Source organism: Melanerpes formicivorus, unplaced genomic scaffold (genome assembly GCF_026170545.1).
Source record: "Melanerpes formicivorus ecotype bairdi unplaced genomic scaffold, bMelFor1.0.p_v2 SCAF_25, whole genome shotgun sequence".
In the NCBI taxonomy this organism is placed as follows: Eukaryota; Metazoa; Chordata; class Aves; order Piciformes; family Picidae; genus Melanerpes; species Melanerpes formicivorus.
The window spans coordinates 1,259,738-1,388,229 of record NW_027142377.1 but is presented as its reverse complement, the minus strand read 5'-3'; the positions used below and the strand labels follow the sequence as shown (position 1 = coordinate 1,388,229).

Here is a 128,492-nt window from a genome sequence, read left to right as displayed (position 1 = left end):
GCAAAGGCACCTCTTGCCCTCCTGTTTGCCCATCCCGTTGGGCACAGCCTGGTTTCCCAGGTCCTCCCTCTGACGCTGGCACTCTCCCAACTCCTCCTTGTCCCTGCCAACCTCCACACTCTCCCTCACAAGGGAAGGGCATCGAGCATCTCTGATAAAGCCCCAGGCTCAGGGAGGTTGGCATAAACAGCACTTTAAACTCCTTGGGCCTCTGCCCATCCGCCTGCCCCAGCTGCTCTCAGCCCGGGGACAAGAGCAGAGAGCAGCGACGGCCCTGAACATCTTGAGCGAAACCACACCCCTGGCTCCTCCGGGGTCAGTGGGAGTGGAGGCAAAGCGCAGCCACAACCTGAACAGGAGGAAAAGCTGCGAAGGAGCCAGGAACTCTGCGAGCCTTCTCCACCTCCCCGGCCCCGGTGCCAGCGGGAGCTGCCAGCCTGCAGCATCTCACGGCTAAGCCCTACCTGCACCGCTACCGCCCCTCCCGCCCGGGCAGCAAGGGAACCACTTGCTCCAGAGATGCAAATCCTTTGCCTCCAGACCACAACATTCCTCCCCCTGCCTCCCCCCATTCCCGTGGCAGCGGCTCTGGGGTGAGGGGCGGCTGCAGAAGTCGTTTGTGGCTCTTCCTGCCCTGCTTTCGTAGCTTGTCACACGAAGGACAAGAGGGGAAGGGAAGCTCGGGGCTCCTTCTGGTGACGGCTCTGGCTATAAACTCTCTGTTGCTATTTCTGCTACAGGCAGGCAGGGAGAAAAGCAGCGCCTGGGTGTTATTGTTACAGCTATTTTTAAAGGCTTGGGCAAGAACCAAGCGCCAGGGTGTTGGGGGGCAGGCACATACCTAGGGAGGAGGCTCAGCCACATGCCTGCAGGGGCAGAGCTGGGCAGAGCCGAGGTAGGGAAGAGGACAGTTCAGTGCTGGAGGGCGCTGTGGCAGGAGGAAGCTCTGCATTCCCTTTCTGTAGGCCCTGGCACCTGTGCCCAGCTGGAGAAGCCTTCCTGCAGAGCACCAGAACCTCTCTGACCTCACCCACAGGCGGTGGCTGCCCAGGGCCCTGCGGCAGCGCCACGCAGAGGGCTCTGCTGGGTCCTCCTCTGAACACTTGACCCCTACAGGAAAGCATCCAGAGGAATCCCTGTCCTTGCAACAACAAAAGAAAGCACCAGGGGACAATAACTAGAGGGGCATTCCCAGCCTTTGAGCCTGCCTCCTTCTGCAACTAGAGCTGCTGAGAGCCTCTGGCCCACCCAGCCAATGCGCCCTCAGGCAGGGGGGAAGGGATGCTGCAGAAGAAAGGGGCCCAGCTGGCCCAGCAGGAGCTTTCAACAGCAAAGACAGCCAGAAGGCTGCTGCTACCAGCAGGGCTTGTTGCCTACAGCATGTCCCTGAAAGCAGCCAAGAGGGCTTGGCTGTCTCTCTGGTGCATCTCACAAATGGCCGACCCTGCCCCTGAGCACCCAGAGGCCCCAGGGTGGCTCATGGCTCTCTCTCCTGCCAGCACTGCACCCTCCCCTGGCTCCTTCTCTCCCTCTCAAAGTGGACACCAACTTGGTGTCCCTTCTCTTGAAGTGTAAAAGTGACTCCCCGAGCAGAGGCTGTGCAGCCAGGGCTGGGTGCTGCCAGTGGGAGATCCAGCACCAGAGGGCATGGGGGAGGGAAGATTGCCAAGGGGAAAGCTGGAAACCCCATCTGAGGCACAGCCATGCATGTCCTCCTGCCCCAGCTGCCCTGGCTAGGGAGATGCAGCTGCATTTCTGCACAGCTACATCACAGCCTCTCACAGCTGTCGAGGGGCCCTTGAGCTGCTGTGCTGCACTTCAGCAGCTCCAAATGATGTCTTCACAGAATCACAGAGTGTCTTAGGTTGGAAGGAACCTCAGAGAGCATCTCCTCCAACCTCCCTGCCATGGGCCATGGGTAGGGATGCCTCTCTTCTAGGCTTGTTTGCTCATGCCCTCATCCATGGCCTTGAACACCTCCAGGGAGGGGGCATCCATGGCCTCCCTGGGCAGCCTGTTCCAGAATTCCACCACCCTCATACTGACAAACTTCTTCCTAAGATCTAGTCCAAGACCACTAGCCCTGAGCTTAAAACCACTCCCCCTCGTCCTATTAGAGTCATAGAATTGTCAGGGTTGGAAGGGACCTCAAGCATCACCCAGTTCCTAACCCCTGCCATGGGCAGGGACACCTCACACTACAGCAGGTTGCTCACAGCCACAGCCAGCCTGGCCTCAAAAACCTCCAGGCAGGAGGCTTCCACCACCTCCCTGGGCAACCTGTGCCAGTCTCTCACCACCCTCATGGGCAAGAACTTCTTCCTCACATCCAATCTGAATCTCCTCACTTCTACCTTGGATCCATTCCCCCCAGTCCTATCACTCCCTGACACCCTCAAAAGTCCCTCCCCAGCTTTCTTGGAGCCCCCTGCAGATACTGCAAGGCCACAAGAAGGTCTCCTGGGAGCCTTCTCTTCTCCAGACTAAACTCTCTCAACTCTCTCAGTCTGTCCTCATAGGAGAGGAGCTACAGCCCTCTGATCATCCTCATGGCCCTTCTCTGGACATGTTCCAGGGTGCTCTCCCTGCACCTCCTGACCTCTCCACTGAAGCAGGGTTTATTACTTCTCTTCTCTTTCTAACTCAAAAGGGCTCCTTACAGATGGTGACAGGGCAAGTCCTGCTTGTAGGACAGACTTGCTCCCTCTTCCCCAGGCACATGGTCCTGGCACTCCACTGGCACTGCCAGCAGCAGGAGCCTGTGCCCCAGCCCACAGGACCCAGGAACCAAAGTTTCTGTCAGATGAGCATCTCTACAAAGATACTTGGCAGGAGGGAGAGCTGCTGCAGTCACTATAGAGCTGCATTACACCTTCAAAGAGACACAGATTGCATCAGGTTGGGAGGGAGCCTCCAAGGGCACCTTGCCCAACCCCCCTGCACTCAGCAGGGACACCTCCAGCTAGAGCAGGCTGCACAGGGACACAGCCAGCCTCAGCTTCAATGGCTCCAGGCATGGGGCCTCAAGCCCAGCCCTGGGCAGCCTGGGCCAGTGTCTCACCACTCTCCTTGGGCACAACTTCCTCCTGAGGGCCAACCTCAAGCTGCCCTGCTCCACTTTCAAACCATTGCCCCTGGGCCTAGCACTCCAAGCCCTTCTGAACAGTCCCTCCCCAGCCTGCCTGCAGCTCCCCTGCAGATACTGAACTGCAGCTCTGAGGTCTCCCTGGAGCCTTCTCCTCTCCAGGCTGAACAGCACAAATCCTTTCAGGCTGTCTTCATAGCAGAGGTTCTGCAGCCCTCTGAGCATCTTTGTGGCCTCCTCTGGAGCCTCTCCATCATCTCCAGGTCTCTCCTGTGTTGGGGGTTCCAGAGCTGTAACTGAGGGGTGCATTTACCTGGATCCTCAAGTGGCCACTCCAGGGCTCAAGTCTCATTCCTGCACACTTGGAAAGCAGGGAAAGCAACTGCTCCTCTTTCCAGGGTGGGAAATAGGCTGTTGCTATGAGCCTAGAGAAGACACAGGAAGGCATCTGTCATGGCAGACACAATTCCAATGAGCAGCTCCTTCCACTGTGCCCTTGGGACAGGGCAGGCAGGGAGCCTGCAGCCATCTGTGAAGCCTTGGGGCCAGATGCTCCCCAGAGAGGAGGCAGCCGCAGCCACAGCCCCAGCAACAGCAGGACACACAGGAGACAAAGAGCTCAAAATGAGTCCTAAAGCATGAGGGGGACAGCAGGTGGCCCAACAGGTCCCATGAGGCATGGCAGGTGGCAGGAGAGCACGTCTGGGGCAGTGACTCACTTCACCAGCACCCCATGGCAGGGGGGTGGCTGGGGATGGCACAGCTGAGGCAGAAGTTGTCTGCTGGTGTTTTTGTCATGTGCTGAAGTGCACCAAGTGCTGGGATGCCTCCTGTTCCAGAGAAGGGAGACCTCATTGCCCTCTACAGTGCCCCAGAAGGAGGCTGGAGCCAGGTTGGGTCTCTTCTCCCTAAGAACAGGAGAGGAAATGGTCTCAAGTCACACCAGGGGGAGGTTTTCTGTGATTGTACAATGAATTATGTGCTCCAAAAAATAATGGCTTGAGGTTTCCTCCTCCTCCTCCCCTTTGTAGCCTGAGGGGAGCTCCCCATCAGCCCAGGGAGCAGCATGGAGGGGGCAGGCAGGAGGGAGAAGGCTGTGACCACCCTTCCTGCCGCAGCCTCAGCACCAGTCAGCCCAGTCACTGTCACCCTCCATGTCCTGTGTCACCCATCACCCTGTGCCACCTCCCCCTCACAGCAGCAGGGCTCTCCAGGGCAGAACATAGCCACCTTGTGCAGATGTTGATACAGACACAGAGAGAGAGAGAGAGAGGGAGAGGGATGCCTGACAGCCCAGAGCACCTCCTGCTCCTCCACCAGGCCTGGGGTGGGCAGGCTCTGGGGAGGACAAAGCCACATTTTCCACAAGCTGGGGCTGAAAGGAGAGTTTGCAGAGGAATTGGCTTGGCTGGAGACAGAAAGCAGAGCAGGGGTCAGAAATTCACCCCCCCACACCCCCCCCACCTTCCCTCTGCCACCCAGCAGAGGGTCACCCGCTGGGCTCAAGGAGCTTCCCCTCACCCCGACCTCTGTCTGTCTCTCTCTCTCTTGTGGTTCCTTCCTCCTGAGCTGAGTGGCACAAGTGCAGCTACACTCTTTGAAAAGCCATAACGTTTGCTGACACAGCTCTTTTCTTACTGTCAGTTTATAGCTATCTAATCGTTGTTGATCCAAGAGGTCACCTTGGGAGCCCCCCGGGTGGTCTGCCGGGACCTGAGTCTCTGTCGCTGTATATTCTGTACATGCTGTAAAAAAAACAAAGGGAAATGTTTAAATCTAAATGTGGGGGGGGGGGGGTGAGGGTGGGGAGGGTTGGGACTCGGTGCCACCTGCTGCAGGGCAAGGTGGGGGGTAGGGGGAGGCAGGCAAGTGCCCATCTCGGGCCGCCGCGGCTCAGGCTCGGGCGTCCGCAGCAGGGTCACCGTCCCGCTGGGGATCCGTGGCTCCCTGGGGTGCTTTTAGCCCACTCAAAGGGGAAAGGAGGTGGCTCTGCAAGCGAAAGCAGCCATCAAAGCAGCTACCTGGTCTCCCTTTGGGGTGTGTGGGGACAAAGCACAGGACTGGGCACGGCGCCGTTTGTCACCAGCCTCGGCGCAGCGAGCCCACCGCCGCCCACCAGCCTCCCTGCCCGGGGCTGGCAGCCCCTTCGGCCGCCCCTCAGCTCGCCGCCTCCAAGCCCTCTGGGCACAGAGAGAGAGAGACGATTCCCCATGGGGGAGGGCTCTCCGGGGGCAGCAGAGGTGGGCTCTGAGCAGCAGCTGGCTCCTCCGCCTCGTCCCTGCGCTAAGCAGCAGCCGGCAGCGGAGACCCTTTCTGTCCTGACACCCGCTGGGAGCCACCCAGCTCCGCGCTGCCCTGGCATCCATCTAGGACTCTGAAATCATTGGAGACAGTCGTGGCAGCACCCCCACCCCTAACAAACCCACTCGTGCTGAGCTCACCTATGTTGATACCGGTGGTGGTGTTTCCCTGGGATGAGAGAGTAGTGACCCAGGGACCCTCCCGCGGAGAGCCGCAGCTGCGGAGAGCGTTCGTGCAAGCCCTTTATTTGCCAAAGGCATCTCTACAACCACCTGGAAAACGTTGCTTCTCTCTCTTTTGGCTTCTTTCCTTCGCATTGGTTTGGTTTAAGTTGGGTTGGGTTGGGTGTTTTTTTTTGTTTTGATTTGTTTTGTTGCACCTTTCTCCCCACTGTATTTGGAAAGATTTCTTTAGTTGTGTTATTCATTTATTTATTTATTTATTGTATCTTTAAGGACATAGAAATAAGCCAATGAGTTGGTGGTTTGGTTTGGTTTGGGTTTGGGTTTTGATTTGGGGGCGGTTGGGTTTTGTTGATAGCAGAGCAGTAATCAGAGCAGCAGGTGTGGAGGCAAGAGACAGCTTCATAAATGGGGACCACTAACAAGCATCCTGGACAGATCCAGCTGCTCCTGTGTGGAGCTCCTCTCATGGACAGAATCATCACAGAATCACAGAACATTAGAGGTTGGAAGGCACCTCCAGAGTTCATCCAGCTCAACCCCCCTGCCAGAGCAGCATCACCCAGGGCAGGGCACACAGGAACACATCCAGGTGGGGTTGGAAAGGCTCCAGAGAAGGAGACTCCACAACCTCTCTGGGCAGCCTGCTCCAGGCCTCCAGCAGCCTCACACCAAACAACTTTCTCCTCATGTTGAGGTGGAACTTCCTGGGTTCCAGCTAGGACCTGTTGTGCCTTGTCCTGTCACTGGGCACCACCAAACAGAGCCTGGAACCTTCATCCTGACCCCTAGCCCTCAGCTATTGATAGACATTGATCAGATCCCTCTCAGCCTTCTCCTCTCCAGACTAAACAGTCCCAGGGCTCTCAGCCTCTCTTCAGAACAGAGATGTTCCACTCCCCAAATCCTCCTCATAGCTCTGTTTGGACTCTCTCCAGCAGGTCTCTGTCTCTCTTGAACTGGGGAGCCCCAAACTGGACACAGCACTCCAGGTGTGGTCTCAGCAGGGCAGAGTAGTTACAATTTGAATTATTTTTATCTTTATCTATAGAGAGAGGAAAATCCTATTTCCCTCCTTCATTGCTTCCTCTTGAAAGAATCTTAAATGCTAGTTCAATGGTCATGGTAGTTGAGGTATGGTTGGACTTCACATCACCTTCAAGGTCTTTCCCATCCTTAATGATTCTGTGATTCTCTGAACACAAAAAGGAAACAAAATGAAACAAAAGCAAAGAAAAGAAAGCAAACTAAACCAAACCTTCATCACCAAACCAAACCCTCATCACCAAACCAAACCTTCACCATCTTCTGTGATCCCCAAGTCTGTTGCAGTGGAAACATGTGGGGATTGAAGGACCTTCATATGCCCCAGAAATACATCTTCAGCCACATCCATCTGGCTCCACCACAGCAGAGAGATTTTTGGCTCAGTTGTTGGGGTTTTGGGGGTTTGTTTTGGTTTGTTGGGTTTGGTTGGGGGGGGGAGGGGGAAGGTAGCTTCTTACTTCTGATCAATTCACAGTTACTTCAGTTCCTTTGGTACTCAAGGTTGGTAACACAGAGAGGAGGAATCAATCAATTGGTAATAAAGGAAGGAGGAAATCCATGAGTAATAAAGGGAGGAGGAAACCAAGTGGCAGCAAAGAAAGGAGGAAATCAATTGGTAATAAAGGAAGGAGGAAATCCATGAGTAATAAAAGGAGAAGGAAACCAATTGCTAGCAAAGAAAGGAGGAATCAATCAATTGGTAACAAAGGAAGGAGGAAATCCATGAGTAATAAAGGGAGGAGGAAATCAACTGGCAGCAAAGAAAGGAGGAAATCAATGGGTAATAAAGGAAGGAGGAAATCCACGAGTAATAAAGGGAGGAGGAAATCAATTGCTAGCAAAGAAAGGAGGAAATTGGTAATACAGAAAGAAAGGAGGAAATCAATTGGTAGTACAGAGAGGAGGAAATTGATTGGTAATGAAGGAGGAAATCCGAGGTGACCTAATTGTGGCCTTCCAGTATCTGAAGGGGGCCTACAGGAAGGCTGGGGAAGGACTTCTCAGGATCTCAGGCAGTGATAGGACTAGGGGGAATGGAATGAAGCTGGAGGTGGGGAGATTCAGGCTGGATGTGAGGAGGAGGTTCTTCACCATGAGAGTGGTGAAGCCCTGGAATGGGTTGTCCAGGGAGGTGGTCGAGGCCCTGTCCCTGGAGGTGTTTAAGCCCAGGCTGGATGAGGCTCTGTCCAGCCTGATCCAGTGTGAGGTGTCCCTGCCCATGGCAGGGGGGTTGGAACTAGATGATCCTTGTGGTCCCTTCCAACCCTGACTGATACTATGATACTATGAAATCAATTGGCAATGAAGGAAGAAATCAATTGGTAATGAAGGAAGGAGGAAAGTGGTAATGAAGGAAGGAGGAAATTGATTGGTGACACAGAAAAGAGGCAATTGATTGGTAGCAAAGGAAGGAGGGAAACACCAGCAAGCTGTGGAGTTAATTGGTAACGGGGGAAGGAGGGAAATGCCAGGAAGCTGTGGAAGGCACCGGTGAGAAGTGAAGGGGAGGGGGGGGAGGGGGGAGGGTTGAATCACTGTGCATTTTGTTAATTAGTGAATCCAAATAGTTTTATTTTTTACCAAAAAATATATATATATTAAAAAAAAACCAAACAACAAACAGATAATCTTTATTCCACTAAAGACAACTGTTGATTTGAGAGATATATCTATCTATCTATATTAAAAATGAATACTAATCATCTCCTGTTTGAATGGTTTCTATCCTGTTGCTCTAAACTCCATCCAATGGATTAAAATAACCACCCCCCCCCCGTTGCAAGTTGTTGTCCTTCCCACCTACCAAATAAATGAACTTTTCCCTCCCCACTCCCCCCCCCCCCCCCCTTCATGCATGCTGCTGCCTGGGTATGTTGTGATTCCAATTAAAAAGAGTCCCTTCTGAATTGCCTTATTCCAAGAGGGTTGTGTGTTACCTAACTTGGAGGGGGGGGGGGAGGGGGGAGGGGGAAGGGAGGGAAGAGGAGGGAGGGAGGGAAGGAGGGAGGGTGGGGATGACGACCTGGCACTGTTCATCACATTCCAATGTGTACTTGGCTGCTGCTCCTGTGGGGTTCAGAGGGGAGGCTGTCTGTCACCTTGTGTATGATGCAGGAGCCCTTTCCCCCCTTGTTAAACTGTGCTGTGTAAACCACTCCTTGCCTGAAATAGTCAGTTATATAAACCAGTGTCTCTCAGCTGTTCTCCTAATTTTATCACATGTCCTAACCACCCAAACCCAAACCAACCACCACCAAAACACAAAAAAATATAGATGTTTGTAAATTCTTCATTCATTTTGTCTATTTTTATGTACCAGGCTGCTTTTATCCCTCCTCCCCCCCTCCCCCCTTTCTTTTTTTCTTCCTATTTCTTTTTTCTCTCCTTGAAGCTGGCAAAAGAACCAAGATAAAGCAACTCCCCTCCCCCCACCCCGAATTTTTCAGTCAAGGCACAGTTACATTTATATCCTCCCTCCACCCCCAGGCAAGATGCAACAAGCAATTCACAGCAGCTTACAACTGGCACTGGGGACCTGTGGTGATTGCTCTTCTGGCTGCTGGCTCAGATGAGCCACTGCACACCACCATGAGCAATGCCAAGCCACCCCTGCTGCTCCTGCACTCACAGCCCTCTGGATACCTGTGCAGCTTCTTCAGGCCCCACACCTTTGTTGATGATCTGGATGAGGGCATTGTGTCTATCATCAGTAAATTTGCTGATGACACCAAGCTGGGGACAGGAGTTGATCTGCTAGTGGGTAGAGAGGCTCTGCAGAGAGACCTCGACAGGCTGGACAGATGGGCAGAGTCCAAGGGCAGGAGATTGAACACATCCAAGTGCCGGGTTCTGCACATTGGCCACAACAACCCCATGCAGTGCTACAGGCTGGGGTCAGAGTGGCTGGAGAGCAGCCAGGCAGAGAGGGACCTGGGGGTGCTGGTTGATGGTAGGATGAACATGAGCCTGCAGTGTGCCCAGGCAGCCAAGAGGGCCAATGGCATCCTGGCCTGCATTAAGAACAGTGTGGCCAGCAGGAGCAGGGAGGTCATTCTGCCCCTGTACACTGCACTGGTTAGGCCACACCTCGAGTACTGTGTCCAGTTCTGGGCCCCTCAGTTTAGGAAGGAGGTTGACTTGCTGGAACGAGTCCAGAGAAGAGCAACAAAGTTGGTGAGAGGTTTGGAACACAGCCCTGTGAGGAGAGGCTGAGGGAGCTGGGGTTGCTTAGCCTGGAGAGGAGGAGACTCAGGGGTGACCTTATTGCTCTCTACAACTACCTGAAGGGGGGTTGTAAACAGGCAGAGGTTGGTCTCTTCTCCCAGGCAGCCAGCACCAGAACAAGAGGACACAGTCTCAGGCTGCGCCAGGGGAAGTTCAGGCTGGAGGTCAGGAGGAAGTTTTACACAGAGAGAGTGATTGCCCGTTGGAATGGGCTGCCTGGGGAGGTGGTGGAGTCGCCGTCACTGGAGGTGTTCAGGAGGAGACTTGACAGGGTGCTTGGTTACGTGGGTTAGTTGATTGGGTGGTGTTGGGTGATAGGTTGGACACGATGATCTTGAAGGTCTCTTCCAACCTGGTTTATTCTATTCTATTCTATTCTATTCTAACCTCTGGCCTGGCCCTGGGATGAGTGGTGAGGGGGTGGTTGTCCCTGCCACAGCCAGGGTCACAGAAAGAACCAAAGAATTGAACAGGGTGGAAAAGCCCTTTGAGATCATCCAGTCCAAGCTATCCCCCAAACAAAGCATCATTGAACTGTCAGGGTTGGAAGGGACCCCAAGGATCAGCCAGTCCCAACCCCCCTGCCATGGGCAGGGACACCTCACACTACAGCAGGTTGCTCACAGCCACAGCCAGCCTGGCCTCAAAAACCTCCAGGCAGGAGGCTTCCACCACCTCCCTGAGCAACCTGTGCCAGTTTCTCACCACCCTCAGGAGGAAGAACTTCTTCCTAACATGCAATCTTAAGCTCCCCACTTCTAGTTTTGCTCCATTGCCCCCAGTCCTATCACTCCCTGACACCCTCAAAAGTCCCTCCCCAGCTTTCTTGGAGTCCCCTTCAGATACTGTAAGACTACAGGAAGGTCTCCTGGGAGTTTTCTCTTCTGCAGACTGAACAGCCCCAACTCTCAGTCTGTCCTCACAGGAGAGGTGCTCCAGCCCTCTGCTCATCCTCGTGGATCGATGGATCCCTCGTGGCGCGGAAGGGCCCCTTGCTCGGCCAACAGCAAACCCCTATTCCTGGTCCCCGCTCTCAGCGTTGTTGCTGAAAGACTCTGTCTGGGGGCCAAGGGCTGTGCCCTAGCCGGCAGGAGGAGGCTTTATAAGACACGTTCCCGGTTGGGTCCTTCGGCTCAGGGCCCCGGAAAGGGCACACGGACCACAGCACAGCCCCGCGGGGCGGCAGCGGCACCCCCGAAGCCGGAGCCCGGTGAAGCTCAGCACCACCTCCCGGAGGGGCGGGGCTCGGCGCTGTCTCCGCCCCGCCCCCCCGCCGCCATTGGCTGCGGCGCGCCGGCTTTTCCCGCGCGCAGGAAGATGGCGGGGAGAGCGCGCGCTGGGGCTGGTGCGGGAGCTGCGGCGGGCATCGGACGGGCACCTGCCGCCCTTCCAGGTGAGCGGGGCCGGCAGGCCGCCCCCTGCCCAAGTGAGCCGAGCCGGGCAGCGGGGCCGGGGCCTGCCCTAGGGCTGGGTACACACTCACTGGTGGCGTCCGGCGTTGCAGACGGAGGTGCTGCGGCAGGCGCTGGAGGAGATGCGGGCGCTGTACGAGCGGAACCAGGCGGATGTGTAAGTTGTCCTGCTCGGGGTGGAGCGGTGCCGTGTGCTGCCCCAACCTCCGCCCCGGCCCCGGCCCGATCCACAGCTCGGGGACGCGGCTCCTCCTTTTCCAGGTCCGACGCGAAGTCAGGACGGACGGAGCTGATCTTCCTTATCCGCTTCCGGCACTGCTGCCTGCTCCGAAACCAGCGCTGCATCCTGGCTTACCTGTGAGTACGGGACGGGGGTCCCCAGGTCTGGGCGCTGGGACTCCGGGCCCAGCTCCTGCATCAGTTGCCGGAGCAGGGCAGCTCCTCGTTCACTCTTTGTGCTCATCGCTGCTGCAAGCCAAACGCTGGCACAAAGAGTAACCCCTGCGACTCCTGCTCTTTCAAAGTTTGAGTTGCTGCACAGGCCGAGCATCACATCCGTCAGAGGACGGCAGGTGGAGCGGCTCAGGTCCTCGCTGTCTGCTGAGAGCAGAGGCACCGGTGCTGCCGAGGCTATTGCTGGGCAGTGGCTGCGGCCACAAGCCGGCTCTGCCCCTCGTTTCTTCCCCCCAGGTACGACCGGCTGCTGCGCATCCGAGCACTCAGGTGGGAGTGTGGCAGCGTCCTGCCCAACACCATCCAGTTCCACATGTCTGCTGAGGAAGTGAGTCAGCCTTGTCTTGGGTGAGGGGTCTGCAGCACAGCCCTATGTGGAGGGGCTGAATGAGCTGGGGTTGTTTAGCCTGGAGAAGAAGAGGCTCAGGGGAGACCTTCTTGCTCTCTACAACTACCTGAAGGGAGGTTGTAGCCAGGTGGGGGTTGGTCTCTTCTCCTAGGCAACCAGCAACAGAACAAGAGGACACAGTCTCAAGCTGTGCAGGGGGAAGTTTAGGCTTGATCTTAGCAAGAAGTTCTTCACAGACAGACAGATTGCCCACGGGAATGTGCTGCCCAGGGAGGTGGTGGGGTCAGCATTCCTGGAGGTGTTTTAAGAAGAGCCTGGATGAGGCACTCGGTGCCATGGTCTGATTGATTAGTTAGGGTTGGGTGATCAGCTGGACTTGGTGATCTTGGGGTCTCTTCCAATGTGGCTGATGCTGTGATTTCCACTGAACTCCTCCTGATGGATTGTCCATTTGGTAGAATCAACACAGGGCAGACTTCCCTCCTTCCACCGTGGACACAGCACTTGATGTGCCATTCATTTTCTGTGGGGATAATACCCAACAGATACCGAGTGCAGGTCATGCTTTGCACTTGCAAAGCTCAGGTGGGGCTTCAGAGCACAGGCTTGCAGCTGGCAGAACCAGGCCTTTACACGCTGCTCTGAAGTGCCATCTCTAGACCAATGTAGAGTGCTGGTAACAGGAGCAGCACACATCCTACCCTGCAGTCACACTGCTCTGCCTCTGGGGCAGTTTTTTTCCCCCTGGCTGGCATGAAGAGGCTGGGGAGAGGGTGAGACAGCACAAAAGCATCCAGATCTCATGTGTCAGGGACATCTTTCAGCATTAGCTCTGCCTGAGGGATTGCTCTTCCCCTCTGCAGGTGGAGTGGTTCAATCGCTACAAGAAGTCTCTGGCTACCTACATGAGGTCAGTGGGAGGAGAGGAGGGGCTGGACCTTACCCAGGACCTGAAACCTCCTAAAAGCCTCTACATTGAAGTAAGTACCTGAAAGGGCCTACAAGAAAACTGGGGAAGGACTTCTGACAAGGGCTGGGAGTGATGGGATGAGAGGGAACAGACTGAAACAGGAAGAGGAGAGATTGAGACTGGAGATGAGGAAGAAGTTCTTGGCAGTGAGTGTGGAGAGACACTGGCACAGGTTGCCCAGGGAGGCTGTGGATGCCTCCTCCCTGGGGGTGTTCAAGACCCAGATCAATTAGAAACCTTGTTCCCAGGCTGGGGATTGCTAATTGGTCTTCTTCAATGGCCTGTGACAGAATCACAGCATCATTTTGCTTGGAAAAGCCTTTTTAAGATCACTGAGTCCAACCAGTGTTTAACTCTGCCAAGGCTGGGGCTAAGACACAGCCCTCAGCTCCACAGCTCTGCCTCTTTCAAACTCCTCCAGGGATGGGCATTCAACCACCTCCCCAGGCAGCCTGTGCCAGGCTTTGAGAACCCTTTCAGGCAGTAAGTTTGTGCAACCTAAAACCTCTCTTGGGGCCAACCTGAGGCCATTTATTCTCCTGTCACTTGTTACTAGAGCCCAGCCCCCACCTGGCTCCAGCCCACTCTCAGGGAGCTGCAGAGAGCAAGGAGGTCTCCCCTCAGCCTCCTCTTCTCCACACTAAACACCCCCAGCTCCCTCAGCTGCTCCTCCCCAGCCCTCTTCTCCAGACCCTTCCCCAGCTTCCTTGCCCTTCTCTGGACCCTCTCCAGCCCCTCAATGTCCTTCTTGCACTGAGGGCCCAGAACTGAGCCCAGCACTGCAGGTGTGGCCTCCCCAGTGCTGAGTGCAGGAGGACAATCCCTGCCCTGCTCCTGCTGCCCACACCACTGCTGATCCAGGCCAGGCTGCTGGTGGCCTCCTTGCCCACCTGGGCACCCCCTGGCTCATCTCCAGCCAGCTGCCCACCAACACCCCCAGGACTTTCTCTGCTGGGCACTTTCCAGCCACTCTGCCCCAAGCCTGCAGCCTTCCTGGGGCTGTTGTGTCCCAAGTGCAGGACTCAGCCCTTGGCCTTGTTGGATCTTATCCCATTGGCCTCAGCCCATGGATGCAGCCTGTGCAGGTCCCTCTGCAGAGCCTTCCTGCCCTCCAGCAGCTCCACACTGCCTCCCAGCTCAGTGCCATCTGCAGACTGGCTGTGGGTGCCTGGATGCCCTCAAACAGATCACCTCAACATGAGGAGGAACTTCTTCCCTGTGAGGGTCCCAGAGCCCTGGAGCAGGCTGCCCAGAGAGGTTATGGAGTCTCCTCTGGAGCCTTTGCAGCCCTGCCTGGCTGTGTTCCTGTGTGACCTGTGCTGGATTCTGTGCTCCTGCTCTGGCAGGGGGCTTGGTGATCCCTGAAGGTCTCTTCCAACCCCTAACATCTTATGATCCTATGAAGAGATTGGGTAGAGCCCCCAGACAGTGGAGTCAGTTCAGTTCCGTGCTTGTAGGTGTGCTCAGTGTTGAGGCTCCAGCAGGTGGGTGGCATCCTGTCCACACCTGCAGTTCTGGGGGTGAGGTATGTGCTCATCAAGCACATGGTGGTGCCTGGTGGTCTTCTGAGTGGGCTCTGCTGACCTGAGGACTGCTTCCACTTCACAGGTGAGGTGTTTAAGGGACTATGGGGAATTTGAGATCGATGATGGGACCACCATCCTCTTGAAGAAGAACAGCCAGGTACCTGTGCCGAGAGCATGCTCCACACCCTTTCTTTCCTTCCTCCCCACGAGCTCTCCCTGCTCACCTCAGCTTCTCAGCAGGTCCCACTCCTGCACACCTGCCTCCTTGCACATGCTGCAAGCTGCCTGGCCCAGGATGGGTTCAGATGGTTCAGCTCTACCCAGCCTGCCCCCACATGCAGCACAGCAAAGAGCTGAGTGTGGGCAGCAGCAAGTCCAGGCAGGAGCACAGTCTCAGGGCAGGCTGCCTTGTGTTTGTGTGCAGCACTTCCTACCCCGCTGGAAATGTGAGCAGTTGATCAGGCAAGGAGTCCTGGAGCACATCCTGTCCTAGGCCTGGAGGACAGCAGGCACAGCCCTTGCCTGGGGGTGCTGCTGACAAAGAGGGACTGAGCTCTGGGCTCTGCAGGACTGCAGGCACCACCCTGCCACTCCTCCCAGCAGCCTCTGCCACCTGCACATGGAGATCAGCCCTGCAGTTCTGAAGCATGCAGACCACACTGGCCAGCTCTTCCTGGCCAAAGGCTGCACACTGGTGAGGGGGCAGTGCTGGGACTCCAGCACTGTGAGGTGTTGGGGGGTGGCACTGGGGGGGCAGAGGGCTGGGGACCATTCTGCAGTTGGGCTAGGAGCAGGGTTTGTGAATGCAGTTAGTTGGGTGTGGAGCAGCTCTTCATTCCCCAGAGGCCAACAACTCTCCAGCCCAGGAGGGCTCCACAGCTGCAAAGTAAAGAACTTGCTTCAACCTTTCACTTGGCTGTTTTTCAAGAGCTCTGCAACACTCTGCCCTGGCTCAACCCATCCTGAGCCTGCAGGGTGATGCTCAACTGGTTCTCAGGTGAGCTGCTCCTCCAAGTCACCAGTGGTGTCCCCCAGGGATCAGTGTGGGGCCTGACCCTTTTCAGTATCTTCACTGATCATCTGGATGAGGGCATTGAGTCCACCAGCAGCAAGTTTGCAGGTGACACCAAGCTGGGGGCAGGTGTGGATGTGCTGGAGGGGAGGGGAGGAGGGCTCTGCAGAGGGACCTTGACAGGCTGGACAGATGGGCAGAGTCCAACAGGATGGCATTTAACAAGTCCAAGTGCCAGGTGCTGCACTTTGGCCACAACAACCCCAGGCACTGCTGCAGGCTGGGGTCAGAGTAGCTGAGAGCAGCCAGGCAGAGAGGGACCTGGGGGAACTGGTGGACAGCAGCTGAACATGAGCCAGCAGTGTGCCCAGGTGGCCAAGAAGGCCAATGGCATCCTGGGCTGCATCAGGAACAGTGTGGCCAGCAGGAGCAGGGAAGTCATTGTGCCCTGTGCTCAGCACTGGTTAGGCCACACCTTGAGTCCTGTGTCCAGTTCTGGGCTCCTCAGGTTAAGGACACTGAGATGCTGGGAGGTGTCCAGAGAGGGGCAACAAAGCTGGGGAGAGGCTGGGGGAGCTGGGGTTGTTTAGCCTGGAGAAGAGGAGGCTCAGGGGAGATCTCATTGCTGTCTAAAACTGCCTGAAGGGAGGTTGTAGCCAGGTGGGGGTTGGTCTCTTCTCCCAGGCAACCAGCACCAGAACAAGAGGACACAGTCTCAAGCTGTGCCAGGGGAGGTTTAGGCTCAAGGTGAGAAGAAAATTCTTCACAGAGTAATTTGCCTTTGGGATGTGCTGCCCAGGGAGGTGGTGGAGTCCCTGTCCGTGGAGGTGTTCAAGAAAGGCTTGGATGTGGCACTTGGAGCCATGGCTTGGTTGTCAGGAGGTGTTAGGCAATAGGTTGGACTTGATGATCTCGGAGGTCTTTTCCAACCTGGGTGCTTCTCTGGTAAGTGTCAGAGGAGGCTGCAGAAGCTTCTTTCCAGGGTGAGAGAGGAAGCTTGGTCTCCCAGCAGAGGCCTCCAAGAGGTGTTTCTTACGATGCCAAGTGCATCAGCACTACAATCTGGGCCATGCAGCCTCCTCAGGCACAGCCTCCAGCTCTCTCCTCTGCCCTGGCAGCCCTCAGAGGAGAGGGCAGGGCCACCATGCCAACACAAGGGCAATGCCCTGGGCAGGGCAGGCTCTTTCTGCAAGAGCAATACCCACTGGGAGCAGCTGAAGGCCAAGAAGGCAGGCAGTGCCATGCAGCTCACTGCTCTCCCTTGAAGAAGCACAGTGCCCAGCAGTGGTCACCAGCTTGGAGGCTTGAGCTGAAATCTTTGTTGGGGGCATGGACAGTGGCATTGAGTGCACCCTCAGCAGGTTTGCTAGCAGCACCAAGCTGTGTGGTGCTGCTGACAGCTGGAGGGAAGGGATCCATCCTGAGGGACCTGGGCAGGCTGCAGAGGTGAGCCCATGACAACCTCAAGAGGTTCTTGGCCATGAGGGTGGTGAGAGACTGGCACAGGTTGCCCAGGGAGATGGTGGAAGCCTCCTGCCTGGAGGTTTTTCAGGCCAGGCTGGCTGTGGCTGTGAGCAACCTGCTGCAGTGTGAGGTGTGCCTGCCCATGGCAGGGGGATGGAACTGGATGCTCCTTGAAGTCCCTTCCAACCCTGACAATTCTGTGCTTCTATGATTTCCCAACCCAGCCAGACCTCCCCTTCCACACTTGACCTTGCTCTGGCAGGGGGTTGGACTTGGTGATTCACAAAGGTCCCTTCCAACTCCTACCACCCTGTGAGTCTGTGAAACCCTGGCCAGGAGCAGGGGCAGAGCTGCCCTGGCAGGTGCCCCATCACCCACTCAGAGAGGCTGGTGTGATTGTTCCAATGAGCTGCTTCAGGGCTGAGGCTTGCTCCTCCAAAAGCTGGTTCCTCTCCTCGGTGCTCCTCTGCTTCAGCTCAGCTGCCTCCAGGGCTGCTGCCAACCTCCTGTTCTCCTCCCGCAGGTCTTCAATCAGCAGTTTGTTCCTGGAGAGCTGGGCCTACAACAGGGACAGGAGTCTTAAAGGTTCAGCACCCCCAGGCAGGCTTCCCAGCCAGGCAGGGCATCTCTGGGCATCTCTGAGCTGAGCCACCCTCTCTGCCAGCACAGCTTCAGCACTCCTCAGGCTGTGCTCCAGTCCCTCTGCCTGCCCCACAGCTGCCTGCAGCAGGCAGCAAAGCCTAAGGTTGGGTCTCCTCAGCACTCACCTGGCCCCTGGCAAGCTGCATCATGCATTTCACCAGGGCTTCACTCCCAGAAGGAGAACAGGGAAGTGGTGCAGGATGCAGGGAGCAGTGGGGCAGGAGGCTACAGAGCAGCACAAGTTTCCTTAGGCCAGCACTAAGTGGTTTGAAGAGCGGGCAGAGAAAACAGCAATGTTTCCTATAAAACCAAGCCCAGGACCTCCCCTCTCTCAGCCACCTCTGGAAGAGCCCAAGGAGAGACAGAGTTTCCTTGGGTGCAGTTTCCTTTCTCATTTCTTAGGTTATAATTTGCTCCACCTCTGCCCAGGTCACTTAAATCCACCCTGAAACAAAGGAGAAGCCTCACAGAAGCCCAAGATAAAACCACCTCACTCTTCAGGCTGTACTTATTAGCACAGAGGGCTCAGACCCTCTTGCCCCAGCCTGAGCCAACCCAGAGTGTCTCCCTGGCTAACTCCTGCCCTCCTAGCCACAAGGTGTCTGCTGGGGGAGGTGGAGTGGAGTGGGGAGGGGCTCCTGGTTGGGTGCAGGGCAGTGGCTGGGGTCATAGAATTGTCAGGGTTGGAAGGGACCTCAAGGATCAGCCAGCTCCAACCCCCCTGCCATGGGCAGGGACACCTCACACTACAGCAGGTTGCTCACAGCCACAGCCAGCCTGGCCTGAAAAACCTCCAGGCAGGAGGCTTCCACCACCTCCCTGGGCAACCTGTGCCAGTCTCTCACCACCCTCATGAGGAAGAGCTTCTTCCTAATATCCAATCTGAATCTCCCCACTTCTACTTTTGCTCCATTCCCCCCAGTCCTGTCACTCCCTGACATGCTCAAAAGTCCCTCCCCAGCTTTTTTGGAGCCCCCTGCACATCCTGCAAGGCCACAAGAAGGTCTCCTGGGAGCCTTCTCCTCTCCAGACTGCACAACCCCAGCTCTCTCAGCCTGTCTCCAGAGCAGAGCAGCTCCAGCCCTCTGCTCACCCTCATGACCCTTCTCTGGACCCCTTCCAGCACCTCCAGACCCTCCTTGTAATCCTGGTCATGAAGAGTGAACACTGCAGCTACATTTGAAGGTCAAGAACCAACTGTTTTTCCATGTGGGCTCTTGCTACCCAGCATCACCTGCCCCCACCTCTGGTGGCTTCAACCACAGCTGCCTTCCAGGCTCTCAGCATTCCCTCCCTGCTCCCCTGAGCCTGGTTCCTGCAGCTCCCTGCTTACCTGAGTCCTGACCAGCTGCCTGTGTGCCTGCTGAGCCTGCTGGCTTAGGTCTTCCTGGAGGTGCTGAGCCTTGCACTGTTCCTCTCTCAAGGTGTTTTGAAGCTGCTCAAACTGTCTCTTTGGCATCATGTTGTTCATCTGGGCCTTGGCCTGCTGCAACTGCAGGGCATGCTGAGTCTGGGCTAGGCTCAGGCTTGCTTTGGCTTCAGAGAGCTGTAACAGAGGAAGGCCAAGAGCTGGTCACAGCTTTGTGCCAGCAATGAGACAGGCCCAGGGCGTGCTGCAGGTGAGGGGAGAGGTTAGAAAGCTCCCTCAGCCCTCACCTTGGCTCTCACACCAGCATGGCCACAGCAGAGCAGCAGGATCACAGGAGTGCCACTTGCTGGGCAGCCTAGAGAGCCAGGAGCACCCAGAGCTGCAGGAGAATACACTGGGAGCCCTGGTGGAGAGATGCTCCCTTTGCCCAGCAGCAAGGGCTGCTGGAGGGATCCTCTGGGAGGGAGTCCTAGCACCAAGGGCCAGAAGGGCAGGAGGCAGAGGGGCCTGCTCCCCTGGGATTGTCCTGAAGCTACATCCCAGGCAAGCTGGCTTTCAATCCCTGCCTGTATTGCACCTCCTCTGCTTCCTGCCACCAGCAAAGGGCAAAACTGCTTAGTACCAGAAGCAGGTCTGGTCCAGCACTGCCCTAGGGCTACCTAGGAGTGGCTGGCACTGGCAAGCTGTACTCTGGAAGCCAGTGTCTGAGCCCATGCTAGAAGGCAGGACAGGGATATTAACACATCTGGAGGTTTCTCACACTGCCTTTCCTCTAGCCTAGGGCTTCTTGTTCCCCTGCTCTCATCACCTTGTTGCCCTCCCCTCAGACATGGCCTCCCTAGCCCCTGCCATCCCTGTCCAGCCCCTGCCTGACCCTGCCACTGCTGTCAGCTGAGCCCTGGGGAACCACAGCTCCTGGCACTCCTCTGTGAGCTACCTCCACTCAGCCTCCAGCCCCTCTAGCCAGCCAGCCTGCACAGGACAAGGACAGAGGGGACACTGCTGGGGCAACTACAAGCAAGAACCTGTCCCAGGCTGCACCTGAGGTGGCCTCAGACACAGCTGGGCAGGAGGCCAAGTCCTTTGTCCCCCCCAAAGAGGAAGAGGAGAGTCCTTTCTTCCCAGGGAAGGCATCCAGCACAGCCCCAGCAGGGCAATACCAACACCACAGGTGCCACTCAGCAGCCTGCCACCAAGTGACTGAGACTCACCTCCTCCTGCAAGGCCCTGAGCTGCTGCTGGAGCAGCTGCACCTCCATCCTGCATGCTGCATGCTGCTGGGGCTGCTCCAGCTTCGTGGCCATCTCTGCCCTTCGCAGCCACTCAGCCTCTGCAGGCCTCTGCCTCTGCAGCTGGGCAGTGCCAGGGCCAGCCTGGTGCCCAGCAGCCTCACTGCCCAGCTGACACATCTTGACATTCAGCTGGGAGACCTCCACCTTGCTCTTCTCACTCTGGGGAAGGTTGAGGAAAAAAGAATCAACAACTGACCCACAGAGACTTGGGCTGGGAAGAGAGGCAAGAGGGAATTAAGCTGTCCCACACTGGGGTTCCCACTCAGGAACACTGCTGTCACTGCAGGGCCTTGGAGGCACTCAGCACAAGGGCCCTCACCTCCCAAAGCCCAGTGGCCAAGTTCAAACAGCATTCCCAGGCAAGGAAAACCTGCACAGATAGCCCTGGAGCCATTGAAGCTGAGCCTGGCTGTGTCCCTGTGCAGCCTGCTCTAGCTGGAGGTGTCCCTGCTGAGTGCAGGGGGGTTGCACAGGAGGCCCTTGGAGGCTCCCTCCCAGCCCAAAGCAACCTCTGAAGCTGTGAAAATGCCCAACCAGCACAGCCCCTCTCCAAAGCAGGAAGAGCAGGCAATGGGCAGCAGGTTTGTGGCTGAAGGTTGATGCAAGCTGAAGCCAGCACAGCCCAGCACAGGTCACCCTGCTGTGGCTGATGGCCCTGAAGACATGCCCAAAAGCCAGGCTGTGCTTCCCAGCCACGAGACAAATCCCAGGGACAAGGTGAAGAACTAACAGCCTGCAACCACTGCCCACCTTCACAAATTCACAGAGTGGGTTGGGTTGGAAGGGACCTCAATGATCATCCAGTCCCAACCCCCTGCCATGGGCAGGGACACCTCCCACCAGCCCAGCTTGCTCATCCAGCCTGGCCTCCAACACCTCCAGGCAGGAGGCAGCCACAGCCTCCCTGGGCAGCCTGTGCCAGTGTCTCCCCCCCCTCACTGCCAAGAATTTCTTCCTCATCTCCAGTCTCAATCTGCCCTCCTCAAGCTGCAATCCATCAGCTCAACAGGAAGAAGACAAACTCTTTCCCTGTGAGGGTCCCAGAGGCCTGGAGCAGGCTGCCCAGAGAGGTTGTGGAGTCTCCTTCTCTGGAGCCTTTCCAGCCCTGTCTGGCTGTGTTCCTGTGTGACCTGTGCTGGATTCTGTGCTCCTGCTCTGGCAGGGGGCTTGGACTGGAAGACCTCCAGAGGTCCCTTCCAACCCCTAACATCCTGTGAGCCTGTGTGAGCCACTCTTACTGGAATGGAGCTGTGAGTGATTCTTCAAGGCCAGCCTGGGTTTGTTTGAACTCAGGGTTGCTGTTTTCTGGTGAGGATGTGCAGTGTTTGCCCTCCCAAGCCCTCCAGCCAGGAGCCTGTCCCCTCCTGCTGCTGGCTGCTTACCCACACTCTTAGCTCAGCCTCTTCAGCCTGCTCCTTCCCCATCTCTCTGCCCAAAGCCTGTTTCCTGGTGGGAGAAGGACAGCATCAGCTTCAGAGCACAGCAAACCATGAACCCAGAGGAGGGCCCCATTCCAAGCAGTCCCACATCTGGGTTTGGCCTGCAGGAGGCAAACCCCTTAACAGACCTGGCTTTGAATGCAGTCAGGCACAGGTCAGGTGTCTCTGCCCCAACAACTGACTCAGCCCAGGCTAGGGCAGACAGCTGGGGACACCCAAGTCCTGCAACATTCCCAGAGGCCTAAGAAATCAGGGGATGGAGAACAGTGGGAGAGAGAGAGCTTGGCAGACTCTTGGGACCACCTGCAGCATGAAACCCATCCCTTCTTGCATCTCTGGCTCAGTGGGTGACCCCAGTACCCACCTCGAGCTTCCTAAGGTGGCAGCAGCAGGCCACTGGCCCAAAGGTTTGTGAGGCAAAGCTCATCCTCTCCTCCTGCAGCATGCCCAGCCCCAGAGCACTGCCCAAACCTGCCTCTGCCCCCTGTGCTCCAGCCTGCCCAAGCCATCCCAGCACTGGCTGCTCCTGTGTGGAGTGAAGGATGTGAGAGTGCTGGGTTGCTCAGAAGTGAGAAGCCAGAAGGCAGGCTGGCCCCACTGAGCTCTGGGAAATGCCAGGCTGCCATACCTGAACGTGTCCAGAGAAGGGCAAGGAGGCTGGGGAGGGGCCTGGGGAGGGGCCTGGAGCACAGCCCTGTGAGGAGAGGCTGAGGGAGCTGGGGTTGCTTAGCCTGGAGAAGAGGAGGCTCAGGGGAGACCTCACTGCTCTCTACAACTACCTGAAGGGAGGTTGCAGACAGCTGGGGGTTGGTCTCTTCTTCCAGGCAACCAGCACCAGAACAAGAGGATACAGTCTCAAGCTGTGCCAGGGGAGGTTTAGGCTCAAGGTGAGGAGAAAGTTCTTCACTGAGAGCTGTTAACCATTGGAATGTGCTGCCCAGGGAGGTGGTGGAGTCCCCATCCCTGGAGGTGTTCACAAAAAGGCTTGGATGTGGCACTTGGAGCCATGGTTTGGTTGCCAGGAGGTGTTAGGTACTAGGTACTAGGTTGGACTTGATGATCTCTGAGGTCTTTTCCAACCTGGGTGATGCTGTGAGAGCTGGTCCTTCCCTAGCCACCCAGCTGCCAGCCTCCCACAGCTGGCTCCTCTTACCCATGGTGTTCACTGCCCTCTGCCAGCCTCAATTCTTGCTGGAGGCTCCCAAGTTGACTTTTCAGCAAGGTGTTCTCCTCCAGCAGCTGGCACAGCTCTGCCCTGCAGAGAGAGAGAGAGAGAGCAGAATGAGAGAACTACACACAAGTCCAGTTTGCTCTTGGCATTCTCTGCTGGCTTCCTGCTCCCTTCCCTTCTGGTGTGCAAGGACAGCAACAACTAAGCAATCTGAGGCACAGCAGCCAGTAGCTCACACAACAGTCACACAGCCACAGATGGCACTGGGTTGGAAGGGGCCCTCCAAGGGCATCCTGTGCACCCCTCCCTGCACTCAGCAGGGACACCTCCAGCTAGAGCAGGCTGCACAGGGACACAGCCAGCCTCAGCTTCAATGGCTCCAGGCATGGGGCCTCAAGCCCAGCCCTGGGCAGCCTGGGCCAGTGTCTCACCACTCTCCTTGGGCACAACTTCCTCCTGAGGGCCAACCTAACTCTACTCTGCTCCACTCTCAAACCACTGCCCCTGGGCCTAGCACTCCAAGCCCTTCTGAACAGTCCCTCCCCAGCCTGCCTGCAGCTCCCCTGCAGCTACTGAACTGCAGCTCTGAGGTCTCCCTGGAGCCTTCTCCTCTCCAGGCTGAGCAGCCCCAACTCTCCCAGCCTGTCCCCACGGCAGAGGTTCTCCATCCCTCTGAGCATCTTTGTGGCCTCCTCTGCACCCTCTGCATCATCTCCAGGTCTCTCTTGTGTTGGGGGCCCCAGAGCTGGACACAGCCCTGCAGGTGAGGTCTCCCCAGGGCAGAGCAGAGGGGCAGGATCCCCTCTCTCCAGCTCTGGTCAAGCTCCTTTGGATGCAGCCCAGGCCCATCATGATACACTGGCCCAGGAGCAGGCCATCAAGGGAAGGGAAATAAAGGGGAATAAGGCCAAATAGCATCAGACTCTGAATTTGTGTGGATTCCAGCTGGCTGAAATTATTTTGCAGGCCTGCCAAGGAGTGAAAACCAAGTGATTTGGCTCATCAAGACACACCAAGATTCCATTTCCAGGACAACCAGGTGGAGAGCTGAGTGCCTGAACTCCAACAGAGCCACCTGTGGAGAAGCCAGCTTGTGGGTGAGGCCTCTGGTTTTACAGTGCTGGCCACAGCTGCTGGCACCTCAAACCCAAGGTCACCTCTCAGCCTCACTATCCTCCCACTGCTGCTCAGCCTCCCATGAGGCCATGCATGCCCCTGTGGGAAGGGAGCTCAGTCCTGTGTCACACAGTCTGAACTGCAGGGTCCTTGCAGGGTGTTCAAAGGCCTGAGGGGCAAGAGCAGGACACTGCCCACCTCCCTGGGCAGCCTCTTTCAGGGCTCCAACACCCTTGCATTCAAGCATTGTCTCCTCAGGTTTAGGTGGAACTTATGTTCCAGTTTGTGCCTCTGACCTCTTGTCCTGTCACTGGGCACCACTGAAAAGACCTGCTCTAGTTGGGGATGTCCCAGCTGAGTGCAGAGGGGTTGGGCTGGCTGACTCTGGAGGTCCCTTCCAACCCAGAGCATTCCATGACCATCATCCTGTGACTCTAATTCTGTCATTCTATGACTCTATGACTCATCTGGTGGCTGGTGGGGATCCCCAGGGCTCAGTGCTGGGAGCAGGCTTGTTCAGCATCCTCATCCCTGGTCTGGAGGAAGGCACAGAGGGGACCCTCAGGCACTTTGCTGATGGCACCAAGCTGGGAGCAGTGGCTGGCACCCCTCAGGCTGTGCTGCCATTCAGTCAGGGCTGGGCAGGCTGAGGGCTGGGCAGAGGGAACCTCCTGAAGTCCAACAAGGACAAGGGTAGAGTCCTGCCCCTGGGGAGGAACAACCTCCTGCAGCAGGACAGGTGAGGGCTGAGCTGCTGGAGAGCAGCTCCCTGGGGAAGGGCCTGGGAGTGCTGGGTGCTGGCAGCTCTCCATGCCACAGCAATGTGCCCTGGTGGCCAAGAAGGCCAAGAGGATACTCAGGGCCAGCAAGAAGAGTGTGGCCAGCAGGCTGAGGGAGGTTCTCCTCCCCCTCTCCTCAGCCCTACTTAGACCACACCTGGAATACTGTGTCCAGCTCTGGGCTCCCCAGTCCAAGAGGGACAGAGAACTACTGGAGAGAGCTCATCAGAGGCTCCAAGGCTGCTGAAGGGACTGCAGCATCTCCCTTACAAGGGAAGCCTGAGAGCCCTGGGGCTGTTCAGTCTGGAGAAGGGAAGGCTGAGAGGGGACCTTACAGGCTCTTCTCCCTCCTGGTCCAGCTGCTGCCCTGGCTGGTAAATGTCTTTGGTGTGCTGCTCTCCCACCCTGGCCAGCTCCCCTCCAGCCTCTCCTCTGGCTGCAGGCATCACACCCATTTTTGGTCTTTCAGGCAGACAGTTTCAGCCCAGTACTTTGCAACTGTTCTCTTCAGGTCTCCTTTCTGCTCTTCCAGCTTGCCCATCTCAGCCTTGAAGCTCTCCTCACTGTCCTTCCTCTCTCTCTCAAAGGTTCTCCTCATTAAGTCAACTTCCTTCTTGTAGTAATTGATCTGTTGGGACAGACAGGAGTTGGATTTCAGCACTGTGTTCCCAAGAGCTCCCCTCTCCAGCCCTAGGCTCTGACTCAGATCAATCTCCTGCTGCCTCTCATCAGGGAGACACTCTTCAGGCACTTCTGGTCCCTATCAAACTTAGGGCAACCACCAGCCCCAGGCAGCAGCCTCTGACAAGCAGGTATCAGTGGGTCCCAAGCCCTCCCCTTTCTCCTTGTTTGCAAGGGACACCAGAGAGAAGGCAGAGGCTGCAGCATCATTCACCACTGCTCCTCACAGCCACACTCCACCCTCCACAGCAGGCCCTTGGCCACAGTGCTCCCCACAAAGGAGCAAGACCCACACAAGCACCTTGCAAGGTGACAAAGATTTCCACAAAGCCTTTAGCAGCCACAGAGGGCTGCACACCCTCCTGCCAGCTGAGGTGGGCACAGAAAGCCCAGGCAGTAACCCCAGCCTGACCAAGCTTCCCAGAGCAGATGCTCCATCAGCCATGCTGTAAGCAAGGTGCTTGCCCAAGCAGCCCTGACAAGAAGCACAGGACACCTCCCTCCCTCACCCCCTCACCTTGGTTTCCAGCTCCACCTTCAGGTCCTGCAGCTGCTCCTGCAGCTGCTCCTGGAGCTGCTCCATTGGGAGTGATGTCTCTGTGCACACAGGAGTTGGAAGCAGAGGGCTGGGAGAGCAGCAGGCTGGCAGAGGCACACCTACAAGGCAGGCCAGGCCTGCTGCTTCTGCTCAGGGTGGCTGCAGCTTGCTGTAGCCCAGTCCATCCAATCCCAGCTGATGGAGGGCCCCCCTCTAGGTGGCAACCAGTCCCAGGACTGGAACATCCCTTTGGGGCCAGAAAGTTTGATTCCTAATGCTCAGCCTGAACCTCCCAAGCTGCAGCTGGGAGCTGCTAACTCTTCAGGACAGCTTCCTCAACACCCTCAGGCATGAAAATCTGTCTGTGCCCGCCCCCCCCAGCTAGTCCACAGGTCACCAGCACCAGCTTTGGAGCTGGAAGAGCCTCCTTCCCTCAGTCTCACCTCCCTCCTCACTACCCATCACCTCCCTTCTTCCCAGTACAGCACTGGCAGCAACAGCTCAGGCCCCACAAGCCACCCCACACTGCCAGGGAAACTCAGGAGGGGAACCTCCCTGTTGAGAGGATGGAGAGGCAGCAAACCCTCCTGCATTTTACCTGCTGCTGGCAGCTCCCTCCCAGCCTTGCTCTCCTGCAGCCTTTGCAGCTCCCTCTGCAGCACTCCATTCTGCTCCCACAGCACCTGAAGCACACAGACTGGTCATGAGGCAGCCACAAGGGTCCCCAGGGCTGAGGAGAGGCAAGCACTCATGGCTCCCAGCAGCCATGTGAACTCAGAGCCCCCTCACCAGCACTGTCAGTGTGGAAGGCTGGGGGATTTGTCCTTCCAGAGGAGGGAAAAGCAGGGATGAGAGCTTTTGGAAGAGCCACAGAGGAAATACAAGGCCAGATTACCTTGTCCACCACCATCAGGCACTAGAGAATGAAGAGCCACAAGCAACTGCATGCACAAAGCAGAGTGTCTGCCCAGAAGGTTTGGTGATGAGACCAAACTGGGAGCTTGGCTGAGACCCCTGGAGGCTGTGAGGCCATGCAGAGACTTGGGCAGACTGAGAGCTGGGCACAGAGGAACCTACTGAGGCTCAACAAGGATCAGTGCAGAGTCCTGCAGCTGGGGAGGAAGAATAAACTGCAGCAGGACAGGTTGGGAGGGGATCTGCTGGAGAGCAGCCCTGGGGAGAAGGGCCTGGGAGTGCTGGTGGGCAGCAAGTTCTGCAGGGGACAGCAATGTGCCCTGGGGGCCAAGAAGGCCAAGGGGCTCCTGGAGGGCATTCAGAGGAGTGTGTCCAGCAGAGCCAGGGAGGTTCTCCTCCCCCTCTGCTCTGCCCTGCTGAGACCTCACCTGGAATCTTGCATCCAGTTCTGGGCTCCCCAGCTCAGGAGGGACAGGGATCTGCTGGAGAGAGTCCAAGGGAGGGCTGCAAGGCTGCTGAAGGCCTGGAGCACTGCCTGGTGAGGAGAGGCTGAGAGCCCTGGGGCTGTTTAGTCTGGAGAGAAGAGACCTCCTCAGAGACCAGCATGAGAGCCTGCCCCATCTCAGGAGCAGAAGGAAGGTAGAACAACATCTCCTGGTGATGGCTTCAAATTCAAATTAGGGTGATCATAGAATCATAGAGCTGTCAGGGCTGGAAGGGACCTCAAGAAGCATCCAGCTCCAACCCCCCTGCCATGGGCAGGGACACCTCACACTACAGCAGGTTGCTCACAGCCACAGCCAGCCTGGCATGAAAAACCTCCAGGCAGGAGGCTTCCACCACCTCCCTGGGCAACCTGTGCCAGTCTCTCACCACCCTCAGGGGCAAGAACTTCTTCCTGACATCCAATCTGATTCTCCCCACTTCTAGTTTGGCTCCATTCCCCCCAGTCCTATCACTCCCTGACACCCTCAAAAGTCCTTCCCCAGCTTTCTTGGAGCCCCCTGCAGATACTGCAAGGCCACAAGAAGGTCTCCTGGGAGCCTTCTCCTCTCCAGACTGCACAACCCCAACTCTCTCAGGCTGTCTCCAGAGCAGAGCAGCTCCAGCCCTCTGCTCATCCTCAAGGCCCTTCTCTGGACCCCTTCCAGCACCTCCAGATCCTTCCTGGAAGAGAGGCTCCAGAGCTGGACACAGAGCTCCAGGTTGCCTGCTTAGGCAGCAGGGATTGGCCTCAGCAATCTCCAACCTTTTACTATTCTGTGACTCTCATGCACAACTCTGGGGCAGCTCAGTGAGAGGAAAAACTGCAGCACTAAGCATCTCCTACCCTCTGGTGCCACCTGGAGCAGTGCTGTGCTGGTTACATCTTCTGCACCCAAGAAATGCTTTGACTCCAAATGGAAAGGAGATTTCACAGCACCACAGTACATTAGAGGTTGGAAGGGATCTCCAGAGATCATCCAGGCCAACCCCCCTGCCAGAGCAGGGGCACCCAGGGCAGGGCACACAGGAACACAGCCAGGTGGGGATGGAAAGGCTCCAGAGAAGGAGACTCCACAACCTCTCTGGGCAGCCTGCTCCAGGCCTCCAGCAGCCTCACACCTAACAAGTTTCTCCTCATGTTGAGGTGGAACCTTCTGTGTTCAAGCTTGTAGCTGTTGTTCCTTGGCTTATTACTGGGCACCACCCAAAAGAGCTTGGCCCCCTCCACTTGACCCCCAGACCTCAGCTACTGATAGACATTGATCAGATCCCTCTCAGCCTTCTCCTCTCCAGACTAAACAGCTCCAGGGCTCTCAGTCTCTCTTCACAGCAGAGATGCTCAAGTCTCACAGTCATCCTCATAGCTCTGCTGGACTCTCCCCAGCAGGTCTCTGTCTCTCTTGAACTGGAGAGCCCAGAACTGGACACAGTATTCCAGGTGTGGTCTCAGCAGGGCAGAGCAGAGGGGGAGCAGAACCTCCCCAGCCCTGCTGGCCACACTTTTCTTGCTGCCCCCCAGGATACCCTTGGCCCTCTTGGCCATAAGGACACACTGCTGTCCCATGCAGAACTTGCTGCCCACCAGCACTCCAAGGTCTTTCTATCTGGAACTGCTCCCCAGCAGAGCAGGCCCTATCCTGTACTGGTGCCAGCTGTTGTTCCCCAGCTGCAGGAGCCTGCACTTGTCCTTATTGAGCTCCATGAGGTTTGCCTGCAGCCAGCTCTCAGCCTGATCAGATTTGCTAAGTTACTGTCACCTGCTCAGCAGTGTTCCCAAGCCACCAGCAGCACTTGGAACCTTGGAAATGGATCATAAACACAGCACTTGGGAGCCAAGGCACAGAGCACCCAGCAGCTCACCACATGCAAGGGACACAAGTCACTTAAAAGTGAGAGAAGTGAAGCAGAGGCTCTGCTCATGCCCCAGGGAGCCCAAAGCCCTGGGCAGGAGCAGAGCTACCTGCAGGAGGTGCAACACACACACACCCCAGGCACCTGTCCAGGCTCACCTTGACTCTCTAGCAGTGCTCAGCAGCAAGGAGTTTTGTAGGGATTGTTAAAGCAGAGGCAAGAAGGAAGGAGAGAAACCCAAAAGAATTTAGTTGACACGAGCTCCCAAAGCAGAGTCTTCTCCTTCAGTTCAAGCAGAAGTGCACCAGAGGCCAGGGTGGGCTGTCCTCAGGCACAGAGCCACACGGCTTCCAAAAGTAATAGCTATGAGGTGGTAGGAAGGGAAGAAGCACTTAGGACCCACCCCGATTTCCTCCTCACTGCTATCCCAGCAACCAAACCACCCTCTGGAGGGCTGCTTGACTGGGGGCACAGCTGCCTCCTGCCAAGACTGAGCAGGGCAAGAGGCATCAGAGAATGGCTCAGGTTGGAAGGCACCTCAGAGCTCATCTACTCCAACCTCCTGCCATGGGCAGGGACACCTCTCAGCTAGATTTGGCTGCTCAAGGTCTTATCCAGCCTGGCCTTGAACACCTCCAGGGAGGAGACATCCACAACCCCCCGGGCAGCCTGCTCCAGAGTCTCACCACCCTCCTACTGAAGAACTTCTCCTTCAGCTGCAGTCTAACCCTGCCCTCAGCTTCAAACCATTGCCCTTTGGCCTGTTGCTAAGAAGTCCCTCTGCAGCCTTCCTGTAGGATCCCTCCAGGCACTGGAAGGCTCCCGAGGTCCCCCCAGAATCTTCTCTTCTCCAGGCCGAACAACCCCAGCTCCCTCAGCCTGTCCTCCCAGCAGAGGGCCAGCCCTCTGTGCACTCAGGTGAGGGCTGCCTCCTTGCCCTCCCCCAGGGGGAGGTGGCCAGCCGCTGGGAGCCCTCCCAGGAGCAGTGGTACCTGGCACTGCCGCTCATACTCCAGCACCAGCTCTGCAAAGCGCTCGCTCCGCTCCCCGAGCTCCCGGCCGCGGGGCTCCTCCCGGCACAGCTGCACCAGCACAGACAAACACAGCAGGGTCAAGGCCCTTCTCGCCTCTCCAGAGGGCTCTGCTGCTCACCCAAGCCACACACTCCAGGGGAGAGCTCCCAGGGACCCCTGCCGGGTGGGTCAGATGCAGAATAGAGTAGGGCAGAGTAAGAATAGAGCTAGAGTAGAGCTAGAGCTAGAGTAGAGCAGAGCTAGAGCTAGAGCAGAGCTAGAGTACAGCTAGAGCTAGAGCTAGAGTAGAGCAGAGCAGGTTGGAAGAGACCTCAGAGATCATCGAGTCCAACCTATCACCCAACCCCATCTAATCAACTAACCCATGGCACCAAGCACCCCATCCAGTCTCCTCCTGAACACCTCCAGGGATGGGGACTCCACCACCTCCCTGGGCAGCACATTCCCATGGCCAATCTCTCTTTCTGCGAAGAATTTCTTCCTAACATCCAGCCTAAACCTCCCCTGGCACAGCTTGAGACTGTGTCCTCTTGTTCTGGTGCTGCTTGCCTGGGAGAAGAGACCAACCCTTTCCTGGCTACAACCTCCCTTCAGGTAGTTGTAGAGAGCAATGAGGTCTCCCCTGAGCCTCCTCCTCTCCAGGCTAAGCAACCCCAGCTCCCTCAGCCTCTCCTCACAGGGCTGTGCTCCAGACCCCTCCCCAGCTTTGTTGCCCTTCTCTGGACACCTTCCAGCAACTCAACATCTTTCTTGAATTGAGCAGCCCAGAACTGGACACAGGACTCAAGGTGTGGCCCAACCAGTGCTGAGCACAGGGCACAATGACTTCCTTGCTCCTGCTGGCCACACTGTTCCTGATGCAGGCCAGGATGCCATTGGCCTTCTTGGCCCCCTGGGCACACTGCTGGCTCATGTTCAGCCTACTATCAACCACTACCCCCAGGTCCCTTTCTGCCTGGCTGCTCTCCAGCCACTCTGACCCCAGCCTGTAGCACTGCCTGGGGTTGTTGTGGCCACTGTGTAGAACCTGGCACTTGGATGTGTTCAATCTCCTGCCCTTGGACTCTGCCCATCTGCCCAGCCTGGCAAGGTCCCTCTGCAGAGCTCTCCTACTCTCTAACAGATCAACTCCTGCCCCAAACTTCCTGATGATGATGGACTCAATGCCCTCATCCAGATCATCAATAAGGATATTGAACAGGATGGGGCCCAGCACTGAAGGAGGAGGGAAAAGAGAGTTCTGGCAGGTGTGAGAGACCCCAAACTCCAGGGCAGGTTGGTTCCCCTGGATCACAGATTCTCTTCTTTCCCCAGAGCCTTTGGACCAGGTGCCTCCCTGGGGGGCAAGCCACTCAAACCAAGCCTTTATTTCAGTCCTTATGAAAAAGAGAGCTTTACTTCTCTGGAAACCAAACTCTAAAGCTCTCCCTTGGGAGACTGCAGATTGGCAGAATTTGCTACAAACTTTCCTCCCTGTTTTGCTGTTTGGGTTTTGTGGGGTTTCCAGCTCTGAAAGGCCTAAATTAAATGCCAGCATTTTTCTTCCTTTCCAGGTGGTCACTGCTGAGCAGCAGAGCTCAAAGAGGGGGAGGCCATAAGAAGCAACCCCAAATCCCACAAGATTCAACAGAAAAGGGTCAATCTTTTGCTGAGCTCCTGTGAAGCTCCTACTTAACTGCAACAGAAGAAGTGACCTTGTCCTTCACCAGCCAGCTGAGTTCTCTCTGCAGCTCCAACACCAGCTGCTCAGAGGCTGCCAGTTTCTCAGCCATCTCTGTGACCTTGTTTTGCAGCTCTGAGTTCTCCTGCAGACATAGGGGAGAAGATCCTCTTGATGTTGTGGCTTTTCACCTTGCAGGACAGCTTCATTAGCCACACAAGGGACAGCACAGCTGCCAGGAGAGCCTGCTTTGGACAGCACACTGCTGGCACCAGCCACCACGGGCTGGGCTTTGGCTCATCTCTCCAAAGGACAGATACAGGAGTGCCAGACAGCCCCAGGGGCTCAGCTCTACCTCTGGCTTCACTAAACTATGGTATCATTCACAGCCAACAAAGGCAGTGAGTCCTTAGGATCATAGAACTGTCAAGGTTGGAAGGGACCTCAAGGAGCAGCCAGTTCCAACCCCCCTGCCATGGGCAGGGACACCTCACACTACAGCAGGTTGCTCACAGCCAGCCTGGCCTGAAAAACCTCCAGGGATCTTCATCTGTATTTCTAAGCTGAACAGCACAGGGAAAATCCCAGGCATGCAGACATCATAAGAGCAAGAGCAGGGTCCTGCACCTGGGCTAGAACAATCTTCACTGTCAATATAGGCTGGGGGTGGAGGTGACAGAAAGCAGCCCTGAGGAAAAGGACTTGGGGGGCTGACAGGGGAGAAGCTGGACAGGAGCAGTGTGAGCCTGCAGCACAGAAGGCAAATCACATCCTGGGCTGCATCCAAAGCAGCACTGCCAGAGATCCAGAGAGCTGATTCTGACACTTGGCTCTGGTGAGACCTCACCTGGAGGACTGTGTGCAGCTCTGGAGCCCTCAATATAGGAAAAATATGGACCTGATGGAGAGGGTCCAGAAGAGGGACATGAAAATGATCAGGGAGTTGGAGCACCTCTGCTGTGGGGACAGGCTGAGGGAGCTGGGGGTGCTCAGCCTGGGGAAGAGGAGGCTCTGGGGAGACCTTAGAGCAGTCTTTCAGTACCTGAAGGGGGTTTCAAGAAGGATGGGGAGAGACTGTTTGGAAAGGCCTGCAGGGACAGGACAAGGGGCAATGGCTTGAAACTAGAGAAGGGTAGATTGATATTGGATAACAGGAAGTGGTTCTTCACTGTGAGGGTCCTGGAACACTGCAACAGGTTGCCCATGGAGGTGGTTGAGGCTCCTTCCCTGGAGATATTCAAGGTGAGGCTGGACAGGGTTCTGGGCAACCTGATCTAGTTGGAGGTGTCCCTGCTGACTGCAGGAGCTAGACTGGATGAGTTCTGGAGGTGCCTTCTGGCCTGGACCATTCCATGATCTCTGCCTTGGGCATGGTCCCTGGCAGAGTTTTACCCTCAGCCACCAAGTGTTCAGGTGTCACCAAGAGCCAAACCCCTCCCAGGAGGCAGCATGGGGATTGAATCATGTCATGGCAAGGGAACAAGCTCTGCCTTTAGATCAATAGTATAGAGGTGGCTGATGATTTCTCTGCATAAAACCTCTGTCTTTTCCCAGAAAGACCAACACAAACTACCCATGCTTGTCACCACCTCTGAAGAAATGAAGCTTTTGACCTCAGGTCAGTTCCCCTTACCTTCATTGTGTGGTTCAGCCTCCCCTGCAGGCTGGCCTCTTTGCCCTGGAGGAACTGTGCCTCAGCCTCCAGCTTCACCTGGTGACTGACTGCTTCCTGCAGAAGCTGCTCTTTTGCCTCTAGTTCTGCCTGAAAATCCCTGGGGGGGAAAACCCAACACGGTTGAGGCACCTAGAATGTGTTCCCAGATGGCCAAAAGGTGCAGACCCCACCCCCACCACCCCCCCAGAAAGCAGGAGGTGAGGCTGCTGGGACCATAATGTGCAGGAGGGATCTCCAGGGACTTCTCTGCCACTGACAACGGCAGAACAAGCAGGAGGTTCTTAAAGGGGTAGCAGGGTAGGAAGGAGAGCCTGGAGGCACCCCCAGGAAAAGCATTTTCCCTGCCCCACCAAACCAGGCCTCCTACTTGAGCTTGCTCTGGGTGTGCTCAAGAGCCACGTGCTGCTCGTCCACCTCCCTGCCGAGCCGCAGGCAGCGCCTCTGCGCTCTCTCCAGGTCCAGCCTCGCCTTGTCCCGCTCACTGGCCACCTTCCTCACTTGGATCCTGCAGGCAGAGAGAGCAGTGCATCAAGGGGTGCCTCAGGCAGCCCCCAGAAGGGCCCTCCCCACAGGGAGCAGCCCCTTACCTGAGGCACAGCAGTTTGTAGCCACAGGAGGCGACAGCTGGGTTGCGGAGCGGGCTCCGGGGGACGCAGTCATCCACAGCTGCAGGCAGCGCTGCCAGCCCCACCTGCTGCTCCATGCTGCTCCTCAGCCCCTGCAAGGGCAGCACAGCTGGGAACCACTTCCTTTAACCTGTAGACCTGGAATCATATTTTTACAGAATACAAAATTAACCAGGCTGGAAAAGACCTCAGAGATCATCAAGTCCAACCTATCACCCAACACCATCTGATCAACCAGACCATGGCACCAAGTGCCTCATCCAGGCTCTTTGTAAACACCTCCAGGGATGGTGACTCCACCACCTCCCTGGGCAGCACATTCCCATGGGCAATCTCTCTTTCTGCGAAGAATTTCTTCCTAACATCCAGCCTAAACCTCCCCTGGCACAGCTTGAGACTGTGTCCTCTTGTTCTGGTGCTGCTTGCCTGGGAGAAGAGACCAACCCCCACCCGGCTGCAACCTCCCTTCAGGGAGTTGTAGACAGCAATGAGGTCTCCCCTGAGCCTCCTCCTCTCCAGGCTAAGCAACCCCAGCTCCCTCAGCCTCTCCTCACAGGGCTGTGCTCCAGACCCCTCCCCAGCTTTGTTGCCCCTCTCTGGACACCTTCCAGCATCTCAATGTCCTTCTTAAATTGAGGAGCCCAGAACTGGACACAGGACCCAAGGTGTGGCCTAACCAGTGCAGTGTACAGGGGCAGAATGACCTCCCTGCTCCTGCTGGCCACACTGTTCCTGATGCAGGCCAGGATGCCATTGGCCCTCTTGGCTGCCTGGGCACACTGCTGGCTCATGTTCAGCCTACCATCAACCAGCACCCCCAGGTCCCTCTCTGCCTGTAGCACTGCATGGAGTTGTTGTGGCCAAAGTGCAGCACCTGGTACTTGGACTTGTTAAATGCCATCATGTTGGACTCTGCCCATCTGTCCAGCCTGTCTAGGTCCCTCTGCAGAGTTCTCCTACCCTACAACAGATTGACACCTCTATCCCTGCTCTATCTCTGCCTCTGAGGCCGAGATGACAATTCAGCAGAGATGCAGGTTTGCCTAGATCAGTCTGCCCAGGACAGCAGTGTCCAGGTGCTTTAGAAACCCTCCAGAGAAGGAGACTCCACAAATTCTCTGGTCAGCCTGCTCCAGGCCTCCAGCAACCTGTCTTTTCTCCACTGAATGAAACCTCCTGCGCTCCAGATTGTGCTCATTGCCCTTTATCATAGAACCCATTGCCCCTGGTCCTATCACAGGGTGCAGCTGACCAGAGCCTATCCCCTGCCTCTTGACCCCCAGCCCTCATTATAAACATTTAGAGTCTTCTCCTCTCCAGACTAAACAGCCCCAGGGCTCTCAGCCTCTCCTCATAGGGCACATACTGCAGTCCTGGTGATGCAAACAGAGCAGGCCCTTCCCACCTCAGAGGGACCTAAAGCCTTGAGGGAAATTCCCTGTATAAGCAGTAGGGTCTCGAGGGACAGTGGCCTAGCACTGGTTTGCAGACAGCCCCTGGCAGACAGGGAGCAGAAGGAAAGTGGAACAGCATCTCCTGGTGATGGCTTCAAATGCAAATTAGGGTGATCACAGAATCACAGAACTGTCAGGGTTGGAAGGGACCTCAAGGAGCATCCAGCTCCAACCCCCCTGCTGCCATGGGCAGGGACACCTCACACCACAGCAGGTTGCTCACAGCCACAGCCAGCCTGGCCTGAAAAACCTCCAGGCAGGAGGCTTCCACCACCTCCCTGGGCAACCTGTGCCAGTCTCTCACCACCCTCCTGGGCAATAACCTCTTCCTGACAGCCAATCTGGCTCTCCCCATTTCTATGCTATCTCTGCACACCACTGAGCAAGGTCTGGCTCCATCCCCACCACACCCACCCACCCCTGAGGAGATCCCCCCCTCAGGCTGCTCTTCACCAGGCTGAGCAGCCCCAAGCCTCTCCACAGCTCCTCTTAGGAGGTCTTCTAATCTCATCACCCTTGGACTCCCCCCAGCACGCCCTTGTCTCTCATGAAGCGGGCAGCCCGGCGCTAGACACAACAGCCCAGCTCTCTCCACAGGGACTTTCAGGAAGGATCAGGCCCTACGGCCTCACACGAGCGAACAGGCGGCGCGGGTGGCAGCCTGCAGCGCGGACGGCAAGCCGAGCCCAGCGCGGGCAGCACACCTGCAGGCCGCAGGCCAGAGCGGCGTCCTTAGGTGCTCCATAAAGGGATGCGAACGGCCCGGGCACCGCCGGCCCCCGCCGCGCGCTCACTGCGCATGCGCACCACCCCTCCTCCGCCACGCTCTGTGCTCACCGCGCATGCGCACGCCCCTTCCGCTCGCTCCTGCCCATGCGCACGCCTGCCCTTTTCCCCCCTCTGTGCATGCGCGTACCCCCTCCTCTTCCCGCCCTCTGCCCCCGCGCCTGCGCAGTGCCCGCCGGCCGCCCTCGGCGCCTGCGCAGTGTGCTGGCGTTGCTCGGCGGCGGTGCGGGTGCGTGAGGGCGAGCGGCGGGGAGGCTTCGGCTTTAGCCATGTCGGGCTCGGCGGGATCTGGTGGAGCGACCGGCTCGGCGCGCAAGCGGCTGATGAAGGAGGAGGACATGACGAAAGTAGAGTTCGAGACGAGCGAGGAGGTGGATGTGACGCCCACCTTCGACACCATGGGGCTCCGGGAGGACCTGCTGCGCGGCATCTATGCCTACGGTGCGCGGCCGGGCGGCGACGAGCGGGGCGGGAGCCGGGGCCGGGGGGGCGGAGGGGCGAGGGGGGTGCCGGCGGCTGAGAGCGGATGTGGGGCGGCGCGGGTAGGCCGCGGCCCGCCGGGTTCTGCGGCCCGCCGGGCGCCGCGGCCGCGCTGCCGCCGCTGCCGGTTAACGGGTGCCCTCCGCAGGTTTCGAGAAGCCCTCGGCCATCCAGCAGAGAGCCATCAAGCAGATCATCAAGGGGAGAGACGTGATCGCCCAGTGAGTGGGGGCGCCTGCGGGCGGTGGGGAGCGGGCCGGCGGCCGGGGAAGGCTGCGGGCCCCGGGGCGTGGGCTGCCCGGCGGCGGCGGCGGGACGCAGCGCGGTCGTGCTCGCTGCCCTGTGGAGCTGGAAGCCGGGCTGCTTGTCAGCCTGGGCTGCTGCACGGCAGGATTAGCTTCACGGAACTGTCAGGCTTGGAAGGGACCTCCGGGATCAGGCAGTTCCAACCCACCTGGGTACAGCCATGGGCAGGGACACCTCACAGCAGGCCATGCTGCACAGCCATAAATGCAGTAGTTGTAAAGCCATGAGTGTCAAGGTTCTGATAGTGGGGAATCTGAATGTATATCTGTTTATCTGTCTGTCTGCTTATGTACATATCTATCTATACACACACACAGTGTGTGGCTCAAACCCCTGCCTCCTCCCTGGAGGTGTTGAAGGCCAGGCTGGATGTGGCCTTGAGCAACCTGGGCTAGTGTGAGGTGTCCCTACCCATGGCAGGGGGTTGGAACTGGATGATCTTGAAGGACCCTTCCAACCCAGCCCACTACATCAGTCTCTGAAATAAACTGTGTGACAAACTGCAGGAAGGTGCAATGCCAGCCTCCTAAGGAGCAAACATGCTCCTGGTGCTGACACTGCACCTCTCAGAGCAGTGTGTCTGCAGGTCGTGCTGTGATCAGAACAAATCTCTCTCAGCTCTGCTGTTGGCAGTGCTGCCTCCTTTCCAAGGAAGGAGCAGCACTGAGCAGAGAGATGAGATGCAGTGAGGTGGGCTTGTGCAGGGTGTTCACCAAGCATCTGCTTTGCAGGTCACAGTCAGGAACAGGAAAGACAGCAACGTTCTCCATCTCTGTTCTGCAGTGTCTGGATATCCAGGTGAGTTTCATACCATGTGCCACAAGTTCTTTCTGCCTAAATTGGTAGAGTCTTCATCTCACAGCTTTTGCTTTTAGAGTGACCAAATGAAGCTCTCTGTTCAAATTGTTTCATGATGAGCAGTGAACCCCAGGCAGGTTTCTGACTGACAGGTTCACCAGAGGCAGTGTAACTGTTAAATCCAACCTGGCAAAATGGCTGCATGTCAAAATCCTGTCATTCTGAAGTTGGCTTTAACAGCTGACCTTTGTCAGCTGATAGAGGCCTAAACTAATCTCTCAGCAGGCAAAACTGTCCTCAAACAGTCCCAAGAGCATCAGCAGCCTTGTCTGAACAGTTGGCACTCATTGCACAGAATCAAACTGAGATCTGTATCTGGCAAGGTTTGGGTTTTGTTCTACTCAGGGGCATTGTGTCCATCCAGTTGTTAAGTGTGGTTTGAATCCTCGATGCCAATGCAGGCTGGGGGTGATGAGATGGAAAGCAGCCCTGCAGAGAAGGACTTGGGGGTGCTGGGTGTGGGGAGAAGGTGGACAGGAGCCAGCAATGGGCACTGGCAGCACAGAAGGCCAAGGGCAGCCTGGGCTGCATCCAAAGCAGTGTGGCCAGAGCTGGAGAGAGGGGATCCTGCCCCTCTGCTCTGCTCTGGGGAGACCTCACCTGCAGGGATGTGTCCTATTCTATGGGGACCCCCAACAGAAGAGAGACCTGGAGCTGATGGAGAGGGTGCAGAGGAGGCCACAAAGATGCTCAGAGGGCTGGAGAACCTCTGCTGTGGGGACAGGCTGGGAGAGTTGGGGCTGTTGATCCTGGAGAGGAGAAGGCTCCAGGGAGACCTTAGAGCTGCAGTTCAGTATCTGCAGGGGAGCTGCAGGCAGGCTGGGGAGGGACTGTTCAGAAGGGCCTGTGGGGATAGGATGAGGGGCAGTGGTTTGAAAGTGGAGCAGGGCAGACTGAGGTTGGCCCTCAGGAGGAAGTTGTGCCCAAGGAGAGTGGTGAGACACTGGCCCAGGCTGCCCAGGGCTGGGCTTGAGGCCCCATGCCTGGAGCCATTGAAGCTGAGCCTGGCTGTGTCCCTGTGCAGCCTGCTCTAGCTGGAGGTGTCCCTGCTGAGTGCAGGGGGGGTGCACAGGATGCCCTGGGAGGCTAACCTGATGCAATGTGAATGTGTAGATGCTGTTGAATAAAATGATGATTTCCTGTGGGCCAGAGCCCTCTGGAACAAAGCTGTACAAACCTTGTACAGTCAGCACTGCCCAGCCTATATTGGTGAGGAGTTGTGCCAGTTGGGAGCAGTGTGGGTTCCTTGCTCTGGTGTTCCTTGTGATGAGCTAACTGCCTCTTCCCATCAGGTCCGTGAGACCCAGGCGCTGATCTTGGCACCCACTCGGGAGCTGGCTGTGCAGATTCAGAAGGTAAGAGCATTCCACTTGCTGCCTGCCAGGCACCTGCCAGGCCTGGAGCAGCTTCTGGTTTGTTTTTTTGTTCCCAGCATAGCTCAAAGCAGAGCTTTGTCCTTTTCTTTCTGTTCCTGAAGGGACTGAGACATTTTGATCAAGGCCTGGTGTTTGCTCACTCTCATTAGATCCGTTCTTGCCACGCTGGTTAGCTGGCTAAGGTTTTGCACATCTCTAACTGACCCCTTAAGGACAGCACTTCTAAAGCAGTTGTGGTTCCTGGGGAACCAAGTTCCCTCTGCATCAAACCTCCTGCTGAGGAGGACCAAGTTCCCTCTGCATCAAACCTCCTGCTGAGGAGGACCAAGTTCCCCCTGCATCAAACCTCCTGCTGAGGAGGACCAAGTTCCCCCTGCATCAAACCTCCTGCTGAGGAGGACCAAGTTCCCCCTGCATCAAACCTCCTGCTGAGGAGGACCAAGGTCCCTCTGCATCAAACCTGCTGCTGAGGAGGACCAAGTTCCCCCTGCATCAAACCTCCTGCTGAGGAGGACCAAGGTCCCTCTGCACCAAACCTCCTGCTGAGGAGGACCAAGTTCCCCCTGCATCAAACCTCCTGCTGAGGAGGACCAAGTTCCCCCTGCATCAAACCTGCTGCTGAGGAGGACCAAGGTCCCTCTGCACCAAACCTGCTGCTGAGGAGGACCAAGGTCCCTCTGCATCAAACCTGCTGCTGAGGAGGACCAAGTTCCCCCTGCATCAAACCTCCTGCTGAGGAGGACCAAGGTCCCTCTGCACCAAACCTCCTGCTGAGGAGGACCAAGTTCCCCCTGCATCAAACCTCCTGCTGAGGAGGACCAAGTTCCCCCTGCATCAAACCTGCTGCTGAGGAGGACCAAGGTCCCTCTGCACCAAACCTGCTGCTGAGGAGGACCAAGGTCCCTCTGCATCAAACCTGCTGCTGAGGAGGACCAAGTTCTCCCTGCATCAAACCTGCTGCTGAGGAGGACCAAGGTCCCTCTGCATCAAACCTGCTGCTGAGGAGGACCAAGTTCCCCCTGCATCAAACCTCCTGCTGAGGAGGACCAAGGTCCCTCTGCACCAAACCTCCTGCTGAGGAGGACCAAGTTCCCCCTGCATCAAACCTCCTGCTGAGGAGGACCAAGTTCCCCCTGCATCAAACCTGCTGCTGAGGAGGACCAAGGTCCCTCTGCACCAAACCTGCTGCTGAGGAGGACCAAGGTCCCTCTGCATCAAACCTGCTGCTGAGGAGGACCAAGTTCTCCCTGCATCAAACCTGCTGCTGAGGAGGACCAAGGTCCCTCTGCACCAAACCTGCTGCTGAGGAGGACCAAGTTCCCCCTGCATCAAACCTCCTGCTGAGGAGGACCAAGTTCCCCCTGCATCAAACCTGCTGCTGAGGAGGACCAAGTTCCCTCTGCATCAAACCTCCTGCTGAGGAGGACCAAGTTCCCCCTGCATCAAACCTCCTGCTGAGGAGGACCAAGTTCCCTCTGCATCAAACCTCCTGCTGAGGAGGACCAAGTTCCCTCTGCATCAAACCTCCTGCTGAGGAGGACCAAGTTCCCTCTGCATCAAACCTGCTGCTGAGGAGGTTTGGGCAGGAGGCATGAAAAAAACATACCTCCGGCTGCTTGTGCTTCGGTCCCTGTAAGGAATGGCTGTGCAGAGCTGCATCCCTTCACACACAGGAGCTTGGTGAGAGCTCAGCTAAGCTGTTCCTTGGTGTCCTCACAGGGCCTTCTTGCTCTGGGAGACTACATGAATGTGCAGTGCCACGCCTGCATCGGGGGCACCAACGTGGGCGAGGACATCCGGAAGCTGGATTACGGGCAGCACGTCGTGGCTGGCACCCCGGGCCGTGTCTTTGGTAAGGGGATGGAGGAGGCTGCCTCACCTCCAGCTTCAGACCTGGCTGCAGCTTTCTGTAGCTTGGCTGCCCTTCAGTTTGAAATAGCACAAAGATGGCATTGGTCCTCTCGAGGCCCTTCATGGAACGTCAGCGGGAATGGGTGTGAGCAGGCAGCGTCAGCTGGCAGCACAGAAGGCCAAGGGCAGCCTGGGCTGCATCCAAAGCAGTGTGGCCAGAGCTGGGGAGAGGGGATCCTGCCCCTCTGCTCTGCTCAGGGGAGACCTCACCTGCAGGGCTGCATCCAGGTCTGGAGCCCTCAATACAGGAGAGGCATGGAGCTGATGCAGTGGAGCTACAAAAGTGATCAGGGGGCTGGAGAAGCTCTGCTATGAGGACAGGCTGAGGGAGGTGGGGGTGTTCAGCCTGGAGAAGGCTCTGGAGAGACTTATAGTAATGACTTTCCAGTACCTATAAGGGACTACAAGAAGGCAGCAATTCATAGCTTTATAGAATGGGTTGGCTTGGAAGGAACCTTCAGGATCATCCAGTCCCAACCCCCTGCCATGGGCAGGGACACCTCCCACCAGCCCAGCTTGTTCAATGCCTCATCCAGCCTGGCCTTCAACACCTCCAGGGAGGAAGCAGCCACAGCCTCCCTGGGCAGCCTGTGCCAGTGTCTCCCCACCCTCTCTGGCAAGAATTTCTTCCTCACCCCCAGTCTCCATCCATCCCCTCTCCACCTATCACTCCCAACCCTTGTGAAAAGTCCTGGCCCAGCCTTCTTGCAGGCCCCTTTCAGGTGCTGGCCTGCAGGGCTGCTGGCTTCCAGAGGCCTTTTCCCCTCACCCAGGGAAATCCTTACAGATATGATCCGTCGGCGGAGCCTGAGGACCCGTGCCATCAAAATGCTGGTTCTGGATGAAGCAGATGAAATGCTCAACAAAGGTACAGAACACACCAACACCAACATTTGCCTGCCTTTTACACCCTTTCTTTTCACCCCCTTGAGATGCCAGGGTAGAGTTATCAATTCTTGACTGCTTCCTCTCTTCTTAATCTTCCCAAACCCACTGCAATGTGGCCTATGGCCACATTGCAGTGGGTTTGGGAGGATTAAGAAGAGCTGAGGCCATGACAGCCACACTGCAGTGGGTTTGGGAGGGATAAGAAGAGCTGAGGCCATGGCAGCCACACTGCAGTGGGTTTGGGAGGAATAAGAAGAGCTGAGGCCATGGCAGCCACACTGCAGTGGGTTTGGGAGGGATAAGAAGAGCTGAGGCCATGGCAGCCACATTGCAGTGGGTTTGGGAGGAATAAGAAGAGCTGAGGCCATGGCAGCCACACTGCAGTGGGTTTGGGAGGATAAGAAGAGCTGAGGCCATGGCAGCCACACTGCAGTGGGTTTGGGATGAACAAGAAGAGCTGAGGCCCTGGCAGCCACACTGCAGTGGGTTTGGGAGCACTGTGTGACACTGCCTTTGAGCTACTGATTCCCTCCATTGATCTCATCACTGGATTCCAGCAGGAGATTTGGGAGAAGGGGTTTGCTAACTGCTCTCTGCTCTTGGATTTGCCTTCCCCCCCACCCCCTCCCCACCCAGGTTTTAAGGAGCAGATTTATGATGTGTATAGATACCTGCCTCCAGCTACCCAGGTGGTTCTGATCAGTGCCACCTTGCCTCATGAAATCCTGGAGATGACCAACAAGTTCATGACAGACCCCATCCGCATCTTGGTGAAGCGGTGAGTTGAGTGCTCCTTGGCATGAGCCCCTGCACTGAGGCCAGCCCTCAGCAGATCACTGTATGAACTGCCCTGGACAGGTAGCTTGCCCATGACACCAAGCTGTGTGGTGCTGCTGGCAGGCTGGAGGGAAGGGATCCAGCCAGCAGCACCTGGACAGGCTGCAGAGCTGGGCCCAAGCCAACCTCATGAGGTGCAACAAGGCCAAGGGCAAGGTCCTGCAGCTGGGTCAGGGCAATGCCAGGCACTGATACAGGCTGGGCAGGGACTGGCTTGAGAGCAGCCCTGAAGAAAAGGCCTTGGGGGTGCTGGGGGATGAGAAGCTCAAGAGGAGCCAGCAGGGAGCACTTGCAGCCCAGAGAGCCAAGCAGAGCCTGGGCTGCAGCAAGAGAAGTGTGGCCAGCAGGGCCAGGGAGGGGATTCTCCCCCTCTGCTCCACTCTGCTCAGACCCCACCTGGAGCACTGTGTCCAGCTCTGGAGCCTCTCTTCCAGGAAGGATCTGGAGGTGCTGAGGGCTATGGTTTAGCCCCAGACATGGTAGACTTAGCTAATGGTTGGACTTGATTATCTGGAAGATTAGAGGACACAGTCTCAAGCTGTGCCAGGGGAAGTTTAGGCTGAAGGTGAGGAGAAAGTTCTTCACTGAGAGTTGTTGGCCATTGGGATGTGCTGCCCAGGGAGGTGGTGGAGTCCCCATCCCTGGAGGTGTTCAAGAGGGGATTGGATGTGGCACTTGGTGCCATGGTCTAGTCATGAGGTCTGTGGTGACAGGTTGGATTCGATGATCTTTGAGGTCTCTTCCAACCTTGGTGATACTGTGAAGATCTTTTCCACCCAAGATAATCTATGGTTCTACTTCTGTAGGCCTGCTCTGTTAATATGCTCTCTTAGAGCAAGCCAAAAGCTTTGGCTTTACAGATCCTGGATGTTCTTGGAGGTTCTGGTTGGTAGTGGTACAGGTCCTCATGCCCTGAAACTCAGCAGAAGCCAAGGGGAGTAAGTGTAGGCAGGCTGAGAGGAGGAGCCTCCTCCTGCCTGATCTCTTACACTGCCTCCTTTACCATTCTTCAGTCTCTCTTGCCAAGAAGCCTGATGAGAAGAGAAATAGTATTCAGTATTCCTAAGGTTGGAAGGGACCTCAAAGATGATCGAGTCCAACCTGTCACCACAGACCTCATGACTAGAGTAGGGAGGACACTGCTGCCCACTGCAGGCTTGAACTCAAGACCTTGCCATTAAGGGTCTGATGCACTACCAACTGAGCCACCTGAGGGGGTAAAAGCAAAGGCTGCATTTGCTTTGCTGCATTTCCTTCTCAGATTACTCACCTCTACATGGTACTTGCAACAAATGTTTCCCTTTGAAGCTGTCTGTGTGGAACAGAGGGGGTGCCTCAGGTCTAGTCTCTGCTGCAAGGGTCACATTCCAGGTCCTGCTTAGAGAAGGCTTCCCCAGGGACTTTAGTACAACTTGGAACTGTATGGGGGCACCCCCAGCCCCTCTGACTGCCTTCACCTCCTTGTGGTGGAGTACAACTCTTCTTCTTCCCTACAGTGATGAGTTGACCCTGGAAGGCATCAAGCAGTTTTTTGTGGCTGTGGAGAGGGAAGAATGGAAGTTTGACACCTTGTGTGACCTCTACGACACCCTCACCATCACCCAGGCTGTCATCTTCTGCAACACCAAGAGAAAGGTACACAGCAGCCAGCAGAGCAGCATGGGGTGACTGGGGGGCACTAGGACACAGCCACCTAAGAGCTCTGGTGGTTCCCCTGTTTGGGAACTCTGGCCTGGAGAGCCCTCCCCCATGGGAGTTGGGGCTGTTCAGCCTGGAGAAGAGCAGGCTCCAGGGAGGCCTTAGAGCAGCCTCCCAGTACCTGAAGGAGGCTACAGGAGAGATGGGGAGGGCTTATAGTGCCAGGATGAGAGGGAATGGATTGAAGCTTCAGGAGGGCAGATTGAGACTGGAGATGAGGAAGAAGTTCTAGGCAGTGAGGGTGGGGAGACACTGGCACAGGTTGCCCAGGGAGGCTGTGGCTGCCTTCTCCCTGCAGGTGTTGAAGGCCAGGCTGGATGAGGCCTTGAGCAAGCTGGGCTGGTGGGAGGTGACCCTGCCCATGGCAGAGGGCTGGAACTGGATGATCTTTCAGGCCCCTTCCAAACTAAACTATTCTCTGACCCTATGGACAGAGGTTGAGCATTGGGATGTGCCCAGCTGAAGGTCTGCCTGCAGGCAGAGCAGGAGGTGCCCTTTCTGGAGAGCTGCTCAGGCACCACTGGGCCTGTTCTGCCCAGTGTTCACAAGCCTGAACCAAAGCCAGACTTCCTGAGTAAATGCCTTGGATTCCTTTCCTTCCAGGGCTCCTGGGAGCCCTCCCCTGCCCTGCAGGCAGTGCTTTGGAAGGGTGGTTTGCTCCTTTTAGCCCCAGAGTGCCTGGGGTGGCTCAGGCCTGGCCAGCAGCTGCGTGCCCAGGTTTTGCCCCCGGGGCAGCTGGGGTGCTGGGCTGTGCTCACAGGGCCCTAACGCAGGCTGCCTGGCTGTGTGCTTAGGTAGACTGGCTCACAGAGAAGATGAGAGAAGCCAACTTCACGGTGTCCTCCATGCACGGGGACATGCCCCAGAAGGAGAGGGAGTCCATCATGAAGGAGTTCAGGTCCGGCGCAAGGTAAAGGCCTCCCGCAGTGCTGCTTGCAGCCTCGCTGCCGCTCCCGGGAGGCAGGAGCCAGCCTCGGGGAGCTCTCCTCTTCTGAGGAGGAGGAGGAGCCCCAGTTCCCACCCACCCCCCTGTGCTGTGGCAGGGCTGGGAGGAGCAGGGATGGTGGTGCTCAGTCTGCTGTGTGGTGCTGAAGAGGGAGGGAGTTCCTGTGTTTGAACAGCCCAGGCGAGACCAGGGCCCTGTCTGCTTTAACCTCCTGGGTGCAACACCCTCTTCCCACTAGGTTATAGCTCTCTTGGCACTCTCTGTGCTCACTGAAGCTTGGGACTGCTGCACAAGACAGCTTTCCTCCATGCTGCCAGTGTGCTGTGGGCAGGGGGAAGCACAGAACTGCAGGAGCTGCCCGGTGCTGGGGACTGCCTCTTCCCAGCTCCCACACCCACCTGCTAACCCTCTGCTCCTCTTTGCAGCCGAGTCCTTATTTCAACAGACGTCTGGGCTCGGGGCCTGGATGTGCCTCAGGTGTCCCTGATCATTAACTACGACCTCCCCAACAACAGAGAGCTCTACATCCACAGGTAGGCCTGGCCTGGGGGCAGGGCAGGGCAGCATGGGCAGCTGGCCCTTCCCCGTGGCAGCTCCGCCCCTCCCGCTGCGCCGCCCCTCCCCTCCCGCCCCACCGCCCCTCCCGCGGCTCCACTCCCTGCCTCCCGCCCCTAGGATCGGCCGCTCGGGCCGGTACGGCCGCAAGGGGGTCGCCATCAACTTCGTGAAGAACGACGACATCCGCATCCTGCGGGACATCGAGCAGTACTACTCCACCCAGATCGACGAGATGCCCATGAACGGTGAGCGAGCGCTGCCCGCGGGCGCCCCCCGCTGCTGGCTCCCCGCGCTGCACCCTGCCCCAGCCTGGCTGCTCTCCCCTCCAGCCAGCAGATGGAGTGAGGGGCTTCTGCCCTTCTGCTCTGCTGAGACCCCACCTGCAGGGCTGCAAGGACGGGGACCTGATGGAGAGGGAGCAGAGGAGGGCCATGAAAATAATCGGAGGGCTGGAGAGCCTCAGCTGTGGGGAGAGGCTGAGGGAGCTGGGGGTGTTCAGCCTAGAGAGGCTCTGGGGTGACCTAATCACAGCCTGCTAGTACCTGAAGGGGGCTACACTCAGGCTGCAGAGGGACTATCCCCAAAGGCCTGCAGGGACAGGGGGCACTGGCTTCAAACTAGAGCAGAGCAGATTGAAATGGGAGGTGAGGGACAAGTGCTGTACCAGGAGGCTGCTGGAACAGGTTGCCCAGGGAGGTGGTTGAGGCCCCATCCCTTGAGCTATTCAAGATGTGGCTGGACAGGGCTTTGAGCAACCTGATATAGTTGGGGATGTCCCTGCTGGGTGCAGGGGGGGTTGGGCTGGATGAGCTTTGGAGGTCCCTTCCAACCCAGAGCATTGTGTGAGTCTGTGAAGGAGCTGGGAGCAGGTGTGCTCACCTGGCAGGCTGTGGCTGTCAGCACCCTTGTGGTGCATACTTACATTCTCTCCTTTTCTCTCCTTCCAGTTGCTGATCTTATCTGAAGGCCCAGGCCCAGCAGGGAGCTGCACTCACAGTTTGGTAGCCTCCATAACTCTGTTTTAGCCCTAGACCTTCTTTTCACCTTGCTGGTTCTTGAGTGGAGCTGCTCATGGGAACTCCTGTAAATAATGTCTTGACTTTTACTGCCCCTCCCCACACACACCATGTGTTTTTCAATTAAAAATGGGAATTTTACCATAACCTGGGCTGGATTACTTCCCAGGGCAGCTTGGAGATCCTGCCAGACCTGGCTAGCACAATCCAAAGCCCCAGTGGACACTCAGTGTATCTGAGGGCACCTGTTGTCCACCCACCCCTTTTGCTGTCCCTGTCCCGTGCTACCTGAGGGGCTGTGTGGTTCCCTTGACAGCAAGGATCAGCCATCCACAGCAGAAGTGTGGCCTGGCCCTGACCTGCTGGAAAAGGACTGAAGGAAAAATGGGGCCTGGCCCTCACCTGCTGGAAGAACACTGAGTTAGGAGACAGCCAGGAATGTAAGTTGCTGTTGTTTCTGACTTTCTGGAGCTGGGAATCACAGCAGGAGTTGCTCTGGGTGAGATGTCCCCTCCTGAAGAACCCAGGGCCTCAGGCAGGTGCTGGAGGCTGAGCACCTCTTGAGCTTGGTGGCACTGGGAGAAACAGATTGGATTCAGCACTGCATGAAGTGACAGAAAGGGAAGTCCCTTTGTTCCTTCCGGATGCTGTAGCATCTTAGGTCTTCCATCACCTTCTCTGTCTCCCTCTGGTATCTTCCACAGAGCTTCTGCCTCGCTCTGCTGCATCCTTCCAGAGGCAGGAGATGCCCAGAGCTGCACTGCCCAGTGGAGTCAGTGCCTGACTCAGCTCTTCCTGTGGAGTTTGGGAAAGCAAGGCCTTGGCACACCACCAGCTTGCACAGCACTGGAAGGGTTCTCAGCTCCTCTCCAGAGGCAGGAGCAGAGCAGCCCCTGGCTGGTGAAGGCAAGCAGCTGTGTGCTCTATGCTCCTGTGCCTGCAGGCAGTGAAACTCCTGCCCTCTTGTCCCTGCTCTGTGCATGACCCCAAGCTTCTTAGCAGTCTGGGATGTTCTCAACAGCAACCTTGCAGGGAAAGGCAGGCTGCTACAGCTCCATGCCCCCATGTGCCCCTGCCAGCGGGGCAACCTGCTCTAGTGGAGGGTGACCCTGCTTACTGCAGAGGGGGCTGGACTAGATCACCTTCAGAGGTCCCTTCCACCCCGTGACCATTCTGTGATCCCCAGTGGAGACCACCCCCACACAAACCCCAGTACCCTCAGGCTCTGCTCTGGCTGATGAGAAGGAAACACACAAGCTGTGGGGCTCTCTAGGAACTGGGCAAGGAGGCTCAGTTCAGCCAGCAGCTGGGCTCCGGATCAGCAGCAGCTGGCAGATGGACAAGGCAGCACACAGCCACACTGGGGGTACTGCTTCAGTCCACCCTCGAACACAACAAACCCACCCGGGACTGGCCCCTGGAGCCGCTTCCCAGCGGCCTCCAGCAGGGGGCGGCAAAGCCGTGCCGGTGGCTCTCTGTTGGCCGCGGGTTATAGGCCGGGCCGCCCAGGCCCTCCTGCACCGAGCTCAGAGCTGCTCCAGTACCTGGCTCCCAGGCTCCTTAGCCTGCTTGCCGGCCACATTTGAGACTCAAGCTCGCTGCAGTTGCCGGCCCCTGCTCTTTACCCACTCCCAAAGGCCCACTACAGCCCTCCATGCACACAGAATGGAGTCCCCTGCCCCAGCAAGATAAGCACAGTCAATGGAGAGAACAGGGCAGGGGTGGCCACACGACCAGCCCCTATCACCCCCTTCGTCCTTTTTTGTCCACCCCCTCACACCCCCTCCCCAATTTGCTCCTCCCCACAACCACTTGCCCCCTCCCTGCTTTGCTGACTTCCTCCCTCCTCTTCACAAATCCATACAGAAGGCATTCAGGTATCAGGAAGACTTTCACAGGTTAGGCTCAGCCCTTCCCCTGCACCTACCAGAAACCTCCACCCGTCTCAGCAGCCCAAGAGCAGCCACACTGTGCCCCCCCAGCTAGGAGATGGAGAGGGGAGAGGGAGAGCTCTGGCTGTGCACTGCCTTAAACAGAGAGGTACCGGGAAAGAGGATCACAGATGGCAACATCCTGGGACTCTGTGGCCTCTGGAGGACTTTTCTTCGTGGTTCTACCAATTAACTCCTGCTTGCCCTCAGCCTACAAGGAGCTGACGCAGCCTGGCCCAAGAGCCTGCGGGTTGAAGAGGCAGCTCTGCCGGGCGAGGGAGCCTTTGCTCCCCCTGGCGGCCAGGCCCCGGCTGCTGCAGGAGGACGCAGACCCCACGCAGCTGTGAAGAAGCAGCCCGGCTCTCATGTCACTGTATATACACAACTGGTTTTTAATCAGGTACTGAAAATAAATTACAGGAGAGAACTCGAGAATGCAACAGAGGACAAGAGTTTCACAACAAACATTCCCGTCGTCGTTGTTTCCTTGCGGGTTTAATCCCACGGGGGGCGGGGAGGGAGGAGGGAGGAAGGGGAAGGAGAGATTGCAGTGCTGGAGGCAGGTAAAGATCACAAAGATATCGAAAGAAAACAACAACAACAACGAAAAAGAGGCAAAAAAAAAAAACCCTAACCCAACAAATAACCACCCCCCCAAAACAAAACCTCCTCTCCGAGTGTCGATGCATTCACGCAGGGTACAGGAGCCACAAGCATTCCTTTCCCGGGGGCCGCCCGAGGGGGCGCAGGGGGGTGCGGGGGGAAGGGCTTGCGCCAGAGACTACAAAAAACAAACCCAAACTTGATTGATTGGTTTATTTTCCGATACAAAATCGTCGTATTTATATATTTATAGTTTCATATACATGCCCTAAAAGCTGTGAGCTCTCGGAAGAGACAAAATAATAATAATAACAATAACAATAATCAATGAAATAAAATCAAACCCTGACCGACGCTGTACAGACAAAGCCTCGCTCGGCGCCCCCCACCCCCACCCCCGGGGGAGCTGCAGGCAGCCTCGTTGCTTTCTTGTGGGTTTGGTTTCAGGATGGACTTTTCCCCCACACCACCAACCCCCCAAGCGGAATTAATGGCAATGATTCTACCCAGAGGAAGGCTACAACCCCCCGGGGGGAAACAGCTGCTGCTCCGCGCCTCCCGCCTGGGCAGCGCCAGGGCGGGACACGGCCGCCAAGCCTGAGCCTGAGCCGAGCCCCCCGCCCCGGCTCCGCTGCCGGCCCCCCGGCCCAGGGCGTCAGCAACCGCCGAGGCGCGCTCCGTGCCACGCTGCGCTACAAGGCAATACAGCAAGGGAGGTTTCCGGGGTGGATGGAGAGGCTCGGAGGGGCTCTGCCGGCGGAGGCTCGCCCAAGGGAGGCACAGCGCGGGGCGCGGGACAGCCGCCGGGGGCTTAGAGCTTTAGAACTTCCTGAAATACCCTCCTGCAGAAGACAGGTTCCCGGGGCAAGCCAGGGAACTGCATCCACTCCAGGGCTGGGGGTAAGGAAGGGGGGGGAGGAAGGTCCCTCCCCACCCCCCCAGAGACCCCCCACGACCAAGCAGCAGGGTTCAGCACAGCCCTTCCCTCCTTCCCCTCCCCTGCAACCTGGCTCTGCCCAAGGTGATGGCAGCAAGCTGTGGAGCCACTCACACTAAACTACTTCTACAGTTGACTGATTGTAAACTTTGGTTTATTTTTAACATATATATACTTTTTTTTTTCCTCGTTTTTCTTTCCTTTTTTGTTTGTTGGTAAATGATTGAGTTCTCCAGGTACAGCCAAGCAAGTGGAGGATGAGAGGAGGAGGGGCAGAGCTGCAGGAGGAGGAGGAGGAGCTGTCAGTCTGCCTTTAGTCTGGCGTGGTGAACCACCTGCTCGCTCAGGCCTGCTTTGAGAGAGTTTTTGACTGACTGCCTCAAGTGATCCTCCATCAAGTTATCACTCAGGGGCTTCAACACCTGCGGGGGGAGAAATGTGCACACACATACACACACACAACATAAAACAACAGACAGACAGACAGAAAATAACAACAATGAGGTAATGCAAGGAAAATAAAAGAACAAGAATCAACTTAAACCACACACAAAGAGATGAGGCTTGAGAGGATGGCAGGGGGGGAAACAAAACAACAAACCCAACCCACACCAAACCAACCGCAGCTCCGAGGCGGCCGAAGCCTGACACACCATGTGGCACAGAACTCAAGGAGAGACGGAGGTTTGTTTCGCCGCTACAGTGATGAGGTTGAACTCGGCCACCACACACTGCTAGGGACGGGAGGGGAGAGGCCAAACCCCCCGGGAGGCAGCCCGCGGCTGGCCGGCGGCCACCCCCCGCCTCGGCAGCTCCCGCAGGAGGGGAGGGATGCGCAGTTCCGTACCCTAGGAGGCAGCGGCGGCAGCAGGCTGGCAATGGGGAACAGCGGCTGAGGCGGCCCGGCCCGGCCGAGTCCCAGCTTATCGTCCTAAGGTGTGGCAAGAGTGAACACTTTCGAGATACCAGAAAGGGAGTTTAAAAAGAAACCCAAGCCAAAGTAAAAGGACCACAGGGGGCTAGTTTTTCTTCTTGTTATTGTTGGAGGAGAGGCGCGGCCGGGGCGCGGGGCGGAGGGCACGGCGCAGCGATCGGCGTCTAAGCACTTCCAAGAGTTTGGAAAACACCTACAACACCAAGGCAGCCGTTAGCACAAGTGCCTCGGGAAGGCAGCAGAGAGGGGAGCAGGGGGGAACAAAAACAAAACAAAGGCAAGTTCGGGGGAAAAAAAAAGAGAAACGGGGTTGCCAGTAACTTCTCACCTTCCTGGGATTCCTCTGAAGCAAGCAGGGGAAAGAAAAAGGCAGAGATTCAGGACAGCAAAAATCAACAGCGAGGACGCGAGATACAACTGCCCCGGCATGAGCTCCTGCGAGGGACGGCGCCCACGGGCTGCCCCCACGGGCAGGCAGGCTGGCTGCCCCCACAGCACCCCTAGACAGGCTGCCCCCAGAACCTGGCTGCCCCCACGGCACCCCTAGACAGGCTGCCCCCACAGGCAGGCAGGCTGCCCCCACGGCACCCCTAGACAGGCTGCCCCCAGAACCTGGCTGCCCCCACAGCACCCCTAGACAGGCTGCCCCCACAGGCAGGCAGGCTGCCCCCACGGCACCCCTAGACAGGCTGCCCCCAGAACCTGGCTGCCCCCACAGCACCCCTAGACAGGCTGCCCCCAGAGGCAGGCAGGCTGCCCCCACAGCACCCCTAGACAGGCTGCCCCCAGAGGCAGGCAGGCTGCCCCCACAGCACCCCTAGACAGGCTGCCCCCAGAGGCAGGCAGGCTGCCCCCACGGCACCCCTAGACAGGCTGCCCCCAGAACCTGGCTGCCCCCACAGCACCCCTAGACAGGCTGCCCCCACAGGCAGGCAGGCTGCCCCCACGGCACCCCTAGACAGGCTGCCCCCAGAACCTGGCTGCCCCCACAGCACCCCTAGACAGGCTGCCCCCACAGGCAGGCAGGCTGCCCCCACAGCACCCCTAGACAGGCTGCCCTCAGAACCAGGCTGCCCCCAGAACCAGGCTGCCCCCACAGCACCCCTAGACAGGCTGTCCCCACGGCACCCCCTCCTGGCTGCCCCCACAGGTAGACAGGCTGCCCCCAGAACCTGGCTACCCCCACAGCGCCTCCAGACAGGCTGCCACCAGGGCACCCCCTCCTAGCTGCACCCATGGCACCCCCAGCCTGCCCACCCCCAGAGCCAGGCCGCCCCCGCTGCAGCCCTGGGGGTCAGGTCCCTCCCCAGCCCCAGCGGCACACAAGCAGGGCTCAGCACAGCCCCTCTCCCGCTCGCACGCCAGGGTCTGCCTAAGCAGCAGAGCATTTAACACAGCACAGGGGCTCGGGCAGCCCCTGGCGGAGGTGCTGCCGTGAGTGCTATTGGTGCTGTGCCACATCACCTCCAGCCGGCTCCTCTGGAGACCACCTTGCTCCAGCCCCCAGCAGGCAAGCCTTGTGGCATGAGCCAGGCTCCCTGCCCCGCTGCCAAGGCAAGGTCAGCAGCCACACGATGCCCTGCGTGCTCCAGGGAAGCTGCACTCAGGCAGTGCCACACCCGGCTGGCACCTCCCCTCGCAGTGCCCTTCAGCCCCAAAGCCAGCAGCTCTGCTGGGACACAGTCCCACCAGCACTCGGGGCACACCTGACAACTCAGTGCCCTGCTGCACATTCCCCTGCTGTAAACAGGCAGCCACTTTCCCACCCCAGTGTACCTCAGATCACAGCATCACCCAGGGGGAAAAGACCTCAGAGATCATCAGGTCCAACCCAGTACCTAACACCTCCTGACAACCAAGCCATGGCTCCCAGTGCCACATCCAAGCCTTTTCTGAGCACCTCTAGGGGTGGGGGCTCCACCACCTCCCTGGGCAGCACATTCCAATGGCCAATGACTCCTTCTGGGAAGAACTTTCTCCTCACCTCCAGCCTAAACCTCCCCTGGCACAGCTTGAGACTGTGTCCTCTTGTTCTGGTGCTGCTTGCCTGGCAGAAGAGACCAACCTCCACCTGGCTACAACCTCCCTTCAGGTAGCTGTAGACAGCAATGAGGTCTCCCCTGAGCCTCCCCTTCAGGCTAAACACCCCCAGCTCCCTCAGCCTCTCCTCACAGGGCTGTGCTCCAGACCCCTCCCCAGCCTAACATCCTGTGAGCCTGGGGGAAGTTCTGAGGCCTGATTCACAGACTGCACTGGGTTGGGAGGGAGCCTCCAAGGGCATCCTGTGCACCCCCCCTGCACTCAGCAGGGACACCTCCAGCTAGAGCAGGCTGCACAGGGACACAGCCAGCCTCAGCTTCAATGTCACCAAGGAGAAGCCTCCCGTGGGACAGCAGCAGCTGAGGTGAAGAACAGGAGCACTCTTTGGCCTTCCCCATTTCTGGTACTGCCCCAGATGCTTCACCCATTGCATCCACAGGGCAAGTGTCTCCCCTTCAATGTATGTTTAGAAGCAGAACTTCTTGCTCTGACAGGGCAGCAAGATCATTAGAGAGCCCCCCCACTCTCAACTCCAAGCACACAGTGAGGCTCTTCAGTAACACTTTCTGGATAGCTTCCTAAGCTTCACAGCCTGTGTGCACAGCATCTCTTCCTGAAGACAGCAGTCACACTTCTGACCCGGTTTTCACCTTGACAGCACTAAGATTCTCCCTTACAGGCTCACAGGATGTCAGGGGCTGGAAGGGACCTCTGGAGATCTTCCAGTCCAAGCCCCCTGCCAGAGCGGGACCATAGAATCCAGCACAGGTCACACAGGAACACATCCAGACAGGGCTGGAAAGGCTCCAGAGGAGACTCCACAACCTCTCTGGGCAGCCTGCTCCAGGGCTCTGGGACCCTCACAGGGAAGAAGTTCCTCCTCATGTTCAGGTGGAGCCTCCTGTGCTGTAGCTTACATCCATTGCCCCTTGTCCTATCCCAGGGTGCAACTGAACAGAGCCTCTGTCTGTCCCCTCCCTCCTGACCCCCAGCCCTCAGCTATTGATAGACATTGATCAGATCCCTCTCAGCCTTCTCTCCAGACTAAACAGCCCCAGGGCTCTCAGCCTCTCCTCACCAGGCAGTGCTGCAGTCCCTTCAGCAGCCTTGCAGCCCTCCCTTGGACTCTCTCCAGCAGATCCCTGTCCCTCCTGAACTGGGGAGGCCAGAACTGGATGCAAGATTCCAGGTGAGGTCTCAGCAGGGCAGAGCAGAGGGGGAGGAAAACCTCCCTGGCTCTGCTGGACACACTCCTCTGAATGCCCCCCAGGAACCCCGTGGCCTTCTTGGCCCCCAGGGCACATTGCTGTCCCCTGCAGAACTTGCTGCCCACCAGCACTCCCAGGCCCTTCTCCCCAGGGCTGCTCTCCAGCAGATCCCCTCCCAACCTGTCCTGCTGCAGTTTATTCTTCCTCCCCAGCTGCAGGACTCTGCACTGATCCTTGTTGAGCCTCAGTAGGTTCCTCTCTGCCCAGCTCTCAGTCTGCCCAAGTCTCTGCATGGCCTCACAGCCTTCAGGGGTCTCAGCCAAGCCTCCCAGTTTGGTATCATCAGCAAACCTCCTGAGCAGGCACTCTGCCCTCAGCAGAGCCCCTGAGCAGGCACTCTGCCCTCAGCAGAGCCCCTGAGCAGGCACTCTGCCCTCAGCAGACAGTTTGCCTGCTGCTCTAAGCCAGCCCAGCTAGGTACCTGCTGCTTGTTTCGTTTCTGCTTGGTGGAGCCCAGCTCCACCTTGCCCTAGGGACAGCTGCCGGTGCAAGGAAGCGCTGCCAGCGCCTCAGGAGCCAAACTTGCTGAGCAGAAGCTCCCTGGAGCTGCTGGCCGCTCTCTTCTGAGCGCCCTACCCCCGGCTCCCGCCGTGCTTTCTGCCCCCCGGGGCGCGGCGCTGCTGCCCAGGCAGGCAGGCAGGGGATTTGCATGAGAAGAGGAAAGGCAGAGCACCAACCTGTTCCCATATCGCTTCGGCGATCTGGTCGATGGCTGTTCCGATCTCTCTGAATTCCCCAGAGTACTTAACGTAGGCCCAAGTACAAAATGCTAGGAGAGCCATGCCCAGCACCAGGTTGCACAGGGCGGCTATGGAGTTCATGCCCAGGAAGCCGCTCAGTCCTGAGGTTATGTACATGGCGAACATGAGGGCGAAGAGGGTGGCCGGGGTGCGGGCGGCGTAGAAGATGTTCTTCCCGTCGTTGTGCTTCACGAAGTTTGCATAGATCTCGTCGATTTCCACCTCCAGCTGCTCCTGGTAGCGCCGGCAGAACTCCTCCCCTCCCATCTTCTTCACCGAACGGAACTGCCGCACGGCAGACTCCCGGCACTCTTGGTGCCTCCGCTCCAGGTCCGAGGGCGCCAGGTAAGGTTTGTCCCCACCGCAGACCTGCGGGTGACAGAGGGGCAGCGGCTTGTCACGCTGCTCTGCGCGGAGCTAAAGTCCCCCCTGGAGCTTCCCTGGCTCTGTAAGCTCCGGGGGGCCCTTCCCGAGGGAGGCGACAAAAGCTGCTTCCCATCACGGCTCAGTGCCACGGTGCCCAGCGGGGGGCTGGGGTGGAAGGTACCTCCGAAGGTCATCCAGTCCAGCCCCCCTGCATCCTCCACTAGATCAGGCTGCCTCACCTTGACTCTCTCTCCAGGGATGGGTTGGAAGGCACCTCCAAAGGTCATCCAGTCCAGCCCCCCTGCATCCTCCACTAGATCAGGCTGCCTCACCTTGACTCTCTCTCCAGGGATGGGTTGGGTTGGAAGGCACCTCCAAAGCTCATCCACTCCAAGCCCCTCTGCAGTCAGCAGGGGCATCCTCCACCAGAGCAGGCTGCCTCACCTTGCATGTCTCTCCAGGGATGGGGCCTCACACAGGAACACAGCCAGACAGGGCTGGAAAGGCTCCAGAGAAGGAGACTCCACAACCTCTCTGGGCAGCCTGCTCCAGGGCTCTGTCACCCTTACACTGACCAAGTTTTCCCTTCTCTTCCCTCCTGTGGCACCTCCTCTGCTCCAGCTTGCCCCCAGTGCCCCTTGTGCTGTCCTTGGACATCCCTGAGCAGAGCCTGGCTCTGTCCTCCTGTCTCAACACATACAGATAGAGGCACAGGACTGAACTCTTCCTTTCCACTGTTCACAGAACCACAGAATTAAGCAGGTTATAAAAGACCTCAGAGATCATCAAGTCCAACCTATCACCCAACACCACCTAATCAACTAACCCATGGCACTGAGTGCCTCATCCTCCAGGGATGGTGACTGCACCACCTCCCTGGGCAGCACATTCCCATGGCCAATCTCTCTTGCTGGGAAGAGTTTCTTCCTAACATCCAGCCTAAACCTCCCCTGCCCTTTGGGCAGGTCCAGGAGGACAGGACACCAGCCACACACACACACACACACACATTACTCCTGCCATGGAAAGGTGAAAGAACCCCAGGAGGCAGGGAAAGCTTGGCTTGAGGAAGGTGAAGGAGAACTCTAAAGGCTACAAACCCTCCCCTCAGCTCTTCACTCCTGGTCACCTGCCTCAGTGGGGCATCCTGTGCAGCACTTGGACAGACAGGGTACATTTGGTCCTCCTCCTGCCCACTGCTGCCACCAGCAGGCTCAGGGAGCTAACAGGTGGCAGGAAGCAGCAGGAACCAGCTGCTGACACAGCCTGTTTGCTCTCTACAACTACCTGAAGGGAGGTTGTGGCCAGGTGGGGGTTGGTCTCTTCTCCCAGGCAAGCAGCACCAGAACAAGAGGACACAGTCTCAAGCTGTGCCAGGGGAGGTTTAGGCTGGAGGGGAGGAGAAAGTTCTTCCCAGAAAGAGTAATTTGCCCTTGGAATGTGCTGCCCAGGGAGGTGGTGGAGTCCCCATCCCTGGAGGTGTTCACAAAAGGCTTGGATGTGGCACTTGGAGCCACGGTTTGGTTGTCAGGAGGTGTTAGGTAATAGGTTGGACTTGATGACCTCTGAGGTCTTTTCCAACCTGGTTGGTTCTGTGATTCTATCTCCAGAGGTCCTGCCCATCCCCAGTCTGTGATTCTGGTTTCCCAGAGCTCCAGTTTTGCTGCATCACACACACAACCTGGGAGGAGAAAGCAGACAGCTGCTGGGCCTAAGCTCCTTCTCTCCATCAGCACCCCCACAACCAGCAGGAACACTGCAGGCCCACCTGTGCAGTTGCCATACCTGCTCCATGCCTTTGCTGTACAAGTCTTTAGCTCCTGCCACAGCAGCAAGATTGTTGGCCTCAGCTGTTGCCTGGAAAACACAAAGCACAGGTAAGGCAAGCTGCCCACCACACCCTCACCACCTCCACAGCTCCAGGGGGCACAGGACAACACCCCCCAGGTGCTAGGCACGGGCAGCAATGCACATCAGAGCAGGTTACTGACTGCTGCAGCTGCAGCCAGACTGCCAGGGGCTTGTGAGAGGGCAACCTCTGGGCAGTTCTCTGCTGTTCAGGAGCAAATAAGGATCCACTGAATCAGAGAATTGTCAGGGTTGGAAGGGACCTCAAGGCTCAGCCAGTTCCAATCCCCCTGCTGCCATGGGCAGGGACACCTCACACTACAGCAGGTTGCTCACAGCCACAGCCAGCCTGGCCTCAAAAACCTCCAGGCAGGAGGCTTCCACCACCTCCCTGGGCAACCTGTGCCAGTCTCTCACCACCCTCATGGGCAAGAACTTCCTCCTAACCTAAGTGGTGGAATGTTAAGCCCAACACCCTGCTTGCATTCCACTGTAGCTTGCAGTGCTGCTTGTAAATAGAGCTGCCATTTGCTCCCAGCTGAGCTGCCCTGGCAAATCTAATGTTGGAGGGGAAATTTCAACCCACCACATGGGAGAGGAAAACCCAAGCAGCAAGTTACAGGCAACACTTAGACACTGAAGAGGCTTCAACATCTCAGCCCTGCTTGCTTTGCTAGCTGGAGCTGAGGAAAGACACAGGCACCCAGCCAGGCTCCATGAGTTCAGGAGGCTCTCCAAGGACACACACAGCTCCCCACAGAGAGCTGACAGCAAAGGACACATCAGCTGTTGGAGGGTTTGAGAGGGAAGTTAAATACCTGCAGCATAGATTTGGGGTGAGGTAGCTCCTCTCCTTGATAGATTTTTATGTAAGCCTGAAAGGGAGAAAGGAAAAGAAACAAAGTTAAGGTCTGGTTTTTCCCACCTAAACATTTCTGCCTGAGAAGAGAGGGATGGTAGAAAGACAGAGCTCAGCTTGGGTCTCTGTAATAATGCTGAATATTTAATGGAGCCATCTTCTTGACACAGATCTGGCATTCTTACACTTATCCCCAGGGCCTGCATCTCCTGGCTGTGCATCTGAGGCTGGGCCTGGCAGGGGAGTAGAGAACCTTGAGGAGACACTGCCACTGGCTCAAGCAGGGGTCTGCTCCTTCAAGTACATAAGGTCTTTGCTAGGCAGGGAGTCTTCCCCCCCCAGACAAGAGTTAAGGTGGCACCCACCTGAACCTGGGGCTGTTGAGTCTGGAGAGGAGAAGGCTGAGAGGGGATCTGATCAATGTCTGTCAATAGCTGAGGGCTGGGGATCAGGAAGGAAGGGACAGGGATGGCCTCTGCTCAGTGTGCCCTGTGATAGGGCAAGGGGCAATGGATGGAAAATGCAGCACAGGAGGCTCCACCTCAACATGAGGAGGAACTTCTTCCCTGTGAGGGTCCCAGAGCCCTGGAGCAGGCTGCCCAGAATGGTTGTGGAGTCTCCTTCTCTGGAGCCTTTCCAGCCCTGTCTGGCTGTGCTCCTGTGTGACCTGTGCTGGATTCTGTGCTCCTGCTGTGGCAGGGGGCTTGGACTGGAGGATCTCCAGAGGTCCCTTCCAACCCCTAACATCCTCTGATCCTGTGATCCTCTGGCAAGAGGTCTGTCCAAACACTCCCCACTGCTGGGAGAAGCAGTATGCCTTCCTTCCAGGCAGGCAAAGTGGTCATGCATAGAGAGTTGAGCACCCAAAGCCAAGCAGGCAACCTAGCCCTCTGTGCACCACCAATCTTCAGGTGACCTTTCACAGGCTCACAGGATGTCAGAGGTTGGAGGGGACCCAAAGAGATCAAGTCCAACCCCCTTGCAGGAGCAGGACCATACAATCTAGCTCAGGTCACACAGGAACACATCCAGATGGGGCTGGAAAGGCTCCAGAGAAGGAGACTCCACAACCTCTCTGGGCAGCCTGCTCCAGGGCTCTGGGACCCTCACAGGGAAGAAGTTCCTCCTCATGTTGAGGTGGAGCCTCCTGTGCTGCAGCTTTCACCAGGGTCTTAGAAAAGAAGAGCCTCATTGAATCATAAAGGCTGGAAAAGACCTTTAAGATCCAGTCCAACCATGACTACTGAACTATATCCTGAACCACCACATCTGTTTCAACACCTCCAGGCATGGGGACTCTATCACCTCCCTGGGCAGCCTGTTCCAATTCCTTATCAGTCTCTCAGTGAAGAAATTTTTCCTAGTGCCCAACCTAAGCCTCCCCTGGCACATTTCCCATTTCCTCTCATCCTGTTGCTGGTTACCTGGGAGCAGAGTCCAACCCCAGCCTCACTCCAGCCTCCTTTCAGGGAGCTGCAGAGAGCAATGAGGTCTCCTCCTCAGCCTTCTCTTCTCCAGGCTAATTACCTCCAGCTCCCTCAGCTGCTCCTCACAGGATGCCCTCCAAACCCCTCTCCAGCCTCATTGCTCTCCTCTGGACACCCTCCAGCTCCTTAATGTCTTTCCTATGCTGTGGTGCCCAGAACTGATCCCAGCATTCAAGCTGTGGCTTCCCCAAGGCCAAGTGCATCCTTCAGGTCCTCCTCTCCAGCCCACAAGATGGCCTTGGGCGAGATGAGTGGAGCAGGCAGAGCAGGAGCCGTTCAGTGCCCTGGCCAAGCTGTGCAAGTTAAACCCTCAAGGCCATTTTTAGCCCCTCAGAGATTAGGCAGTTGTTCTCCCTCATCTTACTCCTGCTCTCCTCCCCCCTCAGGCTCTGACCTGAGGATTTTTATGTCAGCTTTTTTTTCTGTAAAGGAGCAGAGAAGGTGGTTGTCAGGGCCCCTCCATACCCAGAGCTCCAGGCTGTAGGACAACCTACAAAATGTATAGAGTTCTAGGGGACTCTGTTCCCTCGACCCCCTCCTGGCTTCCGGCGCTACCCCCCCAGCGAGAGCCTTCCCACTTCCACCTCGGCCTCCAGCAGCTCAGCCTGAAAGGCAGAGTCCTGAGGGAGCAGCCCTCTTTAGTTACATAACCAGAGTGGCTCTGCAGCACCCTGCAGGACTGCTCCCAGGCTGGAGCTGGGATATGAACTGGGCAGCATTTCAGAGAGCAAGTTTGTAGGGGGCAGTCAACTGCTGCCAAGGGCAGACTTCTTACACTGGGTAGGACCAGGTCTTACTGGAGAGGAGAGGACAACACAAAGCAGCATACCACCAGATCAGCAGAGAGACTGAGCAGGCAAGCTCTAGAGTGCTTGGTTTATGCTCCTCAGGAGAGCTATGACATCTTCCCTTTGTAGAAAGTGTAACCAGCAGCACAGGGAGGGGATTCTGCCCCTCTGCTCTGCTCAGACCACACCTGCAGCACTGCCTCCAGTTCCGGGGCCCCCAGCATAACAGGGACATGGAGATGCTGGAGCAGGTCCAGAGGAGGCCATGGAGATGATCAGAGGGCTGGAAAACCTCCCCTGTGGGGACAGGCTGGGAGAGTTGGGGCTGTTCAGCCTGGAGAGAAAAAGGCTTCAGGGAGACCTCATAGTGGCCTTCTAGTACTTCAAGGGGGCCTACAAGAAAGCTGGGGAGGAACTTCTGCCAAGGGCTTGCAGTGACAGGACAAGGAGAAATGGATTGAAGCTTGAGGGGAGCAGATTGAGACAAGGAAGAAATTCTTTCCAGTGAGGGTGGGGAGACACTGGCACAGGCTGCCCAGGGAGGCTGTGGCTGCCTCCTCCGTGGAAGTGTTCAAGGCCAGGCTGGATGAGGCCTTGAGCAAGCTGGGCTGGTGGGAGGTGTCCCTGCCCATGGCAGGGGGGTTGGAACTGGATGATCTTGAAGGTCCTTTCCAGCCCAGACCATTCTATGAAAAACAGTTACTCCATATCACACTAAAGGATTGTGCTCTCCCTTGCTTAAAGGGGTTTCTCCCTTGCTTGCTTAACACCAGCCCAACTCTGTCCTACCCTTCATGTGCTCCAAAGCATAAGTGCAAACAGAGATTCTTCAGGAACAAAGTGCCACTTTCTCCTACCAAGACAACTGTCTGAGTCATTGCAGTTCACAAAAAAAAGCAGCTTGCAGAGAGCAGAGCAGCTCCTGGTGAGGCAGGGATTATGTTATCACATTTCTGCTGCTGCCACCCTGACAGCAAAACAGCTCAAGAGCCTGACAGCTGCGAGTGTCAGATCCAAAGGTTTCAGAGCATGCAGTGGTGGTGCTGCTGCACACTTCAGTGTTTAGAAAGCATCTCCTGCACATGTTAGAAAGGCAGGGAGGGGAGCAGCTGTAATTTTCACTGCAGAGCTAGAAAACCCTACTCTAAAATCCTCATGAAGAGCTCTCTTAAAAGAGACAAACCCAAAAGAGACAAACCCAAACGGTCTCTAATACAGCTTGAAGTATTTCAGCCTGTTTACAAAGGAAGAGGAGCCAAAGAAAACAACACCCCACACACACACCCCACCCCACAGTTCTGCCAAGAGCTGTACCTTTGGGAAGCTGTGTGCCAGTTCTGCAAAGTCAGAGTAAGGAAACACAAAGAGAGGGGAGAAAAAAAGTGAGAGCTGCTCAGTCAGTGTCAGCCTAGATAGCTTTAGCATCTCTGGGAACAGGCCCTAAAATTAGAATGCTTGCTGGTGAAGCCATTAGCAGAAGCAATTAGCAGGAGTTTGCTTACCTTGAAGTATTCTACAAGATCTCTACAGGTCACCTTGGAGCCACTGATCTCTTTTTCTACCAGGTTTTCAGGGGCAAGCAGCAGTGGCACCAAATTCCGTAGCTCTCGCTTAAAGTCCTCATCTATGTCTAATAAAAGCCAGTCCGTTAGAGGAGAAAAAGGAGAGAAGGAAAGGAAAAGAGAAGTGGTTAGCTTTCTTCTCAGTCCTGCAATTCCTATGGGAGCACAACCCATGGTCCTTCAAAGCCCAGAGTGTGCCCAGCTCCTGCTGCATTTCTCAGCCATTTAAAGGCCTCAATATGTAGTATAGCTTGGGTGAAGTTCTGCCTGCTCTTTAATCTGAACTCCAGCCTCAGAGAGCAAGCTTCCATAGCCCTGCCAACACTTCAAGTGCATTCCCCAGGGACACCAGCACCTTACCAGAGCCCCCAGGGCTGTGCTCTGAGCCCACAAGTGGTTGGCACCCCACTAGCACAAACCCACTCTTAGCTTTCTCCATCCTGATGCATTTCCTCTGCGGGGGGGAAGGCCAAGCAGCACGTGGAGGAGCCCTGAGTGCTTCTCACTGCAGCAGCAGAAGCCTACAGTAACTAATTCTGACCTTTGGTCTCAAAGCCTTTCAATTTGAAGGAGGGATTCTCTGCGAATTCTCCCCCTCTGGAATCCATAGTTAGAGTCCTTCTTTAACGACCTCCAAGTATGTCTCAAGTGCTCAGATAACACTCAACAGCTGGTCACAAAGACCTCCATTCCCTCAGCCTGCTGAATTCCTCTCCCTTTCAAGCACTGAAGAGAACCCAGGGCTTCACCTTCCTAACCCTCCCCTTTGTCCTGGCCAAGCATTCCACCAGCAGACTGTTGAGGCACTTGGCTGCCGCTAGAGCAAAGCAAACAAAACTCAGCCCTCTTGAAGCAAGAAACACACAATGGAAAGCTTCCTACCATTCAACCTCCCATCAAAATTTGGGTTTGTTGCAACTTTAAGACCAGGGTGGGGCAACAGGAAACAGCCAAGAGTACTGAAACAGGAGTGAATATGCTTCCTTACATTCTGTAGCTCTTCGTGTTGGTTTTGCTTTACCTGGAAGGAAGCAGAGGCAGTAAGGGCTGCTAAGAGCTGTGCAATTAAGAGCACAACAGTGCTGCTTAAGCTTTCAGTCCTCAACTTAAGTGTCAAGCTCTAAAACCCAGAGCTCCACAGGAGTGGGAGCATCCCAAATGTATTTTGAAGGGCACAATTAGCTCCTTCAAGCATCATTACCTTGCCAAGGAGCTGGCACTTAAGGTATGGATTACTTCACAACAGTATTCAGTAGAAGACCTCTGGCCAGAACTTACCTGCAATCTTTTCTCTAGGAACTTCCTTCCTCCTTCCAAGCCATAGGCATGTTCATAAGGGTAACTCCAGTCTCTAATTAAGAACATTAGTGTCTGCAACAGGAAGAAGAGCAGCAGTGAATGGCTGACAGATCTCCTCTGACCTTAGCAATGCTACCACATGATTAAGCAAAAACCTTACTAAGCTCAACAGCACTAAAAGGCAGCAGCTTTGTGCTCTCATGGCTGCAAGAGTTTGCTTGTTGGGAAACATAAAGAGGCTGCATCTATAGCAGTGTGGCCAGCAGACAGAGAGAGAGGTGACTCTGCCCCTCTGCTCTGCTGAGACCTCACCTGCAGTGCTGGGGCCAGCTACGGAGCCCTTGCCCCAGGAAGGGCATGGAGCTGATGGAGAGGCTCAGGGGAGGGCCACATATGATCAGGGGGCTGAAGAACCTCTGTTACAAGGACTGAGGGAGCTGGGGGCGTTCTGCCTGGAAAAGAGAAGGCACACCTCGTTAGCAGCCTGCCAGCACCTGAAGGGGCTACAAGAAGGCTGCTCCCAAAGGCCTGCAGGGACAGGACCAGGGGCAATGGTTTGGAATGAGAGCAGAGCGGATTGAGATTGGATGTGAGGAACAAGTTCTGCACCAGAAGGCTGCTGGAACACTGCCACAGGCTGCCCAGTACCCTTATAGGCTAAGAAGGATACACCTCAGGATGGAAGAGATCTCAGTCTTTGTTTTTACTGAACAGAAGCAACCTCAAACCATTCTCTAGTCCAGCACCCCTGAAATCAGTTATGATTCAAGTACCAGTGCAGCATGGCCCTCCCCACATGAGCCCACATGACCCTTACTCAGAGCCAGGGACCACCAGCAAAGTCCAACCACAGCTTAAAGAGTGATGAGTAAGGCAGCAGCACAAAACTCTTCTCCTTAATGTCTCTCCTAGCAAGAAAGGTTGAGAGCCCTGGGGCTGTTTAGTCTGGAGAGGAGAAGGCTGAGAGTGGATCTGATCAATGTCCATCAATAGCTGAGGGCTGGGGGTCAGGAAGGAAGGGACAAGGGACAGCCTCTGGTCAGTTGCACCCTGGGACAAGGAGCAGTGGATGGAAACTGCAGCACAGGAGGTTCCACCTCAACATGAGGAGGAACTTCTTCCCTGTGAGGGTCCCAGAGCCCTGGAGCAGGCTGCCCAGAGAGGTTGTGGAGTCTCCTTCCTTGGAGCCTTTCCAGCCCTGTCTGGCTGTGTTCCTGTGTGACCTGTGCTGGATTCTATGGCCCTGCTCTGGCAGGGGGCATTGGAATCTAAGATCTTCAGAGGTCCCTTCCAAAACCCTAACATCCTCTCATCTGTGATCCTGTGAGGTCCATTTAACAGATAACAACTGCCTGAGATCCACTGAATATCTAATTACCTGAAATGGCTTTTGGTAAATTTCTTCCATAGCAAGTCTTCCATACTCTGTAAACAACTGAGAGAAAGAAGAGTGTGAGGGTGCTGTGTGTGAAGCAAAACAAAAGCACAAACGTTTTCCTGTTGTAAAAATCATTTGGTTTAACCTGAAATCCTCTCCTGGGTTAAGAATGGCCAGCATGGCCCCAGGAACAAATACCCCAACCCCTCAGGATAGCTCAGGAGGGAGGCCTGAATTCCACTGGTGCCATTCCATAGCTGCAGTTTTAAGTGGGTGGCCTGGGGGGGTTGCTGTCAGAGGAGAACTCACTGATTCCCAGGCCTGGTTTCCTAGGCTGAGGAGAGAGGCCTGCCTAACATTTGGCCCTTCCTTCCCACAAAAGATCTACTCCTGGAAGTCTCAAGGAACTTGGCTAGAGTCAATGGCTCAGACACTCAAATATAAGCCAAGCTCAGCAGCTTCCCAGCTCTCTCCTTCAGCTCATGAGCTGGGGGTTGGTCTCTGCTCCCTAGCAGCACGTGATAGGAGGAGGTTTAGGCTAGGGGTGAGGAACAATTTCTTTGCTGCAAGAGTGGTCAGGGATTGGCACAGGCTGCCCAGGGAGGTGGTGGAGTCCCCATCCCTGGAGGTGGTCAAGAAACACTTGTGGCCATGGTGGTGGTGGGGGGGTGCTAACTGGACTGGGTGATCTCAGAGGCCTTTTCCAACCCCAATGATTCTGTGACTTGAAGGAATAATTGGCCTTTCCTTCCAGGGGAAAGGCAAGCATCCTCTGTCTTCCTCATGCTGCTTTCACCCCCTTTAGCAGCAGCACTCTCCACTGTGGGCCAGGCAGCCCATGGGAACACAGATTATTATGGGCTGTGCTGGCTCTCTCAGCAGAGCTCAACAGTGTCCTCCTTACACATCTTGGGAGGTCAAGATGAAACAAGCACAGCAATACCCTCCAGTACCAGGCAACTGTTCAACCCCTGGAACACACCTCAGGTAAGTTGCATGGCTAAGAGCACAGCTCTGTGTCACTCACAGGAGCACCTGAGAACTTAGAAGACTAACCTAACACAAATTAACTTTCAAGCCCTTGTTGCTTTGAGCAAAAGTGGCTGAGCAGCCACACAAGACCAGCTCCTTTGGGCCTAACTCCCTACCCCCTTCACTTCCCTGCTGGGTACAAAGGCACCCAGAGATGAACAACCTTTCAGAACCACAGAGGTTCCTCTTGCAACAGAGCTCCCTCAGCTCACAACTGCTTGCCCTAGCCTTCCATGCCTGGGTGTCCCCTCCTCACTGGCTGGGTTTATTACCCTTCCCTTCCATGACAGAAAGGGATCCCTCCCTTCTGGTTTTTCAGCTGGCACTGAGGCTGTCACAGGGCCAAAGGCAGGAGGGAAAGTCTCACTTTCAAACAATCAGCTGAGGCTTTGTGCTCTGGTTTTGTTTGGAGTGCTTGCTGGGTTGGTTTTCCTATGGAGGGAGTTGGGGGGGAGGGGGCAGTGTTGGCCCAGTGATACAACTGTGGTAACTGAGAACAGCATCACAAGGCTACGTTTAGTTGGTGCTTGCAGCAGCAGCAGCCAGGCTCTTACAGCAGAGCCCAAGACAGAAGTCCTTTCAATCAGAAGCTGTGTGAAACAGCTTCAAGCTGTGGCAAGGTCAGGGCCTGAGCACAGGGAGGTGTTTGGTAATACCCAAGCAAGCCTCTAAAGCTACAGGCTTTAAAGTTAAGGAGATAAAGCTCTTGCTCCATCCCCATGCAGCCAGAATGCAGAGGCCTTTCACCACAGCATTCCACCAGAGGAGCAATGTTCCTCCCTGCAGGAAGGAGAGGACAGCTCTCCCTTGCTTTTCTGTCTAAACAGACAGGGAACTCTGGAGCAGTTCCTCACTTTAAAAGCCAGAAAAGGCTTCTGGGGAGCAGACAGCCTTTGCACCTTGACCCAGGAGCCCACACCTCTCCCCAAACTGCTCCCCCCATACCACCCATCTCCTGCTTTCAGGAAGAAGCAGGAACATTACCACTGCCTCAGGAAGTACTTCCAGAAATCAGTTTCCTTCCTCATCTTGTCAGGAATTTCAGATTTTGCCCTTGTGGCCAAGAAGGCCAAGGGCATCCTGGGGTGGCTTAGAAGAGCTGTGGTGAGTAGGCCCAGAGAGGTTCTCCTCCCTCTCGACTGTGCTGAGGTGAGGTGAGGCTACATCTGCAATAGTGACCAGGTCTGGGCCCCTCAGCTCAAGAAGGACCTCAGGGAACTGCTTGACAGAGTCCAGCACAGAGCTAGAAAGGTGCTGCAGGCAGTGGAACATCTCCCTGTGAGGCCAGGCTGAGGGAGCTCTGGGGCTTGGAGCAGAGGAGCCTGAGGGCTGCCCTCACTGCTGGTGATCAAGATGTGCAGGGCAGCGTGGGGAGCATGGAGCCAGGCTCTGCTCAGGGATGCCCAAGGACAGCACAAGGGGCACTGGGGGCAAGCTGGAGCAGAGGAGGTGCCACAGGAGGGAAGAGAAAGGGAAGCTTTGTCAGTATGAGGCTGCTGGAGGATGGAGCAGGCTGCCCAGAGAGGTTGTGGAGTCTCCTTCTCTGGAGCCTTTCCAACCCCTCCTGGAGGTGTTCCTGTGTGCCCTGGCAGGGGGTTGGACTGGGTGATCTCTGGAGGTCACTTTCAGCCCCTGGCACTCTGTGATTCAGAAAGATAACATCTAGCCAGACTAGAAACCTGTGTGTCACCTCTGCACCAGCACAGGTGAAACACCAGAGTGTGATGGGATGTCTGCAAGCCTTGCTCTTACAGGTGGCTCCAGTTTAAGCAGCAGGTCAGCTCCAGTGTTTTGTAGGAAGCAGCAGGCAACTTCCAAATCACTGTTGCATTAGAAGCAATTTCAGGAACCATGTCAAGAGCAACAGTTCAGAGGGGGCTCAGTACAAACCCAGCATATTCTTACCTGCAAATGCTGAAGGTCATCTTCCTGAATATTCTGTGACAAGTTGTACACCTGCAGGAGACAGTGAAAGGTTGACAGTGAGGCTGTAGTCTCTTTTGGAGGACTTCCCTCCCCCTGCAGCAAAGTCAGCACCTAGAATGCATCCCAACCAAGGCTCATTTCCTTCTACAAAGTTCTAGGCACAGAATCATTGCTAGCTACCCTAAAACCTAACTATAAGAGCTTCTTTCCAAGGAAGGAAGCAATCAGAGAACAAGAGAAGGCTCTCAAGTGCTTCAAATCACCACAGAGGTGCAGCACAGGAGGACTGAGAAGGGCAGCTCTGCTTGGGCTGGAGAACCTCTGCTGTGGGGACAGGCTGGGAGAGTTGGGCCTGTTCAGCCTGGAGAAGGCTCCAAGGAGACTTAGAGCTGCAGTTCAGCATCTGCAGGGGAGCTGCAGGCAGGCTGGGGAGGGACTGTTCAGAAGGGCTTGGAGTGCTAGGCCCAGGGGCAAGGGTTTGAAAGTGGAGCAGGGCAGCTGGAGGTTGGCCCTCAGGAGGAAGTTGTGCCCAAGGAGAGTGGTGAGACACTGGCACAGGCTGCCCAGGGAGGCTGTGGCTGCCTCCTCCCTGGAAGTGTTGAAGGCCAGGCTGGATGAGGCCTTGAGCAAGCTGGGCTGGTGGGAGGTGTCCCTGCCCGTGGCAGGGGGTCAGAACTGGATGATCATTGAAGTCCCTTCCATCCCAACCCATTCCATGAAACTAAGAATCTAGTCCAGGCTTTGAGCAGCACTGCAAGGCCAACCCTGGAGCCTCAGGCCAGAGGGTTCCACTCCTTTCAGGCACAGGCATCTCACCTGGACAGAGCTGGTCATGGTGCTCAGAGCAAAAACCGTTGCACAGTCTTTGATAGTGGATTGGCTATCAAAGGCACCTTGGGTATCCATGAGTAGTACAGCAACCTGGAGAGTGGGAGAGAGCAGAAGTAGTTAGCCAAACCATTCACACCTCCAAGCTCCAGGCCACTGGGATAGATTCTGTTTCAGAGCAAGGCACTGTCCCTATACCTACTTAAACCTCAGCCAGCTTTCTGCTCACACCTCCACAGCTGCCCAATCTAGAGGGCCATGTCATCAGCCTTCAGCCCTTGCTCCTGCTACACCAGCTACCCTCTCCCACAGAAACAGCCTCCCTCAGCCCACTGGGTTAGAGTGCAGTCACAGACAGCTGTTGTTTACCAGAAGAGCTTCAGTCTCAGCTAACAATCCAGCAGAGCTAAGAGTGAGGTGGTGACTTTTTAAAAGGGAGTTCTCTTAGACCCCTCATTTTCAGTGGAGGACAAGATCACTGCTGCAAAGGTAAAGAATGAAGCCAGCTGAAGAAGAGAAGTTTGCCTGTCCAATTCATCTCTTTGGGATCTATCTACAACTCCCTTCTCTTTCAGCTCAGAGGTGACTGAGCAGCAAGGATGAAGGAGTGATTTGTTCCCAGAGCACAAACAGATCCTCACAATTTCACTGTTTTTTTGGGGGGCAGCCAGAAAACTGTTTGGTTAGCTATGAAATTCAGTAAGCCTCTGGCACAGCCCTCAGCCACTACCTGTTGAAGATCAGTGACCCATGTGAAATTCAGCACACCTCTGGCACAGCCCTCAGCCACTACCTGTTGAAGATCAGTGGCCCATATCAAACTCAGCACACCTCTGACACAGCCCTCAGCCACTACCTGTTGAAGATCAGTGGCCCATATCAAACTCAGCACACCTCTGGCACAGCCCTCAGCCACTACCTGTTGAAGATCAGTGACCCATATCAAACTCAGCACACCTCTGGCACAGCCCTCAGCCACTACCTGTTGAAGATCAGTGACCCATATCAAATTCAGCACACCTCTGGCACAGCCCTCAGCCACTACCTGTTGAAGATCAGTGGTCCATGTGAAATTCAGCACACCTCTAGCACAGCCCTCAGCCACTACCTGTTGAAGATCAGTGGCCCATATCAAACTCAGCACACCTCTGGCACAGCCCTCAGCCACTACCTGTTGAAGATCAGTGGCCCATATCAAACTCAGCACACCTCTGGCACAGCCCTCAGCCACTACCTGCTTAAGATCAGTGGCCCACAGGACTCAGCCCTCAGAAGACTGCTTTGCAAATGCAAGAGGTATGGAAGCTCAATAATCAAGAGCTTATGTTTGGGGAGAACTCCTGGTCTCTTGAGCCATTGGTGTAAAAGATTTGTTGCCAACATTACCCCTGGGTTTCAGCATGAAGACTGACTACAGAGCTTGGCTGTAGCTGTGTAGCTTACAAGCTCAAAAGTGATGGAAATAGTTAGTGTCTTTTACCCCACTTTCAGCCCTTTTTGAACAGATTCCTGTAGCTGAACAGCTCAAGGCCAAGCTTCCAGCCCCTGAAGCTGCTCCCAGTGTTTACAGCCACAAGGACACAGCTAGAACACACTGGATGTTTTGTACCTATTCAGTGCATTCCATTGTGGAGTGTAGTTTTGGCTTGTACATCCAGCTTTGTCTGGCAAATGTAATGGTGTGGGGCAAAATTCAACCCACCACACCTAACCAGAGGGACAAAGCCAAGGGACAGGAAAGCCACCCAAGCCAATGCCACAGAGCTGTACTGCTCTGCACACGCCTGCTCCCTTCATGCTGCAGCAGCTCTGAGGAAGGTCGCTTACCCATCAAAACCCTGCTGCCTTTGGGCACACTGAAGGCACAAGCTTAGGAAGTGCTTTGGCACACAGCACAACAGAACTCTCAGAAGTTTGAGGGTAGCAGCAAGTGTGAGTTGAGCTGAGGGTGGTGCAGTCTGACCCCAAATTGTGTCTCACAGGAGATTCTCTAACCCATCAGTGCAAAAGAGGTTGCTGCTTTGACACCTTTGCTTGGCTTCACTTCAGTCAGCAATGGAACTCAGCTTGGCCTTGGCTAACCTCAGTGCCAGAGCCACACTGACCAAGCATACTGCAGCCCAGAGCAAGTCTGAAAGCTTAAGTGAGAGTGGAAGGAAGAGGTGCAGGTGAACTCCCAAGTGTAGCTTGGGCTGTGTAGAACACATCCTCCCCTCTCAACACCACAGTGGGACAGAGCCCTTCTCAGCCCAGCCTTTGTTGAGCACCACACCCAGACAGCACCTCCAGGATCTGCCACCCAGCAGCCTGCACACAGCACAGGTGGCCAAGACAATTCTCACCACAGCACTCAACCTTACCAACCAGCAGGGAACTCTGCTGAAGGCAAAGGCAACTGCAGGCAACTCTCTGAGGTGACTCCATGAGACCCTCAAGCATGAAAGGCATACAAAGAGGCCACAGTCCTTCCCCCCCTGCACTTACCTTTGTTCCATTGGGTTTGTCAATCACAAACACCTCACTCCAGATCTGAATGCCAGTGGTTTCCCGTTCACAGCCACCTCTCCACGTGAAGCCAGTCAATGGCTCAGTGTTTCCACCTATCCAGCAAGGAGAAGTCTACAAAACAAAAGGAGAAGCTCTCTTTAGAACCCAAGGAAGAGACTTTTATCCCCCACTCTCTTTCAACAGATGTTTCACACTGCCCTCTCATTGTTCTCACGCTCATTGACAACAGGATGTCAAACATTAAAACACACAGCACTACCCTGCTGTGTTCCAAGGATCCCCCCCAGAGAAAGGCTCTTTGAGGCTGCTGGAGTTCAGAGAAGGGCTCAGGTTGGAGGGGACCTCAGAGCTCATCTACTCCAACCCCCTGCCATGGGCAGGGATGCCTCTTAACTAGACTTGGCTGCTCCTCATGCAGCCTGGCCTTGACCACCCCCAAGGAGGAAGAAGCCACAGCCTCCCTGGGCAGCCTGTGCCAGAATCTCACCAGCCTCCTACTGAAGAACTTCTCCCTCAGCTCCAGTCTGACCCTGCTCTGCCTCAGCTTCAAACCATTCCCCCTTGGCCTGTCTCCAGACACCCTCAGCAAAAGTTCCTCTGCAGCCTTCCTGCAGGATCCCTTCAGCTATTGCAAGGCAGCTCTGAGGTCCCCCTGGAGCCTTCTCCTCTCCAGGCTGAACACCCCCAGCTCCCTCAGCCTGTGCTCACAGCAGAGCTGCTCCAGCCCTTGGATCATCTTTGTGGCCTCCTCTGGCCTCACTCCAGCAGCTCTGTGTCCTTCTTCTGCTGGGGACACCAGAACTGGAGGTGAGATCTGAGCAGAGCAGAGCCCAGGGGCAGAATCCCCTCTCTTGCCCTGCTGCCCACACTCCTCTGGCTGCAGCCCAGCACACAGCTGCCTGCTGGGCTGCAGGAGGGCACTGCTGGCTCCTGGGGAGCTGCTCAGCACCCAGCAGCCCCAAGGCTCTTTCTTCAAGGCTGCTCTCAACATACTCTGCACCCAGGCTTGATTTATGCCTGGGGTTGGCCTGATCCAGCTGCAGGACCTTGCAAGTTCAATAGCTGCACTACTCTCCAGTCACTGCAGGGTACACATGCACAGCTTTCTAGTGTTATACACTCAGAGCTCCTGAGAACAGCTCAGTTTTGTCCACATTCCCCCTCATACTCATGCTGTCCTCTCAGAGTTGAGAGAGCACAACTGAAACAGCTGTAAGGAGCATGGATTTCAACTACAGAAACAGCTAAACCTCTGCAAGGAACAGGAAAAAATGGTCTTGACCTAATCCTCTCCCTTTCCCCCTTGCAAGCTGCTCAACTCTTGGAACTAGCTAAGCATCTAAGTCTCCATGCATTTAGAGTCTGACATGTCAGTCAACCCAGGGAGACCTCAGAGCTGCAGTTCAGTGTCTGCAGGGAAGCTGCAGGCAGGCTGGGGAGGGACTGTTCAGAAGGGCTTGGAGTGATTAAGGTTGAAAAACACCTTAAAGATCAAGTCCAACTGTAACCCAACCACCACAGCAACTACATCTGAAGCACCACATCTACAGCTTCTTGACCACCTCCAGGGATGGGGACTCCACCACCTCCCTGGGCAGCCTATGCCAATCCCTGACCACTCTGGCAGCAAACACATTTTCCCTATCTCACAGAATCACCAAGCTTGGAAGAGACCATTGAGATCATCTCCAACCTAAACTTCCCCTGGCACAACCTTAGCCCATTTCCTCTCATCCTATCACTGATTAACTGGGAGAAGAGTCCAAGCCCCACCTCACTCCAGCTTCCTCTCAGGGAGCTGTAGAGAGCAATGAGGTCTCCCCTCAGCCTCCTCCACACTAAACACCCCCAGCTCCCTCAGCTGCTCCTCCCCAGCCCTCTTCTCCAGACCCTTACCCAGCTTCCTTGCCCTTCTCTGGACCTGCTCCAGCCCCTCAGTGTCCTCCTTGGAGTGAGTGAGCCTGAGCAGGCATCCTGAGGAAGTGTGACTGTGCTAGGTTTATAAACACTGAAATCCTACAGGAGAAGCTGCCAGGCAGACAGGAGTTAAACTGCTCTGGGGGGCAGGGCAAAGCCTTCACTTCACAGGCTGGAGGACAGAGATGTTCAGTGGCTTTGCCTCTGACAGCCCAGAGATTAGCAGCCAGGAAAGTATGCTCTTGGAGAAGGTCAAAGGGGAGACTTCTCAGTTCAACAGGCCATGGGCTCTACTTTGCTGACTCTGCACTGGCCACTTGCAGAGAGGAGCTCAAGGCAGAATGACAGAATGGGGAAGGATTGGAAGGCAGCTCCAAACATCAGCCAGCCCACCCCCTGCTATGGCAGGTTATGGTAGATAACACAGATTCACCTAGATAATGTTGCACAGCAATGTGTCCAGGTGGGTTTGGAGAGCCTCTACAACCTCTCTGGGCAGCCTGCTCCAGGCCTCCAGCAGCCTCAAAATAAAGAAGCTTCTCCTCAAGGTCAAGGGAAACCTCCTGTGTTCTAGTTTGTGTCCATTGGATTGTCTGATCACTGGCCACCACTGAACAGAGTCTGACCTCCTCCTCCTGACATCCACCCTTTAAATACTGAGAAGCATTAATGAGATGCCCTCTCAGTCCTCCCCAGGCTAACCAACCCCACATCTCTCAGGCTCTCCCTGTGAGAGAGACATTCTAGTCCCCTAATCATCTTTGGGTCCCTCCCTTGGACTCTTTCCAGTAGTTCCCTGTCCCTCTTGAACTGGGGAGCCCAGAACTGGACACAACACTCCAGAAGAGGCCTCAGCAGCCCAGAGTGCCGTTGGCCTATCGGGCCAAGAAGGCACATCACTGGTTCATGCTAAACTTGTAACCCACCAGCACTCCCACATCCTCAGATCCATAGAATCACAGCATTGTCAGGCTTGGAAGGGACCTCAAGGAGCATCCAGTTCCAACACCCCTGCCATGGGCAGGGACACCTCACACTACAGCAGGTTGCTCACAGCCACAGCCAGCCTGGCCTGAAAAACCTCCAGGCAGGAGGCTTCCACCACCTCCCTTGGCAACCTGTGCCAGTCTCTCACCACCCTCAGGGGCAAGAACTTCTTCCTAACATCCAATCTGATTCTCCCCACTTCCAGTTTTGCTCCATTCCCCCCAGTCCTATCACTCCCTGACACCCTCAGAAGTCCCTCCCCAGCCTTCTTGAAGCCCCTTTCAGATACTGCAAGGCCACAAGAAGGTCTCCTCAGAGCCTTCTCCTCTCCAGACTGCACAACCCCAACTCTCTCAGGCTGTCTCCAGAGCAGAGCAGCTCCAGCCCTCTGCTCACCCTCGTGGCCCTTCTCTGGACCCCTTCCAGCACCTCCAGATCCTTCCTGGAAGAGAGGCTCCAGAGCTGGACACAGAGCTCCAGGTGGGGTCTCAGCAGAGTGGAGCAGAGGGGGAGAATCACTTCCTTTCAGACAATAATCATGTCAGATGTATGATATGGACTTCAACCTGCCTCTGACTGACCTTATATCACCCCCAAGGCCTTTTCTCCAGGGCTGCTCTCAAGCCAGTCCCTGCCCAGCCTCTATCAGTGCCTGGGATTGCCCTGAGCCAGCTGCAGGACTCTGCCCTTGTTGAACTTCATGAGGTTGGCTTGGGCCCAGCTCTGCAGCCTGTCAAGGTCCCTCTGGATGGCAACCAGCAAGTGCTCCAAAGAGGAGGTGTTGCACATACCTTCTCTCATCCCCAACTCAGTTTTTCCAGCAGCTCTGGTGATTGTGAACTCTTTCCCTAAGCCACTTTACATCACTGAACTGGCAGACACCCAGCTGGGCCAAGTGTAAGGTCTTCTGCTGCATGGCAGAGTTGGATCAGCTCAGCCAAGGGTCTGTGAGCATTACAGTTCCAAGAAGGCCTGGCCAGAAGCAGCACATGGAAAGCAAGACAGCTCTGCTTTTGGGAAGGGATGGCTGGCGCAGGAGATGGCCAAGTTATCCTTAGCAAAGGGAATTAAGAGGCATGATCATAGAGTCAACAAGGATTGAAAAGACCTCAGAGATCATCAAGTCCAACCTATTACCTAATACCTAACACCTCCTGACAACCAAACCATGGCTCCAAGTGCCACATCCAAGCCTTTCTTGAACACCTCCAGGGATGGGGACTCCACCACCTCCCTGGGCAGCACATTCCAGTGGCCAGTTACTCTTTCTGGGAAGACCTTTCTCCTCACCTCCAGCCTAAACCTCCCCTGGCACAGCTTGAGACTGTGTCCTCTTGTTCTGGTGCTGCTTGCCTGGCAGAAGAGACCAACCCCCACCTGTCTACAACCTCCCTTCAGGTAGTTGTAGAGAGCAATAAGGTCTCCCCTGAGCCTCCTCTTCTCCAGGCTAAACACCCCCAGCTCCCTCAGCCTCTCCTCACAGGGCTGTGCTCCAGACCCCTCCCCAGCTTTGTTGCCCTTCTCTGGACACCTTCCAGCATCTCAATGTTCTTCTTAAACTGAGAGTCCCAGAACTGGACACAGGACTCAGGGTGTGGCCTAACCAATGCAGAGTACAGGGCACAATGACCTCCCTGCTCCTGCTGGCCACACTGTTCCTGATGCAGGCCAGGATGCCATTGGCCTTCTTGGCCACCTGGGCACACTGCAGGCTCATGTTCATCCAACTGTCAACCAGTACCCCCAGGTCTCCCTCTCCCTGGCTGCTCTCAGCCACTCTGACCCCAGCCTGTAGCACTGCCTGGGGTTGTTGTGGTCAAAGTGCAGCACCCAGCACTTGGAGTTGTCAAATGCCATCCTGTTGGACTCTGCCCATCAATGCCCATGAGATTACCCAAGACCAAAGCAGTGTCTCAATCCACTTTGTGAAATGAAACAAAAGTTCATAAAGCAATCTGCAAATGAGAGTATTGGCTTATTTGTGGGAGGAACTAGGACTTCCTCCAGCAGGTCACCATGGAGTTCATGAGTTCATAGGTTCACAGTATGGTTTGGGTTGGAAGGGAACTTAAAGATCACCTGGTTCCAACCCCCCTTGCCACAGCCAGAGACACTTTCCACTACACCAGGCTGCTCCAGGCCTCATCCAACCTGGCCTTGAACACCTCCAGGGAGGAGGCAGCCACAGCCTCCCTGGGCAACCTGTGCCAGTGTCTCCCCACCCTCACTGGAAAGAGCTCCTTCATCTCCAGTCTCAATCTGCTCTCCTCAAGCTTCAACACATTGCCCCTCATCCTACCACTCCAAACCCTTGAAAAATCCTTCCAAAGCTCTCCTCAAGCCCCTTCAGGTACTTACAGGCTGATCTAAGGTCTCCAGGCTGAACAGCCCCAAATCTCCCAGCCTGTCCCCACAGCAGAGGTTCTCCAGCCCTCTGAGCATCTCTGTGGCCTCCTCTGGACCCTCTCCAGCAGTTCCAGGTCCCTCTTATGCTGGAGGCCCCATAAGTGGGGGCAGTGCTGCAGGCGGGGTCTGAGTAGAGCAAAGAAGCAGAGTCCCCTCACTTTCAACTGCAGTACCTCTTGGGAGCTCAGAGCTTTTGCTGGGGGTGGGTTTTGTCTTGTTTTTAAGTATTAACAGGAGAGAAGAGAGGGTTTATACCCACCCCACACACTGAAGGCCACCTACTGAACAGGTCTGTATCAATGCAACAATTTATTCCTCCCAAGGTTAGAAGAGCTTGAAGGAGTTGTGAGCAGCAGCTTGCTCATCTGTATTCCTCCTACCATATCCTCAGGCTCTCTTACAGAGCTCTGTGCAAAGCAGCAAGGGGAACTCAATAGGAGTGAGAGGAATTCAGCTGAGAGTGAGAGAAAGGAAGCCTTCATCTGCCAGTTAGCAGCAGGCTCTTTGTAGTACTCCCCAATTTCCTCCTGATTTCTCCTCCAGCCAGCTAGCACACAAAGGTAACCCAGATGCAGCTGGGGTTAGTTCCAACTCCAAAGAGGAGTGACCCAAAAGGGGACAGCTTCCATTTTGAAGAGCTTCCCAATGCACCAAACTGTCAGTATTGAGATGCAAACCAGCACACCACCAGCTGTGCCAGGCAGATCTGTACACTCCCAGGAGGCCCCACCTCGCCTCCTCCAAGAGGCTCGAGGTGCAACAGACACAACACCAGCCAAAAGCTACAAACTGCGAGAGCACCCAGCTGGTGTTCAGAGCCACGTCCTGAGCAGCAAACAGAAGGCTTGGCCACACCTCAGCTTTCAGCAGATTTAGTCACCCAACCTCTACTGCTCCCCCTGGTGAGACCTCATCTTGAGGACTGCATTCAGCTTAAGAGGGCCAGGGTCCAGCAGAGGGCAAGGAGGATGATTAGGGGCCTGGAGCACTGCCTGGTGAGGAGAGGCTGAGAGCCCTGGGGCTGCTTAGTCTGGAGAAGAGAAGAATTACAGAGGATTTAATACATGTTTATCAATAGCTGAGGGCTGGGGGTCAGGAGGGAGGGGACAGGCTCTGCTCACTGGTCCCTGTAACAGGACAAGGGGCAATGGGTGTAAGCTGCAGCACAGGAGGTTCCACCTCAAAACAAGGGGGAACTTCTTTACTGCAAGGGTCACAGAGCACTGGAATAGGATCCCCAGAGAGGTTGTGGAGTCTCCTTCTGTGGAGACTTTCCAGCCCTGTCTGTATGGGTTCCTGTGTGACCTGAGCTAGATTGTGTGGTCCTCCTCTGGCAGGAGGGTTGGACTCAATCTCTTTGGGTCCCTCCCAACCCCTGACATCCTGTGAACCAGGTTATGGACTCATCCCACAAGAGGTGAGCTAGTATTACAGTATGAATTCAGGAGAGCAAGTCAAAGCAAGATTGCTCCAAGCCACCACTTGGATGAGCCCTTCCTCACAGATCAACTAGAAGGCCACAACACCCTCCCTCATTCAAGTTCTCCTCATGGCCACGCGCATCAATTAGCTCCCTCAAAAACTGCAGGAAGATTGGCATTGAAAGAACTTGTGATGTAAACACATCTTGAGTGTAGAAACAGAGCAGCTGGCTTCCACAGACCCCCCCAGGAAGTAAGATGAAAACCTGACCTGCTCTACTTGTGCTCCAGTGCACAGGTTCACAGGATGTCAGGGGCTGGAAGGGACCTTCAAAGACCATCCAGTCCAAGCCCCCTGCCAGAGCAGGACCATAGAATCCAGCACAGGTCACACAGGAACACAGCCAGACAGGGCTGGAAAGGCTCCAGAGAAGGAGACTCCACAACCTCTCTGGGCAGCCTGCCCCAGGCCTCTGGGACCCTCACAGGGAAGAAGTTCCTCCTCATGTTGAGGTGGAGCCTCCTGTGCTGCAGTTTCCATCCATTGCTCCTTGTCCTATCATAGGGTGCAACTGAGCAGGGGCTGTCCCTGTCCCTTCCTTCCTGACCCCCAGCCCTCAGCTATTGATAGACATTGATCAGATCCCTCTCAGCCTTCTCCTCTCCAGACTAAACAGCCCCAGGGCTCTCAGCCTCTCCTCACCAGGAGGTGCTCCAGGCCCTTCAGCAGCCTTGCAGCCCTCCCTTGGACTCTCTCCAGCAGATCCCTGTCCCTCCTGAACTGGGGAGCCCAGAATACTGGATGCAGTATTCCAGGTGAGGTCTCAGCAGGGCAGAGTAGAGGGGGAGAACCAACTCCCTGGATCTGCTGGACACACTCCTCTGAATGTCCCCCAGGAGCCCCTTGGCCTTCTTGGCTCCCAGGGCACATTGCTGTCCCCTGCAGAACTTGCTGCCCACCAGCACTCCCAGGCCCTTCTCCACAGGGCTGCTCTCCAGCAGAACCCCTCCCAACCTGCCCTGCTGCAGCTCCCAGCTCTCTCCCACACCACTCACCCTGTTGTACATGTATCTGAGCATGAAGTCCAGCAGGAAGGAGCAGACCCCTCCCCACCTGCAGCTCCCAGCTCTCTCCCACACCACTCACCCTGTTGTACATGTATCTGAGCATGAAGTCCAGCAGGAAGGACTTCCCTTTGCGGAAGGCTCCTGCTACAGACACCACTACGATGTTCAAATCCTTGATGTGCTCCTGGAGCAGGATTTTCTCCAAGGCTGCCTCATCCAGCTCAAAGTTGTGGTCATCCTCGTGGGCAAGCACGATCTGGATGGGGCGCGGCTTATCCAGCTCCACCTCCTCGTCCGAGTCGGGCAGGGCGTCCTCCTCTTCCTCCTGGTGGTGCTTACCTGCAAAGGGAGAAGATCCAACACAGCTCAGCAAGGCAGAGCCAAGGGCAGCAGGCAGTGCTGGGCAGTGAAGCCTGGAGGTGGGCTTCTCACTCCCAGAAGGAAGGGATGGTCGGCTGGGGTCGGAGTGGTGGAGAGCTGCCAAACAGAGAGGGACCTGGGGGTGCTGATTGACAGCTGCCTAAACATGAGCCAGCAGTGTGCCCAGGGGGCCAAGAAGGCCAAGGGCATCCTGGCCTGCGTTAGGAATAGTGTGGCCAGCAGGAGCAGGGAGGTCATTGTGCCCCTGGACTCTGCACTGGTTAGGCCACACCTTGAGTACTCTGTCCAGTTCTGGGCCCCTCAGTTTAAGAAGGACATTGAGACACTTGAACCTCTCCAGAGAAGGGCAACAAGGCTGGGGAGAGGCCTTGAGCACAGCCCTGTGAGGAGAGGCTGAGGGAGCTGGGATTGCTTAGCCTCAAGAAGAGGAGGCTCAGGGGTGACCTTATTGCCCTCTACGACTACCTGAAGGGAGGTTGTAGCCAGGTGGGGGTTGGTCTTTTCTCTCTAGCAACCAGCACCAGAACAAGAGGACACAGTCTCAGACTGTGCCAGGGGAGGTTTAGACTCAAGGTGAGGAAAGTTCTTCACCGAGCGAGTCATTCGTCATTGGAATGTGCTGCCCAGGGAGGTGGTGGAGTCACCATCCCTGGAGGTGTTCAAGAGGGGACTGGATGTGGCACTTGGTGCCATGGTCTAGTCATGAGGTCTGTGGTGACAGGTTGGACTCAATGATCTTTGAGGTCTCTTCCAACCTTGGTGATTCTGTGATGGTCTTGGGAGTGCAGATGTGAGGAGCAGGAGACCAACAGGAGCTCCCTGGGGTTAGGTGCATTGCACAGAGGCTGCTTGTCACAGAACCAGAGTGGCAGTGCTTGGAAGGCACCTCCAGAGATCATCCAGCCCAACCCCCCTGCCAGAGCAGGGGCACTTAAGGACAGGTCACAGAGGAACACAGCCAGGAGGGTTTGGAACGGCTCCAGAGAAGGAGACTCCACAACCTCTCTGGGCAGCCTGCTCCAGGCCTCCAGCAGCCTCACACCAAAGAGGTTTCTCCTCATGCTGAGGTGAACCTCCTGAGTTCCAGCTTGGACCTGTTGTGCCTTGTCCTGTCCCTGGGCACCACCAAACAGAGCCTGGAACCTTCATCCTGACCCCCAGCCCTCAGCTATTGATAGACATTGATCAGATCCCCTCTCAGCCTTCTCTCCAGACTAAACAGCCCCAGGGCTCTCAGCCTTTCTTCCCAAGAGAGACATCAAGGAGCTCACCACCTCCTTGTAAGGTGAAGACAATTTAAAACAGACCAAACAGGCAATGAAAATAATGAAGAAGGAAACATCAAAAAAAAACAACCCTACAATGTTTCCTCTCAGCTTTGGTTGCCAACAGATACAAGCAAGATCACTGATCTAGCCTGTAACCTTTGGCTGGCATCCAGCAGCAGATGACCAAGCTCCTCTTCAGTTCCAGCACATTACAGCCCTTCCCTCTTTCCAAGTCCTTTGCACTTGCAGCCCAGAGAGCCAAGCAGAGCCTGGACTGCAGCAAGAGAAGTGTGGCCAGCAGGGCCAGGGAGGGGATTCTCCCCCTCTGCTCAGACCCCACCTGGAGCTCTGTGTCCAGCTCTGGAGCCTCTCTTCCAGGAAGGACCTCCTGGATCTCCAAGGCTGGGGAGGGGTCTGGAGCACAGCCCTGTGAGGAGAGGCTGAGGGAGCAGGGGTGTTTAGCTTGGAGAAGAGGAGGCTCTGGGGAGACCTTACTGCTCTCTACAACTACCTGAAGGGAGATCGTAGCCAGGTGGGGGTTGGTCTCTTCTCCCAGGCAACCAGCACCAGAGCAAGAGGACACAGTCTCAAGCTGTGCCAGGGGAGGTTTAGGCTGGATGTTAGGAAGAAGTTCTTCCCAGAAAGAGAGATTGTCCATGGGAATGTGCTGCCCAGGGAGGTGGTGCAGTCACCATCCCTGGAGGTGTTTAACAGAGCCTGGATGAGGCACTCTGTGCCATGGGTTAGTTGATTAGATGGTGTTGGGTGATGGGTTGGACTCGATCTCAAAGGTCTCTTCCAACCTGGTTGATTCTGTATTCTATCCAAACTCCAGCTGCACAAACCCAGCTGAAGCACCTTCCCAGCAGTTTCTCCTCTGGGCACATCCTGGGGTTCCTAGTCAGGCTTGTTGGCCAAGTACTGCTTCAAGGAAGACAAAGCAGCAGGCAGCTCCAGTTACTCGACAGGCTGCAGGCAGGAATGTTCTGTGTCCCTTCCTGTGGAAGCAGCCCAGCAGTGTGCTGCTGCAGGAAGCACCATGGAATGCACCAGTTGCATCCAGTCATGGCAGAGCCCCTGCCAGCACCCACAGCACCTGCCAAGTCACTAATGACTGGCCTTGCATCCTAGATAACCACTCTCCTCAAGAGGCTGAGGGAGGGTGCTCCAACCTGCTCTGTTTTGCGGGTGTCATGAAACAGCTGAGTGATCATCATGAGGTTTTTCCAGTGGCTGCTTCTGACATGTCACCTCACCATAAATGAGAGAGGACACAGTGGAAGCCTCATCCCTGGAGGTTTTTCAGGCCAGGCTGGATGTGGCTGTGAGCAACCTGCTGTAGTGTGAGGTGTCCCTGTCCATGGAAGGGGGGGTTGGAGCTGGATGAGCCTTGAGGTCCCTTCCAACCCTGACAACTCTGTGACTGGGGGGACCCCATCAACATCAACCCTGCTGCCTCTTGAGCAAGCATGGCAGCAGGACTGGGGCTGGCAGGTCCCCTGTCACCACACCTTCTATTTCTCTGCCTTCCCACACTCTCCTCTGTCACCCAGGCAGCTTTTGGGGCAGGAGAACCTCTGAAGCAGACCAGCAGCAATCCAAAGGTGACAGGCACTGCTCTGGGCCCCATCCTCTGGCTGCTGCTGGAACTTCTCATTCCATTGTGGTTGCTCATGGGCTGTGCTGAAGGCCTTCAGCTCAGGTGCACACAAAGAGGCTGGCAGAAAGAGTCAGTGCTGCCTTCCTACAGCATGGGGCACACTGTAGGGAGAGCAGATGAACTAGACTTGAATTAGATAAATTAAAGGATGGAGTTAAATGGGGCTGGGGCCAAATTCACCTGCTAACCCAGCCAGGTCAAACAGCACCTTCTGCTTTGTGCCCTCAGCTGGGCCCAGGGGCCAGGCTGGAAACACAGACCCTGTGTTCACTTTCCACCAGCTCTGACCAGCAGAATGGTAAACTCAACTCCAGAGCAAGGAGTTGGGTTCATTGCTTTGGGTCAGGTTGGTTTGTTGGCATTCAGATTGGCCAGTCTAACAGATCTGAAAGCTTCCTAGTTGAGAGGCACCCATGCCCATGGCAGGGAGAAGGGATTCAGTGATCCTTAAGGTCTCTTCCAGCCTTAGCTGTTCTATGATTCCATGATACCCACAGCAAAGACCATCCCTGGCCATGAATCATGCACTGTGGAGGGTGTATGGGAAGCAGTGAAGGGAACTTGATTCATCCAGAAGAGCTGGTTTGGTAACTTCATGCTCAAGCTCCCTTAGAGATTTGTGAGCTAGCTGGCAATTACCAGGCCAGACATTGCACCAGCCAAGTGACTCACCTGTGGAACAAGTGCTACTGCATGCCAGAGAAACACAGAAGCGTTAGGCTTGGAAGGGACCTCAAGGCTCATCCAGCTCCAACCCCCCTGCCATGGGCAGGGACACCTCACACTACAGCAGGTTGCTCACAGCCACAGCCAGCCTGGCCTGAAAAACCTCCAGGCAGAAGGCTTCCACCACCTCCCTGGGCAACCTGTGCCAGTCTCTCACCACCCTCAGGGGCAAGAACTTCTTCCTAACATCCAATCTGAATCTCCCCACTTCTAGTTTTGCTCCATTCCCCCCAGTCCTATCACTCCCTGACACCCTCAAAAGTCCTTCCCCAGCTTTCTTGGAGCCCCCTGCAGATACTGCAAGGCCACAAGAAGGTCTCCTGGGAGCCGCCTTCTCTCCAGACTGAACAACCCCAACTCTCTCAGGCTGTCTCCAGAGCAGAGCAGCTCCAGCCCTCTGCTCATCCTCGTGGCCCTTCTCTGGACCCCTTCCAGCACCTCCAGATCCTTCCTGGAAGAGAGGCTCCAGAGCTGGACACAGAGCTCCAGGTGGGGTCTGAGCAGAGTGGAGCAGAGGGGGAGAATCCCCTCCCTGGCCCTGCTGGCCACACTTCTCTTGCTGCAGCCCAGGCTCTGCTTGGCTCTCTGGGCTGCAAGTGCTCACTGCTGGCTCCTCTTGAGCTTCTCATCCCTCAGCACCCCCAAGGCCTTTTCTCCAGGGCTGCTCTCAAGCCAGTCCCTGCCCAGCCTGTATTGGTGCTTGGGACTCCCCCAACATCCCAGCAGCAAGAATCAGCTCATGCCAATGTTCTCTTAGCAGATGCCACAACCTTTAGGGTCCTGTACACCACTCTGGCTAGTCACTGTCTCACACAACACTGGAGTATTTCAGAAGCCTTTCTAGAAGGCTTCAGCATCCTTCCAAGAACTGCTTTCAGAGCAGTCTCTGTAAACAAATCTCAGGGCTAGAAGTCCCACTTCACAGCCCAGTTTTCTGCTAAAGCACTCTGGTAGGTCCTGCAGGTAGTTCACAAAGAGCAGCATGCTGATAGCACTGCCATGGTACCACAGTACACTACAGGTTGGAAGGGACCTCCAGAGACCATCCAGGCCAACCCCCCTGCCAGAGCAGGGGCACCCAGGGCAGGGCACACAGGAACACAGCCAGGAGGGCTTGGAAAGGCTCCAGAGGAGACTCCACAACCTCTCTGGGCAGCCTGCTCCAGGCCTCCAGCAGCCTCACACCAAAGAAGTTTCTCCTCATATTGAGGTGAAATTTTCTGCATTCAAGCTCGAGCCTGTTGTTTCTTGGCTTGTTACTGTGCACCACCCAAAAGAGCTTGGTCCCCTCCACTTGACCCCTAGCCCTCAGCTATTGATAGACATTGATCAGATCCCTCTCAGCCTTCTCCTCTCCAGACTAAACAGCCACAGGGCTTTCAGTCTCACTTCACAGGGGAGAAGCTCAAGTCCCCTAATCATCCTCATAGCACTCTGTTGACTCTCCCCAGCAGGTCTCTGTCTCTCTTGAACTGGGGAGCCCAGAACTGGACACAGTATTCCAGGTGTAGTCTCAGCAGGGCAGAGCAGAGGGGGGGAAGAACCTCCCTAGCCCTGCTGGACACTTTCTCTTGCTGCACCCCAGGATACCTAATCTGGCTGTCAAGTCAGGTGAGGCCAGGAGTTAGTGACATTCACAGCATGAATCCCTGCTACTTCTTCCCCTCTGCTTTGCTGCCCTCACCTGTCACAGCATGGTACCTGAAACTTGCTATTCCAGTGGATTCCTCCTCAGGCCCAGCCTAAGCACCACAAACTGCTCAAGATTCTGGCCTGCAATAATCCAACCCCACCAAATCCAAGCAGATGAGCACTGACCTCAGAAGAGGTGGCATTCACAGGGTGACCATCACCACACTGAAGCATTTCTAGCCCAAAGGGGACAGGAGTGTGGACTTGCCAAGCTCATGGTGGCCTCTCTGGAGAGGTCTCCATGACAACACAGTCAGTACTGCTGCAAAGGCAACTACAGCAACAGACTTCTTGTGCTTTGAGGGATGTGGTTTGGTTGGGGGGCGTTCTGCTTTGGTGTTGGGGGTGGTTTTTGTTCTTTGGGTGGGGTTTTGGTTGGATGGTTTTTTCTACAGTGTCTCTTACCAGTTTGAGGAGCTTGGAAGGGATTCTCCAAGGTCACCTTGTCCAACCTCCCTGCACTCAGCAAGGAAACCTTCAACTGTATCAGGCTGTGGAGGGCCACATCCAGTTTGATACTGGATGTCTCCAAGGACAAGGCCTCAACCACATCCCTGAGCTACCTGCTCTACACTCTCACCACTCTCATTGTGAAGAGCTTCCTCCTGGTGCCCAGCCTAAATCTCCCTTGCTCCAGTTTCAAACCACTGCCCCTCATATCCTGTCACTACAAGCCCTTGTAAAAAGTCCCTCTGCAGCCTTCCTGCAGGATCCCTTCAGCTACTGCAAGGCAGCTCTGAGGTGCCCCAAAGCCTTCTCTTCTCCAGGCTGAGCACCCCCAGCTCCCTCAGCCTGTGCTCACAGCAGAGCTGCTCCAGCCCTTGGATCATCTTTGTGGCCTCCTCTGGCCTCACTCCAGCAGCTCTGTGTCCTTCTTCTGCTGGGGACACCAGAACTGGAGGCAGGATTGGAGGTGAGGTCTGAGCAGAGCAGAGCCCAGGCACAGAATCTACTCCAATAAATGCTCATAGCAGAGGTGCTCCAGCCCTCAGATCCTCTTTGTAGCCCTCCTCTGGACTGGCTTCAACAGTTCCATGTCCTCAGCTGGACTTGCCCCTGAAGCCTGCATTCAGGCCTATTACTGTAGCTGTTCCCTGACCACTCCCTGCTCCATTTTGGCTTCTTCCAACCTGACTCACACAGAGCAGGTGAACTAGTGCACAGCTCTGCCTGTGCAGCATCCCTTCCCAGGGCCAAGAGAGCAGAAGATACAAGACATCCTGTAGGTCCAGACACAGCAGCAGACAGACTTGACTGGAAGCACATCCTGCCAAGAGCAGTGCCCCTACAAGCTCTTCACTCAGCAGCAACTAGAGCAGGAGGACTACTGACACTCAGCAGCTAAGTATCCAGAACAAGCACCATTTGTTGAAATGCTAAGCCAGATTTCCAGAACAAGAGCTGCTTGTGTGGGGCACAGACAATGCTGCAACTCAACAGCCAAATAAATAAGCCATGTCTTAGGAGTGTGAGGTAAGACCAAAAAGCTGATTCCTGCTTCCTCTAAGGACACAGCCAGCAGCTAATGACCTATTTGCCTGCAGTGAGCCTGGATGAGGCACTCAGTGCCATGGTTTAGTTGATTAGATGGTGTTGGGTGATAGGTTGGACTTGATGATCTCAAAGGTCTTCTCCAGCCTGGTTGATTCTGTATTCTGCCAGGCAAGTTGAGCTGACCTCACTCTCAAGCTATGAAAGTAAGAGAGTCTGCATTAAATGCAAGTCTCTTCCTTTGAGCACCTTCATTGAAGGCAAGTTCCAACAGAGCTACCTTCAACTTTCAACCCAGACACTTTGAGCTTAAGCACATCATTCAGAGATTCATAGAATGCTTTATGTTGGAAGAGATCTTGAAGCTCATCCAGTCCCAACCCCCTGCCATGGGCAGGGACACCTCCCACCAGCCCAGCTTGCTCAAGGCCTCATCCAGCCTGGCCTTCAACACCTCCTTTAATTAGATGGCTCTCACCACCCTTCCATTTGCTCTGTCACAAGGAGTTACAGAGACTTGACAGCTGAACTTGATCTTAGAGGTCTTCTCCAACCTTAAAGATTCTATGACTTCACTCTACATCTTCAAGCTGATGGTCCTCATACCTTGTTTCTGCAGGAACCTGCACTTTGCCAGAAGTCCCACTTCAAATCAAAACTTCCAGCACCTCTCTAGACACTTCAGCTCACAGCATCCCTGAACTCTTCCCCTGGTGCTCTACAGGCACCACACAGCCATGCCAAAGTGCTGCAAGCCTCCCAACTCATGGTTCAACACAGATGCAAGACAGTTATCCCCCCCCATATAGCTGACTGGGTGCTGAAGAGTGCTACACTAACTTCAAACCCTCTGGCTTGAAATCTCATTCCACCTCCATGGCCTGAGGGACTTCACAGCTTTGGATCACAGTATCACCAAGGTTGGAAGAGACCTCAGAGATCATCCAGTCCAACCTGTCACCACAGACCTCATGATTAGACCATGGCACCAAGTGCCACATCCAATCTCCTCTTGAACACCTCCAGGGATGGGGACTCCACCACCTCCCTGGGCAGCACATTTCAATGGCCAACAACTCTCAGTGAAGAACTTTCTCCTCACCTTGAGTCTAAACCTCCCCTGGTGCAGCTTGAGACTGTGTCCTCTTGTTCTGGTGCTGCTTGCTAGAGAGAAGAGACCAACCCCTTCCTGGCTACAACCTCCCTTCAGGTAGTTGTAGAGGGCAATGAGGTCTCCCCTGAGCCTCCTCTTCTCCAGGCTAAACAATCCCAGCTCCCTCAGCCTCTCCTCATAGGGCTGTGCTCAAGGCCTCTCCCCAGCCTCGTTGCCCTTCTCTGGATGGAAGGCTTAAAAGAAGTTTCTATGAGAAAATTGCTGCCACCACATTTGAGTGGGGTGAAATGTCTCAGAGCTTCACCTAGGAGGCTTTCCCCTCAGTGAAAGGAGACCAAGTGTTGAAAAGTGGTTCCTGTTGTGGTGTAGTGAACTGAGGACAGCGTGGGTATGTGTGAACTGAGTGCCAGAGCACTGACCAAAAAGAAATGAGGGTAACCTTCAGACTTTATTTGGACAAGATGGAAAAAAACCACCCAGACAAAAACTCTGGCACATCTACTGGAGGAAAAAAAATGACTGGGGTTTATAAATCCCAAACTTGCCCTCCCCTTTCTGCAGCAGTCCTACTCCATGCAATAAACTCACAGCAAGATCCAAACGAATGCCACACGGCTCACAGGAGGTTAGGGGTTGGAAGGGACCTCAGGACACTGAGTCCAAGCCCCCTGCCAGAGCAGGACCACAGAATCCAGCACAGGTCACACAGGAACACAGCCAGACAGGGCTGGAAAGGCTCCAGAGAAGGAGACTCCACAACCTCTCTGGGCAGCCTGCTCCAGGGCTCTGGGACCCTCACAGGGAAGAAGTTTCTCCTCATGTTCAGGTGCAACCTCCTGTGCTGGAGTTGCCACACACCTCAATGCATCACTACTCTCCTACTGCTGGCCAGTGAACACTGCCAAGAGGCTCACCTTGAGACCAGAAATAATCAAATGTTTGGAGTATTTCAGCTATAAATAGGACTGAGGAGTTAAATTCTGAAGACTAGTTTGCATATCCAGGGCTATGAGGATGATTAGGGGACTGGAGCACTGCCAGGTGAGGAGAGGCTGAGGGACCTGGGGCTCTTTAGTCTGGAAAAGAGAAGATTTAGAGGGGATTTAATAAATGTCTATCAATATCTGAGGGCTGGGGGTCAGGAGGGAGGGGACAGGCTCTGCTCACTTGCTCCCTGTGACAGGACAAGGAGCAATGGATGTGAGCTGCAGTAGAGGAGGTTCCACCTCAACACAAGGGGGAACTTCCAGACCACTGGAACAGGCTCCCCAGAGAGGTAGTGGGGTCTCCTTCTCTGGACACTTTCAAAGCCTGACTGGATGTGTTGCTGTGTGACCTGAGCTAGACTGTATGGTCCTGCTCTGGCAGGGGGCCTGGACTTGATGATCTCTTTGGGTCCCTTCCAACCCCTAGCATCCTGTGAGCCTGTAAGACAGAGGAGGAGGGAAGAAGAGATGTGTTTAACTCTTTCTGTTCCTCCAGGGATGTCAAGGGGACAGATTTAGAACTGTTACATAAATGGTGAGCAGAAGCAAGAAGTACCTGAAGCTGCAATTCTGCCAGGGAAGAGGGAGAAGAAGATCTTCTGATGACCTAGATACCTATAAAACATCACAACTAATGGAACCACAGGCCTGCCCACACCTAAATGCTTTTGAGCAGAGAGCTTTCCCACAGCTACACTAAACAGCAGTAAGGTGGCACTTTGCATTCCCCAGTTAAGGAGAACAGGCAAAGCTGATGAGACATTTCATTAGCATGGAGAGGGGCAGGAAAAAAAGACAGGAAAAAAGAGTCAACCCTCCCATTCAGCCATTTTCAACAAATGCATACAAGAAAGAGAATGCTGATAAGGAGAGTCTGCTCAGCAAGTTTGCTGATGATACCCAACTGGGAGGCTTGGCTGAGGCACCTGAAGGCTGTGAGGCCATGCAGAGACTTGGGCAGACTGAGAGCTGGGCACAGAGGAACCTACTGAGGCTCAACAAGGATCAGTGCAGAGTCCTACAGCTGGGGAGGAAGAATAAACTGCAGCAGGACAGGTTGGGAGGGGATCTGCTGGAGAGCAGCCCTGGGGAGAAGGGCCTGGGAGTGCTGGTGGGCAGCAAGTTCTGCAGGGGACAGCAATGTGCCCTGGGGGCCAAGGCGGCCAAGGGGCTCCTGGGGGGCATTCAGAGGAGTGTGTCCAGCAGAGCCAGGGAGGTTCTCCTCCCCCTCTGCTCTGCCCTGCTGAGACCCCACCTAGAATCTTGCATCCAGTTCTGGGCTCCCCAGTTCAGGAGGGACAGGGATCTGCTGGAGAGAGCCCAAGGGAGGGCTGCAAGGCTGCTGAAGGGCCTGGAGCACTGCCTGGTGAGGAGAGGCTGAGAGCCCTGGGGCTGTTTAGTCTGGAGAGGAGAAGGCTGAGAGGGGATCTGATCAATGTCTATCAATAGCTGAGGGCTGGGGGTCAAGAGGGAGGGGTCAGGCTCTGCTCACTTCTGCCCTGTGATAGGACAAGGAGCACTGGATAGAAGCTCCAGCACAGGAGGCTCCACCTCAACATGAGGAGGAACTTCTTCCCTGTGAGTGTCCCAGAGCCCTGGAGCAGGCTGCCCAGAGAGGTTGTGGAGTCTCCTTCTCTGGAGCCTTTCCAGCCCTGTCTGGATGTGTTCCTGTGGGACCTGTTTTGTCAGGGGGCTTGGACTCCAAGATCTCCAGAGGTCCCTTCCAATCCCTAACATCCTGTGAGCCTGTGAAAGATTAAAACAGAAGCAGCACAAATCTTGACACAACCTAGTAAGGAAAATATTTTATATATATATATATCTAAGGATTGCTTTTCTGAAAGCAAAGCATGAACTCAGCAAGAATGATGTTTCTCCATAGCTACAAGGCAAAACTTGGGAGGGCAGGAATATTGACAAAGCAGGCTGCTTCTCATCCTTCTTCCACTGAGCCTGAAAATCACAGCTATTATTAGCACACTCACTGAAGGACCCAACAGGATCTCTACCCACAGGCAGGTTTACCAGTACTTTTCCAGCCCCCTCAAAGAATGCTGCTTGAAGATATTGGGGCTAAGGCAGATGAAAGCACTAAAAAAGCCTCTGTCTCACCTTTTCTCCCCTTTCTTAACATCCTCCAGGTTCTGGTGGATGGGAACAGGAGTACACCAGCTCTGACAATGCCCTAGCCCAGCAGAGAGTCTGGAAACAAGTGAAAGCTCTTTGTGAACACTGCCAGCTGACTGGATCCTTGCAGGCCAGGCAGCTAAATTAGGAAGACTTCTGTTGAAGACTGTTGCTCACCCAAGAAGACTGAGTCAGTACTTTCTAATTGGGTTTAGGCCATAACTACATTTTTCTCTGCCTCGTGTGGATTCCTCAGGTCAGCAGCTGATAATCTGAACAATCTGAACTGAGCCAAGGTTTGGAGTGGAAAGGATCAGGGTGGGAAGCAAGCAAGCTAAGAGATGCCAGCTGCAATGACTTGGTGTTTGATCTTCAGATTAGCAGCCAGAACAGGTTTAGTCATCTACCTGCAGCTGTAGCATGGCCACAGAAGAGGCCAACAGCAAGCAGCAGCAGTGTTGTTGCAGAGGGAGGGATGCCAAAGGGCCAGGTTTCGTACTCCCATTTCCAGGGCAGATAAGCTTTCAGCCAGGAACACCAACAAAGGAAATGGAGCAAGCCAGGAAGCCTTTTTGTTTTCTTTTAAAATCAAACCACACTTCTAGGCCCTGAAGGGGAGCTACAGAGGGACTGTTTCCAAAGGGACAGGACAGAGGGCAATGGCTTTAGGGTAGATTTAGATCGGACGTGAGGAACAAGTTCTGCACCAGGAGGCCGCTGGAACACTGCAGCAGGTTGCCCAGGGAGGGAGTTGAAGCCACATCCCTGGAGGTATTCAAGGTCAGGCTCAACAAGGCTCTGAGCAATGTGATCCAGTGGAAGATGTCCCTGGTGACTGCAGAGGGGTTGATCTGGGTGACCTCTGGAGGTCCCTTCCAACCCAAACCATTCTGTGACTCAAGCAATCTGAAGCTGCTCAGCGAAAGCGAACTTTTAATCCCACCTCCAGATCACACTCAGCTTCCTACCTCCCTTTCTAAATCCCTGCAGCTAAGAGAGCATTCCACTCAGCTTTGCCAGCAGCAAACTCCCTAATTCAGTCTTAATCAAAAAGTTCCACCCTCCATTCCAAAGAATAAAAGAACAGCAGAGGGAGAAAATGCCTTTGCCTTAAGAAATCACACAGCCAGCAGAAGTGATACAGCATCTACCTCCAGACACCTTCATGGACTAAAGGAATGAAATTCCTCCTCCCTCCACTTTCTCAACTGTTCTTTGAGCAGGTACCAACCACCCTAGCCACACCCAAGAGATGAAAGGGAAGCTTGACCAGGGAAAACATCATGTGTGCCAAGGCAATTAGTGCCCAGCTCTACACAGCTCAGCAACGTGAATCAAAAGGGGGAAAAGCAGCCCCACCGGAGTCACAGGGAGGGAGAGCTGAAACAAAGCCCAGCAAAAAACTAACCCCACCCGACTAACAATCACATCCTGCATGGGTTCACTTTACCTTCACTGGATGAGCAGCATAGCCTGCAGGGCCAGGGAGGGGATTCTCCCCCTCTGCTGAGACCCCACCTGGAACTCTGTGTCCAGCTCTGGAGCCTCTCTTCCAGGAAGGATCTGGAGGTGCTGGAAGGGGTCCAGAGAAGGGCCACGAGGGTGAGCAGAGGGCTGGAGCTGCTCTGCTCTGGAGACAGCCTGAGAGAGTTGGGGTTGTTCAGTCTGGAGAGGAGAAGGCTCCCAGGAGACCTTCTTGTGGCCTTGCAGTATCTGCAGGGGGCTCCAAGAAAGCTGGGGAGGGACTTTGGAGAGTGTCAGGGAGTGATGGGACTGGGGGGAATGGAATCACAGGATCACCAAGGTTGGAAGAGACCTCAAAGATTATCAAGTCCAAGCAAAACTAGAAGTGGGGAGATTCAGATTGGATGTCAGAAAAGTTCTTGCCCATGAGGGTGGTGAGACCCCGGCACAGGTTGCCCAGGGAGGTGGTGGAAGCCTCCTGCCTGGAGGTTTTTCAGGCCAGGCTGGATGTGGCTGTGAGCAACCTGCTGTAGTGTGAGGTGTCCCTGCCCATGACAGTGGAATTGGAACTGGCTGATCCTTGAAGTCCTTTCCAACCCTGACAATTCTGATCTTTTTGGACCCTGCTGGTAAACACAGAGAGAAGGCAGCCAGGGCTGTTCTATCACTTCATCATGCAATTACCCCATACTAATTGGTACAGCAGCTAACCCTGGCCATGTACTTCAGTCCCACATGCAGGCTCCACAGCTCACCAATCTCTGCCAGGTATCACTGCAGCTGCTGCACACAGGTGCCTTGCTACAGCTCAAAGTACATTTCTTCTGCCAACAGGACAGCACCAGCACCACTGCCTCTCCCAGGGTGTTCCAGTAGTGCAGCTAAGTACTAACCACCCACTCCTGGGAGGGCTCTGCCACTCTTTCCCCTTTCCAGCACCACAAAGTACCACACCACCTTGCCTGCTAATTTTGCCACACAGTCGTAGGCTCATAGAAAGGTTTGGGTTGGAAGGGACCTCAAAGCTCATCCAGTTCCAACCCCCTGCCATGGGCAGGGAAACCTCCCACCAGCCAGGCACTTCATCCAGCCTGGCCTTAAACACCTCCAGGGAGGGGGCATCCACAGCCTCCCTGGGCAACCTGTGCCAGTGTCTCCCCACCCTCACTGGAAAGAGTTTTTCTAATCTCCAGTCTCCATCTATGCTCCTCAAGATTCAATCCACTCATCCTATCACTACAAGCCCTTGTTAGAAGTCCCTTCCTGACTTTCTTGTGGCCCCCTTCAGGTACTGGAAGACTGCTCTAAGGTGTCCCTGGAGCCTTCTCTTCTCCAGGCTGAACAGCCCCAACTCTCCCAGCCTGTCCCCACAGCAGAGGTTCTCCAGCCTCTGATCATCTTTGTGGCCTCATCTGGACCCTCTCCAGCAGCTCCAGGTCCTTCTTGTGTTTGGGAGTCCAGCACTGGAGGCAGTGCTGCAGGTGTGGTCTGAGTAGAGCAGAGGGGCAGAATCCCCTCCCTGTGCTGCTGCTCTCCCTGCTCTGGATGCAGCTCAGCACACAGCTGCCTGCTGGGCTGCCAGTGACCACTGCTGGCTCCTGGGGACTTTGTCAACAATTGACACCCCCAAGGCCTTCTCCTGCAGGCTGCTCTCCAGCCACTCCTCACCCAGCCTGGATTTGTGCCTGGGATTGCCCTGACCCAGCTGCAGGACCTGGCCCTTGGCCTCACTGAAGCTCATGAGGTTGGCTTGGGCCCAGCTCTGCAGGCTGCCCAGGTCCCTCTGGGTGGATCCCTTCCCTCCAGCCTGTCAGCAGCAGCACACAGCTTGGTGTCACCCCCAGACTTGCTGAGGGTACCTCAATCCCATTGTCCATGTCACTGACATTGATGTTAACCACCACTGGCTCCTGTACCCACCCTGAGGAACATCACTTGTCACTGGGCTCCATTTGGACAACTCAAGTGCAGCCAGCCAGCGGTCCACCCCTTAAGGCCATGCTTCTCCCATCTGGTGACCAGGACGTCATGCAGGGCAGCATTAAAGGCTTTACACAAGCCCAGGTAAAGGACACAGTTAACAGTGCTTGAAGGCAAGTCAGCTGAACAAACCAAACCAGCAGAACAAGCAATCCTAGATGAACGAGGCTCCACTAACCATCAGCTCAGGAAGAGCCTAGGGAGCACCAGAGCTGAAGACCAGCAAAAGGCAGAGCTAGACAGTTCCATCTCTGTGTTGGCACCCCCAGGCCCAGGTCCCAGTGCCAACTTAGAATCACAGAATTGTTAGGGTTGGAAGGGACCTCAAGGAGCATCCAGCTCCAACCCCCCTGCCATGGGCAGGGACACCTCACACTACAGCAGGTTGCTCACAGCCACAGCCAGCCTGGCCTCAAAAACCTCCAGCCAGGAGGCTTCCACCACCTCCCTGGGCAACATGTGCCAGTCTCTCACCACCCTCAGGGGCAAGAACTTCTTCCTAACATCCAATCTGAATCTCCCCACTTCTAGTTTTGCTCCATCCCCCCAGTCCTATCACTCCCTGACACCCTCAAAAGTCCCTCCCCAGCTTGCTTGGAGCCCCCTGCAGATACTGCAAGGCCACAAGAAGGTCTCCTGGGAGCCTTCTCCTCTCCAGACTGCACAACCCCAACTCTCTCAGCCTGTCTCTAGAGCAGAGCAGCTCCAGCCCTCTGCTCATCCTCATGACCCTTCTCTGGACACCTTCCAGCACCTCCAGATCCTTCCTGCAAGAGAGGCTCCAGAGCTGGACACAGAGCTCCAGGTGGGGTCTCAGCAGAGTGGAGCAGAGGGGGAGAATCCCCTCCCTGGCCCTGCTGTCTATGCTTCTCTTGCTGCAGCCCAGGATGTGATTGGCTCTCTGGGCTGCAAGTGCACACTGTGGCTTATGTTGTACTTCTCATCCCCCAGCACCCCCACCTTACCTCGAACAAACACAAGGTGATGTGCTGTGCACCCTTGCAGGCTCTGAAACAGCTGCACCAGCACAAGCTGAGAGGGAGGCTATCACAGGCTGCTTGACTGGGCACTGGTGCCAAAAGAAAGGTTCAGCTCTGCAGCCACAGCCTAGTTAAGCTGGAAAATACTTCTCCACACTCTGGGAACTCACAAGTACAGCTAAGAAGCCTGTCCACGTGGAGACTGACTTAGTGATATGTGAGAACGCTGCAGAGATGGACAGGCAACTGGGCTGTAACTGGATCGGGCTGCATGCTGCCAAAGGTTTGCCCAGATCTGAGAGAGTTCAGATTTAGGCTGGGCTGGCCAGCACCTTTGTTAACCTTCACTCAACAGCAAGGTTTCCTTCCTCTGCAAACAAAGGCTCACCTCAGTTTCAGTTCTGTCCATTGCAGGCAGCTGCTTGGAAGACCTCAAGCTTGGCTGAATCCTTCCTGCACTAGAGGATCATTCCCTTGAATGCTCCTACTGCATACACTGTAGCTGCCAAGAGCTCTCTCAGTCATTAGAAGAATTTTGATTGCAAAAAACCACCAGCTATGCTGTCACAAGGTGGCTGTAAAACATTTGCACTTTGGTTGCTCAGTTCCATACAATACAGAATTAACCAGGTTGGAAAACTCCTTTGAGATCATCAAGTCCAAGCTTTCACCCAACACCATCTAATCAACTAACCCATGGCACCAAGTGCCTCATCCAGGCTCTTTTTAAACACTTCCAGTGATGGGGACTCCACCACCTCCCTGGGCAGCCCAATGAGCACCTTCACATCAGTCCAAACAGCTCCAGACTTCCATATGTACCAAAACTTCTCTAACACCACTCACAAACTTGTTACCACAGAAGTCTCAGCCACTGCTAAGCAAAGGAGGCAGCAAATCTCTTTCCAGTGGTGTCCTGTGATGAGACAAGAGGCAATGGATACAAAATGGAACAGAAAGTTCCTCTTCAACATGAGGAAAACATTCTTTACTATGAGGGTGCTGGAGCCCTGGAACAGGCTACCCAGAGAGGCTGTGGAGTCTCCTTCTCTGGAGACTTAGGACCCATCTGGATACATTTCTGTGTGGCCTGCCCAAGGTGATCCTGCTCTGGCAGGGGGATTGGACTTCATGATCACTGGAGGACCCTTCCAACCCCTACCACTCTGTGATTCACAGCAGCCAACACAGCATTTCCTGGCACAGCAAAGGTTCTGTGTGCACTAACAGCCATTGGCCAGTCAGGCCTGGTGGTGAGCACAGCACTGAGGACAAGAAGAGAGCAATCCCAAAGGCAAGCCACAGCATCCTTCTGAAAGGAGCAGACACAGAGGGAAGCTGGTTATCACTGCTCTTTGTGGACAAGTTCTCAGGCTAGCCTGAATACATCTAGCCAGTCCAGCTGCTTTTCTACAGGACAGCACACCAGAGTGTGGACTACAAATGGTTTCATTTCCATCCTTCACTTGGGGTGAGAAGGAAGAGTAAAACACAATTGTCCAAAGGCTGGCTATTTAACATCCCCTCCAAACAACAGTGGTCTTTGTAGATCATACTGTCCTCATCCTGTGGCTCCATGAAGTCTGTCCTTACAGCGTGTAGAAGACTAGCACTAGGTTTAGGTGGTGACCCCAAGCAGTGAGCTGCTCTTTCAAAGCTCACAAAAACTTAATCCAGTCTGTTCTAAAGCACTACAGAAATCACTCAGCTACAGTTTAGGCTACAGAGCAGCTCTATTTGATACTTGATTAATGAAACAGCAATGTCTGCAAGTCAAAGTACTTAGGCTGAGACTAAGAATAACGTTCAAGTCTATCCCAAGCCAACTTCCAGCCTCTTTGAACAAGCAGCAGATTGCATGTGAAGGTTCTTCTCAAGCAAGCAGGACTCCTAGCAGCATCTGCAGCTGAAGCATTTAATTGTTATCAGCTATTTAAATGGGGAGGGGGGAGAGGGTTTTGCCTTTTAAATCCCAGAACATAACCTGAGGCAGGTTTTCAGCAGCTGCTTATTCCTACAGTACTGTCAGCTCTAGAAAATACCCCGGTCCTGTGCCCCAACCCCCAAAAGCACTACTCCAAACAACCTCTGGCCCAACAAATCTGCCACTCCAGCAGCACTCAGAAAGACTTCCTTTTAAGTATTTTTTGCACTGGCTTCCCTCCCTCATCCCCGTGACAAGCTTCAAAGTTCGTTGCCTGGAAGAGAAGCGATAGCAGCCCGGAGGGCAGCTCTGAGGTCACGTTGAGAGCCACGCTGCTGGTCAGAACAAGAACAATTCCTCAGCATCAGTGCAGAATTGCAAGTCTGCAGGCAGTGGTATCTCAGGATTAGGCTGACAGAGGCAGTTAAAATAACTGCACTTAGTCTTCCACTCAGCAGTACTACTCAGAGAAGATAAGAGGTGAGAACAGCTTTTCCAAGTACATGCAACACGTAAGCAGTCCCAACACGTCAGGACGAGCAGCTGGCACCTTCTCCAACGGGTTTCTACAACCTTCAATCCCCAGTACCACAATGCACTAGTGGTTGGAAGGGGTCTCCAGAGATCATCCAATCCAATCCAACCCCCCTGCCAAAGCAGGGTCACCCAGGGTAGTCTGCACAGGAATGCATCCAGGTGGATTTGGAAAGGCTCCGGAGAAGGAGACTCCACAACCTCTCTGGGCAGCCTGCTCCAGGACTCCAGCAGCCTCACACCAAACAACTTTCTCCTCATGTTGAGGTGAAATTTTCTACATTCAAGCTTGACCCTGTTGTTTCTTGCCTTATTAGTGTGCACCACCCAAAAGAGCTTGGCCCCCTCAACACCCAGCCCTCAGCTATTGATAGACATTGATCAGATCCCTGCTCAGCCTTCTCCTCTCCAGACTAAACAGCCCCAGGGCTCTCAGTCTCTCTTCACAGCAGAGATGCTCAAGTCCCACAGTCATCCTCATAGTTCTGTTGGACTCTCCCCAGCAGGTCTCTCTTGAACTGGGGAGCCCAGAACTGGACACAGTATTCCAGGTGTGGTCTCAGCAGGGCAGAGTAGAAGGGGAGAATCACCTCCCTAGCCCTGCTGGCCACACTCCTCTTGCTGCACCCCAGGATCTCATTTGCTCTCTTGGCCCCAAGGGCACACTGCTGTCCCATGCAGGACTTGCTGTCCACCAGCACTCCAAGGTCTTTCCCTGTGGAGCTGCTCTCCAGCAGGGCAGTCCCTAACCTGTGCTGGTGCCTGCTGTTGATTCTCCCCAGATGCAGGACCCTGCACTTGTCCTTACTGAACTCCATGAGGTTTGCCTGCAGCCAGCTCTCAGCCTGTCCAGCTCTCACTGGATGGCAGCACAGCCTGCCAGATGTCAGTCACCTGTTTTGTATCACCAGGAACTTGCTGAGGGTACTCTCAATCCCTTCATCCAAGCTGTTGATAAAGATATTGGACCCAGCACTGATCCCTGGGGAACACCACTGGCCACAGGCCTGAGTTGACTCTGTGCCACTCCAACAACAAAAGCCCTGTTGTCCTTGAGTACAGCACACTGCTCAACAACCACTTCAAACATTTCACTAAGACAAATAAAAGACTGTAAATTCAACAGGGCTATCTCTAAGGTGATGGCAGGGAAACCAGAAGCAGTAGTATTTGATACCAATTACAGACTGGGAGCTGATTCTGATCTCACTTGAGCACAAAAAACTGCATCAGAGCAAATTAAGTTCTCCTCTCAATTATCCATTTACTGGAGGTTACATTCTCCAGTCCATGTCTGTCATCTGGACAACATTCTATTAGCTCAAGTCTTAGACATTGCTGGCTTCCAGGTCTTGGCTCCTATTTCAGCCCTTTAAGAGAAACCTGCCAAGAGCTGAAGCAGCACACAAACCCCACCCTACCTGCATGCAGAATTCTCTGGTATGTAGGGCTGAAAATCTGCTCACTGTCCACACTGAAAATGCATTTAGAACAAGGGAATAAAGAAAACACTGGGTGAGCCATCTCCTTCTCTAGCAAAAGCATATCAGGATAGCCCTCATACAACACACAAGACAGGAACCTTACTGATGCACTCTGGGCCTCCTTACAGCTGTGACAGTCTCTTGTCTCCTCCAGGAGACAGGAGAGCAGAGGCCCAGAATGACTTGTCCTCCACACAATGTTGGATTCCTGTTAGCTCTGCTCACCAGATCATCAAGCTGGCCTCCACGAGGTGTTTCAAGCCCCAACTTACCTGGAACCACTCAGCCAACTTTGGTCAGCCCACCTTGGATGCTGCATGGCTCAGCCACATCATCTCTGCTCTCACACATTTTGCTCTAAGTTTTTCCAACCTTCAAGGGGAGTCAGCTACTGCTATAAACCCAGCAGAGGAACATTTTTCCTGTTGAATTAAGGGGAAGAGAGACTCCCTTGGCTTCGCAGACCCTACCCAACACAAAGATCACAGGAGGCACAAGCCGGCGGTGCTCTGTGGAGGAGCAACGTCCCCACAGAGCAGCTGGAATTCTCAGGGAGAGACTTCAGATAGCTTTAGGACATGTAAGTGTGTGAGCAACCTGCTGTGGAGGTAATTAAGTGAATCTACCAGCTAGGGCACCAGAGTGGGGCAGGCGGACAGCCTCCCAAATGCAAAGCTCCTTGCTGGAGAATTCCAGTTCAATACCAACAGGTAGCTACTTGCCTGGCATTACTTTATACCCTTGATCACCTCCCAGGAACTTGTTTGGACAGCTACAAGATACAAGAGGTGTTGTCATCAAGTCTCAAGGGACAAATTCAGCCACACAAGGATTAACAGAGGGCAGGAAAGACAGAAGTTAAAAACTGCTCAGATTTCATTCCAGGGTGAAGTGTGGAGAGAATCAACCTCCAAATCTGAAGGCCTTCTGAGTTCCTCCAGCTTTCACACAGTGAGCACCAAAGAGCAGGCTCAGCAAGGACAAAACAAGTCCTGCAACTACACAAAACATACTAGTTTGTTTCAGGAATACAAAGAAGTTAAAGGACAGACTAGTCACCAGCACTCTCAGGATGTTAATCTGCACTAAACATTCATTTGCTGCTAGGAATCATAGTATCACAGAATTGTCAGGGTTGGAAGGGGACTCAAGGAACATTCAGTTCCAACCCCCCTGCCATGCCCAGGGACACCTCACACTACAGCAGGTTGCTCACAGCCACAGCCAGCCTGGCCTGAAAAATCTCCAGGCAGGAGGCTTCCACCACCTCCCTGGGCAACCTGTGCCAGTCTCTCACCACCCTCATGGGCAAGAACTTCTTCCTGACATCCAGTCTGAACTCCCCACTTCTAGTTTTGCTCCATTCCCCCCAGTCCTATCACTCTCTGACACCCTCAGAAGTCCCTCCCCAGCTTTCTTGGAGCCCCCTTCAGATACTGGGGGGACATTCATATCAGCACCATCAGGAATTAATGCTTAGAAAGATTAATCAAAGGGCTATCACCTATTCTGTGCAGCTCAAGTAACATTCACTTCTGCAAACTAACTGGGGAGACCCTGGCCTGGATCAGCAGTGGTGTGGGCAGCAGGAGCAGGGCAGGGATTGTCCTCCTGCACTCAGCACTGGGGAGGCCACACCTGCAGTGCTGGGCTCAGTTCTGGGCCCTCACTGCAAGAAGGACATTGAGAGGCTGGAGAGGGTCCAGAGAAGGGCAAGGAAGGTGGGTAAGGGTCTGGAGAAGAGGGTCAGGGAGGAGCAGCTGAGGGAGCTGGGGGTGTTTAGTGTGGAGGAGGCTGAGGGGAGGCCTCCTTGCTCTCTACAGCTCCCTGAGAGGAGGCTGGAGCCAGGTGGGGGTTGGACTCAGCTCCCTGTTAAGAAGTGAAAGGAGGAGAGGCTTCCACCACCTCCTGGGGCAACCTGTGCCAGTGTCTCACCACCCTCATGAGCAAGAGCTTCTTCCCGACATCTGATCTCCCCACTTCTATTTTTGTTCCATTCCACCCAGTCCTGTCATTACCTGAGGCCCTTCAGAGCTGAGAGTGGCTCATAGATTGGTGTGGCATTGACACCCAATCCCTATTACACATTCATCTGCTGCTAGGAATCATAGAATTGTTAGGGTTGGAAGGAACCTCAAGGATCATCCAGTTCCAACCTCCCTGCCATGGGCAGGGACACCTCACACTACAGCAGGTTCCTCACAGCCACAGCCAGCCTGGCCTGAAAAACCTCCAGGCAGGAGGCTTCCACCACCTCCCTGGGCAACCTGTGCTAGGGTCTCATTGATGTTCTTGTCCTAATACACATCCCTCAGCTCTTAAACAGCAAAATTCAGCCTAAGCAACACTGTTAGGTACATTTCAAACAGTCTGCTATGGTGTTTTGAGATACAAAGCCCAAATCCACAAACCTCTTGATGTAAATCAACTCCCCACACAGCACTAAGACCTCAAACTCAGCTACAGCAAGAGAGAATTCTCACATCGAGGAACAATCCTCCCAAAGCAAGAGAAGTTACTTGCATCTTTCCTCCACCTCAAGGAGTTCAAGTTGCTGAAAATGTTTGAGCAGACCGAGACATCCTCCAGGACAGTGTTCAGAACCAGTGGATGTGGCTACTTCAGAAAACTTCCACTCCTTCACTGCCAACCTGCCTTTGCAGGAGCTTAAAAAACACTCTGGGGCTTTGTTCACAGACTGCACTGGGTTGCAAGGGAGCCTCCAAGGGCATCCTGTGCAACCCCCCTGCACTCAGCAGGGACACCTCCAGCTAGAGCAGGCTGCACAGCGACACAGCCAGGCTCAGCTTCAATGGCTCCAGGCATGGGGCCTCAAGCCCAGCCCTGGGCAGCCTGGGCCAGTGTCTCACCACTCTCCTTGGGCACAACCTCCTCCTGAGGGCCAACCTCAAGCTGCCCTGCTCCACTTTCAAACCATTGCCCCTGGGCCTAGCACTCCAAGCCCTTCTGAACAGTCCCTCCCCAGCCTGCCTGCAGCTCCCCTGCAGATACTGAACTGCAGCTCTAAGGTCTCCCTGGAGCCTTCTCCTCTCCAGGCTGAACAGCCCCAGCTCCCTCAGCCTGTCCCCACAGCAGAGGTTCTCCAGCCCTCTGGGCATCTTTGTGGCCTCCTCTGCACCCTCTCCATCAGGTCTATTTCTGTTTTGTGTTGGGGTCCCCAGAGCTGGGCACAGCCCTGCAGGGGAGGTCTCCCCAGAGCAGAGCAGAGGGGCAGGATCCCCTCTCTCCAGCTCTGGCCACACTGCTTTGGATGCAGCCCAGGCTGCCCTTGGCCTTCTGTGCTGCCAGTGCCTATTGCTGGCTCCTGTCCAGCTTCTCCCCCCCCCAGCACCCCCAAGTCCTCCTCTGCAGGGCTGGTCTCTATCTTGTCATCTGTTCACCTTAGACAGTTGAGATCAATGAGAAGCCTTAGAATACTAGTGATTGGCACAGTTAAGTTTGAGAACTCACTGCTCAAAGTGGCAGGCTGTAAATCCCACTGTGGGCCACTGCAAGCAGCACCAGGGAAAACAACTCAGTAGAGTTTCCAACTCCCTATTCAGAGACAACCACGCCAGAAAAATCAAAACTCCCCCCCAGAATAGGGCCTGCTGCTGACTGCAGTGCAGGAACAAAGGCAACTTCAAATGAGCTTTTCTATGTAAGGTGAAGTTTAAGTGAAACTTGGCAGGTTTCCTTAAAAGTGTCCTTGGAACAGTTAGAAACTTGGAGAGCCTGTGCCCAGATCTCCTAACAACAGGCACCAAGTTTTATCACAGCACTGAAGTGAAACCCACAGCCCAGCTTGTGCTGGAGATTAACACCACTGCAGCTCACCACCGCCAAAACAAGACCACCACAGAATCTTGTTTACCTGCCTTGCCATCTGCTTCTGAAGTTGGACCCAGCTCAAGAGTCAGAGAGGATATGATACCAGCCACCAGGAGATGAGTGCTCTTTTGCTACCCTGGAGGAAAAACCCCCAGCCCTCCTCCCCTCCTACAGAGTTGCTCTTATCTAGCCCAGCAGCTTGAGGCAGTGTCTCTGGTATGAATAGGGCAAGAAAACAATCTCTCACCTCACAGAGGTCTTGCTCCTGTCAGTGGTACTTTATTAGTACAGTCAGTAAGCAAACACTAATCACTGATACTTACAGAATCACAGAACTGCCAGGGCTGGAAGGTACCTCAAGGAGCATCCAGTCCCAACCACCCTGCCACAGGCAGGGACACCTCACACTACAGCAGGTTGCTCACAGCCACAGCCAGCCTGGCCTCAAAAACCTCCAGGCAGGAGGCTTCCACCACCTCCCTGGGCAACCTCTGCCAGTCTCTCACCACCCTCATGGGCAAGAACTTCTTCCTGACATCCAATCTGAATCTCTCCACTTCTAGTTTTGCTCCATTCCCCCCAGTCCTATCCCTCCCTGACACCCTCAAAAGTCCCTCCTCAGCTTTCCTGGGGCCCCCTGCCTGAGGAGGTGGTGGGGTCACCATCACTGGAGGTGTTCAGGAGGAGACTTATAGGATGCTTGATTGCATGGTTTAGTTGATTAGGTGGTGTTGGATGATAGGTTGGACAGGATGATCTTGAAGGTCTCTTCCAACCTGGTTTATTCTATACTGGAAGGCCACCAGAAGGTCCCCTGGAAGCCTTCTCCTCTCCAGACTGAACAACCCCAACTCTCTCAGGCTGTCTCCACAGCAGAGGAGCTCCAACGTCATGGCCCTTCTCGGGCCATCTTCCAGCAGAAGCCAGGGACTACTGTTGGCACAAGGTATCCAAGCAGCATCAGCACTCCTTCAAGACCTGCTCAAGTACTCTTCCTGTTCATCCCACCCAGCTGCTTGGCCTAGGAAAGATTGTTGTCGTTAAAGGAATGCTTTCAGGGCTAGCACCTAGAAAGGCTGGACCAGATGCTGCTTCCATCCTGGCATTCTGTGTGAGGGCTTTTATGCTAGTTCAAGCAAAACTGCTCTGTGCTAGATTCCAGAGATGTCTTTAAAAACTGCAAACAGCTGAGCATGAAGAGGAGGAGACAAGCCTTCCTCAGCCCCACTCCCTGCTTTCCAAAGAGCTCCAAGTTGAAACACCACAGAACTACCGCTGTTATCTGAGGAGAAATGTCATTATTGACTTTAGGGTAAGCCAGAACAGAGAGAGCTCTTAAGCAACACTCACTAAAGGTACAGCAGGAGTTACAGGCATCTCCTGTTACCCTTCTCCTCTTGTAACCATGCCATGCTACCACTCTGCTCCCTTTCACTGCACAGAAAGCTCTTCTGCAGTCAGGCACAGATCACCCCTAGCTGCACACACAGCCCCTATCAACGAAGCTGTACCATGCCTAAAGCACACAAGCAAGTGGGTAACAGCAACATCTGCACGTTTCTACCCCACAGTGATGACACAGCTACCTTAAAGGGCATTTATTACAGGGTTTATTTATGACTCTGAGAAAGTTATGCAACAATCTAAGACTTTGAGATCATTAAACTGCGGAGTGGGAGTGACACACAGCACCGTCCAAGAGAGCTGAACAGCGCTGGGGTGTTGAGGGGTGAAGGAAAGCAGCAGGACATCCTGAACTTCAATCTCTAGACTGTGACTAAAAAAATTAAATCACAGTGCTGTAAAAAGCAATCAAACATTTCTACCTGCTCAGCAGCGTTGCCCTTTCCTTCCCATAGACAGCAGAAGTCAGCAGAGTGGCCACTCTGCACCTGCCAGGTTATCATGCAGGTAGATTTCCCAGTCTCTAGCTGGCAAGCAAATGAAGCAACCAAAGGTAATAGTGGTGGAGTGAGTTTCATAGTATGGTGTAGGTGGGAAGGGACCTTAAAAATCATCTGGTTCCAACCCCCCTGCCATAGCCAGGGACACCTTCTACTACACCAGGCTGCTCCAGGGCTCATCCAGCCTGGCCTTGAGCACCTCCAGGGAGGAGGCAGCCACAGCCTCCCTGGGCAACCTGCTCCAGTGTCTCCCCAGCCTCACTGGAAAGAGCTCCTTCCTCACCTCCAATCTCACTCTGCCCTCCTCAAGACAGGGCTAGGTCTCTCTTCCCAGGTAGCAAGCAACAGGGACAGGAGGAACGGGCTCAAGTTGCAACAGAGGAGGCTTAGGTTGGACCCTGGGAAATACTGCTTCCCTGAGAGGGTTCTGTCCGGCTCTGGAAGAGGCTGCCCAGGGCAGCCGCGGAGTCACTCTCCGCGGAGAGATCAAAAAGCATCGCCTCGGTTTCGTTTAATCGTGTTCGGTTCAACCGCTCTGCTTCCGAAGGGAGTGAGAGTTACACAACGACTACGTTAAAGCACTTCGGTGTTTCAGGGCAGTGCTCAAACCCGCACGCCATTCCATTTCGCCAGCCCAGCCCCCTACAGTCCCGGGTCCCCCCACACAGCCAGCAGGCCGGAGACAGCCAGAGGGTGCCCAGCTCCCAGCTTTTAAGCCCTTCTTGAGAAATAACCATCTTAAAACACCCCACACTGCGCAGACGCCAGCACAGCCCAAGCGAAACAGCGAGCCGGAGACATGTCCCGTCACCACCGGAGGATCTATTACAAGCGAGAGCAGCCCTGACGGCGGAGCGCAGCGGGTCGGTACGGGGGACAGGCCAACAGGGATTAGCCCTCTCCTTCCCCGCGCTGCCAGGCGCTGCTCCCCTCCAAGGAGGCTCCGGCCCCGGCAGCCTGCCAAGGCAGCGCTCCGCGGCCTCAGGACCCCTCGGCGCGGCGCCGCCGCACGCCGGCCCGCGCCCCCTGCCCCTCGCACGAAGCGCCCGGGGGGCCAAGGGCCGAGCGGCCCGCCCGCTCCCCACACCGAAATAAGGTCACGGGCCGCCGGCCCCCCGGGCCGCGCTCCACGCCCGCCCCCGCTGCGGTAGGGGCCGCCGGCCGCACGGCGGGAGGCCCCGGCTGCGCAGGGAGAACGCGGTGACCCCGCTCCGCCGCGACCCGGCGCGCCGCGCCCGGGGGGGCTCCGTGCCGACTCCCCCGCCGCCCCTCGAGGACAGGCGTGGGTGCTGGCGGCCGCCCCCGCCATTTTGAGGTAGGGGGAAGACGCCGGGGCCTCCCCCGGCACCTCCACGCCGCCCGGCCCCGCCGCCCGGCGCGGCGCTTCCGCGGGGAGCCGGCGGGCAGCCCCGGCGCCGGCACGCCGCCGCGGCTCGCTGTGGGGGGAAGGCGTTACCTGGCGGGTCGGGCCGGTGGCGGGCCGGACCCGCGCGCCGCGCCGCGTCCCTGGCCGCCATCTTGTCCGGGTTTAAAATTAACTCGCCGTGACGTCAGAGCTCCGCCGCCAGACCTTTATCACCCGCCGGCGGCGCGGGGCACAGCGGGGCGGGCCCGGTCCTAGCGCCGCCCGCTGCCCTCCGGCGCCGCGCATGCGCTGTCGCTCCCCCCGGCCGCCGCGCCGGAGCTGCTAGGGCTGTCGCCTCAGGGCTTCATGTCCCTTGGGTTGGGAAATGCAGACCTTCAGATCCTCGAGATCTTAGTCCCTGGATCGCAAATGGGTTTGCCTTGGGTGTGGGCAGCGAAACCTTCCTGCTCTCTGCCACAGCCAGGCTGCCTTTAGCCAGAGCAGGCAGAACCAAGCCACAGGATCACTCAAGAGTTTCGCTTGGAAAAAGACCTTCAAGATCATCAGGTCCAACCAGTCCCTAACACTGCCGAGGCTGGGGCTAAACCGTGCCCTCAGCACCACAGCTCTGCCTCTCTCAAACACCTCCAGGGATGGGCATTCAACCACCTCCAGTCTTTGAGAACCCTTCCAGTCAAGAACTTTCTTCTAGCGTCCATCCTACACCTCTGGGGCAACCTGAGGCCCTTGCTGCTCCTCCTGTCACTTGTTCCTAGGGGGAAGAGTCCAGCCCCCACCTGGCTCCAGCCTCCTCTCAGGGAGCTGTAGAGAGCAATGAGGTCTCCCCTCAGCCTCCTCTTCTCCACACTAAACACCCCCAGCTCCCTCAGCTGCTCCTCCCCAGCCCTCTTCTCCAGACCCTTCCCCAGCTTCCTTGCCCTTCTCTGGACCCTCTCCAGCCCCTCAATGTCCTTCTTGCAGTGAGGGCCCAGAACTGAGCCCAGCACTGCAGGTGTGGCCTCCCCAGTGCTGAGTGCAGGAGGACAATCCCTGCCCTGCTCCTGCTGCCCACACCATTGCTGATCCAGGCCAGGCTGCTGGTGGCCTCCTTGCCCACCTGGGCACCCCCTGGCTCATCTCCAGCCAGCTGCCCACCAACACCCCCAGGGCTTTCTCTGCTGGGCACTTTCCAGCCCCTCTGCCCCAAGCCTGCAGCCTTCCTGGGGCTGTTGTGCCCCAAGTGCAGGACCCAGCCCTTGGCCTTGTTGGATCTCATCCCATTGGCCTCAGCCCATGGATGCAGCCTGTGCAGGTCCCTCTGCAGAGCCTTCCTGCCCCCCAGCAGCTCCACACTGCCTCCCAGCTCAGTGCCATCTGCAGACTGACTGAGGGTGCCTGGATCCCCTCAAACAGATCATGGATAAAGATACTAAAGAGCACTGAGCCCTGGGGAATGAGGGGTAAGGTGAGGTACCACTGCTGTGGGACACATGCTCACCCCTGGACAGGACTCTGCTGGCCTGCTGTATCACCCAGGCTGAGGGGTGAATGCCCCCTCACAGTCCTGCACCCTACCATGGAAATTACATGGAGCAAGCAGGGCTCCAGTGTGCTGGTAAAGACAGAGCTCTGGGGTCTTGGAGGGCAGCTGAGGGGCTCCAGGGCAAAGGGATGACGATGGCACCATCTGTCAGGAGGCCCCAAGGCCACATGAAACATCTCAGGGTGGGTGGGCATCCCTCTGGGATTATTCTTTCCTGTGAGGGTGCTGGAGGTCTGGAGCAGGCTGCCCAGAGAGGTTGTGGAGTCTCCTTCTCTGCAGACTTTCCAAACCCACCTGGATGCATTCCTGTGCACCCAAGTCTAGGTGAGCCTGCTAGAGGAGAAGGCTCCCAGGAGACCACCTTGTGGCATTCTAGGATCTGCAGGGGGCTCCAAGAAAGCTGGGGAGGGACTTTTGAGGGTGTCAGGGAGTGATAGGACTGGGGGGAATGGAGCAAAAGTAGAAGTAGGGAGATTGAGATTGGATGTCAGGAAGAAGTTCTTGCCCATGAGGGTGGTGAGACACTGGCACAGGTTGCCCAGGGAGGTAGTGGAAGCCTCCTGCCTGGAGGATTTTCAGGCCAGGCTGGCTGTGGCTGTGAGCAACCTGCTGTAGTGTGAGATGTCCCTGCCCATGGCAGGGGGGTTGGAACTGGATGCTCCTTGAGGTCCCTTCCAACCCTGACAATTCTGTGATTCTATAAGCCCAAAGTGACCTTCCTGCGCCCTTCTCAAAGACCACCTGTTAAAGCCAGCTGCCTTTGCTGCAGGAAGGTTTTAGGGCTGTGAGGTTTCTTATTTCTAAAGGTCATGTCAATCTTCCCCATGAAACTGATCAGTGTGGCCCTCTCCCTTCCTAGGACAATGCACTTGTCTGATCAATCAGCATGGGAAGTGGGCCACAGCTTTCCAAACCTATCCTCCCCACAGTCACTGTTCTTCAAGCTCTGGACCTGTGCTGACTTATTTGGTCCTGCAGATGCAACCCTGAAGTGACAGCAACCTAAACCACAAGCAGAGTTTAGTTTTGCCTAAATGGAATCTCAGAATCACTGAGTGCTAGAGGTTGGAAGGGACCTCCAGAGATCACCCAGCCCAACCCCCTGCCAGAGCAGGGGCACCCAGGGCAGGGCACACAGGAACACAGCCAGGAGGGCTTGGAAAGGCTCCAGAGAAGGAGACTCCACAACCTCTCTGGGCAGCCTGCTCCAGGCCTCCAGCAGCCTCACACTGACAAAGTTTCCCTTTCTCTTCCCTCCTGTGGCACCTCCTCTGCTCCAGCTTGCCCCCAGTGCCCCTTGTGCTGTCCTTGGACATCCCTGAGCAGAGCCTGGCTCCATCCTCCCCACACTGCCCTGCACATCTTGATCACCAGCAATGAGGGCAGCCCTCAGGCTCCTCTGCTCCCAGCCCCAGAGCTCCCTCAGCCTGGCCTCACAGGGAGATGTTCCACTGCCTGCAGCAGCTCGGGAGCTCTGTGCTGGACTCTCTCAAGCAGTTCCCTGAGGTCCTTCTTGAGCTGAGGGGCCCAGAACTGGTCACTATTGCAGATGTAGCCTCACCTCAGCAGAGCAGAGAGGGAGGAGAACCTCTCTGGGCCTACTCACCACACCTCTTCTAAGCCAGCCCAGGATGCCCTTGGCCTTCTTGGCCACAAGGGCAAAATCTGAAATTCCTGACAAGATGAGGAAGGAAACTGATTTCTGGAAGTACTTCCTGAGGCAGTGGTAATGTTCCTGCTTCTTCCTGAAAGCAGGAGATGGGTGGTATGGGGGGAGCAGTTTGGGAAGAGGTGTGGGCTCCTGGGTCAAGGTGCAAAGGCTGTCTGCTCCCCAGAAGCCTTTTCTGGCTTTTAGAGTGAGGAACTGCTCCAGAGTTCCCTGTCTGTTTAGACAGAAAAGCAAGGGAGAGCTGTCCTCTCCTTCCTGCAGGGAGGAACATTGCTCCTCTGGTGGAATGCTGTGGTGAAAGGCCTCTGCATTCTGGCTGCATGGGGATGGAGCAAGAGCTTTATCTCCTTAACTTTAAAGCCTCCAGCAGCCTCACACCAAAGAATTTTCTGCTCATGTTGAGGTGGAGCCCCTTGGGTTCCATCTTGGACCTGTTGTGCCTTCTCCTGTGACTGCTGGGTTTGGAAAGTCCCCAGAGGGGAGACTGCAGCTGTATCCCTCTTCCCGTCACCAAGCCCTGCATGCTGCCCACAGGCAGAACCAGGCTGCTGGGTCCTGCCTGGGCTGGCTGCAGTTTGCCTCACCACCTCGGGGAGCACCTCAGCCCCAGCCACCCACACACATTTTTGCTGATATTTGTCATTCCCCAGGAGCTACTCCCTCGGTTTCAGGAGTGCCTTGAGCAACCTGGGCTAGTGGGAGGTGTCCCTGCCTATGGCAGGGGGGTTGGAAATAGATGATCCTCAATGTCCTTTCCAAGCCAAATAATTCTCTGAAGCTATGAAGACCTTGTGTGTCACCAAAGAGTGTCCAGCACAGCCACCTGGGCTTGTAGCTACCTGTGTGGGGTTTGTTTTACATGACCTGGGGCTCACTCAAGCAAAGCCAAGGTGGGACTCACAGTATCACAGTGTCACAGTACATTGGAGGTTGGAAGGGACCTCCAGAGATGCTCCAGACCAAGCCCCCCTGCCTGAGCAGGGCCACCCAGGGTAGTCTGCACAGGAATGCAGCCAGGTGGGGTTGGAAAGGCTCCAGAGAAGGAGACTCCACAACCTCTCTGGGCAGCCTGCTCCAGGCCTCCAGCAGCCTCATACCAAACAAGTTTCTCCTCGTGCTGAGGTGAAACCTTCTGTGTTCAAGCTTGTAGCTGTTGTTCCTTGGCTTATTACTGTGCACCACCCAAAAGAGCTTGGCCCCCTCCACTTGACCCCCAGCCCTCAGCTACTGATAGACATTGATCAGATCCCTCTCAGCCTTCTCCTCTCCAGACTAAACAGCTCCAGGGCTCTCAGTCTCTCTTCACAGCAGAGATGCTCAAGTCCCACAGTCATCCTCATAGTTCTCTGTAGGACTCTCCCCAGCAGGTCTCTGTGTCTCTCGAACTGGGGAGTCCAGAACTGGACACAGTATTCCAGGTGTGGTCTCAGCAGGGCAGAGCAGAGGGGGAGAATCACCTCCCTAGCCTTCCTGCCACACTTTTCTTGCTGCACCCCAGGATCCCATTTGCTCTCTTGGCCCCAAGGGCACACTGCTGCCCCATGCAGGACTTGCTGCCCACCAGCACTCCAAGGCCTTTCTCTGTGGAGCTGCTCTCCAGCAGGGCAGTCCCTAACCTGTGCTGGTGCCTGCTGTTGATTCTCCCCAGATGCAGGGTTCTGCACTTGTCCTTACTGAACTCCATGAGGTTTGCCTGCAGCCAGCTCTCAGCCTGTCCAGCTCTCGTTGGATGGCTGCACAGCCTGCTTTGAAACCTCATTCTCCTGCAGAGAGCTCCAAGGAAGCAGAGAGACTGTTTGGAGCAGAAAGCAAGCTGGGAAGGCAGGGGGGAGAAAAAAAATCATCCATGAGTTTACCAAATCTCTGGAATCTGCAGCTGTCCCACATGCCAAGATGCCTTTTCAGGTGGCAGCAGCACACATGCTCCTGAGGCAGGGAGCAGCATACCACTCATTTCTAGCAAGCCAAGTGGGAGACATACCCCATTGTCCCCTGGTGATGACTCAAGATCTGCTCCTCTGGGGAGGAGGGATGAAATAACAATGGCTTTTGGCTGCTGTCAGAGCACCAGCTGCTGTTGCTAGGCACCAGCTGCAGGAATCACCTGCAGGTGCTTTCACAGGAGGGGCTGGGCCAGCTTACTGGGCTCTCCCAGTGCAGCCCCAGTGCCAAATACCTTTGAAATGGCCATCATCGACTCTCACCCTGCAGGAACCACTGAGCAGTCTCCCCAGGATTAAGGGCTGAACTCAAGGGGCTCTGGCACAGCCAGGGGAAGGGCAGTGAGTAGGCCATGGAGCCACAGCTGCTTGTCAGGTACCTGCTAGGGAGATCAGGCTGAGAGAGTTGGGGCTGTTCAGCCTGGAGAGGAGAAGGCTCCAGGGAGACCTCAGAGCTGCAGTTCAGTATCTGCAGGGGAGCTGCAGGCAGGCAGGGGAGGGACTGTTCAGAAGGGCTTGGAGTGCTAGGCCCAGGGGCAATGGTTTGAAAGTGGAGCAGGGCAGCTTGAGGTTGGCCCTCAGGAGGAAGTTGTGCCCAAGGAGAGTGGTGAGACACTGGCCCAGGCTGCCCAGGGCTGGGCTTGAGGCCCCATGCCTGGAGCCATTGAAGCTGAGCCTGGCTGTGTCCCTGTGCAGCCTGCTCTAGCTGGAGGTGTCCCTGCTGAGTGCAGGAGGTTGCACAGGATGCTCTTGGAGGCTCCCTCCCAACCCACTGCAGCCTGTGACTCAGAGAATCTCTGGGGTGGTGGCACACAGCCCACTGGTGGAGGTGGTGGTCTCACATGGCAGCTTTCTCCCCCATACTGCTCTGCCTTCCTTGGCAGGGTGAGTGAAGCCTTCAAAGCATCAAACAGCCAAGTGCTTTTCTTCTGGCCTGCAAATGAACCTCTGTAGCCAGCTGAAGCTTTGCTCCAACCCACTCCTGTCTTTTGGGGGTCTGGCTAAATCCAGGGTGATTTCCATCTCCCAGTTAGGCAGGAGCACACAAAGAGGAGGCTGCTTTGAAAACCTGGGCTGGATGCTGACTCTGTGGAGGCTGCAGTGCTGCTTCAGAGTGCCAGCACAGCTGCAAAGCCCAGGGCTGCCCCCCAGCAGAGATGCAGCCCCCAGCCTCACCCAGAGCACATCTGCCTGCTCTGCCCTGAGGTCTGCCCTGCCTCTCTGCCGGGGGGGAGTGTGCACCCACATGGTAAGTGCCACTACAGGGAGCTGTGTTTCTCCACTCTTGCTTCACCTGACCTCTAAGCACCTCTAGAGTTCAGGACCCCTTGATGGCATTTCCCAATGGATCCTTGGGTCATCAAGGCCACCAGAGAGGAAGAACTTTCACAAGCCATCAGCCTCTGGCTCCCCAACCTCCTGTCCTAGAAAAAGAGGAATTGTTCCAGCTGGCACTGTGATGCCCATCAATTGTTCTCCAGACCAAGCCATCCACTGAACCTTCCTCCAAGGTTCAGCCTTCCTCCAAGGCACAGAGCTGCTGCACACAGCCAGGCTGAGGGAACAAGGAATCCCCAGTGGTGCCCACACTGCCAGTGCTGCTGTGTGCAGAGATCAGGTTACCAGATACAGCTTGGGATCACAGAATCATACAATCACAGAAAGGTTTGGGTCAGAAGCTCATCCACTCCAACCCCCTGCAGTCAGCAGGGATATCCTTCACTAGATCAGGTTGCCCAGAGCCCTGCCCAGCCTCACCTTGAGTATCTCCAGGGATAGGTCCTCAACCACCTCCCTGGGCAACCTGTTGCAGTGTTCCAGCAGCCTCCTGGTGCAGAACTTGTTCCTCACATCCAATCTCAATCTGCTCTGCTCTCATTCCAAACCACTGCCCCTGGTCCTGTCCCTGCAGGCCTTTGGGAACAGTCCCTCTGCAGCCTTCTTGTAGCCCTTCAGCTATTGGAAGGCAACTCTAAGGTCTGCCTGGAGCCTTGTCTTCTCCAGGCTGTGCACCCCCAGCTCTCTCAGCCTGTCCCTGTAGTAGCAGAGGTGCTCCAACCCCCTGATCATTTTTGTGGCCCTCTCTGAACCTGCTCCATCAGGCCCCTGTCCTTCCAGTGTTGAGGGCTCCAGAGCTGCAGGTATGAGATGAAAGGAGAAAGCACCCCAGCAGCACAGAGACTTCAGTGCCAGGGCAGAGTCTCACTTGGGCAAATTCTGTGTCTGGGTGTTTCCCTTTAATGGAACAAAGGAAGAGTGCCTGCTTGTGTGCTGCAGGTGCTTACCTCTCCTATCAGCACTGGTGGCAGCTTTCAGCAGAGGGTGTTTTGTCCTTGCAGCTCAGCTGATCCCTCAGACTGCATCCAGCTCCTCCTCCACGGGGCAGAGCAGAAGCATCCCTCTGTGCTACCGATTGGAGAGAAGTGCTGCAGCCTTTCTCCTGGGGAGGGGATTGAGCCCCGGGCAGACTTGGCTCCTGCTTGCCTGTGGGGTTGAGTCTGATTGCCCTGGCACACAAAGGATGCTAATTAACACAGCAGAGTGCATTTGCATCCTTTGCAGCCACAGGACCCTGGCTCTGCTGGGCAAGATTTACAGGTCGTTCAGGAGGAGGCAGGTGATTTATTCCCAGGGCTGCTTCCCACAGAAGTCCAGACTGGATGCCTGGAGACAGCTGTGCTTAAAAGAGAGATTCTGCTGTGAATTCCCACAGCAGTCGAGACTGAGCTGCAGCTCTTCTTCTGGAGAGCCACCAGGGTGATTAAGGGAGTGAAACATCTTCCCTACAAGGAGAGACTGAAGGAGCTGAGGGCTCTTCAGCTGAAAGGAGACTGAGAGGTGACCTCATCAATGTTCATAAATATGTCAAGGGGGAGTGCCCAGAGGCTGGAGCCAGGCTCTGCTGGGTGATGCCCACTGACAGCACAAGGGGCAGTGGTGGAAGCTGAGGCAGAGGAAGCTCCATGGGAACAGGAGGAAGAATTTTGCAACTGTGAGGGTGACAGAGCCCTGGAGCAGGCTGCTCAGGGGGGCTGTGGAGTTTCCCTCTCTGGAGATTTTCCAACCCCACCTGGAAGTGTTCCTCTGTGACCTGCCCTGGGTGCTCCTGCTCTGGCAGGAGGCTTGGACTGGATGATCTCTGGAGGTCCCTTCCAGCCCCTGAAATTCTGTGATTCCTTCTCTGGAAGGGAAACCCCCTCCAACAGAGGGTCATCCACAGGCTCTTGGGTCAGGCTGCATCAGCTCGTTGTGGGTTGAGGGCAATCAAGAGTTAATTGGTAGAACCACAAAGAGAAGTCCTCCAGAGGCTACAGAGTCCCAGGGGGACAGGCAGCTTGTCCCAGGATGTTGCCATCTGTGATCCTCTTTCCCTGTACCTCTCTATTTAAGGCAGTGCACAGTCAGAGCTCTCCCTCTCCCCTCTCCATCTCCTAGCTGGGGGGGCACAGTGTGGCTGCTCTTGGGCTGCTGAGCCTGAGGGGGGTGGAGGTTTCTGGAAGGTTCTAGCCTGGTAGGTGCAGGGGAAGGGCTGAGCCTAACCTGTGAAAGTCTTCCTGATACCTGAATGCCTTTTGTATGGATTTGTGAAGAGAATTCCCATTGAAACTTCCAGTCCAGGGTGGAGCAGTTTGATTTTACTCCTTGGGAAGGGCTAAAAGATCTCCTCTGGCCTCTTGCCCTTAATCACAGAACACAGAAACATCCAGGTTGGAAGAGAGCCTTAGGAGCACCAAGCCCAACCCCTGACCCTGCTCTGCAAGGCTCACCCCTAAACCATAGCCCCAAGCACCACATCCAAACCACCTTGAAACACCTCCAGGCTTGGGAACTCCACCACCTCCCTGGGCAGCTCAGCCCAGTGCCTGACCACTCTGGATGGGGAAAAAAATCTTCCTACTGTCCAGACTAAACCTAGCCAGTCACAGCTTGAGGCTGTTCCCTCTTTTTCTGTCACATCATCTGTCAGGATGAGCAGAGAGCTGGAGAACCTCTCCTATGAGGACAGACTGAGAGAGTTTGGACTGTTCAGTCTGGAGAAGAGAAGGCTCCAAGGAGACCTTCTTGTTGCTCATCAGATTTCTTCTCCAGGCCCTTCCCACCTTCCTTGCCCTCCTCTGCCCTGGCTCCAGTGCCCACTCCCCAGGCAGCTGGTGGCTCCAAACTAGGACACAGCCCACCAGGACGTGTTGGGATGCAGTTTAACCACATGGACACTGTCCATCCTGTGCAGCTTTGGACCAGCATGGCCATGCTTGCCTCACCAAGGGCTTGGGGACCTCAATAGTTGCCAGGAGAGGCTGTCATGAGACCCAGCAACAGCAACACTTCCAGCAAACCCCAAATCAGGTGGAAACCTGAGCTTCTCCCACCAGCAGCACCCTCCAGGGCTGGGCTGACTGAGTGCTATGCTTTGCTCTGAACCAGGCCTGGAGCATGATACTGAACACACTGAGGAAACTGTCTGGATCCAACCTCTGGCATCAAATCCAAGCCTGGAGCTGAGTCTAGACACACAGGGCCAGACCAGCTCTGCTGTCTGTGTTTCCAGCCTGGCCCCTGGGCCCAGCTGAGGGCACAAAGCAGAAGGTGCTGTTTCACCTGGCTGGGTTAGCAGGTGAATTTGGCCCCAGCCCCATTTAACTCCATCCTTTAATTTATCTAATTCAAGTCTAGTTCATCTGCTCTGCCTACAGTGTGCCCCATGCTGTAGGAAGGCAGCACTGACTCTTTCTGCCAGCCTCTTTGTGTGCACCTGAGCTGAAGGCCTTCAGCACAGCCCATGAGCAACCACAATGGAATGAGAAGTTCCAGCAGCAGCCAGAGGATGGGACCCAGAGCAGTGCCTGTCACCTTTGGATGGCTGCTGGTCTGCTTCAGAGGTTTTCCTGCCCCAAAAGCTGCCTGGGTGACAGAGGAGAGTGTGGGAAGGCAGAGAAATAGAGAGAAGGTGTGGTGACAGGGGACCTGCCAGCCCCAGTCCTGCTGCCATGCTTGCTCAAGAGGCAGCAGGGTTGATGTTGATGGGGTCCCCCCAGTCACAGAGTTGTTAGGGTTGGAAAGGACCTCAAGGCTCATCCAGCTCCAACCCCCCTGCCATGGGCGGGGACACCTCACACTACAGCAGGTTGCTCACAGCCAGCCTGGCCTGAAAAACCTCCAGGCAGGAGGCTTCCACCACCTCCCTGGGCAACCTGTGCCAGTGTCTCACCACCCTCATTTCCTGACATCCAATCTGAATTTCTCCACTTCTAGTTTTGCTCCATTCCTCCCATTCCTGTCACTACCTGACACCCTAAAATGTCTCTCCCCAGCTTTCTTGCAGTCCCCTTCAGACACTCAAAGTTAATGTATCTCAGTGCCATCAGGAATTAATGCCTGGAAAGATTAATCAAAGGGCTATCACCTATTCTGTGCAGCTCAAGTAACATTAACTTCTGCAAAATAACTGGGGAGACCCTGGCCTGGATCAGCAATGGTGTGGGCAGCAGGAGCAGGGCAGGGATTGTCCTCCTGCACTCAGCACTGGGGAGGCCACACCTGCAGTGCTGGGCTCAGTTCTGGGCCCTCACTTCAAGAAGGACATTGAGGGGCTGGAGAGGGTCCAGAGAAGGGCAAGGAAGCTGGGGAAGGGTCTGGAGAAGAGGGCTGGGGAGGAGCAGCTGAGGGAGCTGGGGGTGTTTAGTGTGGAGAAGAGGAGGCTGAAGGGAGACCTCATTGCTCTCTGCAGCTGAGAGGAGGCTGGAGCCAGGTGGGGGCTGGACTCTTCCCCCTAGGAACAAGTGACAGGAGGAGCAGCAAGGGCCTCAGGTTGCCCCAGAGGTGTAGGATGGACACTAGAAGAAAGTTCTTGACTGGAAGGGTTCTCAAAGACTGGAGGTGGTTGAATGCCCATCCCTGGAGGTGTTTGAGAGAGGCAGAGCTGTGGTGCTGAGCGCCACGGTTTAGCCTCAGCCTTGGCAGTGTTAGGGACTTGAAGGTCTTTTTCCAAGCAAAACTCTTGAGTGATCCTGTGGCTTGGTTCTGCCTGCTCTGGCTAAAGGCAGCCTGGCTGTGGCAGAGAGCAGGAAGGTTTCGCTGCCCACACCCAAGGCAAACCCATTTGCGATCCAGGGACTAAGAATCCTTTGAGCTCAGATTGAGCGGTGGATGAGCACCACAAAGGACGGCTTAAAGCATTTGGGAAGGTGTTCGGGGGCAAGCAGGAAGAGGCGGATTAAAGAACAAAAGAGCTGCATTAAGGCCGAATGGCTCCGTGGATCAGAGGAGGGCTGGCACCGGGGCGCCTGCCAGCAGGGACACGGCAGCACCGCGGCTCTGACTGCGGATGAAGAGCAGCGCAGCTTGAGCCTGCCCAGGAGAGCTCTGAAAGTCACCTGGCAAAGCTGCTGTCCTCCTCCAGCCCCTCCACAGAATCCCAGAGTGCTAAGGGTTGGAAGGGACCTCCAGAGATCACCCAGCCCAACCTCCCTGCCAGAGCAGGGGCACCCAGGGCAGGGCACACAGGAACACAGCCAGGTGGGCTTGGAAAGGCTCCAGAGAAGGAGACTCCACAACCTCTCTGGGCAGCCTGCTCCAGGCCTCCAGCACCCTCACACTGACAAAGTTTCCCCTTCTCTTCCCTCCAGTGCCCCTTGTGCTGTCCTTGGACATCCCTGAGCAGAGCCTGGCTCCATCCTCCCCACACTGCCCTGCACATCTTGATCAGCAGCAATGAGGGCAGCCCTCAGGCTCCTCTGCTCCCAGCCCCAGAGCTCCCTCAGCCTGGCCTCACAGGGAGATGTTCCACTGCCATTGAAGGCTCTCTCCCTATAGTGCAAGGTCAGCTCAGGATCCCAGCTGTCTTGGAGCAGCCTCAGGGATGGAGTAGAAGGGACCACAGGGAAGTCAGCTCCTGCCAGCCAGCAGCTTTGAGAGCAGCCTTCTGGGAGCAGAGGAGCAGCAGGGCTGCCACGTGGCTGTCACTCCAGATGAGGGACATTTGGCCTCTGGGTGCCAGGCTGGCTCTTGGCACAGCCCCACTCCACACAGTACCCTGACCTCTGCACAGGGAGATCACAGCAAGACTGAGGAGCCTGGAGCACCTTTCCTCCACTGCCACAGGGCCATGCTGATGGCCTGCTCTGCCCACACAGCCTTCAGGAAGGATCTGGAGGTGCTGGAAGGGGTCCAGAGAAGGGCCATGAGGGTGAGCAGAGGGCTGGAGCTGCTCTGCTCTGGAGACAGGCTGAGAGAGTTGGGGTTGTGCAGTCTGGAGAGGAGAAGGCTCCCAGGAGACCTTCTTGTGGCCTTGCAGGATCTGCAGGGGGCTCCAAGCAAGCTGGGGAGGGACTTTGGAGGGTGTCAGGGAGTGACAGGACTGGGGGGAATGGAGCAAAACTAGAAGTGGGGAGATTGAGATTGGATGTGAGGAAGAAGTTCTTGGCCATGAAGAAGTTCTGGTGGCCTTCCAGAATAGAATAGAATAAACCAGGTTGGAAGAGACCTTCAAGATCATCCTGTCCAACCTATCATCCAACACCACCTAATCAACTAAACCATGCAATCAAGCATCCTATAAGTCTCCTCCTGAACACCTCCAGTGATGGTGACCCCACCACCTCCTCAGGCAGGGGGCCCCAGGAAAGCTGAGGAGGGACTTTTGAGGGTGTCAGGGAGGGATAGGACTGGGGGGAATGGAGCAAAACTAGAAGTGGGGAGATTCAGATTGGATGTCAGGAAGAAGTTCTTGCCCATGAGGGTGGTGAGAGACTGGCACAGGTTGCCCAGGGAGGTGGTGGAAGCCTCCTGCCTGGAGGTTTTTCAGGCCAGGCTGGCTGTGGCTGTGAGCAACCTGCTGTAGTGTGAGATGTCCCTGGCCATGGCAGGGGGGGTTGAGCCTTGAGGTCCCTTCCAACCCTGACAATTCTGTGGTTCTATGATTCTGGGGGGACAGAAGTCACAGGAGGTGGAACTGAAGCTTCCTCAGTGCTGTCCAGCTGTACCCTAGCACATATTTCAGAGATTCATAGAATCACAGAATGGTTTGGGTTGGGAGGGGCCTTAAAAGTCATCCACTTCCATCCCCCTGCCATGGGCAGGGACACCTCCCACCAGCCCAGCTTGCTCAAGGCCTCATCCAGCCTGGCCCTGAACGCTTCCAGGGAGAAGGCAGCCACAGCCTCCCTGGGCAAGCTGTGCCAGTGTCTCCCCACCCTCACTGTAAAGAATTTCTTCCTCATCTCCAGTCTCAATCTGCCCTCCTCAAACTTCAATCTATTGCCCTTTATGCTATCACTCCTAGCCCTTTTACAATGCCCCCACTTCCTGCCCCTCTCCTGGAGCCCCTTCACATACTGGAAGGCAGCTAGCCCTAAGCTCTCCCTGGAGCCTTCTCCTCTCCAGGCTGAACAGCCGCAGCTCTCCCAGCCTGTCCCCACAGCAGAGATTCTCCAGCCCTCTGATCACCTTTGTGGCCTCCTCTGGACCTGCTCCAGCAGCTTCAGGTCCTTCTTGTGCTGGGGGCACCAGAACTGGGTGGGACTTGCCCTGCCCTGCACCACCTTTTGTCTGGTACTGAGCTGCTCTCCTTCAGCCTCCAGGGAGCACAGCTCTCTGCCAAAGCTCCTTATTAGGAAGAAATTCCCCACAAAACTAGGCTAGCCAGCTGGGAATGCTGCTCAAGGACAGCAGCCCTCAGGCTCACAGCACAGGCTGCTTCTTCCCAGCCTTGCCTTGGAAGCTTTTAGGACCCTTCCCCTCCAGCATGGGTTCTTTGCTCGGCCCTGGCCCTGAATTTCCTGGGATAAACCACTTGAGCAGGGATACCACTGGCCCTTGCCACAGTTTTCCCCATGCCCACCACCTGCTCCTTTGCTCTGCAGCACCTTCAGAGTCATTACCACACCACTGGCCAGGGGACAGCAGGCCCAGGTGGGCAGCACCACCCAGATTACTGGCAGGATCAGGGGCAATGGCTTCAAACTAGAGGAGAGGGAGACTGGATGTGAAGAACAAGTTCTGCACCAGAAGGCTGATGGAACATGGCAACAGGTTGCCCAGGGAGGTGGCTAAGGCCCCAGCCCTGGAGATATTCAAGGTGAGGCACTGGGCAACCTGATCTAGTTGGGGATGTCCCTGCTGAGTGCAGGGGGTTGGAGTGGATGAGCTTTGGAGGTCACTTCCAACCCAAACCATTCCATGATTAGTACCTGTGGCACTGGCCCAGTCCCTGTGTGCTGGTAGTCAGTGCATGGAGGCTGCAGAGCTCAGCTGTGCTTCACTGCAGCTCTGCTGGGCACAGAGCAGCTGTGAGGCTGCAGGACACAGAGCTGGGCTGGGTGGGTGCCAGCTCTCCATGGCTCTGGGCAAGGCATGGTGGCAGCAGGTGGCTGGCAGCTCCTGATGCACCTTGCCCAGGCTAGGTGGGGCCGGGGTATGGCAGCAAGAGGCACAAGTCAATGCTCCTGCCCCTTCAGATAACACAGAGGCCAAGGCCCCCAGGGCAAACAGCAGCTGGCTGCCTTCAGAACCAGTTCTGCCTTGCCACCAAAAATCACCAAGGCTGGGAAGGGTCCAGCTGTGAGGCTGCCCAAAAGCATGGAGCTCAAGAGGAGCCAGCAGGGAGCACTTGCAGCCCAGAGAGCCAAGCAGAGCCTGGGCTGCAGCAAGAGAAGCACGGCCAGCAGGGCCAGGGAGGGGATTCTCCCCCTCTGCTCCACTCTGCTCAGACCCCACCTGGAGCTCTGTGTCCAGCTCTGGAGCCTCTCTTCCAGGAAGGATCTGGAGGTGCTGGAAGGTGTCCAGAGAAGGGCCAGGAGGGTGAGCAGAGGGCTGGAGATGCTCTGCTCTGGAAACAGCCTGAGAGAGTTGAGGCTGCTCAGTCTGGAGAGGAGAAGGCTCCCAGGAGACCTTCTTGTGGGCTTGCAGGATCTGCAGGGGGCTCCAAGAAAGCTGGGGAGGGACTTTTGAGGGTGTCAGGGAGTGACAGGACTGGGGGGATGGAGCAAAAGTAGAAGTGGGGAGATTGAGATTGGATGTCAGGATTTTCAGGCCAGGCTGGCTGTGGCTGTGAGCAACCTGCTGTAGTGTGAGGTGTCCCTGCCCATGGCAGGGGGGGTGGAACTGGATGAGCCTTGAGGTCCCTTCCAACCCTAACAACTCTGCCATTCTATGAACTGCTTTTCCTTCCTCTTCTTCTTGTCCAGGGGACAGCAGCCCTGCCAACCACTGCCTGCCTGCAGCCCTGCTGTCAGCTGCAGCTGCCTGGCAGGCACAGTGCCCCTGACTGGTTACTTAACAGCAGATTGGATAACCCAGACCTTACATTTCTGTCCCTGATCTCAGCCCTGGGACATCTCCACCCAGAAACCTTCCAGTGTAATCTTTCAGACCTTGGGGAAACTGCCTTGGGCATCTGATGCCATCCTTCAGAGAGGAGTGATGCCTGAGTACTGGGTAGCCCTGGGCAGCTCAGCAGAGCTGAGACCCACAGAGGGGAGAAGAGGAAGCAGCCCTAATGCCCAGCAAGCTGTGCAGCCTAGGCCCTGCCAAAGTGCCAAGGCTGACCTTGCTGCCTGCACCCTCAGCAAGTGTGCAGATGGCACCAAGCTGAGTGGTGTGGTTGATAAGGCTGCAGGATGGGATGGGAGCCAGCCAGAGGCACCTGGACAGGCTGCAGAGCTGGGCTCAGGAGAACCTCAGGAGGTTCAAGAAGGCCAAGGGCAAGGTTCTGCACCTAGGTCAGGGCAACCCTCAGTACCAATGCAGGCTGGGGGGATGAGATTGAGAGCAGCCCTGCAGAGAAGGACTTGGGGGTGCTGGGGGGGAGAAGCTGGAGAGGAGCCAGCAATGGGCACTGGCAGCACAGAAGGCCAAGGGCAGCCTGGGCTGCACCCAAAGCAGAGTGGCCAGAGCTGGACTCCACCACCTCCCTGGGCAGCACATTCCCATGGCCAATCTCTCTTTCTGTGAAGAATTTCTTCCTAACATCCAGCCCAAACCTTCCCTGGCACAGCTTGAGACTGTGTCCTCTTGTCCTGGTGCTGGTTGCCTGGGAGAAGAGACCAACCCCCACCTGGCTACAACCTCCCTTCAGGTAGAGAGCAATAAGATCTCCCCTGAGCCTCCTCTTCTCCAGATCAAGACAAAGCAAGAGGCAGAGGGTGCAGCCCTGCCAGTTCAGGCAGGGTGTTAGGAAAGACTCCTTCCCCAGAAGGGTGGTGCAGCCCCAGGACATGCACCCAGAGAGGAGGAGTCTCCATCCTTGGAAGCTTTTCAGCCTTAGCTCTGCAAAGCCCTGGCTGCTCTGACCTGTCCCTGGCTCCAAGGCTTGGCTGGCTCAGAGATCTCCACAGGTTGCTTCCCACCAGCACTTTTTGGGGTCCATGAGCAACTGGGTGACAATTCTACACTGAACTGAGCCACTCCTCAGCTCTGAAGGGCCTCAGACACTAGAAATGGGGAGATTCAGGTGGGATGTCAGGCAGAAGTTCTTGCCCATGAGGGTGGTGAGACACTGGCCCAGGTTGCCCAGGGAGGTGGTGGAAGCCTCCTGCCTGGAGGTTTTTCAGGCCAGGCTGGCTGTGGCTGTGAGCAACCTGCTGTAGTGTGAGGTGTCCCTGCCCATGGCAGGGGGGTTGGAGCTGGCTGATCCTTGAGGTCCCTTCCAGCCCTGACAATTCTATGATCCTATATGCAGGGCTGGTGCTTGGCAGCACCAAGCAGGCTTGAGCTGTGTCCTGCTGAGCTGGGTGCTGGGTTGGGGAGGGTGGGCCCAAGCTGGGCAGCCAGGTCCCTGGCTGGCAGCATCTACCTGAAAGAGCCAAGCTGAGGCCACAGTGTGAATGCAGTGACCCCACAGGGCCACACTCACTGTGGCTGAAGCTGCCACAGCTGTGCCTGCTTCCACCTCCAGCACTCCAGAGCCACAGCACCCAATCGATCCTGCAGTGCTCCTGGGGCAGGGCCAGCCCCTGCCTGGCCCTCACCCCTTCCAGAGTGATGATGATGATGCAAGAGATGCCCTTTGCTTCTGTAGCAAACCAGAGCTGGCAGAGAGCCCCAAGGAAAGCAGCCTGGGGTCATGGTGCCAGTGCCAGAGGCTGGGGGTGGCAGCATGCCCACCACTGGGCACGGCATTGAGCAGCTCTGGGAGAGGCTCTGCCCAGGCAGCTGTCAGAGTGCCCAGTGCTGCCTTATCCCCTCCTCACCAGGCTGCTCCTCCAGCTGACTGCCAGGGAGGGCCTCTACCCTGCTCAGAGGGCAGGAGCTCACAGCTGTTTTTGCCTTGTGCTCACACTAAGCCATCAGCACTTTAACCCCCGAGGCCAGCCTGGCACGTTGCATGGCAGGGGGCATTCACCCAGCCACACAATCGATGGCCCACTCCAACCCCCTGCTGACACAGGGGAGCCTGGAGCTGGCTGCACAGGTGGGGTTGGAAAGCCTCCAGAGAAGGAGAGTCTCTGGGCAGCCTGCTCCAGGGCTCCAGCAGCCTCACACCAGAGGAGTTTCTCCTCATGTTGAGGTGGAACCTCCTGGGTTCTAGTTTGTGACCACTGGGCACCACTGAAGAGAGCCTGGCCCCATCCCCTCAACCCACCTCACTGGCAATCCTCCAACCCACACCTCCTAAGCTTCCCTGGCAGGCTGTGATGGGAGACACTGTCCAAAGCATTGCTGAAATCCAGGCAGACAACATCCACTGCCCTTCCCTCCTCCACCCAGCCAGGCACACCCTCAGAGAAGGCTGTCAGAGTCACAAGCACTGGAGATGTCCTGTGCCAGTATCTCACCACCCTCATGGTGTATCCCTGCTGCTGGTGCAGTGCAGATGCTGCATGAGGTCACCCCGTGCCCACCCCCAGCCCTAAGCAGGGCACAACTTACCCGAGGCAACAAGAGTTTGTGTTGTGCCACTTCACTGCCTTCACCCCAGCAGCCAGCCAGGGGCTGCACTCTGCCACCCTGCAGTCCCTGGCACTCCACTCAAGAGCAAGAAAACCCTGCAGTTCTTGCTGCCACCTGCTGTCCCCTGCCAGCAGGGCAGGCCCTGCTCAGCTCTCCATGCCAGCATTGCCCCAGGGAGCCCCCATCTTGGGCCAGAAACAGGACCTGTTGCCCCCCCCCCATCCTTCCCCAGCAGCCCCTGCTCCCTGTGAGCCTTTCCAGCCCTGTCTGGCTGTGTTCCTGTGTGACCTGTGCTGGATTCTATGCTCCTGCTCTGGCAGGGGGCTTGGACTGGATGATCTCCAGAGGTCCCTTCCAGCCCCTAGCATCCTGTGAAAGGAAGCATTCTGCTGAGGAATGAATGGGTGGAACAGGAGGCTCTCCAGGGGAGGAAGAGGTACAGCAAGAAATGCAGAGATGCATTTCTCTAAGGAGGATCTTCTCTGCTCTGCCCTGCCGAGACCACACCTGGAGTGCTGAGTCCAGTTCTGGCTCCCCAGTTCAAGAGAGACAGAGACCTGCTGGAGAGAGTCCAGCAGAGCTATCAGGATGATTAGGGGCCTTGAGCATCTCTGCTATGAAGAGAGGCTGAGAGCCCTGGGGCTGTTCAGTCTGGAGAGGAGAAGGCTGAGAGGGATCTGATCAATGTCTATCAATAGCTGAGGGCTGGGGGTCAGGAAGCACTAGAAGGACCCAGAGCCTGGTTTGCCCACCCAGAGCTCCTGAGACAGAGCAGCAGTGGCTTCTGTGTCCCTCTGGGACACAGTCCTGCTGCTGGTGGAGCTGCTGGCTGGCAGTGGGATGAGGAGGAGCTCTTGCTGTTGGAGGGAATGCTGCCACTCTTCCTTCCTTCCCCCCCCCCCCCCCAACCTTCTCCTGTCCTCTTGACTGCTGCCTTGAGCAACCCAGGCAAGTTGAGATCCCAGCCCACAGCAGGGAGGTTGGAGCAGATGATCTCTGAGGTCCCTGCCAACCTGAGCCCTTCTGTGGCTCCCCATTCTCCTGCCCCTAAGCTATCAGCTCCAGTTGGGTCCTGACTTTCTACCTGACCCCTGCTGAGTCCCAGCCAAGGCCATTTGCTGCCAGGGAGAAGCCACAAGGCTGTGACTATTCACAGGTTGTTCTGTGCAGCTTTCCACCTGCAGCCCCAGAGGGTGACCATCTGGACTGGAAGTGGTGCAGCAAGAAGCCCCAAGGGCAAGTGGGCAGGACTGGGGAGTGCCAGGCAAGGCAAGCACAAAGGCAACAAGAGCCAGAAGAGGCATTTCACTGGCAGGTCCTGCAGCTGCTCCTTCAAGAGGCTGAAGAGATGCAGCCTGTGCTCAGCTGCAAAGAGATGGAGAGCCCAGAAGACAGAATGATCCCCGTGGCCACCACAGGAGCAGTTTAAGCAACACACAGCCCCCTCACTGCTAGGCTAAGATTGGCCTTCTGATGCATTCCCAAGGGCACTAGAAGGGACTCAGAAGGGGAAAGATCTTTTCTAACTGAAATGATTCTGAGATCAGAAGGGCTTGGAGTGCTAGGCCCAGGGGCAAGGGTTTGAAAGTGGAGCAGGGCAGCTTGAGGTTGGCCCTCAGGAGGAAGTTGTGCCCAAGGAGAGTGGTGAGACACTGGCACAGGCTGCCCAGGGCTGGGCTTGAGGCCCCATGCCTGGAGCCATTGAAGCTGAGCCTGGCTGTGTCCCTGGGCAGCCTGCTCTAGCTGGTGGGGTTGCACAGGATGCTTTTGGAGGCTCCCTTCCAACTTGATCTGTGAGTCTATGAGAATAATTTGATTTTCCAGCCATCACCCTGCTGTGCTCTGCCTGTTGAGCCCCAAGCAGCCTTGCTCTGAAAGCTTCTCTGTAACCTTACCCAGCAGCAGCAGTGCCATTTGTGGTTAGAATACAGAACACAGAATCACCCAGGTTAGAAAAGACCTTTGAGATCATCCAGCTCGAACTATCACCCAACACCATCTAATCAACTAACCCATGGCACTGAGTGCCTCATCCAGTCCCTTCTTAAACACCTCCAGGGATGGTGACTCCACCACCTCCCTGGGCAGCACATTCCCATGGCCAATCTCTCTTTCTGCAAAGAATTTCTTCCTCACCTCCAGCCTAAACCTCCCCTGGCACAGCTTGAGACTGTGTCCTCTTGTTCTGGTGCTGGGTGCCTGGGAGAAGAGACCAACCCCCACCTGGCTACAACCTCCCTTCAGGTAGTTGTAGAGAGCAATGAGGTCTCCCCTGAGCCTCCTCTTCTCCAGGCTAAACAACCCCAGCTCCCTCAGCCTCTCCTCACAGGGCTGTGCCCCAGACCCCTCCCCAGCCTTGTTGCCCTTCTCTGGACACCTTCCAGCAGCTCAATATCCTTCTTAATCTGAGGGGCCCAGAATTGGACACAGGACTCAAGGTGTGGCCTAACCAGTGCTGAGTACAGGGCACAATGACCTCCCTGCTCCTGCTGGCCACACTACTCCTGATCCAGGCCAAGATGCCATTGGCCTGGTTGTTGCATCCTGCTGGCACAACCAGGAGCCAAAGGTGTGCCTGCCCTGCTCTTATTGCTGTGGTCAGCTCCCTGTTGACACAGTAGGTAAGAGCAGTACCTGCCAGGAACACACAGCATCAACCTCTCCCCACTCCCTGTCCTCCCATCTCAGCTCTGACACCTGGTCTGTGCCTGGCAAGGACACAAAGCAAGCTGCCCTGCTGCCAGCAGCTTGGGCTCCTGTGTTGCACAACCCTGCTACAAAGCTGCCCCTGGGCTGTGTGCAGCACATTGCACAAGAGGTAGATGGGACAAGAGTGGACAAGTTTCTGAGCTACCCCCAAGACTAAGAGCTTGGGCAACTCTCTAGGGCTTGGGCTGTGTTTGGGCAGACTCCCACAGGCTCCTTCACTCAGGAGCTGAGCTCGCAGATGGCAGATCTAGGCTCAAACCACAGGCACAGTTCCAAGCAGGCCAGGTGAGGATGAGGCTGTTGGGAACACTGATTTTCCTGGCCTCAGAATCACAGAGTGCTAGGGCTTGGAAGGACTTCCAGAGATGATCCAGCCCAACCCCTCTGCCAGAGCAGGAGCACCCAGGGCAGGGCACACAGGAACACAGCCAGGTGGGGTTGGAAAGGCTCCAGAGAAGGAGATTCCACAACCTCTCTGGGCAGCCTGCTCCAGGCCTCCAGCAGCCTCACACCAAACAAGTTTATCCTCATGTTGAGGTGAAATCTTCTACATTCAAGATTGAACCTGTTGTGCCTTGTCTTGTTACTGTGCATCACCCAAAAGAGCTTGGCCCCCTCCACCTGACCCCCAGCCCTCAGCTATTGATAGACATTGATCAGATGCCTCTCAGCCTTCTCCTCTCCAGACTAAACAGCCCCAGGGCTCTCAACCTTTCTTCACAGCAGAGATGTTCACATCTTTAATAGGAATGTCCTGGGTTCAAGGTAGGATTGGGAAACCATGACCTAGGAACCAGCAAGGAAGAAGTAGTAGCTCCTGTCCCAGGACTGCCAGCACAACATTCATTTCTTACAGCTGAAAATGTTCCAGCAGCTCTGCTTTGCAGCCCTTCCTGGAGCACATCCACCTATGGATACAGCTCCTTCCCTGCTGGGGACAGAGCAGCTCAGACATCCTGACAGCATCAGCTCATCAACCATGTGCTGGGGAGCTCCAGGCAGGCTGGGGAGGGACTGTTCAGAAGGGCTTGGAGTGCTGGGCCCAGGGGCAATGGTTTGAAAGTGGAGCAGGGCAGCTTGAGGTTGGCCCTCAGGAGGAAATTCTGCCCAAGGAGAGTGGTGAGACACTGGCCCAGGCTGCCCAGGGCTGGGCTTGAGGCCTCATGCCTGGAGCCATTGAAGCTGAGCCTGGCTGTGTCCCTGTGCAGCCTGCTCTAGCTGGAGGTGTCCCTGCTGAGTGCAGGGGGGTGCACAGGATGCCCTTGGAAGCTCCCTCCCAACCCAGTGCAGCCTGTGAGGTGGGAT

General features: G+C 55.7%; 4 protein-coding genes across 10 annotated transcripts; 2 read left to right on the top strand and 2 right to left on the bottom strand.

The window, feature by feature from the left end:
* Window positions 1–7,917: 7,917 nt before the first annotated feature.
* GINS1 (GINS complex subunit 1) lies at window positions 7,918–15,439 on the top strand. Its single transcript, XM_068152983.1, has 8 exons — window positions 7,918–7,937; window positions 10,978–11,233; window positions 11,345–11,409; window positions 11,514–11,609; window positions 11,943–12,033; window positions 12,918–13,034; window positions 14,633–14,707; window positions 14,975–15,439. Exons 1-8 carry the CDS (start codon window positions 7,918–7,920, stop codon window positions 15,041–15,043), a joined length of 789 nt encoding a protein of 262 aa, XP_068009084.1. The 3' UTR covers window positions 15,044–15,439.
* Window positions 15,440–16,024: 585 nt separating this feature from the next.
* On the bottom strand, window positions 16,025–36,564 carry LOC137448501 (ninein-like protein). Of its 4 annotated transcripts, none has more exons than XM_068153052.1 (14): window positions 36,459–36,564; window positions 34,262–34,438; window positions 34,042–34,179; window positions 33,633–33,771; window positions 32,016–32,144; window positions 30,298–30,387; window positions 26,652–26,736; window positions 26,033–26,172; window positions 25,326–25,462; window positions 22,922–23,023; window positions 21,712–21,775; window positions 20,249–20,488; window positions 19,002–19,214; window positions 16,025–17,585 (listed from the first exon to the last, which is right to left on the bottom strand). In XM_068153052.1, exons 2-14 carry the CDS (start codon window positions 34,375–34,377, stop codon window positions 17,397–17,399), a joined length of 1,782 nt encoding a protein of 593 aa, XP_068009153.1. In that variant the 5' UTR covers window positions 34,378–34,438; window positions 36,459–36,564; the 3' UTR covers window positions 16,025–17,396. The 4 variants fall into 4 exon arrangements, with proteins under 4 accessions (XP_068009153.1, XP_068009154.1, XP_068009155.1 ...); XM_068153053.1 differs by having other exon boundaries at window positions 26,033–26,112; XM_068153054.1 differs by lacking the exon at window positions 30,298–30,387.
* A 165-nt stretch (window positions 36,565–36,729) lies between these two features.
* EIF4A3 (eukaryotic translation initiation factor 4A3) lies at window positions 36,730–47,561 on the top strand. The gene is made up of 12 exons (XM_068153051.1): window positions 36,730–36,981; window positions 37,169–37,241; window positions 38,058–38,124; window positions 39,477–39,539; window positions 41,280–41,412; window positions 42,259–42,339; window positions 42,996–43,137; window positions 44,693–44,831; window positions 45,689–45,804; window positions 46,266–46,373; window positions 46,516–46,643; window positions 47,346–47,561. The coding sequence occupies exons 1-12, from the start codon at window positions 36,810–36,812 to the stop codon at window positions 47,360–47,362; spliced, it is 1,239 nt and encodes a 412-aa protein (XP_068009152.1). The 5' UTR covers window positions 36,730–36,809; the 3' UTR covers window positions 47,363–47,561.
* A 2,585-nt stretch (window positions 47,562–50,146) lies between these two features.
* ATL2 (atlastin GTPase 2) lies at window positions 50,147–106,649 on the bottom strand. 4 transcript variants are annotated; one of them, XM_068153049.1, is made up of 14 exons: window positions 106,550–106,649; window positions 79,627–79,886; window positions 71,725–71,859; window positions 69,229–69,333; window positions 68,392–68,442; window positions 65,455–65,511; window positions 64,056–64,148; window positions 63,660–63,798; window positions 62,718–62,845; window positions 58,900–58,956; window positions 58,019–58,090; window positions 55,805–56,236; window positions 52,148–52,162; window positions 51,314–52,012 (listed from the first exon to the last, which is right to left on the bottom strand). In XM_068153049.1, the coding sequence occupies exons 1-14, from the start codon at window positions 106,608–106,610 to the stop codon at window positions 51,905–51,907; spliced, it is 1,713 nt and encodes a 570-aa protein (XP_068009150.1). In that variant the 5' UTR covers window positions 106,611–106,649; the 3' UTR covers window positions 51,314–51,904. The 4 variants fall into 4 exon arrangements, with proteins under 4 accessions (XP_068009147.1, XP_068009148.1, XP_068009149.1 ...); XM_068153046.1 differs by lacking the exons at window positions 51,314–52,012; window positions 52,148–52,162 and adding an exon at window positions 50,147–51,307 and having other exon boundaries at window positions 106,550–106,647; XM_068153047.1 differs by lacking the exons at window positions 51,314–52,012; window positions 52,148–52,162; window positions 106,550–106,649 and adding exons at window positions 50,147–51,307; window positions 90,978–91,014.
* Window positions 106,650–128,492: the final 21,843 nt, after the last annotated feature.

Excerpts from the sequence above, each read along its gene's own strand:
- GINS1 (XM_068152983.1), top strand. The coding sequence starts at position 7,918 with ATGAAGGAAGAAATCAATTG. Across the intron at positions 11,410-11,513 it reads GAGCGGAACCAGGCGGATGT|GTCCGACGCGAAGTCAGGAC; the intron begins GTAAGTTGTCCT and ends CTCCTTTTCCAG. Across the intron at positions 12,034-12,917 it reads TCCACATGTCTGCTGAGGAA|GTGGAGTGGTTCAATCGCTA; the intron begins GTGAGTCAGCCT and ends TCCCCTCTGCAG.
- LOC137448501 (XM_068153052.1), bottom strand. The coding sequence starts at position 34,377 with ATGGAGCAGCAGGTGGGGCTGGCAGCGCTGCCTGCAGCTGTGGATGAC. Across the intron at positions 34,180-34,261 it reads TACAAACTGCTGTGCCTCAG|GATCCAAGTGAGGAAGGTGG; the intron begins GTAAGGGGCTGC and ends CTCTGCCTGCAG. Across the intron at positions 23,024-25,325 it reads CTGAAGAGAACAGTTGCAAA|GGCAGAGCTGTGCCAGCTGC; the intron begins GTACTGGGCTGA and ends CTCTCTCTGCAG.
- EIF4A3 (XM_068153051.1), top strand. The coding sequence starts at position 36,810 with ATGTCGGGCTCGGCGGGATCTGGTGGAGCGACCGGCTCGGCGCGCAAG. Across the intron at positions 37,242-38,057 it reads GGGAGAGACGTGATCGCCCA|GTCACAGTCAGGAACAGGAA; the intron begins GTGAGTGGGGGC and ends TCTGCTTTGCAG. Across the intron at positions 46,374-46,515 it reads AGAGAGCTCTACATCCACAG|GATCGGCCGCTCGGGCCGGT; the intron begins GTAGGCCTGGCC and ends TCCCGCCCCTAG.
- ATL2 (XM_068153049.1), bottom strand. The coding sequence starts at position 106,610 with ATGGCGGCCAGGGACGCGGCGCGGCGCGCGGGTCCGGCCCGCCACCGG. Across the intron at positions 63,799-64,055 it reads TCCTAGAGAAAAGATTGCAG|GTAAAGCAAAACCAACACGA; the intron begins GTAAGTTCTGGC and ends GCTTCCTTCCAG. Across the intron at positions 56,237-58,018 it reads ACAGCAAAGGCATGGAGCAG|GTCTGCGGTGGGGACAAACC; the intron begins GTATGGCAACTG and ends TGTCACCCGCAG.